The sequence below is a fragment of the Panulirus ornatus genome, chromosome 2 (assembly GCF_036320965.1).
Source record: "Panulirus ornatus isolate Po-2019 chromosome 2, ASM3632096v1, whole genome shotgun sequence".
Classification (NCBI taxonomy): domain Eukaryota; kingdom Metazoa; phylum Arthropoda; class Malacostraca; order Decapoda; family Palinuridae; genus Panulirus; species Panulirus ornatus.
In genome coordinates this window covers 14,366,383-14,510,561 of record NC_092225.1, presented here as the reverse complement: position 1 = coordinate 14,510,561, position 144,179 = coordinate 14,366,383, and the positions used below count along the sequence as shown (strand labels likewise).

The 144,179-nt window shown below is 41.2% G+C and overlaps 2 protein-coding genes across 5 annotated transcripts; one reads left to right on the top strand and one right to left on the bottom strand.

The window, feature by feature from the left end:
- Positions 1 to 20,914: 20,914 nt before the first annotated feature.
- On the bottom strand, positions 20,915 to 60,796 carry LOC139753493 (uncharacterized). Its single transcript, XM_071670108.1, has 10 exons — positions 60,731 to 60,796; positions 56,497 to 56,620; positions 51,168 to 51,259; positions 47,068 to 47,252; positions 36,019 to 36,282; positions 31,563 to 31,832; positions 29,999 to 30,158; positions 25,433 to 25,545; positions 23,803 to 24,018; positions 20,915 to 22,563 (listed from the first exon to the last, which is right to left on the bottom strand). The coding sequence occupies exons 3-10, from the start codon at positions 51,238 to 51,240 to the stop codon at positions 21,040 to 21,042; spliced, it is 2,805 nt and encodes a 934-aa protein (XP_071526209.1). The 5' UTR covers positions 51,241 to 51,259; positions 56,497 to 56,620; positions 60,731 to 60,796; the 3' UTR covers positions 20,915 to 21,039.
- Positions 60,797 to 82,834: 22,038 nt separating this feature from the next.
- Positions 82,835 to 128,895, top strand: LOC139753487 (apolipoprotein D-like). Of its 4 annotated transcripts, none has more exons than XM_071670063.1 (6): positions 82,835 to 82,971; positions 124,012 to 124,117; positions 125,839 to 126,061; positions 127,048 to 127,202; positions 127,425 to 127,504; positions 128,287 to 128,895. In XM_071670063.1, exons 1-6 carry the CDS (start codon positions 82,958 to 82,960, stop codon positions 128,483 to 128,485), a joined length of 777 nt encoding a protein of 258 aa, XP_071526164.1. In that variant the 5' UTR covers positions 82,835 to 82,957; the 3' UTR covers positions 128,486 to 128,895. The 4 variants fall into 4 exon arrangements, with proteins under 4 accessions (XP_071526164.1, XP_071526183.1, XP_071526194.1 ...); XM_071670082.1 differs by having other exon boundaries at positions 82,839 to 82,971; positions 127,051 to 127,202; XM_071670093.1 differs by lacking the exon at positions 82,835 to 82,971 and adding an exon at positions 121,590 to 121,809 and having other exon boundaries at positions 127,051 to 127,202.
- Positions 128,896 to 144,179: the final 15,284 nt, after the last annotated feature.

The window sequence follows — 144,179 nt, the reverse complement described above, 5'->3', positions numbered from 1 at the left end:
CAGATCATATTGCACAATTATCTATCATCCAGAGTTTCGTCCATTACGAAAGAACACTACCTTGTCTTGTTAGCTGATTGAGGTCATTATTGAAGCGGTCTAGGAAATGTCGTGCGAATTGCGTTTAACTGTTCTAAAGTTTTGAATCTGGATATCCTGATTCGAACGCCTTTTGGGGAAGTCAAAAATCTATCTATTTTGTTGGGAAGATATGGGACATACTGAAGACCTCTGGATGTGTTAACACAATAGTCTTTCTTCGTAAAACAATGCAACGTTAGGAATGACATGGAAACGGGTAGTGTAGGATGTTTACCTCCCATGCTTTCTTTGCCTCTCTCACCCAAGCCTTTTTTTTTTTTTTTACGATTCAGCTCTATCTTACCTCTCGACCCTTTTAATCAATACTTGCCATTCATGATTCTCTTTATCCTTAACTTAAGTCAAGGTGCAATATGTTACCACACACTGATCTCCTTGTGACAGGTATAAAGTTCAAACCACGAGCATCAATTTCACAGTCTCCCTTTCTACAAGGTTTTCTCGCACAAACAAACCAGCATCTATTTAAACGTACACTACATATTTCCATTATCATAAGTCAGTAGCCTAATTTCATAAATCCCAGGCGCAACAGGCGCCGTTCATCCAACCCAAGTGTTTAACCTCCCCATGGGGTATGGACGATAAATGGATACCTAGGGATGTGCGTAATTACCTACTTGTACTATATGAAGAGGGAGTTTTACACTCGGAGGGAGGATGTCTTGAACTTGTGTGTACGTTTGTGTGAACAAAAAGAAGCAAAGACATGTTACACGTACAAGGTTGAGAAACGGGGCAACACGAGTGTAAAATTCCCATTTAGCGCACAAATACTAATTACTAAAATAAAAGTCATTATTCCCATTTGTCTTAACGTAAGGTCTGCTCTAAACAAACGTCCTTGCGCAAGTCAACTGCTTTTGTGCCATCTTCAAAAAGGATACTAAAACTTCCCTTAACCATTTCCTGGAGTAATACTTCATCTTCCTCTATAATAAAACACATATTGTATGCTATACCAGTGTCTGTCTTTACAAGTGACATTTTTTCCTCTATAATAGATATGAGCAATATCAGCTCTCTCAAGAGTATATGGTGTGGGAGGTAAGCTGCTGGAATCAGTGAAAAGTTTTTATCAAGGATGCAAGGCATGTGTACGAGTAGGAAGAAAGTGATTTGTTCCCAGTGAATGCCGGTGTGCGGCAGGGGTGCGTGATGTCTCCATGGTTGTTTAATTTGTTTATGGATGGAGTGGTTAGGGAGGTGAATGCAAGAGTTTTGGAGAGATGGGCAAGTATGCAGTCTGTTGTGGATGAGAGGGCTTAGGAAGTGAGTCAGTTGTTGTTCGCTGATGATACAGCGCTGGTGGCTGATTTAGTGAGAAACTGCAAGGGTTTGGTCACATGGAGAGGATGAGTGAGGAAAGATTGACAAAGAGGATATATGTCAGAGGTGGGGGGAACGAAGAGAAGTTGGAGACCAAATTGGAGGTGGAAGGATGGAGTGAAAAAGATTTTGAGCGATCGGGGCCTGAACGTACAGGAGGGTGAAAAGCATGAGAGGAATAGAGTGAATCGGAACGATGTGGTAAACCGGGGTCGACGTGCTGCCACTGGATTGAACCAAGGCATGTGAAGCGTCTAGGGTAAACCATGAGGAAAGTTTTGTGGGGCCTGGATGTGGAAAGGGAGCTGTCGTTTCGGTGCATTACACATGACAGCTAGAGACTGAGTGTGAACGTATGTGGACTTTGTTGCCTTTTCCTAGTGCTACCTCGCGCGCGTGCGGGGAAGGGGGGTGTCATTTCATGTGTGGCGGGGTGGCGATGAAAATGGATGAAGGCAGCAAGTATGAATATGTACATGTGTATACATGTATATGTCTGTGTATGTATATGTATGTATACGTTGAAATGTATAGGTGTGTATATGTGCGTGTGTGAGCGTTTATGTATATACATGAGCATGTGGGTGGGTTGGGCCATTCTTTCGTCATATACATATGACGAGGTGACTCTACTGCCTGAAGGGACACTTCAACCAACATTTCTTATTTGCTTTTACTCACCCACCCCGTTTTATAATTCTCCCAGGGTAAGTTAAGACCCATGCCACCTGTTTCTTGGTCATTTATTGTTTGTTTATGATGCACTTTCACTTCAAAAGGGAGAAATTAAAAGCCAAATATTTCGGTATTCATTTTTTCTATGGCTACGATTTCTTTATACGCTATTGTCCTTCAGATTACTTGAATATAACATAATATTGCATAGCATACGTTACGTTATTTGCTTCATTTTGGGTAATTCTAGCGTTTTTTCACAGTACAGGAATGCGCCCAGACCTATGGCGTCATATACTTGCTTCAACTAGTTCAGCTGAATCAGTGTTTCTATCTCTTATCACTGTTTAGGAAACATGAATTACAAATACCTGGTTGTTTTAGGAAAGGCAGTGCACCTGGAGACTTGAATTTTTTGGCCGTAAATCATGAGTTGAGTCGTAATGAACCGTGAAATACATACCACTTAGTATGCTGCCGACCAAGCCAAATCAGGAAATGGTTGGCTGAAACTTAATGAAAAATACAATGACTCATACTGCTAGCCGCCTTATTGTGATCCATTCACTTTGCTCTACTTTGGGTTCTCTACTATTTAGATAATGCATACAAAAATATTAGTGATGATGATATACCTTAATTTCGACGTGTTTATCAATTGGTAACACAGGTATATTCAGCGTCCACCTAAATCTGGGGCTTTAATCGATTTATCGCATTTTACATTTCGTTAATTATTAGTATTTTATGAGTTGGTAACGTAGTATTATTTAGCATGCCTTTAAATTTGCTTTTCAATTTGTGTACATAACAGTGCGTACATTATGGTGACAGTATTGATCAAGAAATGTCTTACACTTTAGGAAGTTCATGCCATCTTCCACTTAATGCTTTATTTTGATTTTTTCATTCCTGCTATTAATGCCAGATATGGAAACTTTGTTTTTGTCTTATAAAATTTGTGGAACAAGACCGTTTGCTAATCATATTATAATGAAGAAATACCACTCCTCAGAAATGCAGCTGAAAATTGATCCTACGCCGAGAGAATAAAAAAAATATATAAATTTTTCATAGAACAATGTCTTTCAAACCAAGCCTACCAGCTTAGACTTGACCAGATTTCTGTCAACCACTTATCAAACTCAACGTTATCAATCTTGACTTTCTGAGTGAGTTTTAGTTCGACAATATGTTTAGTCTGAGCTTTTCAAGAAAATTTCGTCTTGTAAAGGGAATTAGTGTGTCCTAAAAAAAAAAAAAAATGATACGTGACGTGATCAGTTGGTGCTTACAAGTTGGTTCATTTTGTATAACAGCAGACAGGGATTTATCTCGCACAAAGCCAAGTCTCCAAACGTAGTGGAAGGTTTTCACAGATCAGATGGTAGCTGTTCTATGAAGTGGGTGTAAAACAATCTAGAGATGTTACTACAAAAGAAGTGGCATTTTTAGGGGTACAGTTTTCCCTTTGTATTAAGAATTCCTTAAGACATACTGTAAGACCTTTGTGAAGACTAACAAGGAAATCTGTTGTTTTCAGAGGATGGAGAGCTTCCGTAGGTCCTGTGAAGGTTGTAACAATTTTATCAAACTTGGTGGAGCTATCATTCTGTGCAGGGCCGAAAGCCGAACTTGTCAAAAAAAAAAAAAAAAATCCACTTTTTACATGTTCTCATGCACATAAAGAAATTTCTTTTTCTTCTTTTCTTGATTAAGTCATTCTCATTCTATGATGAGGAAGATTTTTTTTGTGTTGTTCTTAGTTAAGGCTTAACTTTTGGAATGAGGTATCAGCTTCATTAACGTAAATGTCATTCTGGCGGAATAGTTAGATATCTTTGCTATGGAGGCCAAATGTCTTTTTAATGACTAGTTTTCCCCGATCTTTGCCACAGAGATGTGGTAGATTTTTTTCCTCCAATCAGTATTTTACAGGTCGTTCCCATTCTGGCTAGTGTTCAGGATTTGATAATTTTACCCTCTTACTTGTAAAGCTTGCTCAGCCATCACTGTTCAGAAAAGACCCATCAAAAAACTTAATTTTGGAACTTTCCTGTTTGAGCCCCAGTACATTCAACGGACATTTTAATCATCATTCCAATTCCATTACCAGTTTTAGCAATGCCTGTGCACTTGTAAACAGAATTGCATCACATGCATGCAAAAACACTGCAAAAATCTACTCTTTCCTATTATTTGGTAATTAAGCCCTTTTCTCTTACCTTTTAGTTTTTATCAAAAGTCTTTAACTGACCAGTGTAGATGGTTGTCCTTAAGATTTTTGACCCTTCTACAACGGGACTAGAAGGAACTCAATGTAGTAGTATGCACTAATGCTGAGGCAGCGAAGTTAAATACTGTTATTAACACTATTTTGACAGTTTGATTATGTCAAAAACATCTTAGGTATTTGGTATCATCTTCAGTCCAGTTATGCATCATTTATGGTCACATAATATTATGATGCATAATATTATACTGGATGAAAAGGCATACTTTCTCCCATCCCACAACCATAAACAAATATTAAGCCCTCCAACATTTATATATATAACTTGATGTCATTAAAACTTCCTAAAGATTACATGGCTTTCCATTGGCTTTAAGCAATCATACCCTCACATACTTTGTGAAATAACTTTCTAAAATTGTCAAGATCATTTGTGTTTAATACCTCTTTTGTAATTGGCACCCACTAGGTGATAGTCTGGAACACCCTACATATTCTTTCAAAAATTCTTTTCAGTCATATTTCATCACTTACAATCATACTCCTATCTATTGCCTTCATATTATATTTCTTTTAGTTTCCTTAACAATAAAAAAAATTATGCATTAATGCTACATATGATTTTATTACAATAAGTAACTACCAAACTGAAGATGACAATGGAAAATAATTTTATCTTTATATAGAAAATTTATTTGATTTCATAAAAATATAACTATGCAACAGTCCTAAACTATTTATGGACAAATATATACTGTATATATAAATACATATATACATACATCTATATACAAATTAATGGTCAGAAGTATTTACATATAGATATGATATTGTACAGATCAAGCTATATCTACATTTAGATAATTATAGTATTGAAAAAGAGCAGGGCATATATGTATATCCCTTTCTTTTACCGTACACAAAATAGTGTTACTGAAAAGTAATCAAATTTTAAGTTATCTTTTAATACCATTTGAATATTACTGTTATGCACTGTAAAATTAATATGGTAACATTAAAGACCTAATTTGAGGTACAAGGTACTTTTCTTCTTGTAATATACTCACATTAGCAAGATTAAATGCTCCAGCACACACTAACCAGTTCTGCATAACAGTGTCATCCAGAATTCAAAATATGAAATTGAGATATACTGCTTACAGACAAGCCACTAATGAATTATGACTCAAACTGCTTGCCCCAGCACTCTTGTGCAATTTGGGTGTCATGTTAGGCCACGGACAAAAGGATTCTCCACTGGCATCAGCATGTGATTTAGAGCAGTGGATTCAAGTTAATGGTATATGCATGATGTATGTGTTGAATACAGATAATCTTAAAATTAACTATTGTAAAATATAATAATAGTGCAACCTTAAGTTAAAGAATGTTAAACAATATATTTTACATATACTTTTCTTTGTAAAGTAATGCCATAAATATATAACTTATTCAAGCTCATGGTATTTCATCATAATAACTAAATGTCTAGTTGTATTTGGTATACAAGAAAGAACAAAGACATGTTAGGGGTATGCCACTCAAAATAGATAAGCACAGGAAGACTTTCATGGGAAGATTGTAAAAGAATATAACAGTAACATAGCAGACTGCAAGAAAAAAAGGAACAATATCAGTATATTTTACAGAAAATTACAGAGAATATTTCTTATATGTTAGCTATCTTTCACAGCTTGCTTTTACCATCCAAGGATTTCAACTAGCAGTGATTGAGAATGAAACAGATAGAAAGATGAGTCCAGCAACTGGATATAAATGGTAAAAATCTTGGGGGACATATGAAAATAACATGTTCATGAAATGTAGGCCACCTAAGAATACACCATTATTTGAGGATCTAAACTTACTCTCTTACTCAACTTTTACTTCCAACAGAAACTAATTTAGGCATTCTAATTTCAACACTTTATCCAACATAGTGAGAGCAACAAATGTGTAAAAGTTTAGTGTAAAGTAAATATGCTATTCAAATATCATTTCTAGCTGAAAGAATCACCTTATGGATGAAAGAAGGTTTAACAAATATTTTGAAAATTTCCAGAACTGGACAAATCATCATCTAAAAAACCTAAAAAACACATATCGAGTGAAGGTTTCTTTCTTAATGATCTTAAGCATAACTTTGGGATGTAAACTAGCTCCATAAATTCAACTTAGCTTAAGGATAAGGCACAAACAAATTTACTAACTCTTCTTTTGGAAGCATTTCTGGAAAAATTTTAGTTCTTAAGTATGATGAAAACAATATCTCTAACAGTCAAATTCCTATGAGCACTGGACAAAATATGTAATCACAGGGTATAAAACATTAACCCCCAGACAGGGCATATCTACAAGGATATCACCCTCCAACCATCATAATACAAATGAGATTGACTAAAGCTCCTTTACACAGACCCAGCAACTATTCAGTAACCTGCCTAAGTCAATGATGTTACTGCAAAGTACTGAGGTGACATTTTCCTGCCTTCAACTCTCTGTCTCTGTTACTCACTGTCCCTAGAGACCTAATATCATTATTGCCTTTGAAATTACTCTGCATCAATACACAGACCAGTCTGGTAGGTTGAAGAAAAGGATATTCTTTTCTCTCTTGAGGCTACTGTGACTTACTTTGGAAGTTCGGCAAAGAGATGAGGCTATCTCACTTCTTTAAGTACCAGTTTGATGAGAGAACAATCTAAAGGCAGGAAATTCCAGGCTCCCTGGGTACTGCTCTCCAATTTCAAGTCATTAAACAGGTGTTTCTCTCTACATAACAGACCCTGAGCAGCATACAAATTATTCAAGCTGGAGACTGACTAGAAAAACAAACCCAAGATTTTATATTCAAACTCCAGAATCTAAGGGATAACGATCAAACCACACTACTTTTGAAGTAAAGTATTATGCTCTAGTATGTATAGAGTCCATGCAGAGATACCAGGGTGGTTAATCCCGAAGTAACTCAGGCAAAGCCTATCAAAAATATGGTAATGTACCACAAATGAAGTTGGCATCCATTTCACTACCAATCAGAGGAAGGATGAATAGGTTGGGTGGATTGTGTACCATCTACCTGTGCCTGGGACTGAACCCTGATCAGTTGATATAAAGTCAGTTGCTTGAGGAACCATATCCCTAACATGCACCTTCTTCGCTTTGGAAGGTTAGAAGAAAAAGAAAAGATATGAACACTGACTAAGGAGGCACAGGAACCTACATCACCAGGTTTAAGTGCCTGTAATGCTAGGAAGGACCTTGACATGACTGAGTGTCTTGAACACAGGAAGAATCATGGAATGAAAGAGAATAGACTTTTTCTTAGGGGGAAATATAATTCTCTGACTGTAATAGCCAGTAAATATTCTTTTCAGAAACCTGTTGGATTAGGAGAATTGTATTTTCTCACTATACCCACAATGTCTTGAAAAAAAAGTAGTAGAATTGTATTTTCTCACTATGCCCACAATGTCTAGAATTAAAGTACAAACATAGATAGATACAAATGATACCAATGAAGAAATCAATCCTGATCTTCAAGTTCTCACAGCAATGGGCCTTTGCTACTATGATTCAATTAAAGGCATTGGCTGTACCATGCAACCCTTAGTAATTAATGTACGTAATCCTAACAAGTCCAACCACAAAAAATAAACCCAGTTACACTGAAATTGGGAGTCAATTTCTATATGATAATCATTGTGAAGAAGCTGTATGATACAATGAAAACACATAACTCTTAAAAAATCTAAAGGTTTTTATGATATCCTTAATTCTGTGCTTTTTCTTTTTTACTCCTACTCATTTAAAAAGTACACCCTACTAAAAAAATTAGACTCTAAGAGAAATGTTGATACAAGCTTCAAATCACAGTAGACATCCAGAAAGTGCAATACCAACCCTTCCATCAAAATCATTACCTGTGCATCATACTGCTGAACCAGTCTATCTTTCATGACCTTTGATGCACATCCATACCAACTGCTACCACAGACAAAATGCTAGACCTACTTGTCCTGTTGCCCATACCATAGCTGTGTCAGATGCCACCTCTATCACTTCTATCTATTTGCCATTTCCCTTAGTGTACATAATGTATCATGGTAGCTTATCAAGATATGATTTTCTGTAAATGTGAGAGAAAATGTGAACAAGAGCAAAGTTATTAGGTTCAGTAAGGTTGAGGGACAAGTTAATAAGGAGGTAAGTTTGAAGGGAGAAATACTGTAGGAAGCGTAGTGTTTTAGATAACTGGGAGTGAACTTAACAGTGAATGGAACCATGGAACTGGAAGTGAGTCACAGGGTGGGGGAGGGGGCAAAGGTTCTGGGAACGATGAAGAATGTGTGGAAGGAGAGAATGTTATCTCGAACAGCAAAAATGGGTATGTTTGAAGGAATAGTAGTTCCAATGATGTTTTATGGTTGTGAGGCATGGGCTATAGATAAGGTTGTATAGAGGAGGGTGGATGAGTTGGAAATGAAATGTTTGAGGACAATATGTGATGTGAGGTGGTTTGATCGTGTAAGTCATGAAAGGGTAAGTGATGTGTGGAAATAAAAAGAGTGTGGTTAATAAAGCAGAAGAGGGTGTGTCGAAATGTTTGGACATATGGAGAGAATGAGTGAGGAAAGATTGACAATGAGGTTATATGTGTCAGAGGTGGAGGGAACAAGGAGAAGCGGGAGACCAAATTGGAGGAGGAAGGATAGAGTGAAAAAGATTTTGAGTAATTGGGGCCTGAACATATAGGAGGGTGAGAGGCGTGCAAGGAATAGAGTGAAATGGGACGATGTGGTATACCGGGGTCAACGTGCTGTCAATGGAATGAACCAGGGCATGTGAAGTATCTGGGGGTAAACCATGGAAAGTTTTGTGAGGCCTGAATGTGGAAAGGGAGCTGTGGTTTCGGTTTTAGTGCATTATACATGACAGCTAAAGATTGAGTGTGAACAAATGTGGCCTTTTTGTCTTTTCCTGGTGCTACCTCGCTGAAGGGGGGAAGGGGTAAGCTATTTCCTGTGTGGTGGGATAGCAATGGGATTGGATGAGGGCAGCAAGTATGAATATGTACATTTTTATATATGTATATGTCTGTGTACATACATACATATGTATATGTGTGTATTCGTTGAAATGTATATGTATGTATACGTTGAAATGTGTATGTATGTATATATGTGCGTATGGGTGTTTATGTATATATGTGTAATGTGGGTGGGTTGGGTCATTCCTCATGATTCAAATCTTCAAGATGAGCTGAGGTTGGATAATTCCACTTTCATACACAAGCAGGGTGTTCCATGGAATACCTGAGATGCTTGCATTGTACAGGTATCATAGTTACTGGGAGTACAATGAGAATGTGTGGAAATATTGTTTGAAAATATAACTATCACCTGAACTGAATTCCAAGTTCCATAGTGAAATTGTCTTCAAGTTATGAGCCAGGTTAAGTTCCATGTTAAACCTTTTTATAAGACAACTCAGGCAAAATCCAGACTAAAGTTATGGGTATTATGCCATTCTCACTTTTTTAGATGCTAGAAAACAACCATTGTATGAAGTATACACACTGATGCATTTTGGGTCAGGTCAAATATTCTTATTGTGAGCAAGATCAAATTCCGGTTTAAACCTTTCTATGTGGGGCATAACACAGGTGACTTAAAATGATCCTTCCATGAAAGAACTAAACCTAGTCACTAAGACCATAACTGGGATAAACTTCTGAATTCTCATATTCAGCATATCAGTCTGAGTCCAAATACGTAAATTCTAATTCAGTTCATCACTCTTGTAAAGCAGAAACAATATCCAATTAACTGTTCCTGAATCAGGTATGAAAAGTATCAACACATTATTATGAAGTCATACTTTCAATGCAAAGAAGTTAGCATTCCTTCTTTCCATGAAACATGTATGATTCAGATGTGCAGGGTAAAGACAAATGATAAAATCAATAAACAAAGTCATATGATAGTGCAGCTTTCTCATTAACTGATATATGCTCAGCACAGCTTAATGTAAATGACAGAAAACTAAGCATCTGCACTGCCCAGGTAAAGCATGGCAAACAAATGGTACATCAGCACAAAGGTGGTCTACACAATTGATTTCATGGTAATTTAGAGCTTGAATGGATTACCTATTACATGCTCACAAGAGAGGACTTGGGAATCTTAGCATATGCAAAACAGGAGTAGTTCAACATACCATGATATAAAGTTGCATCATACAATTAATTTTCAGCTCAGAAGATATAAAGTTTGTAAACCTCAAAGTTATGCTGCAGATAATTCTGTTACTTAAAATATGCATATTCATAAAATCAGATAGTGCAGATATTGCATTACAAATCTCAAAAATTAAGCTGTGAAAGGAATTATTCTTTTAGTAATGACCATATTTCAGAATATGCAATGAATATCAGATACACAAGCCTAATAAAAACTTAAGAGCTAACACTGATTATCAACAAAACAACTGGAACTAATTACAGGTTGCAAACAATAAAACAAGGCAAGGTAATGATACCTGACAACCAAATATACAAATGCTCATATTGATTCTTACAAGTATAATGCATTTGCTGCTGAAGAATGATGTAAATTTTCATCAACTAAAGCAGCTCCACAAGTGGAAGGCTATTATTTTTTGCAACTCCTCAAGCAGTAATATTGTTTGCTCTTATCCTCTAATGTATTTTCCATACTTTCTCCTACCTACAAAATTTATATGATCTATAGTTCCCTTGTACAATAGATGATAAAAATAATCCTTGAGCATTGAGGTAAAGATATAGATCCAGAAGTCTGGTATCTTAAAGGTTGGTTGACCTTTCAAGTGAGAAACAATATACTGAAAATAAATACAGATATAATCTCTCTTCCTAGAGTAAGACTTCTCCCTTTATACTTGTTTTCTGAGGCCATGAATGACTGTATGAGTTATGTGCTTTGGTTAATTCTTTGGTCAGCTTTCAAAAGAAAGAATTGTTACCAGTAAAAACAGCAATAGCAAGTATGATTTATCCTGATTTCTACCTTTCTATTTCCAAATAACTCCAAAGTTACTCACTGTTTTCTTGGTGCAAATGAAATAAAAATAGGAATTCAAATGATATTTTGAGACCAAGTAGGAGATGGAAGGATGGAATGAAAAATGCTTTGAAGATTTGGGGCCTGAATAAATAAGGGTGTGAGGCCTGCAAGGAGTGATGTGACACACATCCTGCCAATGAGCTGAACCAGGGCATATCAGGAGGTTGTTGGGGAAATCATAGAAAGGTCTGTAGGCCCTGGTTTTGGACAGAGGGGCTATGGTTTCAGTATATTATACATGAAAGCTAGAGAATGGATGCGAGTGAGTGAGGCCATTGTTTGTTCCTGGTGCTACCTAGCTAACAGCAAACAATGAGTATGGAAGAGAGAGACAGAGAATGTCCAAGGTGTTTTGAAACAGTTCTAACATATGGAGAAGATAAGCAATAAAAGAGTGACTTTGAGTATCTACACATCAGAAGTGGAGGGGGGGGGGGGGGGGGCTGAGAAGGAAATGGAAAGATGGAGTGGTAATGTGACCTGAACATGCATAAAGGAGTCAGGTGTGCATGAAATAGAATGGACTGGACTGATGCATTATATGGGATGCAACATTCTAAATGGGTTGAATTAGGAATATGAAGTGATTTCATGGTCTTCGGGACTTGACTGTGGATGGTGAACTCTAATTGTTTTAACACATTATTCATGAAAGCAAGAGAATGGATGTGAGGAAGTGAGGTCATTAACTGTCAATTCCTGGCATTACCTTGCCAAAGCAAGAATGGCAAACCATAATAAGAAAGGAAGTGGACAATACCTCATTCACAAGGAAAATGGCAAATATGTATAAAAGAAAGAAAGATAAAACATTTACACTTATATATTCTATATATTGAAGTGCTGTCAATATACCGAGCCAGGACATGTGAAACAATTGAGGTAAACCATGGAAAGGTCTGTGAAGCCTCGTTTTTGTGCATTACACATGACAGCTAGAGAATGGACGTGAGCAGATGTGGCCTTTCTTTGTATGTCTCTGGCACTACCTTGCTAATGCAAGAAATGGCAATCAAACAATCAAGTATGACAAAAAAGGCCAAATTCATTCACACTCAGTCTCTAGCCCTCATGTGGTTTCAGTGTTTTACATGAGACAGCTAGAGACTGAGGGTGAATGAATGTAGCCTTTTTTGTCTGTTTTCCTAGTGCTACCTTGTTGAAGCAGGGATTAATGATGCTGTTTCCTGTGGTACAGGGTAGTGCCAGGAATGGATGAAAGCAAGGAAGTATGAATATGTACATGTGTATATGTGTATATGTCTGTGTATGTGTATGTATATGTATGTATATGGATGGTATTGCAGTGGAATTTATCAAAAAAGGGGGTGACTGTGTTGTTGACTAGTTGACTGGTTGGTGAGGATATTCAATGTATGTATGGCTCATGGTGAAGTGCCTGAGGATTGGCGGTTCATGCATAGGGCCATTGTACAAAGGCAAAGGGGATAAAGGTGAGTGTTCAAATTACAGAGGTATAAGTTTGTTGAGTATTCCTGGGAAATTATATGGGAGGTTATTGATTGAGAGGGTGAACGAATGTACAGAGCATCAGATTGGGGAAGAGCAGTGTGGTAGAGGATGTGTGGATCAGGTGTTTGCTATGAAGAATGTATGTGAGAAATACTTAGAAAAACAAATGGATATGTATGTAGCATTTATGGATCTGGAGAAGGCACATGCTAGAGTTGATAGAGATGCTCTGTGGAAGGTATTAAGAGTATATGATGGGGGAGGCAAGTTGTTAGAAGCAGTGAAAAGTTTTTATCGAGGATGTAAGGCATGTGTACGAGTAGGAAGAGGAAAGTGACTGGTTCTCAGTGAAAGTCGGTTTGCGGTAGGAGTGCGTGATATCTCCATGGTTGTTTAATTTGTTTATGGATGGGGTTGTTAGGGAGGTGAATGCAAGAGTTTTGGAGAGAGGGGCAAGTATGCAGTCTGTTGTGGATGAGAGGGTTTGGGAAGTGAGTCTGTTGTTGTTCGCTGATGAAACAGTGGTGGTGGCTGATTCGGGTGAGAAATTGCAGAAGTTGGTGACTGAGTTTGGTAAAGTGTGTGAAAGAGGAAAGCTGAGAGTAAACATGAATGAGAGCAAAGTTATTAGGTACAGTAGGGTTGAGGGACAAGTCAATTGGGAGGTAAGTTTGAATGGAGAAAAACTGGAGGAGGTGAAGTGTTTCAGATATCTGGGAGTGGATTTGGCAGATGGAACCATGGAAGCGGAAGTGAATCATAGGATGGGGGAAGGGGCAAAAGTTCTGGGAGCCTTGAAGAATGTGTGGAAGTCGAGAACATTATCTCGGAAAGCAAAAATGGGTATGTTTGAAGGAATAGTGGTTCCAACAGTGTTGTATGGTTGCGAGGCGTGGGCTATGGATAGAGTTGTGCGCAGGAGGATGGATGTGCTGGAAATGAGATGTTTGAGGACAATGTGTGGTGTGAGGTGGTTTGATTGAGTAAGTAACGTAAGGGTAAGAGAGATGTGTGGAAATAAAAATAGCGTGGTTGAGAGAGCAGAAGAGGGTGTTTTGAAATGGTTTGGGCACATGGAGAGAATGAGTGAGGAAAGATTGTCCAAGAGGATATATGTGTCGGAGGTGGAGGGAACGAGGAGAAGTGGGAGACCAAATTGGAGGTGGAAAGATGGAGTGAAAAAGATTTTGTGTGATCGGGGCCTGAACATGCAGGAGGGTGAAAGGAGGGCAAGGAATAGAGTGAATTGGATCGATGTGGTATACCAGGGTTGACGTGCTGTCAGTGGGTTGAATCAGGGCATGTGAAGCGTCTGGGGTAAACCATGGAAAGCTGTGTAGGTATGTATATTTGCGTGTTGACGTATGTATATACATGTGTATGGGGGTGGGTTGGGCCATTTCTTTTGTCTGTTTCCTTGCGCTACCTCGCAAACGCGGGAGACAGCGACAAAGCAAGAAAAAAAAAAAAAATATATATATATATATATATATATATATATATATATATATATATATATCCCTGGGGATAGGGGTGAAAGAATACTTCCCACGCATTCCTTGCGTGTCGTAGAAGGCGATTAGAGGGGACGGGAGTGGGGGGCCAGAAATCCTCCCCTCCTTGTATTTTTATAACTTTCTAAAATGGGAAACAGAAGAAGGAGTCACGCGGGGAGTGCTCATCCTCCTCGAAGGCTCAGACTGGGGTGTCTAAATGTGTGTGGATGTAACCAAGATGTGAAAAAAGGAGAGATAGGTAGTATGTTTCAGGAAAGGAACCTGGATGTTTTGGCCCTGAGTGAAACGAAGCTCAAGGGTAAAGGGGAAGAGTGGTTTGGGAATGTCTTGGGAGTAAAGTCAGGGGTTAGTGAGAGGACAAGAGCAAGGGAAGGAGTAGCAGTACTCCTGAAACAGGAGTTGTGAGAGTATGTGATAGAATGTAAAAAAGTAAATTCTCGATTAATATAAGTAAAACTGAAAGTTGATGGAGAGAGATGGGTGATTATTGGTGCATATGCACCTGGGCATGAGAAGAAAGATCATGAGAGGCAAGTGTTTTGGGAGCAGCTGAATGAGTGTGTTAGTGGTTTTGATGCACGAGACCGGGTTATAGTGATGGGTGATTTGAATGCAAAGGTGAGTAATGTGGCAGTTGAGGGAATAATTGGTATACATGGGGTGTTCAGTGTTGTAAATGGAAATGGAGAAGAGCTTGTAGATTTATGTGCTGAAAAAGGTCTGGTGATTGGGAATACCTGGTTTAAAAAGCGAGATATACATAAGTATACGTATGTAAGTAGGAGAGATGGCCAGAGAGTGTTATTGGATTACGTGTTAATTGACAGGCGCGCAAAAGAGAGACTTTTGGAAGTTAATGTGCTGAGAGGTGCAACTGGAGGGATGTCTGATCATTATCTTGTGGAGGCTAAGGTGAAGATTTGTATGGGTTTTCAGAAAAGAAGAGTGAACGTTGGGGTGAAGAGGGTGGTGAGAGTAAGTGAGCTTGGGAAGGAGATTTGTGTGAGGAAGTACAAGGAGAGACTGAGTACAGAATGGAAAAAGGTGAGAACAATGGAAGTAAGGGGAGTGGGGGAGAAATGGGATGTATTTAGGGAATCAGTGATGGATTGCGCAAAAGATGCTTGTGGCATGAGAAGAGTGGGAGGTGGGTTGATTAGAAAGGGTAGTGAGTGGTAGGATGAAGAAGTAAGATTATTAGGGAAAGAGAAGAGAGAGGCATTTGGACGATTTTTGTAGGGAAAAAATGCAATTGAGTGGGAGATGTATAAAAGAAAGAGACAGGAGGTCAAGAGAAAGGTGCAAGAGGTGAAAAAGAGGGCAAATGAGAGTTGGGGTGAGAGAGTATCATTAAATTTTAGGGAGAATAAAAAGATGTTCTGGAAGGAGGTAAATAAAGTGCGTAAGACAAGGAAGCAAATGCGAACTTCAGTGAAGGGCACAAATGGGGAGGTGATAACAAGTAGTGGCGATGTGAGAAGGAGATGGAGTGAGTATTTTGAAGGTTTGTTGAATGTGTTTGATGATAGAGTGGCAGATATAGGGTGTTTTGGTCGAGGTGGTGTGCAAAGTGAGAGGGTTAGGGAAAATGATTTGGTAAACAGAGAAGAGGTAGTGAAAGCTTTGCGGAAGATGAAAGCCGGCAAGGCAGCAGGTTTGGATGGTATTGCAGTGGAATTTATTAAAAAAGGGGGTGACTGTATTATTGACTGGTTGGTAAGGTTATTTAATGTATGTATGACTCATGGTGAGGTGCCTGAGGATTGGCGGAATGCGTGCATAGTGCCATTGTACAAAGGCAAAGGGGATAAGAGTGAGTGCTCAAATTACAGAGGCATAAGTTTGTTGAGTATTCCTGGGAAATTATATGGGAGGGTATTGATTGAGAGGGTGAAGGCATGTACAGAGCATCAGATTAGGGAAGAGCAGTGTGGGTTCAGAAGTGGTAGAGGATGTGTGGATCAGGTGTTTGCTTTGAAGAATGTATGTGAGAAATACTTAGAAAAGCAAATGGATTTGTATGTAGCATTTATGGATCTGGAGAAGGCATATGATAGAGTTGATAGAGATGCTCTGTGGAAGGTATAAAGAATATATGGTGTGGGAGGCAAGTTGTTAGAAGCAGTGAAAAGTTTTTATCGAGGATGTAAGGCATGTGTACGTGTAGGAAGAGAGGAAAGTGATTGGTTCTCAGTGAATGTAGGTTTGCGGCAGGGGTGTGTAATGTCTCCATGGTTGTTTAATTGGTTTATGGATGGGGTTGTTAGGGAGGTGAATGCAAGAGTTTTGGAAAGAGGGGCAAGTATGAAGTCTGTTGGGGATGAGAGAGCTTGGGAAGTGAGTCAGTTGTTGTTCGCTGATGATACAGCGCTGTTGGCTGATTCATGTGAGAAACTGCAGAAGCTGGTGACTGAGTTTGGTAAAGTGTGTGAAAGAAGAAAGTTAAGAGTAAATGTGAATAAGAGCAAGGTTATTAGGTACAGTAGGGTTGAGGGTCAAGTCAATTGGGAGGTAAGTTTGAATGGAGAAAAAGTGGTGGAAGTAAAGTGTTTTAGATATCTGGGAGTGGATCTGGCAGCGGATGGAACCATGGAAGCGGAAGTGAATCATAGGGTGGGGGAGGGGGCAAAAATCCTGGGAGCCTTGAAGAATGTGTGGAAGTCGAGAACATTATCTCGGAAAGCTAAAATGGGTATGTTTGAAGGAATAGTGGTTCCAACAATGTTGTATGGTTGTGAGGCATAGGCTATGGATAGAGTTGTGCACAGGAGGGTGGATGTGCTGGAAATGAGATGTTTGAGGACAATGTGTGGTGTGAGGTGGTTTGATCGAGTAAGTAATGTAAGGGTAAGAGAGATGTGTGGAAATAAAAAGAGCGTGGTTGAGAGAGCAGAAGAGGGTGTTTTGAAATGGTTTGGGCACATGGAGAGAATGAGCGAGGAAAGACTGACCAAGAGGATATATGTGTCGGAGGTGGAGGGAACGAGGAGAAGTGGGAGACCAAATTGGAGGTGGAAAGATGGAGTGAAAAAGATTTTGTGTGATCGGGGCCTGAACACGCAGGAGGGTGAAAGGAGGGCAAGGAATAGAGTGAACTGGATCGATGTGGTATACCGGGGTTGACGTGCTGTCAGTGGATTGAATCAGGGCATGTGAAGCGTCTGGGGTAAACCATGGAAAGTTGTGTGGGGCCTGGATGTGGAAAGGGAGCTGTGGTTTCGGGCATTATTGCATGACAGCTAGAGACAGAGTGTGAACGAATGGGGCCTTTGTTGTCTTTTCCTAGTGCTACCTCACACACATGAGGGGGAGGGGGATGGTATTCCATGTGTGGCGGGGTGGCGATGGGAATGAATAAAGGCAGACAGTGTGAATTGTGTGCATGGGTATATATGTATGTGTCTGTGTGTGTATATATATGTGTACATTGAGATGTATAGGTATGTCTATTTGCATGTGTGGACGTGTATGTATATACATTGTGTATGGGGGTGGGTTGGGCCATTTCTTTTGTCTGTTTCTTTGCGCTACCTCGCAGACGCGGGAGACAGCAAAAAAAAAAAAAAATATATATATATATATATATATATATATATATATATATATATATATATATATATATATTTATTTTTTTTTATTATACTTTGTCGCTGTCTCCCGTGTTTGCGAGGTAGCGCAAGGAAACAGATGAAAGAAATGACCCAACCCCCCCCCATACACATGTATATACATACGTCCACACACGCAAATATACATACCTACACAGCTTTCCATGGTTTACCCCAGACGCTTCACATGCCTTGATTCAATCCACTGACAGCACGTCAACCCCGGTATACCACATCGCTCCAATTCACACTATTTCTTGCCCTCCTTTCACCCTCCTGCATGTTCAGGCCCCGATCACACAAAATCTTTTTCACTCCATCTTTCCACCTCCAATTTGGTCTCCCTCTTCTCCTCGTTCCCTCCACCTCCGACACATATATCCTCTTGGTCAATCTTTCCTCACTCATTCTCTCCATGTGCCCAAACCACTTCAAAACACCCTCTTCTGGTCTCTCAACCACGCTCTTTTTATTTCCACACATCTCTCTTACCCTTACGTTACTCACTCGATCAAACCACTTCACACCACACATTGTCCTCAAACATCTCATTTCCAGCACATCCATCCTCCTGCGTACAACTCTATCCATAGCCCACGCCTCGCAACCATACAACATTGTTGGAACCACTATTCCTTCAAACATACCCATTTTTGCTTTCCGAGATAATGTTCTCGACTTCCACACATTCTTCAAGGCCCCCAGAATTTTCGCCCCCTCCCCCACCCTATGATCCACTTCCACTTCCATGGTTCCATCCGCTGCCAGATCCACTCCCAGATATCTAAAACACTTCACTTCCTCCAGTTTTTCTCCATTCAAACTCACCTCCCAATTGACTTGACCCTCAACCCTACTGTACCTAATAACCTTGCTCTTATTCACATTTACTCTTAACTTTCTTCTTCCACACACTTTACCAAACTCAGTCACCAGCTTCTGCAGTTTCTCACATGAATCAGCCACCAGCGCTGTATCATCAGCGAACAACAACTGACTCACTTCCCAAGCTCTCTCATCCCCAACAGACTTCATACTTGCCCCTCTTTCCAAAACTCTTGCATTCACCTCCCTAACAACCCCATCCATAAACAAATTAAACAACCATGGAGACATCACACACCCCTGCCGCAAACCTACATTCACTGAGAACCAATCACTTTCCTCTCTTCCTACACATACACATGCCTTACATCCTTGATAAAAACTTTTCACTGCTTCTAACAACTTGCCTCCCACACCATATATTCTTAATACCTTCCACAGAGCATCTCTATCAACTCTATCATATGCCTTCTCCAGATCCATAAATGCTACATACAAATCCATTTGCTTTTCTAAGTATTTCTCACATACATTCTTCAAAGCAAACACCTGATCCACACATCCTCTACCACTTCTGAAACCACACTGCTCTTCCCCAATCTGATATATATATATATATATATATATATATATATATATATATATATATATATATATATATATATATATATATATATATATCTTTCTTTCTTTCAAACTATTCGCCATTTCCCACATTAGCGAGGTAGCGTTAAGAACAGAGGACTGGGCCTTTGAGGGAATACCCTCACCTGGCCGAATTCTCTGTTCCTTCTTTTGGAAAATTAAAAAAAAAAAAAAAAAGAGAGGGGAGGATTTCCAGCCCCCCGCTCCCTCCCCTTTTAGTCGCCTTCTACGACACGCAGGGAATACGTGGGAAGTATTCTTTCTCCCCTATCCATATATATATATATGATAACTGTTTCCTGCATTTGCAAGGTAGTGCCAAGAACAGATAAAGAAAGGCCATATAAACTCACATACATTCTGTGCACTAAAACCACAGCCCACTGTCCACAACCACTGTATGAATTCAAGATTAACAGAAGATATTTCTGAAATGGCAATGAATAACTATGTCCTAAAATGGGAAGTGAAGTAACAAATTAGACTGGCTATCAACTGTGATTACAACACCCTAAACTACTATATTACTTATCAGTCCCAAAAGACTTTATCTTAAAAAGGAGTGTTTGTGTGTATCCAGTTGCTTTACTTGGATGTGATGGTTATGCTGTAACACTTGTGATGCAAAGAAATGAGGATAATTTAATTTTCTATGCAGTTTGGTACCTTTAGCAGAACAAATGGCAAGATATTCCAAACAACCTTCACTAAGTAACCAAGTGACATAGTAGGGTTCAATCCTAAACACAATCATCAAAAATCACCAGTAAAGAGTTCTACCCCTTTCTGTCACTAACAAACTCCAAAAGCAAGTAATTTCACAGAAAGTATTTAATCATGTCTTAATGTTGTATTCTTCTCTATATATTCTAATGAAACTTTTGGTTGTTAATTCTTAAAACCAATTAGGACTTTTCCACAAAACGAATTACCTTTCATGATTTTGTGAAATTCTCTTCAACAGAAGACCAGCAAATAATCATAACTATTCTGATTGGATGGGATTCTCACTGGGCTCACTGAATATCAATCACAGCACTATATAAAGATGCCTCTCACCAGCCCAAAAAGACTGCTTTCCTGTTGAGTTATAGAAAGGTCATGTTGTTTCCATCTGGATGCTGTGACTGTCATGACTCCTGGCTTTTCACTGCTTAGTAAAACAGTTTAGGGTATTATGATTGTAATCATCAGTGTTCCCTGCATGGGATTTTAAACCTTAACATTACCTATAATTAAATTCATTTTACATGTATCCAATAATTTGTCATACTGTACTATATTATGGAAAATCTACAGTATATCTATGATTTTAAATCATAGTTAATGAAGAAAAGACCTCATAAAAAATTTAAGTGAAACTATTAAACTGATCACAGAAATATATCACAAGGTTTTATGAACCATTTGAACTGCAGTGTGATCACGCTTTCTTGGCGAATTTCAAAAGCTGTGATGAGGTTACAATCTGCAAACCTACACAGAATTATCAATTCCTCCTTCTGGAAGTCTTGGAATTGCAATGTTTATGTTATTATAGTGCCAGGAGCAGAAGCATCCGGGGCAATGATAAAAGAACCATCAGCTAGGGTGTGAGCATGAGCAACTAAGGTGGCTGCTATGGCCTGCTCTTCTGCTGCTTGCTGCTGCTGTTCTGCCGGTCCTCCTAACTGTATCTTGTGTTTTCGCCACATGTGAGCCTTCAGGTTGCCTTTGGTTTCTGATGCATACTCACAACGAGGGCATGGGAATGGCTTTTCTCCTGTATGAATTCGAAGATGAACATTCAAAGTCTCTTTCCGCTTAAAACTCTTCGTACAAAAGTCACAGTGAAATTGCGGCCTGGTCTCATGAACCATACTGACATGCTTTTTGAGTGCCATGGCACCCCGCATGACTTTGCCACATATCTGACATGCAACTTCCAACTTACGATCCTCATGCTGTCTTTCATGCACATTGAGCTTCCATTTCTTACTAAATGTTTCACCACAATGACTGCAGATAAAAAGCCCTGCTGTATCTCCCACTTGAATGTCATGCAAGCTATTTTTGTGTCTTGCTAATGATTTTGAATTTGACATCTGCTTATTACACATTTCACATATGAGGTTACGTTTAATACACTGTCGATCAGGGCAAACAGGATTGTCAGGACTAATTGGCAGTGTTAGATCTTCACCTTTACATTCTTTTTTACGACAGAAGTTGCAACCTTTGGCTAAGAAGACTGCTAAACTAAGAGGAAGTATTCCTCGATCTTCTACTTGATCAACCATAATATGCATGATAAGCTCTTCATGGAATGATGGGTTTACATATAGCTCAAGGTCAGACACTGCTCTCCGCTTCAAGTCGGTGCACACATGTTGAAAACAAGCTCTTGTTAAGGCACTTCCTGGGCCTGATAACAGCTCATCTCCATCTCCTGCCATTCTATTTACAAGATCATCAAGGTCCTGTGGTGTAGATGAATCATCGGGTAAAACATCTCCTTCAAGTAATGGAGGCATTAGTGTATCCTTACTCCCAGCTCCTGAACCTCCACTACCTGCATCTGTCCTTCCTACCACCTTTTTCCCCATCCGAATCCGATAACGATACATTGCTATCATATGTACATATTTTGAAATGTGTTGTGGATCTATTTGGTGATAATTGATTATTTGCATATCTCCCACGGTTATAGTTTCTACCTTCTGTACTACTGAATCACCTATAGAAGCTTTATTATAAGCCTCATCTATCAAAGGGTTCCCAGTATGAGTAACCAATACTTCCACATTGAATCCACTTCCATCACTGTCCCCACTTCCTTGTTGATGCATCAGGTTATTTTTTCCAAGAACATCATTCATCACTTCAGAAAAGAATTTAGTCAGATCGTTTTGATCAAAAAGTTTGGTAAGCAAGATATCTGCATGCCACAGTGTTATTATATGCTGTGATGTTCTGGCAATCTGAAGTGTTGAAGCATTGGGGTCAAAGAGCTCTTCAATCTTTCCCAGGAAAGGTGTTAAGGCACTGTCAACAATTTTCTGAACAGATACCTGCAAAGAAAAGGTATGGAATACATTATACAGAATTTGGAAATTATGATCTATGACTGATGGTTGGCAGGTTGCACATAACTGAAATGCATTCTTTGAAATGATAACATAAAAGATAAGTAGAATTTGCAATAATAAAAAATGAGGAAGCTATAAGAATGACAATAAACAGGAGTGTCCAAGTTTCACCACAAAAGAAAAATGATTAATCCAGCATAACTGATCAAAAATTTTGAAACAGGACCATTGATTACACACACACACACACACACCCACACGTATTTTTTTCTTTTTTTTGTTGCAGAGCTTCTCACTACTGCTACATTTTGCAAACATGTTTGTTAATTTCAGGTAATATATTCTTTTATTTGTTACTATTTTTGGATGATTTATAGAAATCAAGGTGTCAGTTAATACAGTCTGGATCTCATATTTAGCAAAGTGTGTTTCACTTTCATTCAAAAACAGGGCTCTCTTTACAAATTGTTTCTCATATCTCATAATTTCTGTACATTAAACCATGCCTGGGATTCCTTTCAGCACTTTTCTCTATCTTGTACCATAGGCTTTATAGGAACTGGTGAGCTTCTCTGCTGTAAATTCATATCCAGGTGAAAGCTTATCCTGTGCTTACAAATACTATGGACGTGTGTGTGTGTGTGTGTGTGTCTCCAGCTCCAAGCTAGTTATGAAATTTCTCCATTTAGGTGAGACAATGGCAAACACTGACTCCATATTAAATGAGCCTGAACTGTGAGCTAAAAGGTGGGTTTCAAACATGAGATGGTTCTGTGATGTTTTCTCATCTCTCTTACCCAATGGCTAATTCTTCCTCGAAATAGAGAAATTGAACAACTGTCTAATGACACATTACAAATATGAAGGTAGAAGCATAAAATACTGAAGAATGTTCAAGTCTCAGTCACTGATCAGTGGTCAAGACAATGCAAGGTTTTGGTGGGCTTTCTAATGATAGTTCATGAGTAGCAGCTCATTTGAGGATGCATATACTTGATAAATATCGAGTTTTACCATGGACAGTTAAACAAGCAAACATGAGCAAGCAAGAAAACCAGTTTTGCTTACATAATATGAAAGACAATACAGCACCTAGATGAGTGCCATCTGGCATTAACACATGCTCAAAACATTTATCTGGAAAACTAATACTTATGATAAACATTACACAAATTAGTGAGAAAAGAAAGTATGTACTCCATATAAGCAATGAATACCAACCTTCATTTTACCATGGGCATCTTCTCCACCATCATGGTCAGTTCCAGCTCTTCTTCTTCTACGTCGTTCTTCTCCCCTGAATCCATCTTCCCCACCTCCTCCATCTGCTGGTCCACCAGTATCAGACAAGAGTGGCATAACTAAGCTCTCTAGATTGTCTTCGCCATGCTCACGTTTAACACGTTTTCTAGTACGACGTGGCTCCTTCTCCTCAACCTACAACAAGTGATTCTAAGAATCATATGCAAAATATTATAAGAAACTCTTTTTACTCCTATTTTTGTTTATGTACACAGACCTGCATGATGAATACATGTATGGAGCTCAACATATATAAATTGCATAACTTAATTCAAGTAGGTTATCTCTTTGGAAAAATGGGATTATTGTGAATTTGGGTGAAGTTGAGATCAATGAGTGTTAGGTTGATGCTTTGTTTCCATGTACTGTGTGAAGGTTGGCCAGTCTGTTTTTCTGTAGTTTGCAGGTACTTTTGATGGCTGTTTGATGGCTGTATGGGTTGGCTGGGACAGGTGTTTTATCATCCAAAAACTAAGTAAATAATCAAATGCAAGAAAAAGGACACTGATCTTAAAGGCTGGCTGCTAACTGCAGTGAAGGGCCACGATGCACATGTCCTAATGTGTGTATGAATCCGAGAGAAAAATGACCTCCTGGTAGTCGCTCAGGGTCAGGTCAATGATGTTAGCCTGGTGGCAGTTGAATGGCTGACCCAATTGGTTGGAAATACTGTGCTCATTTGCAAAGGGTGAAAGAGACCTGGTACCTGTTCACCAGATTAGGAAAGTGAAGGCTGAATCCTGACTTAAGTATTCCCATGGAATCTCTCATGCTTGTAAGATAGACCATGGGGAGAGAAAAATGTATCCATGTATCAAATTTAATAAACTATTAGGAAAAAAAAATCATACACACATTCTACATCCATGTTAATACATAAATACAAAGAAAAACTGGTAATCTATAACTTCCTACCAACCATCTCTCATTGCTCTTCATTAAAACCTCAAAGAACAGTGAGTTCACTAATCAATAAAAGTGGTGGGTGTAATGTTTATACCACATCTAAGTGGACTTATCTAACCATATAATTAAATTATAAATAAGAAAATATAGAGAATTGCAACAGTATCTTGATGTCAAAATATATATAATCATATAATAACTCATGGAGTTGTCAAACATGATGAAAAGTAAATTTAATCACAGCACACAGTACCATGCCTCTTCTGACCAATAACTTTGTAGAAACTGGATTAGCCAAATGAGATGGGGCTAAATGGTGTAAAGTTACAGATAATTGCATGGTGAGGTTATGACTCTGCTCATGATTGCAGCACTTTCAAGCTAACTTCTCATACCACCCCCAAGACATAACAATTCTTATTGCATAAAGTGTGACAGTGGCATGGCTAGTCATGTGTTCTTTGTCTACAGTGGCCTAATAGTTCATGAGATGTACATGAAAGGTGAAAGGAAATGAGAAGTACGCTTGAAAAATGAAGAATAACTGTTAGATATAAATCTAAAGAGTAACACATTCTGTGCCCTGTCTCACTGAAATTCTAAAAGTACATCTTGTAAATTAATTTTCAATGGACTGCCTCACCTCTCTTCCAGCCACCTCCTGATCATAAAGTTCCAGAGCTTCTTTCATTTCAAATAGTGTGAGAACTTTCCTGATGGAAGCAGTGCCCTTGCCCCAAAGGGTACTCATTGAACCTGTTCATATAAATCTTGTATTAATATACTGATGACATTTTTACAATATTTCTTATTTCACTTTTTGAACAACCATACTCAATACAGTTAATTCATTTACTTTAAAAGAGGAATTATTAGAGTTAAAAGCTTCAAGCTAGAGAGTTATAGGTTTCTAATCCTAATTTAACAAAAAAATTCGAATTTTGTATAAGATAAGCTTTTGAGCCTTACAGTGAGCTGAAGACATGTAATCGAAAGCCCCTCTGCACTTCTTTGGAAAGAAATAAATGCAAAAGTTTTCACTACATCTTGTACATCATTCATTACAGATCACAGACTCTTTTACCATCAGTAATACCTCACATGAACAGTTGACTGTTATCAGACAAAAGAGACAAAGGATCATCATGTTCACAATGACTGCTAACATACAATTAGTGATCTTCCACCTGTGCTTCCTGCAACAGGGGCAAAAAAGCATCCTCATATACTTACTGTAAAGCAGTAAAAGATTTTAGTCATCCCATGTTTTTCATATTTTTAGTTGAAAATGAAAATAGGTATACCTGAAGCAGTCTTCTGGTGTCTTCTGCCCCTATGGTCTGGGTTGGGCCTGAGATACTGGATAGGGTTTTATCGACTCAACTATTGGAAGCCAAAGCCATAAGTGTAAGTAATTACCTCTTTGTACTGTTTGGGGAGGGAGTACTATCATACAGCTTTATACATTTTTGTATGCTGTCTGCAGTTACCATGTCTTTGTTCATTTTGTTCCATTCATCAACTATTCTTATACAATAAAGGTACATTTTCAAATCTTTTTTTTACATCTTTCTCGATTAATTTCATGTCATGACCTCTGGATGTTCAATCCACACATCTCTCAAAGAACTATTAACTGTCTTCATCAATCTGTGTTAAAAATCTAAAGGTTACAGTCAGGTCACCCATCATTCTTCTCTCTTCCAGGGTGGGCAAATCTAAGGCCTCCAGCCTTTCCCCATGACTCAGATCTCTTAATTCTGAAATCATCATTGTTGCTCTCCTCCTGTTAGCTCACTGTGCTTCTTTAGGCGCAGTGACCAAACCTGAGAAACATATCCTAGCTTTGGCCTTATGTAGGATGTGAACAGTGTATTCCATATTCCCTTATCCATGAGCCTCAATGCATTTGTATATTTGCTTGCAAACTGTTGGTCTATTCTCTCAAGGTGGAACTCTGGCGACAGGCAAGTGTATGCGTGATTACCTTCTTGTGTAAAATGTGTAAAAATTTTTTACACTCATATGGCCCAATCTCTTAAACTTTGTTTAGTATCATTCAATCTTTTGAGCTTCTTGATAAGATCAGCATTTAGTTTCATCTCTTACCTTAATCCATGCATCAACAACTTTCTTACTACAGAAGCATTTTTTGAAAAAAAAATGCTTTTTAAGTAGTTCTATGTAATGCCTTTTTATCAAACAGGTATTTCTAATTCTACAGAACTGTTCCATATTTACCTCAATAAATGTATTAAGAAACCTGCACATTATCACACCTCCCCTTTTCCTCTCACATCAGCTTCCTTAATCCTATTACAGTCATTGTTGCTTGCTTATGGATCTTTTCCAGCATTTCAGCATGTTCCCTCATCTTAGGTGATCAGATTTGTACTTCATACTCTCCTTTCAGTCTAATACATACTGTAAATTCTCTTAAGAACATCTCAATTTTGATATTGATCAGTGAGTCATGGGCCTCCTTGATAACTAGAATATGATCTGGGAATAAGCTTGTTACTTTGTCAATCCCCACATCTCATTCACATGTTGAAAAACTTTTTGTTCTGCATGAGAGCAGTCACAAAAAGGGCTCCTTTCACTCTGTCCCACTATCTTTATCCTGCATTTGGATGAGCTTTAGGATATCTCAACCTAAACCTGGGACAAAATGAATTGGACTGATATGGTACATGGGGGTGATGTGCTGTAAATAGGCTGGGAACATGAAATTGTCAATTGGCTGAACCTGGGAACATAAAGTGGTCAAAGAAAACCACAGAATCATTTGTGGAGCTTGGCTGTGGACAGTAGGCTCTGGTTTTAGTACGTCATCCATGATGTTAGAAAGAGGATGGATGTAGATGAGGTTGTTGTTCATTGTTCTTGAGCTAAGGAATTAGGTATAAAAATGTATAATTCATACCATAAAACACAATTACAGAGGTATAAGTTTGTTGAGTATTCCTGGTAAATTATATGGGAGGGTATTGATTAAGAGGGTGAAGGCATGTACAGAGCATCAGATTGGGGAAGAGCAGTGTGGTTTCAGAAGTGGTAGAGGATGTGTGGATCAGGTGTTTGCTTTGAAGAATGTAAGTGAGAAATACTTAGAAAAGCAAATGGATTTGTATGTAGCATTTATGGATCTGGAGAAGGCACATGCTAGAGTTGATAGAGATGCTCTGTGGAAGGTACTAAGAATATATGGTGAGGGAGGCAAGTTGTTAGAAGCAGTGAAAAGTTTTTATCGAGGATGTAAGGCATGTGTACGTGTAGGAAGAGAGGAAAGTGATTGCTTCTCAGTGAATGTAGGTTTGCGGCAGGGGTGTGTGATGTCTCCATGGTTGTTTAATTTGTTCATGGATGGGGTTGTTAGGGAGGTGAATGCAAGAGTTTTGGAGAGAGGGGCAAGTATGCAGTCTGTTGTGGATGAGAGAGCTTGGGAAGTGAGTCAGTTGTTGTTCACTGATGATACAGCGCTGTTGGCTGATTCATGTGAGAAACTGCAGAAGCTGGTGACTGAGTTTGGTAAAGTGTGTGAAAGAAGAAAGTTAAGAGTAAATGTGAATAAGAGCAAGGTTATTAGGTACAGTAGGGTTGAGGGTCAAGTCAACTGGGAGGTAAATTTGGAGAAAAACTGGGGGAAGTAAAGTGTTTTAGATATCTGGGAGTGGATCTGGCAGCAGATGGAACCATGAAAGCGGAAGTGAATCATAAGGTGGGGGAGGTAGCGAAAATCCTGGGAGCCTTGAAGAATGTTTGGAAGTCGAGAACATTATCTCGGAAAGCAAAAATGGGTATGTTTGAAGGAATAGTGGTTCCAACAATGTTGTATGGGTGCGAGGCGTGGGCTATGGATAGAGTTGTGCGCAGGAGGATGGATGTGCTGGAAATGAGATGTTTGAGGACAATATGTGGTGTGAGGTGGTTTGAACGAGTAAGTAATGTAAGGGTAAGAGAGATGTGTGGAAATAAAAAGAGCGTGGTTGAGAGAGCAGAAGAGGGTGTTTTGAAATGGTTTGGGCACATGGAGAGAATGGGTGAGGAAAGATTGACCAAGAGGATGTATGTGTCGGAGGTGGAGGGAACAAGGAGAAGTGGGAGACCCAATTGGAGGTGGAAAGATGGAGTGAAAAAGATTTTGAGTGATTGGGGCCTGAACATGCAGGAGGGTGAAAGGCGTGCAAGGAATAGAGTGAATTGGAACGATGTGGTATACTGGGGTCGACGTGCTGACAATGGATTGAATCAGGGCATGTGAAGCGTCTGGGGTAAACCATGGAAAGTTCTGTGGGGCCTGGATGTGGAAAGGGAGCTGTGGTTTCAGGCATTATTACATGACAGCTAGAGACTGAGTGTGAACGAATGTGGCCTTTGTTGTCTTTTCCTAGCACTACCTCACACACATGAGGGGGGAGGGGGATGTTATTCCATGTGTAGCGAGGTGGCGATGGGAATAAATAAAGGCAGACAGTATGAATTATGTACATGTTTATATATGTATATGTCTGTGTGTGTATACATATGTGTACATTGAGATGTATAGGTATGTATATTTGCGTGTGTGGACGTGTCTGTATATACATGTGTATGGGGGTGGGTTGGGCCATTCTTTTGTCTGTTTCCTTGCGCTACCTCGCAAACGCGGGAGACAGCGACAAAGCAAAATGAATAAATAAATAATATAAAACACAATCAAAAGAAAAGGATACAAATCAGACATCTTAGATGGCCAGAAGCAAAGTTCAAAAAGTGAAAACACCACAGACTAATAAATGGATGGGTAAAAGTCAGTAGGTTGGAAAGCATATGTGTAAAGAAAGTAATAACATGGCTTGGTTGCTGGAATACACCAGCTGCACTTAGTACATGATTTATTCATGAGAGTGACAGTATGTCTAGATAAAATGCTTATGATAATCTTTATGTGTGCAGAAAAAATAAGTGGGAAATAAAGTATCAAGTAAATTTTGGTATGTCACTTGGTATTATCAACTGAAAGACCTGAAAGAGTTTGTTTAAAATGCATGTTAAATGTTAATTTTTGGCATGTGGTTGTTTGTGGTGGTGGAGCCTGGTACAACTATAACATACATACCAATAATGTGTGACAGGAAAATTTAACCACCCAAGATAGGCCTTGCAAGGAGTGTCTGTATCTTCTGCTCAAAATTAGAATCATTAAAAGGGCATAATATAGACTTACCTGTATACATAAATGATACAACAGCATCCACAACATCAAAATTGACATCAATTGGGAGAGTGAAGCGACAAAACTGGTACAAATACTTAAGTTTCTTTCTACGCAGGTACATCTGTCGGTAGAAGTAAGGACTACGGGCAACTAGGACAGCACGATGTGCCTGAAGAGGAAACAGCTGTTTTAGGTATCATTCACTTTATCCATTATAATAACAAGAACAATCCTGACATGTGTTGGTCATAAAATGGCTGGCATTTTGGTACAAACTGCTTTAATATCCTATTTCATACCCCTATTTTGACATCACCAATAGCTTCCTATGTACTACAGAACTCTAAGTTAATTTCACCATGATCAGTAACAAGAAAAAGGAAAAAGAAAGAAGGAAAGAAAGAAAAAAACACAGGCCTTTCAACAACAACAACAACAACTATTCAAATCATATTACATAATTTTGCATTAATGATCTTCAGCTTTGATCTGGTGCTATCTCATAACTCCAGGAAATGGTGAACAAGTATGAAAAAATGTAAGTTATGCAAAATATCATGACTGATTATTTCCAGCACTCACCAAGAATTCTCTGTTGTTTCTGATTCAGTAATGTACAATGAAGACTGTGGAAACAATTACCGACTACACAGAAGTTGACATGCTTTAGGTTGTATTTGGCCCAGTTGAAGCTTAACTGTAAGTAACCATGAAAGACATCTTGCTATAATGAGGCTAATGCCTCAGGGAGACAGGAGGCACACTGCACATTCCATCCAACATAAGAGTAGGTTTGGATGTGCTTAAAGGATCACCAAAACTCAGCTTAGTCTTGGGACCTTTAGACAACTTGCACAAAACTGTGATACCTTCTCAAACAGTTCTTGTACTGTCATTTTCTTCATGTAATTGACAAAATTTAGCAATTCAAAACAATGCCAAAAATGGACTGCAGTGATGTGTGGATGCCTGGGCAATGCCCAGACCATGGTGTAAAACAAATTCCACAAACACAAGTGTCACTTCACTACATACCTATGAACAGTAATTGTATTTATTTTCATTAATTATACTTAGTCACCGTCTCCCGTATTAGTGTGGTATCGCAAGGAAACAGACGAAAAAATGATCCAGCCGAACCACATACACACGTATATACATAAACGCCCACACATGCACATATACATACCTATACATTTCAATGTATACATACATATACATATATACACACGTACATATCCCTAGGGATAGGGGAGAAAGAAACCCTCCCCTCCTTGTATTTTAATTTTCTAAAAGAGAACAGTAATTGTAAAGGTAGAAATACTAACAATCAGCAGATTTTTGGAATAATACCAGATCCTCATGGATTTTAGGAAAAAAGTGTTACTTTTTCTTTTGCTCTATATTTCTAGTGTATTTCAGTACTATAATTTCCCTTAGAATTCTAATACACTGTCAAATATCAATGCAAAACTATCAATATTTATAAGCATAGCTCAGCAAAGGCACTAAACACTTAACGAGTACCACATTAAATCAATCATAACTTATAAAAGCATATATCTATACTTACATAAACCATCTGATGTTTATCCATATCAACCAATGCAGTATTACAATCAATGTGAAGCCGTCTCATCTGCTCCAAGGCATTTCCAAGTGATGGATCACTGAACTGATGATAGGATGGTTCTGAAGCTATGTCCTCCAGGCCATCAGTAGCACCTCCGTCATCCCATGAAGGTGGAGGAGGAGGCTGCACCTTTCTTGGTCTACCTAAACGACCAGGGACTCGCTCTACTGGTGATGTGTTTACAGGATCTCGTGGACCATAACCAACAACCTGTGAATCAGAAAATTATGTCAGGCTCATTATACAGCTTAATACTCAATTACTTAAATAAAACAGATGAGAGAATTAATGATCACAAAAGAAACCTTACACTTGACATAGTAAACACTCCAAATAATGAAATATGAATTATGTTCATTTATCATAAATGGATTAATAAATGATGTTTTCTGAAATACCTGTGGGACTGTGTTAAAGGATGTAAGGAAGTGAGCTATGATGGAAGGAAAGCACAAGGTGGTGGGTGATTGCTAGTAAAAGAAGTAATAAAAAAAGGAGTGCTTTTGGAGGGGAGTTGAAAGAGTGCTTAAGCAATTTTGATATATGGGACTGTGGAAGTTGAGGATGTAAGTGGGGGAAACAAAATACCCTGTGTATATGAATGTGGGGAACAGTTTATTGAAATGTCATGAAAAGGGATTGGTAAATAGGAATACTTGGTTAAAAAAAATAAAGCATACATAAGTATATTTGGGTAAGTTAGGTAGGGGATCAACAGGCATTACTGGACCATGTAACAAGTGAAAGACATTAAGGTGAAAGGCTGTTGGATATGAGTGTGCTGAGAAGGGCAGCAAGGGGAATGTCTGAGCATTTTCCTGTGGAGGTGAGAGGGAAAGTCTGTTGACTTTTTAAGAAAAGATGAAATGGTATGTCTGAAAGCAGTGGTGAAAGATAATGAGCCTGCAAAAGAGGCCTGTGTGCAGAGTCACCAAGAAAGACTGATGAAGAATGGCATGTGGTGAGAGTAAAGGAAACAATGGGAATGACAAAGGGTAGTAAGTGGTGGGATGAGAAAGTTAAATTACTTGTGAAAGAGAAAAAAGGTTTGGACAGTCCCTGTAGGGATTGACTGTGTGTGACTAGGATTTGTACAAGTGGAAGTGAAAGGAAGTTGAGAGAAAGGTTCTATAGTTAAAAATAAGAGGAAAAATAATAAGTGGGGTTATAAAGTATCGATGAACTTTAGGAAACATAAGGAAACATTATGGAGGGAGGTGAACAGAGTGAGGAGAATGAGAAAATGAGTAAAAATGAGTAAAAGTGAAAGGGTTAGATGGGAAAGTGGTAGCAAGCAGAGGTGAAAAAGAGATGGTATGTTTGGAACAGGTGGCATGTAGAGTAAGAGTTTTGTTAAATGGTTTGGTAAAAAGAAAGGAGGCAGAGAGTCTTGTGTAAGATGTATGGCACAGCTGTGGGATTGGATGGGAATGGAGATGATTTCAAAGATATGGGGTAACTGTGCCTTTAATTGTATAGTTAATCAGGCTTTTCAGTGTCTGAAGTGCCTGAGAACTGATTGTATAATTTGTATCCTTACATAAAGGAATAGGGGATAACAATGAATGCTTGACTTACAAAGGTATATGTCTGTTGAGATACCCTGGTAAGCTGCATGGGACTGGTTACTGTGAGGGTGGTGGTATGCACAGAATGTTTGATTAGGGGAAAGCAATGTGGCTTCAAGGAGAGGCATGGAATGTCTGCATCAGGCATTTGCTTTGGAAAATTTTGTGTGAGAAGTACTTGGAAAATAACAGTGAATTGTTTGTCGCACTTACAGATATAGAGAAAAAATTTGATAGGGTTGAGAGAGATGAAAATGAAGCAAGGAGTTTTTACCAAGATACTAAAGTATAAATGCAAGTAGGAAGGGAAAAGGATGCTATCATCATGATTGTTTAATCTGCTAACAGATGAAGTGGAGGGAGGTGAGCGTATGAGTCATAGAGTGAGGAGCAGGTCTATGGCATAATGCGGTCGAGGTGCATGGGAGGTGAATTGGTTCCTGTCTGCAAATGACATGATTCTGGTGGCAGATTTGGAAAAGGAACTCCAGAAGCTGGTGAAAGAGTTTGGGAGAGTGCATAAGAAAAAAATTGAGAGAATATGAACAAAAGTAAGGCAATGAGATGCAGCAGGAAAATGAGACAAGCTGGTTTGAGAATAAGCTTGAACTGGGAGGACTTGGATGAAGAGGGATACTTTAGATACCTGGAAGTGGCCCTGACAACAATGGAATCATGGGAGATGAAGTGAGGGAGAGGTACTAATATCCTAGGTGCATTGAAGAGTGTGTGGAAAGAAATACTTGTGTCTGTTATGGCAAAGATGAGGATCTTTGAAAGTAAGTGAAAATGAGTTATTTGAGATGAGCATGTGGTATGACTAAATAGAATGAGGAAAGTAGTGATGGGGTGTATGAGAGCTTTGGTATTATAGGAATGCAAAGGTAATGAATTGTGAAGTGATAGGGTGGGTGATACCTAATGTCTTGAGGTGATTTGGGCAAGAAGAAAGAATGCAAAACAGGAAGTTCACAAGGAGAGTGTTTGACTGTACAATTAAGAGGGTATGAGAGGAAGACCATGTAACATGGAGAAACAGAGTGGAAGAGTACTGGAGGGAGAGAAATGGAAAAGAATGCATGGAATGGTATATGTAAGACAGGCATGTATGGACATGGATACATTCACATGAACTTACATGAGAAGGACAGACAACAGAGGCCTGACTGACCCACGACTGGGTTGTCCAGGAAAAAAAAAGTTTGACTTGACAAGAAAATGTAATTCTGCTCAGCATTTTTTTTTAAGCTACCACTGACTTACCACAGTTGCATGTTAGCCTTCTACTGTCCCTATTACCACTGTTGTTCATACAGTTTATTTCTGGGGGTTTTCTCAAAGCACACCTGAATTTATAAAATATTTGTCTAAATGACTTTTGAAGGTATTTATAGTCTTGGCATTTGCTACATCTGATGGTAAATTATTCCAGTGCTCAACACCTACAGGAAAAGAAGCTTCTTCCCATGTTCATATTACATCTTTTAACTTTGAGTTTTATTCCACTTGTCCTGGCAACCATATTTTCTTGTATTTCAAAAAAATTTTCTTGATTTACGCTGTTGAACTTGTTCAGAATTTTGAACTCAGGTTAAGTTGCTGTGGTCTACATTTCTTAAGGGAGAAGAGAGCCATTCGTTTTAGCCTCTGTTCTTATGCCAGATTTCTAAGGGATGGGATCAATTTTGTCAGGTCTTTGTAATTGCTCTAATCTGTTCTCATCTTCTTATAATTTGAGGACCAAAACTGGACTGCATATTCAAGGTATGGTCTTACTAGAGAATTATAAAGTGTGAGAATTGTTTCTGGAGTCTTGTAACCTATGTTTCTGGCTATGAAACCTAACATTTGGTTGCCTTTTTTACATGGTGCCTGACACTGTTTAGTGTACTTCAGATTGTTGGTAATGAATATGTAAATGTGAATATATGAATATGTCTGTGTATACGTTGAGATGTATAGGTATTAATATGTGCGTGTGTGGGCATTACTGTATATACATGTGTATGAGGGGGGGGGCATTCTTTCGTCTGTTTCCTTGCGCTACCTTGCTACTGTGGGAGACAGGACAGCAACAAAGTATAATAATAATAATAATAATAATAATAATATCCCTGGGGATAGGGGAGAAAGAATACTTCCCACGTATTCCCTGCGTGTTGTAGAAGGTGACTAAAAGGGAAGGGAGCGGGGGGCTGGAAATCCTCCCCCTTGTTTTTGTTTTTTTTCCCAAAGAAGGAACAGAGAAGGGGGCCAGATGAGGACATTCCCTCAAAGGCCCAGTCCTCTGTTCTTAACGCTACCTCGCTAACGCGGGAAATGGCGAATAGTATGAAAGAAAGAAAAAAATAATAATAATAATAATAATAATAATAATAATAATAATAATAATAATAATATATCTTTTTTTTCCAAAAGAAGGAACAGAGAAGGGGGCCAGGTGAGGATATTCCCTCAAAGGCCCAGTCCGCTGTTCTTAACGCTACCTCGCTATCACGGGAAATGGCAAATAGTATGAAAGAAAGAATAATATATTTCATATCTATTATACATAATCTGTATTAAGTTACATGGCTAAAGGTGAAACTTTTTTCAAGTAATGGGTCAGTTTAATTTTCATATTAAACCTCTTTATATAGTGTACAATTTAGGCAAAATCCAAAACTGAGTAATGGGTCTCATGTCAATCAATTCCTTAAATGCTGGGAAACAAATGTACAACTGAAATATTTTCATTAGTCTAGATGAATGGATGATATATGGAAGAATATCATACTGATGCTAAGCAGGCAAAAAAAAAAAAAAAAAAGAAATTAAGTTATCCTTACCTTTACAGAATCACTTTCATCAATAAGAACAGTAACCTGTTCAATTCTAAATGGTTTGTCTCCATCATGATCCTTCTTTATCTTGTTCAAGTCAATAAGTGTAGCATTTGGTGCTAGCTTCGTGACAGAACCAGGAGGAGGCTGAATTGGAGCAGGAAGTGGCTGACCACTGGGACCAAGGGGTGTGCCATCTGCTGCTGTATTGAATATCGGTGGAACACCTGACCCTGAGGTGACAGTTAAGCCACCATTCTGCGTAGCAGTCTGCAGATTCATAGTACTTATGAGATGCATTCCAAAATGTATACAGGTTATTGGCTTTGATCAATATTATTTTTATACCATGATACTACTCTGCTAACTGTCATAGCTGAGGATAAAGCACAGGTTAAGCATCTGCCTGAGGTGATCTATTATAGTAATGCTATACTCTGCATCTCATGCCTGCAGTGATCTGTGATAGTAATGCCATACTCTGAAACTACAAAACTGTCACTCTTACAGTGTGGGTTAATGAAAATGGCAGAAATTACAAAAACAATGGAAGTAAATGTGTGCAAGTATTGTCCACAATAAGAGCAAAGATATTCAAATCAATAAATATGCACCAATATATGGTAAAGTAGGCACATGGAAGTACATAAAGATAAGCTTTACTGTTAACTTTTCCTAAAGAAGGAACAGAGAAGGGGGCCAAGTGAGGATTTTCCCATCAAGGCTCAGTCCTCCATTCTTCATGCTACCTTACTAACTGGGAAATGGCGAATATATATGAATATGTGGTGGTGTGAGAGGGAGATGGAGTGAGTATTTTGAAGGCTTGTTGAGTGTGTTAGATGATGGAGATGTGGATATAGGGTGTTTTGGTCAAGGTGGTGTGCAAGGTGAGGGGGTCTGGGAGTGGTCTGGTGGACAGAGAAAAGGTAGCGATGGTTTTGTAGAGGGTGGAAGCCGGCAAGGCGGCAGGTTTGGATGGTATTGCGGAGGAATTTATTAAAATAAGGGGGTGACTGTGTTGTTGACTGGTTGGTGAGGATATTCAATGTATGTATGGCTCATGGTGAGAACATGGTGAGAAGCAGAAGTGAATTATAGGGTAAGGGAGGGGGCAAAAGTTCTGGGAGCATTGAAAAATGTGTGGAAGTCAAGAACGTTATCTTGGAAAGCAAAAATGGGTATGTTTGAAGGAATAGTGGTTCCAACAATGTTATATGGTTGTGAAGTGTGGGCTATAGATAGAGTTGTGCGGAGGAGGGTGGATGTGCTGAAAATGAGATGTTTGAGGACAATATGTGGTGTGAGGTGGTTTGATCGAGTAAGTAATGAAAGGGTAAGAGAGATGTGTGGTAATAAAAAGATTGTAGTTGAGAGAGCAGAAGAGGGTGCTTTTGAAATGGCTTAGTCATATGGAGAGAATGAGTAAGGAAAGATTGACCAAGAGGATATATGTGCCAGAGGTGGAGGGAACGAGAGAAGTGGGAGACCAAATTGGAAGTGGACAGATGGAGTGAAAAAGATTCTGAGTGATTGGGGCCTGAACATGCAGGAGGGTGAAAGGTGTGCAAGGAATAGAGTGAATTGGAACGATGTGGTATACCGGGGTCGATGTGCTGTCAATGGATTGAACCAGGGCATGTGAAGCATCTGGGGTAAACCATGGAAAGTTTTGTGGGGCCTGGATGTGGAAAGGGAGCTGTGGTTTCGGTGCATTATACATGACAGCTAGAGATTGAGTGTGAACGAATGTGGCCTTTGTTGTCTTTTCCTAGCGCTACCTCATGCATATGCGGGGGGAGGGGGTTGTCATTTCATGTGTGGCGGGGTGGCGATGGGAATGAATAAGGTCAGACAGTATGAATTATGTTTATTTTTTATCATAATTTTGCTGTGTCGCTGTCTCCCGCGTTAGCGAGGTAGCGCAAGGAAACAGACAAAAGAATGGCCCAACCCGCCCACATACACATGTATATACATACATGTCCACACACGCACAATATACATACCTATACATCTCAATGTACACATATATATACACACACAGACATATACATATATACACATGTACATAATTCATACTGTCTGCCTTTATTTGTTCCCATCGCCACCTCGCCACACATGGAATAACAACCCCCTCCCCCCTCATGTGTGCGAGGTAGCGCTAGGAAAAACACCAAAGGCCCCATTCGTTCACAATCAGTCTCTAGCTGTCATGTAATAATGCACCGAAACCACAGCTCCCTTTCCACATCCAGGCCCCACACACTTTGCATGGTTTACCCCAGACGCTTCACATGCCCTGGTTCAATCCAGTGACAGCATGTCAACCCCGGTATACCACATCGTTCCAATTCACTCTATTCCTTGCATGCCTTTCACCCTCCTGCATGTTCAGGCCCCGATCACTCAAAATCTTTTTCACTCCATCTTTCAACCTCCAATTTGGTCTCCCACTTCTCCTTGTTCCCTCCACCTCTGACACATATATCCTCTCAGTCAATCTTTCCCCACTCACCCTCTCCATGTGACAAAACCATTTCAAAACACCCTCTTCTGCTCTCTCAACCACACTCTTTTTATTTCCACACATCTCTCTCACCCTTACATTACTTACTCGATCAAACCACCTCACACCACATATTGTCCTCAAAACATCTCATTTCCAGCACATCCACCCTCCTGCGCACAACTCTATCCATAGCCCATGCCTTGCAACCATACAACATTGTTGGAACCACTATTCCTTCAAACATACCCATTTTTGCTTTCCGAGATAATGTTTTCGACTTCCAAACATTCTTCAAGGCTCCCAGAATTTTCGCCCCCTCCCCCACCCTATGATTCACTTCCACTTCCATGTGAATATATGTATATGTCTGTGTGTGTATATATATGTATTTGTTGAGATGTATAGGTATGTATATGTGCGTGTGTGGACGTGTATGTATATACATGTGTATGTGGGTGGGTTGGGCCATTCTTTCGTCTATTTCCTTACACTACCTCGCTAACGTGGGAGACAGCGAAAGAGTATAGGGGGAGAAAGAATACTTCCCACGTATTCCCAGCATGTTGTAGAAGGCGACTAAAAGGGAAGGGAGCAGGGGGCTGGAAATCCTCCCCGTCATTTTTAATTTATCAAAAGAAGGAACAGAGAAGGGGGCCAAGTGAGGATATTCCCTCAAAGGTTCAGTCCTCTGCTCATAATGCTACCTCGCTAACACAGGAAATGGCAAATAGAATGAAAAAATATACATATATTATTATTATTATCATTATTATTATCATTAGTGAAAGAAAAGAGAGAGGCCTTTGGATGATTTTTGCAGGGAAAAACTGCAAATGACTGGGAGATGTATAAAAGAAAGAGGCAGGAGGTCAAAAGAAAGGTGCAAGAAGTGAAAAAGAGGGCAAATGAGAGTTGGGGTGAGAGAGTATCATTAAACTTTAGGGAGAATAAAAAGATGTTTTGGAAGGAGGTAAATAAACTGTGTAAGACAAGGGAACAAATGGGACATCAGTGAAGGGGGCTAATGGGGAGGTGATAACAAGTAGTAGTGATGTGAGAAGGAGATGGAGTGAGTATTTTGAAGGTTTGTTGAATGTGTTTGATGATAGAGTGGCAGATATAGGGTGTTTTGGTCGAGGTGGTGTTCAAAGTGAAAGGTTTAGAGAGAATAATTTGGTAAACAAAGAAGAGGTAGTAAAAGCTTTGCGGAAGATGAAAGCCGGCAAGGCAGTGGGTTTGGATGGTATTGCAGTGGAATTTATTAAAAAAGGGGGTGACTGTATTGTTGACTGGTTGGTAACGTTATTTAATGTATGTATGACTCATGGTGAGGTGCCTGAGGATTGGCGGAATGCTTGCATAGTGCCATTGTAAAAAGGCAAAGGCGATAAAAGTGAGTGCTCAAATTACAGAGGTATAAGTTTGTTGAGTATTCCTGGGAAATCATATGGGAGGGTATTGATTGAGAGGGTGAAGGCATGTACAGAGCATCAGATTGGGGAAGAGTAGTGTGGTTTCAGAAGTGGTAGAGGATGTGTGGATCAGGTGTTTGCTTTGAAGAATGTACGTGAGAAATACTTAGAAAAGCAAATGGATTTGTATGTAGCATTTATGGATCTGGAGAAGGCATATGATAGAGTTGAAAGAGATGCTCTGTGGAAGGTATTAAGAATATATGGTGTGGGAGGCAAGTTGTTAGAAGCAGTGAAAAGTTTTTATCGAGGATGTAAGGCATGTGTACGAGTAGGAAACAGGAAAGTGATTGGGTCTCTGTGAGTGTCGGTTTGTGGCAGGGGTGTGTGATGTCTCCATGGTTGTTTAATTTGTTTATAGATGGGGTTGTTAGGGAGGTGAATGTAAGAGTTTTGGAGAGAGGGGCAAGTATGCAGTCTGTTGTGGATGAGAGAGCTTGGGAATTGAGTCAGTTGTTGCTTGCTGATGATACGGCGCTGGTGGCTGATTCAGGTGAGAAACTGCAGAAACTGGAGACTGAGTTTGGTAAAGTGTGTGAAAGAAGAAAGTTGAGAGTAAATGTGAATAAGAGCAAGGTTATTAGATACAGTAGGATTGAGGGACAAGTGAATTGTGAGGTACGTTTGAATGGAGAAAAACTGGAAGAAGTGAAGTGTTTTAGATATCTGGGAGTGGATTTGGCAGTGGATGGAACCATGGAAGCAGAAGTGAGTCATAGGTTGGGGGAGGGGGCGAAAGTTCTGGGAGCGTTGAAAAATGTGTGGAAGACAAGAAAGTTATCTTGGAAAGCAAAACTGGGTATGTTTGAAGGAATAGTGGTTCCGACAATTTTATATGGTTGTGAGGCTTGGGCTATAGATAGAGTTGTGTGGAGGAGGGTGGATGTGTTGGAACGGAGATGTCTGAGGACAATATGTGGTGTGAGGTAGTTTGATCAAGTAAGTAATGAAAGGTAAGAGAGATGTGTGGTAATAAAAAGACTGAGTGTATGAACGAATGTGGCCTTTGATGTCTTTTCCAAGCACTACCTCGTGCACATGCGGGGAGAGTGGGTTGTCATTTTATGTGTGGCGGGGTGGCGACGTGAAAGAATAAGGGCAGACAGTATGAATTATGTACATGTGTATATATGTATATGTCTGTGTGTGTATATATATGTATACGTTGAGATGTATAGGTATGTATATGTGCGTGTGTGGACGTATATGAATATACATGTGTATGTGGGTGGGTTGAGCCATTCTTTCATCTGTTTTCTTGCGCTACCTCCCTAACATGGGAGACAACGACAAAGTATAATAAATAAAATAAAATATATATTTTATATTTATTTATTATACTTTATCGCTGTCTCCCGCATCAGCAAGGTAGCGCAAGGAAAGAGATGAAAGAATGGCCCACCCCACACATCCACATACATATGTATATGCATACACATCCGCACACGCACATATACATACCTATACATCTCAACGTATACATATATATACACACAAAGACATATACATACATACACATGTACATAATTCATACTGTCTGCCTTTACTCATTCCCATTGCCACCCCACCACACATGAAATAACAACGCCCTCCCCCTGCATGTGGGCGAGGTATCACTAAGAAAAGACAACAAAGGCCACATTCGTTCACACTCAGTCTCTAGTTGTCATGTATAACGCACCAAAACCACAGCGCCCTTTCCACATCCAGGCCCCACAGAACTTTCCATGGTTTACCCAGACGCTTTACATGCCCTGGTTCAATCCATTGACAGCACGTCGACCCCGGTATACCACATCGTTCCAATTCACTCTATTCCTTGCACACCTTTCACCCTCCTGCATGTTCAGGCCCCAAACACTCAAAATCTTTTTCACTCCATCTTTCCACCTCCTATTTGGTCTTCCATTTCTCCTTGTTCCCTCCACCTCTGACACATATATCCTCTTGGTCAATCTTTCCGCACTCATTCTCTCAATGTGACCAAACCATTTTAAAACACCCTCTTCTACTCTCTCAACCACACTCTTTTTATTACCACACATCTCTCTTACCCTTTCATTACTTACTTGAAAAAAACCACCTCACACCACACATTGTCCTCAAACATCTCTCCAGCAAATCCACCCTCCTCCGCACAACTCTATCCATAGCCCACACCTCGCAACCATATAACATTGTTGGAACCACTATTCCTTCAAACATACCCATTTTTGCTTTCCGAGATAATGTTCTCGACTTCCACACATTTTTTAACGCTCCCAGAACTTTCGCCCCCTCCCCCACCCTATGATTCACTTCCACTTCCATGGTTCCATCCACTGGCAAATCCACTCCCAGATATCTAAAAACTTCACTTCCTCCAGTTTTTCTCCATTCAAACTTACCTCCCACTTGACTTGACCCTCAACCCTACTGTACCTAATAACCTTACCCTTATTCACATTTACTCTCAACTTTCTTCTTTCACACACTTTCCAATTCAGTCACCAGATTCTGCAGTTTCTCACATGAATCAGCCACCAGTGCTGTATCATCAGCGAACAACAACTGACTCACTTCCCAAGCTCTCTCATCCACAACAGACTGCATACTTGCCCCTCTTTCCAAAACTCTTCCATTCACCTCCCTAACAATCCCATCCATAAACAAATTAAACAACCATGGAGACATCACACACCCCTGCCGCAAACTTACATTCACTGAGAACCAATCACTTTCCTCCCTTCCTACACGTACACAATGTCTTACATCCTCGATAAAAACTTTTCATTGCTTCTAACAACTTGCCTCCCACACCATATATTCTTAATACCTTCCACAGAGCATCTCCATCAACTCTGTCATATGCCTTCTCCAGATCCATAAATGCTACATACAAATCCATTTGCTTTTCCAAGCATTTCTCACATACATTCTTCAAAGCAAACACCTGATCCACACATCCTCTACCACTTCCGAAACCACACTGCTCTTCCCCAATCTGATGCTCTGTACATGCCTTCACCCTCTCAATCAATACCCTCCCATATAATTTCCCAGGAATACTCAACAAACTTATTCCTCTGTAATTTGAGCACTCACCTTTGTCCCCTTTGCCTTTGTACAATGGCACAATGCAAGCATTCCGCCAATCCTCAGGCACCTCACCATGAATCATACATACATTAAATAACCTTACCAACCAGTCAACAATACAGTCACCCCTTTTTTGATAAATTCCACTGCAATACCATCCACACCCGCTGCCTTGCCGGCTTTCATCTTCCGCAAAGCTTTTACTACCTCTTCTCTGTTTACCAAATCATTTTCCCTAACCCTCTCACTTTGCACACCACCTCGACCAAAACACCCTATATCTGCCACTCTATCATCAAACACTTTCAACAAACCTTCAAAATACTCACCCCATCTCCTTCTCACATCACCACTACTTGTTATCACCTCCCCATTAGCCCCCTTCACTGAAGTTCCCATTTGTTCCCTTGTCTTACGCACTTTATTTACCTCCTTCCAAAACATCTTTTTATTCTCCCTAAAATTTAATGATACTCTCTCACCCCAACTCTCATTTGCCCTCTTTGTCACCTCTTGTACCTTTCTCTTGACCTCCAGCCTCTTTCTTTTATACATCTCCCACTCATTTGCATTATTTCCCAGCAAAAATCTTCCAAATGCCTCTCTCTTCGCTTTCACTAATAATCTTACTTCTTCATCCCAACACTCACTACCCTTTCTAATCAACCCACCTCCCACGCTTCTCATGCCACAAGCATCTTTTGCGCAAGCCATCACTGCTTCCCTAAATACATCCCATTCCTCCCCCACTCCCCTTACCTTTGTTCTCACCTTTTTCCATTCTGTACTCAGTCTCTCCTGGTACTTCCTCACACAAGTCTCCTTCCCAAGCTCACTTACTCTCACCACTTTCTTCACCCAAACATTCTCTCTTCTTTTCTGAAAATCTCTACAAATCTTCACCTTCGCCTCCACAAGAAAATGATCATACATCCCTCCAGTTGCACCTCTCAGCACATTAACATCCAAAAGTCTCTCTTTCGCGCGCCTATCAATTAGCATGTAATCCATTAACGCTCTCTGGCCATCTCTCCTACTCACATACGTATACTTATGTATATCCCTTTTTTAAACCAGGTATTCCCAATCACCAGTCCTTTTTCAGCACATAAATCTACAAGCTCTTCACCGTTTCCATTCACAACACTGAACACCCCTATTATACCAATTACTCCCTCAACTGCTGCATTACTCACCTTTGCATTCAAATCACCCATCACTATAACCTGGTCTCGTGCCCAGGCGCATATGCACCAATAATCACCCATCTCTCTCCATCATCAATACCCATTTTTGCTTTACGAGATAATGTTCTTGACTTCCACACATTTTTCAATGCTCCCAGAACTTTCGCCCCCTTCCCCACCCTATGATTCACTTCCTGCTTCCATGGTTCCATCCACTGCCAAATCCACTCCCAGATATCTAAAAACTTCACTTCCTCCAGTTTTTCTCCATTCAAACTTACCTCCCACTTGACTTGACCCTCAACCCTACTGTACCTAATAACCTTGCCCTTATTCACATTTTCTCTCAACTTTTTTCTTTCACACACTTTCCCAATTCAGTCACCAGATTCTGCAGTTTCTCACATGAATCAGCCACCAGCGCTGTAACATCAGCGAATAACAACTGACTCACTTCCCAAGCTCTCTCATCCACAACAGACTGCATACTTGCCCCTCTTTCCAAAACTCTTCCATTCACCTCCCTAACAATCCCATCCATAAACAAATTAAACAACCATGGAGACATCACACACCCCTGCTGCAAACTTACATTCACTGAGAACCAATCACTTTCCTCTCTTCCTACACGTACACATGCCTTACATCCTCGATAAAAACTTTTCACTGCTTCTAACAACTTGCCTCCCACACCATATATTCTTAATACCTTCCACAGAGCATCTCCATCAACTCTGTCATATGCCTTCTCCAGATCAATAAATGCTACATACAAATCCATTTGCTTTTCTAAGTATTTCTCACATACATTCTTCAAAGCAAACACCTGATCCACACATCCTCTACCACTTCTGAAACCACTCTGCTCTTCCCCAATCTGATGCTCTGTACATGCCTTCACCCTCTCAATCAATACCCTCCCATATAATTTCCCAGGAATACTCAACAAACTTAAACCTCTGTAATTTGAGCACTCACCTTTGTCCCCTTTGCCTTTGTACAATGGCACTTTGCAAGCATTCCGCCAATCCTCAGGCACCTCACCATGAATCATACATACATTAAATAACCTTACCATCCAGTCAACAATACAGTCACCCCCTTTTTTAATAAATTCCACTGCAATACCATCCAAACCCACAGCCTTGCCGGCTTTCATCTTCCGCAAAGCTTTTACTACCTCTTCTCTGTTTACCAAATCATTTTCCCTAACCCTCTCACTTTGCACACCACCTCGACCAAAACACCCTATATCTGCCACTCTATCATCAAACACATTCAACAAACCTTCAAAATACTTACTCCATCTCCTTCTCACATCACCACTACTTGTTATCACCTCCCCATTAGCCCCCTTCACTGAAGTTCCCATTTGTTCCCTTGTCTTACGCACTTTATTTACCTCCTTCCAAAACATCTTTTTATTCTCCCTAAAATTTAATGATACTCTCTCACCCCAACTCTCATTTGCCCTCTTTTTCACTTCTTGCACCTTTCTCTTGACCTCCTGCCTCTTTCTTTTATACATCTTTCCACTCATTTGCATTATTTCCCAGCAAAAATCTTCCAAATGCCTCTCTCTTCGCTTTCATTAATAATCTTACTTCTTCATCCCACCACTCACTACCCTTTCTAATCAACCCACCTCCCATGCTTCTCATGCCACAAGCATCTTTTGCGCAAGCCATCACTGCTTCCCTAAATACATCCCATTCCTCTCCCACTCCCCTTACCTCCTTTGTTCTCACCTTTTTCCATTCTGTACTCAGTCTCTCCTGGTACTTCCTCACACAAGTCTCCTTCCCAAGCTCACTTATTCTCACCATTCTCTTCACCCAAACATTCTCTCTTCTTTTCTGAAAACCTCTACAAATCTTCACCTTCACCTCCACAAGATAATGATCAGACATTCCTCCAGTTGCACCTCTCAGCACATTAACATCCAAAAGTCTCTCTTTCGCGCGCCTATCAATTAGCATGTAATCCAATAATGCTCTCTGGCCATCTCTCCTACTCACATACGTATACTTATGTATATCCCTTTTTTAAACCAGGTATTCCCAATCACCAGTCCTTTTTCAGCACATAAATCTACAAGCTCTTCACCATTTCCATTTACAACACTGAACACCCCCATGTATACCAATTATTCCCTCAACTGCCGCATTACTCACCTTTGCATTCAAATCACCCATCACTATAACCTGGTCTCGTGCCCAGGTGCATATGCACCTATAATCATCCATCTCTCTCCATCAACTTTCAGTTTTACCCATACCAATCTCAAGTTTACTTTCTTACACTCTACCACGTACTCCCACCAGTCCTGTTTCAGGAGTAGTGCTACTCCTTCCCTTGCTCTTGTCTTCTCACTAACCCCTGACTTTACTCCCAAGACATTCCCAAACCACTCTTCCCCTTTACCCTTGAGCTTTGTTTCAGTCAGAGCCAAAACATCCAGATTCCTTTCCTCAAACATACTACCTATCTCTCCTTTTTTTCTCATCTTGGTTACATCCACACACATTTAGACACCCCAATCTGAGCCTTCGAGGAGGATGAGCACTCCCCGCATGACTCCTTCTTCTGTTTCCCCTTTTAGAAAGTTAAAATATAAGGATGGGAGGGTTTCTAGCCCCCCGCTCCCGTCCTCTTTAGTTGCCTTCTACGACATGTGAGGAATGCGTCGTATAATTTTTTTTCATTACATATAACAATCTTTCTAGCAGAGTTCTGTGGTTTTTCAATCTTATCCATGTGTGGTGTAAGTAAATCCATTCTACATAAAGTATTGAAAGAAATTTACCTGGCTGGGTATGGGGTTAAATAGGTTAGGGTTAGGATCTGGATGGTTGCGCGTCGGTGCTCCAGCTGGAAAATGCCTTTGACAGGCATGGACAGCTAAACGCCCATCATCAAGCCCTAATACTGTCATCCACCTTTGGTGAACTTCCTCATCCTTGCTCTTTCTGGCTGAGTACACAACCACACCTGTATAATAAAAAGTTACAATATCTTTTATATACTGCAGCAGTAGAAATACTGAAAACACACTAGAGATGACACAATAGGTAATTTTATAGTTCCCAGCCAGTTATCTTCTAAAATATCATGGCCATCTCCCAGTGAATGATGTGTTCCAAAGTATTTTCACAGCAGAGGATACAGTAGCCCCAACAACAGTGAAATGGAACTGGGAGAGGGTCTTAGAAGACACTGCACCAAGAAAAGATATAAACAAAATTCTAAAGGATGCCCATCCATATAAAGCTCATGGTCCTGAAGAAATACCTTCACATGTACTGATGACGTATGCAGATACACTTGACACAGCACTTAAAATGTTATTAAGGATGTCACTGGAAAAGGAATAGTGAGTGACATGGGAGTGGAAGTGGACAAGTGTAATACCAAGTTTTAAGAACAGACATGGAGAAAACACATTGAACTACAAAACAGTTTCCCTGATGAGTGTGGTTTGTTGAGTACTGTAAAAGATAATCAGAAAGTAAATGGATGACTTCTTGTAAAGGAGAAACTACCAAAGTGAGGGATAATATGGTTTCAGGAAAAGGTGATCATATATAATGAGCCAGTTAGATTTCTATGAGAGGGTGAGTTCCACTTTAGACAAAAGTAAAGGCAGGGAGGATTGTCTGTATCCGGACTACCAGAAAGCATGAGCCTGTACCATATAAGGGAATAGTAAAGAAGCTGGAACTTCAAGCAGTAATAAGAGGAGGAACTACTGAGATGGATAAAAAATTATCTTACCAGAAGGGAACAAAGGATGTATGCAAGGGGAGACTTCTCAAAATGACTTCAGGTCACAAGTGTCATGCCACATGGTTCTGTTCTGGGACCAGTGCTCAACTTAATCTGTATAGATGACTTATCTGTAGGTTTGAACTCCTACCTGAATGTTTGCAGATGATGCTAGAATTATGAGGGGGTAAAAAAAAGAGGACTGCATCTACCTATAAAGGGACTTACATGTATTTCGAAGTTGGTGCAGCTAATTGTTGATGAAATTCAACCTAAATAAATGTTAAGAAATGAGGAAGATATACAGTGAAAGATGGACTCAATATGAATATTATCTAGTGAATAATACGTAGCAGGTATGTGTGTGTGTGTGTGTGAGAGGTACCTACTTGCAAGCCAACATTGTGTCTAACCTGTTGCCAGAGCCCCTTGTTACAAGCATAATGAAGGAGACAAACTGTTTAATGGTAAATATCAGAATAACATTGAAGTATTTAGATAAGAAATTTTTCAACAAGCTATGCACATTGCATAGTAGGCTAAAACTAAAATATACTTCTCAAGTTTGGTCACAGCACTTAAAGCACAAAGAACTAATAGAGAAGATTCAGAGGAGAGCAACAAAGATAGTATCTAAATCAAGAGAGGAAGTGAAGTGTTTTGATATCTGGGAGTGGATTTAGCAGCGGATGGAACCATGGAAGCGGAAGTGAGTCACAGGGTGGGGGAGGGGGCAAAGGTTCTGGGAGCATTGAAGAATAAAGAATGTGTGGAAGGCGAGAACATTATCACGGAGATCAAAAATGGGTATATTTGAAGGAATAGTGGTTCCAACAATGTTATGTGGTTGTGAGGCATGGGCTATAGATAGGGTTGTGCAGAGAGGGTGGATGCGTTGGAAATGAGATGTTTGAGGACAATATGTGGTGTGAGGTGGTTTGATCGAGTAAGTAATGAAAGGGTAAGAGAGATGTGTGGTAATAAAAAGAGTGTGGTTGAGAGAGCAGAAGAGGGTGTTTTGAAATGGTTTGGTCACATGGAGAAAATGAGTGAGGAAAGATTGACAAAGAGGATATATGTGTCAGAGGTGGAGGGAACGAGGAGAAGTGGGAGACCAAATTGGAGGTGGAAAGATGGAGTAAAAAGGATTTTGAGTGATAAGGGCCTGAACATGCAGGAGGGTGAAAGGAGTGCAAGGAATAGAGTGAATTGGAACGATGTTATACCAGGGTCAACATGCTGTCAATGGATTGAACCAGGGCATGTGAAGCGTCTGGGGTAAACCATGGAAAGTTTTGTGGGGCCTGGATGTGGAAAGGGAGCTGTGGTTTTGGTGCATTATACGTGACAGCTAGAGACTGAGTGTGAACGAATGTGGCCCTTGTCGTCTTTTCCTAGCGCTACCTCGCGCACAAGCGGGGGAGTGGGTTGTCATTTCATGTGTGACAGGGTGGCTACGGGAATGAATAAGGGCAGACAGTATGAATTATGTACATGTGTATATGTATATGTCTGTGTGTGTATATATATATGTATACATTGAGATGTAAGGTATGTATATGTGCATGTGTGGACGTGTATATATATACATGTGTATGTGGGTGGGTTGGGCCATTCTTTCGTCTGTTTCCTTGCGCAACCTCGCTAACGCGGGAGACAGCGACAAAGTATAATCAATAAATGAATATAAATATACATCTGGAGAAGGAATATGATAGAGTTGCATTGTGGAAGGTTTTAAGAGTAAATGGTGTGGGAGATAAGTTGTTAGAAGCAGTGAAAAGTTTTACCAAAAATGTAAGGCATGTGTACAAGAAGGAAGAGAGGAGAGTGATTGGTTCCCAGTGAATGTAGGTCTGCAGCAGGGGTGTATGATGTCCCCATGGTTGTTTGTTTTTGGAAGGGATGGTTAGAGAGGTAAAGGCAGGAGTTTTGGAGAGAGGGGCAAGTATGCAGTCTCTTGGGGATGAGAGGGCCTGGGAAGTGAGTCAGTTGTTGTTTGCCGATGATACAGCTCTAGTGGCTGATTCATGTGAGAAACTGCAGAGGTTGGTGACTGAGTTTGGAAAAGTGTGTGAAAGCAGAAAGTTGAGAGTACATGTGAATAAGAGCAAGGTTATTAGGTTCAGTAGGGTTGAGGGATAAGTAAATTGGGATGCAAATTTGAATGGAGAAAAATTGGAGGAAGTGAAGTGTTTCAGACATCTAGGAATGGATTTAGCAGCAGATGGAACCATGGAAGCGGAAGTGAGTCAGGATGGGGGAGGGAGCGTAGGTTCTGGGAGCAATGAAGAATGTATGGAAGGAGAGAACGTTATTTCGGAGAGCAAAAATGGGTATGTTAGAAGGAACAGGAGTTTCAACACTGTCATATGGTTGCGAGGCATGGGCTGTAGATAGAGTTATACAGAGGAGGGTGGATGTGTTGGAAATGAAATGTTTGAGGACAACGTGTGCTGTGAGGTGATTTGATCGAGACAGTAATGAATGGGTAAGAGAGATGTGTGGAAATAAAAAGTGTGGTTGAGAGAGCAGAAGAGGGTGTGCTAAAATGGTTTAGACATATGGAGAGAATAAGTGAGGAAAGATTGACAAAGGAGATATATGTGTCAGAAGTGGAGGGAACAAGGAGAAGCAGGAGACCAAATTGGAGGTGGAAGGGAGTGAAAAAGAATTTGAGTGATTGGGGCGTGAACGAATGTGGCCTTTTTTGTCCGCTTCTGGCACTGCCTTGATGGGGGGGATGCTGTTTTGTGTGTGGCGGTATGGCTACAGGAATGGATGAAGGCAGCAAGCATGGATATGTACATGTGTATACATGTATATGTCTGCGTATGTATACGTGCATGTGTGGGCATTTATGTATATACATGTGTATGTGGGTAGGTTGAGCCATCCCTGGTCTGTTTCCTTGCGCTACCTCACTAACGCAGGAGATGGCGGTTAAGTATAATGAATATAAATAAATACATATACACACACAATAAAGAACTTTTGAGTTTATTTTCAGTACTCTCTATTATTACAAATCATGAAACTACTGCTTTCTTCAAATGAGTATGCTTTTTTCAATATCAAGCATATCCTTTCAGTTTTTAGTCTTATCAGATATGTCTTTAGCTGATAAAAAAGAAAACTCACCTGGAGAGGAAGCACCACAACCTGGTACGTGGCATCTTCTTGACACCACCCTGATATCCCCACTAACTGACATGACTTTCAGCCAGAGTTATCTGATGAAATTGAAGAACTTTGCATGAGGCACTAAATTTTTCACCATATTTCCTTAGATCTAATTTAAGACTTTTGTAATAAATAGAACACAAAAATGATTGTGAAAGCAACTGATTATCTTTTTCAAAATATTCCCTAACATTTAGTTCAATTTCTTCTTGTTTCTTACTTTGTATGGTATTGCAATTATGATTTTATCACAAGAGTACAGTCTAGAGCTAGGGTTCCCAACCTGGGATACATTTGTACTTCTCAAGGAGAACTTCAAAAAGTCTGAGAGTATAACTATGGTGTACTGCTGTATAGTGTACACCATGATTATTGTAGAACATAAGCAATATATAACACCCTTGTTACAAATCAGTATAAAATCCTTATATGGTCTTATACAAATTTCATGATCATATAAAATCAATATAATTTATACATCTTTGCTTCTTTATTTTTAGGGGTACATGGGAACCTGCCAAAATGCCTATGGGATTCAGAGGAACAAAAGTATTGGGAACCCCTGGTATAGAGGTACCGTGACTTAGTTCACTCTGATAAGGTAAAACTGAAATGAAATGTAATTTGATTTAAACAAAATTGGAGAAGTATGAAAGGAAGGTAACAGAAAGCTTTAATGGAAGTGCAGTGAATTTAGGAATGCAGTCATGTGTGAATAAGTGTTTAAAATCTTTACAGAAACACTACTAAAAGTTGTAGAATTAGTACTTGGACACAAAGTGGTGAGAAACAGGAATAAAAAGGGCAAAGCATGGTGGTCAGAAGATATTAGAAATGCTGTGGAAGAAAAGAAATGCATATGGTAGATTGCTCAATATAAATGTACCAATGGAAGCTCAGCAAAGGAGGGAAGGATACAAAACATGTAAGTGGAGTGTTTAGAAACTGACAGAGGAAAGCAAAGAAAGAGTAGATGAATATTTTAAAAGAAAGTTAAGTGAAAAGTTTTGGGATAATAAGAAACTATACTGGAAGGAGGTTAAAAAAGGAAAGAGGTGGATGTAAGAGAGAAAATGTTGATGTGAGAAGTAAAGAAGAGGAATTGCTGTATCAAAAGGAGGAAGTGAAGGGAAGATGGAAAGATTATTTTGAAGAACTGATGAATGTGGGAGAAGGGGAGGCAGCAGTTGTTATATGAAGGAAGGAAGGAAGAGGATACAAGTGCCTATAGCAGAGAGGGAGCTAAGAGTGGCCATAATGAGGCTGAAGGTAGGAAAGGCACCTGGAGTGGATGGGATTGTGGCTGAAATGCTGAAGTATAGAAGAGAAAGTGTGATACAGTGGATGCATCTTATATGTAATTATGCATGGAAACAGAAGGTTGTGCATGAGGATTAGGTGCAAGCTATTATTGTCCCTTTATTCAAATGAAGAGGTGCGAAGGATGTATGTAGCAATTATAAGGGAATAAGTCCATTACGTATACCAGGAAAAGTGTATGCAAGAATATCAATTGACAGAGTGATGGATGTGACTGAATGCAGAAAAAGTAAAGAGAAAGGGGGGGGGGGGGTTAGGAAAGGTAGGGGATAAGTGGATGAGACTTTTGTTGCAAATGACCATGTTGTAAGATGACCATGGAAAAGTATTTAGCAAAAGGTAAGAAGTTGTATGCAGCTTTTATGGATCGAGAAAGCATATGACAGAGTCAAGAGGAATGCTTTGTGGGATGTGCTAAGGATATATGGTATAGGGGGACAACTGTTAGATGGTGTAAAAGCCTTCTACAGAGGAGCAACTGCATGTGTAAGAGTGGATGAAGAGCTGAGCAAAAGTTCTGGAATACATGTAGGTGTGAGGCAGGGCTGTATGATGTCACTGTGGCTTTTTGACATATATATGGATGAAGTGATAAGAGAGATGAAAGCAAAACTAGGGAAAAAGGGTGCAGGGATGGAGTGTGGCGGGTGAGATATGGTGGCTAGTGGCAAATCTGTTTGTGGATGATATTGTGTTGTTTGCAGAGAGTGAAGAGGAGTTGCAGGAGGTTGTAAGTGTGTTTTATGATGTGTGTAAGCAGAGGATATCGAAGGTAAATACAAGTAAAAGTAAAGTAATGGCGCTTGAAGGGAAACAGAGTGAAAGTATCAATTTTGTAAAACCATATAGAGTGAATGAAGAAAGTGTACTGAAATTGCTGTGGATATAGGGGCAAAAAGACTGGAAGAAGTAAGGGAATCTAAGTATCTGGGAGCTGTCTTGAGTAAGTGTGGTGATATGGAAGGAGAGATAAGGGAGAGAGCAGAACAGAGTGGAAGAGCCACTGGGTCCCTTAACAGAATACTGAAGGGTATAAGTGTAAGTATGAAAGTGACGAGAGGATTACGGAACAGCATAGTCCTCCCAACCCTGACCTACACAGCCGAAACATGGATGTGGAATGAGTCACAGAGGCCAAGAATCCAGGCTGTGAAAATTAGCTTATTGAGAAGAGCATGTGCTGTGAATAGATGGAATGAAGAAAGAAATGATAGGGTGTATGAGAGATGTGGTACAGCAAGGAAAGCAAAGGAAATGAATTGTGGAGTAAATGAATGGGTGAAATGTGATACTTTGAGGTGGTTCGGGCATGCAGAAAGAATGCAAGACTGAGAATTTACTAGGAGAGTATATGATTGCACAATTAAAAGGGTTGGTGAGAGTGGAAGTCCACCTGTGACGTGGGCAAACAGGGTGGAGAAATACTGGAAGGAGAGAAACAGAGGAAGAATGTTTGGAATGGTGTAAGCGAGGGGGGCATGTAAGGACAAGGATAAGTGGAAACCTTTGCCGTGGCCACCCCATGATGGGAGTTCCCTGAGGGAATAGGCATCAGAGAGATAGAAAGACAGATAAATAAGTAAATAGTTATCATTAAACTTATATATCATCCTGCCAACACCTAGACTGTGATCTTGCTTTACTTTAGACCCATGTATGTTACAAGAGGTTTACTCTAAAAACACCTGTTTGGCAGATAGCATGGTAACATCTGACATAAGGCATATATATAGTTACACAACTATGACTGGTAAAAATAATTCTATACAAAAAAATTTATAAAACATGAACTAACCCTTTGAGCATGAGCAATTAGAAGAGGGCAATTCCCTCAACTTGAAGTCAAGTAACCTCAGTACATTAAACGTTCCAACACAAATCAGTAAAATCAAGGATTAGAAACTATAGTTTGATGTAAGTACAGATGCAAGCACAAATACACATCACTTCCTTCTTTAAAATTAAACAGAAAATTCATGGAGTAAGTGATCTAATCAAGTTCTTTCAAATTCCAACATGATATAACCAACTCAGAGATCACTAATCAAAACCAGTATCACCTGTGTATATTAGTATCAATGAACAATTCATATCCATTAACTGAAGGGTAACATGACAAGTAATCTGAAAAGTGACTGATATTAACAAAACTTCATATGAGACAGTAAAGTCTAGAACATAAGCACAAATGAACTGATGTCTGATCCAGCTCAGTTTCAAACAAAGGATGAACCTGAATAGAGGTACTAATCTCAAAATTTAAGATCCTAAACATAAATAAGATTAGCAGTTGAAGAATAAAGTTTAAGGCATATACAAAAATTAATTGTACTGATGCATCAATCATCTTGTAGCAAATCTCAGTGGATACCAGATTTTCTGTTTGCAAATACAACCTACTGTGAGGATCTGCATTAATTAACTGCACCACCACATCAGAGCCCAACTAGTTTCAGAGTTAAATTGTAATGCAATATGTATGTGTGTGTGTGATTACTGACTGTGTGTTGCAGTAGGGGATCTTTACACTTGAATTGCCCTGTCTCTTAACCCTGTATATAGGTACCATGTCTTTATTCCTATGTATGTATGCTTACATACATACACACCCTAACCTGTCAGTTGCCCATTTCAATGACCAGCCCCTGTGGACCAGCTCCCGCAATAAGGATTTGGGTCTGGGTTTGGTTCCAGGTGGCCCATGCATACACATGGGCCAATAATACAAACTACAACACCACAGAGGTCTGTAAGTAATCATATATTAGTCCTATACAGGAAAGGGTTTTTACACTCGAGCCCAATCTCTTGAACACCCTCTACTATTATACAGCCTCTTTAATTTATGTATGCCGTCTAGATTAACTGTCTTCAGTTAATCTGTTCCAATCATCTACCACCCTTATACTATAAAAGTAATTCTTTACACCTAATCTAAAAGTTCCTTACATGATTTCATGTTATGTCCTCTGGTTCCTCTATCCCTACATCTCTCAAAATACAGTCCACTTCATTGATTTCTTTTAAAAACTGAAGGTCATGATTAGGTCACCTACACTTTTCTCTCTTCCAAGGTAGGTAAATTTATAGCCTCCAGCCTTTCCCTGTAGCTTAAGTCTCTTAACTCTTGAGCCATCTTTGTTGCATTCCTTTGGACCTTCTCTGTGCATTCTTTGTGCTTCTTTAGGTATGGTGACCACACCTGAGAAGCATATTCTAGTTTTGTCCTTATGTAAGATATGAATAGCTTGCTAAATTTTATTTATCCATATCCTTGAAAGCTAGGGACAATGTTTACTCCTAACTCCCTCTCATGAACAGAATCTTAAGGCTTACTTCTCACAGAGTAATAATCATATTGAGGCCTTCTTTCACTCTGTCCTACCCACACTACTTTACATTTGCTAGGGTTGAATTTCATCAACCTCATTTAAAACCAACTTTGGAGTCTGTTTACGTCCCCTTGTAAGCTGATGCAATCCTCTTCACTTTTCACTTCCCTCATAACTTCTACATCATCTGCAAACATATTCATATACGATTTTAAAAGTCATTAATGTAGATTAAGAAGAGTAATGGCCCCAGAACCAAACCCTGTGGAACTCAGTCACCTCAACCCATCCAGAAAAGGCTTCACTGACATACATCCTTTCTTCCCTCTCAATGAAGGAATTTTCCCCTTATTCCTGCCTAGTGATTCAGCTTATAACCAGCCTCTGATGTGGTGCAGTGTCAAATGCCTTTTGGAAGTTCAGACACAAACAGTCTACTCAGCCTTCCCTTTTGTCCAAGACTGAACTCATTCTCTCGCAAAACACAGTGGTTAGTTACACAGGATGTGTGTGAGGGTGTGTGCTTATTAATCTTATTAAACTAAGTTCAGTGTCACCCAAGTGATTAGAATCCTAAACAAACATTCTGATTTTGCATGCTGTAGTTATATCATTACTGGACAGGTATAACACACCTTAATGTGGAGCAATTCCAAGTGCCAGCCAATCTAGGCAGGTCTAGCAGATGGATAAGTGTGACATCATAGCGCCTTAGTCAGGAAGCCCTAAGGTGCCACGTGTCTGAGTCTGTAATACAACCTGAGGGGACAAAGGGCAATTAGATTTTGACTGATCAAGAGGGAATACAAATAGCCCTCTGTCTTTAAGTCAAGGCATTAATTCACTGATGCAAGCAATGCTAATACCATTTTGTGACAAATATCATTTTGCAAGACTGCCTATGAATGACACTGTGGGGTGCCCAAGCAATTCCCGACTCTGACAAGTTAGGGAAGAGAAAACAAAAAGCCAGCCAAGTTAGATTTTGACTGGTCAAGAGGGAATACCAACAGCCCTCTGTCTACAGGTTAAGACATTATTTCCTGGATGCAAGCAATGCTAACACCATTTTGTGAGTGCCCATCAATGACATGATGAGGTGCCTAATCCCCTGACTCTGATAAGTAAGTGTAGAAATAAAAGCAGCCAGCTAAGTGAGTAGCTGATTTGTCTGTGGGGACCCTCCCTCTGTGCATGATTGCATTTGTGTGTGTGAGCCAAGTGTTGGACCCTGAAGTGAAATACTATCCCCTTCGCTCCATCTAGCCACTGGGTGAAAAGGTGTCACTCTTCAACAAAGCTACTGAGGAGCTGGAAAACAAAAGTATGGAGAATATAGAAGCAAATGGGCATTATCTCAACCAAACTGTGCACCATTTCTGAGCACCTCAAATAAATTGTCTCCTTGTACCTTGACTACCAGGCCTTAGACTTTTTTAAGAGACAGAGAGTGTTCTAAAACTAATAGGAGGGGACGATGTTATGGCCACAAAGATAAAAATTTTGCTCTGGCTACATATTACACATCATAAAGCTCACAAATTTCCATGTAATATACTTACCTTACCATCAAGTAAATTACACAATTGACTCAACAGAATTAGTATGAATGTAGCTGGAATACCTGCACCCTACAAATGTTGAAGAATAAATTATAACAGATGAAGCCAAATGCCCTTGTAGGCAGAAGTTGGTAGGCAGCCAATGACCAGGGAGGTATATTACCTGCACTATCCACCTGGGTATTGGAAGAGTAAGTGACAGCTGCTTAGAGCCAGCATTTCAGTGGTTGTAAAGCTGCACTCCTCTGACCTAGGAAACTGCCTTTCCTTTCTTCCTAACCTGCACATGGACTACTGGCATTCTGTCTACAAACATACAATCTCCCCTTGTCACACATAACATTTGACAATGCTTAACTCACACAGCTCATTTGTCGTAACTCTAGATTTTCCTGTGTGGATCACTGTGCTAGCCCTGTCTTTTGGTAATATACTGGGAGCAATAGACAGAAGTAGTAGGTAGGAGCATTAGGAAGGGTAGTTAGCAGGGCCTTAGGTAAGAACCTCTGCAAACACTGCACTAGACTTGCCCTCTTCCAGTGACCTATGAAGGGTGAGGCATAAAGGCTAAGAAGTGGCACTAGAGTTCACCAGCTATGGAGAGTACTACTGTGCCCAGCCCCTTAAGGGAGTACCAGAATGGAATAGGCATCAGAGATACAGATAGATAAACAGATAGATAGCACTCTCACCAGTGAAAGAACCCATGTATGTGCGCGAATCCTAAGTGTGTTTATGCATATGTGAACTCCAGCAATGGCTGACCCTAGTGATCCACCACCTTCAACCTTTGCCTAGGACAGCACCTTCAGCCCAGGTGTACATTGCCCAAATATTTCTACCCACGTTGTGAGCAAACTAGAGCACTCTAACCAATATAGTGCCAGTGACGCCACTTTGTAAGCCAATGAAAGAGCATACTTACCTTTCTCTATACTGAAACTCAAGTGTTTTTACACAAGGAGGCATGCTTGAAGCCTTCCTATATTGAGATCATGCATATGGCACTGCTGCAATGACTGCTGATGGATCTGAATAAAGCATATGACAGGGTTCAAAGAGATGCTCTGTGGAAGGTGCTATGAGTATATGGTATCTATCAAGGGAATATGGCATGTGTGTAAATGGGATGAGAGGAGGGTAAGTGGTTTTGAGTGAAGTTGGGTCTGCAAAAAGGGTGTGATGTCACCAAGGCTGCTTAATCTGTTTATGGGTAAGGTGGTGAGAGAAGAAACAGATGAGTATGAAGTCTGTTGGGGTGGGGATTATGAAAGGTGATGACAGTTCTTGTGGCAGACTGGAGTGAAAAACTGCAAAAGCTGGTGTCTCAGTTTAGAAGCATATGTGAAAGTTGAGTTAACGTAAAAAAAAAAAAAAGAGCAAGGTTATAAAGTTTAGCAGGGTCTAGAGACAGGCTGACTGGAGTGTGACTTTGAATGAATAGCAGGGGTGCTTCAGATACCTGAAGATGGATATGGCAGCAAATGAAACTATGGAATATGAAGTTTGCCATAGAGTGGGTAAGGGGGTACAAAGTTCGGAGGGCAATTAGGAGTGCGTGGAAAATAAGGTAAAATATGGGTATGTTTGATGGCATGATAGTCCTAACTACCGTAAGAACGTAAGGCGTGAGCCCTAGATCAGAAAGTACAGAGAGAGAGAGAGAGAGAGAGAGAGAGAGAGAGAGAGAGAGAGAGAGAGAGAGAGAGAGAGAGAGAGTGAGAGAGAGGATGTGCTGGAAATGAAATGACCGAAGACAAAATGTGGTGCTAGTAGGGTTGATGGAATAAGAAATGTTAGGGTAAGGGAGTGGTATGATAGTAAGAAGAGTATCGTTCAGCTGAAATGGGGATAGGGGGGAGACCAAATGCTTTAGGCATATGGAAGAGATGAGTGAGAAACTAAGAAGGTATACATGTCACAGGAGTAGGGGACACGGAGAAAGGGAAGAGAAAGAGAAGCTCGAACAAGAGACGGAAGTATTACGAGAAAGGTACTTTGAGGGGTAAAGTTTTAATCATGCAGGAGGGTATGAGGCTTGCATCAGAAAGAATGAATTGGAGCAATGCAGTATGCACGAATAATGGGAACATGTCAATGGACTGAATCAGGACCACTGAAGCGGTCAGGAAAAGTCACAGGACGAGAACTCTAGTTTCGGTAAGGGTGAGCATATGATGATATTCTTTTCCTAGCATTACATCAATATATGGTAAATGGCCGATCATATATATATATATATATATATATATATATATATATATATATATATATATATATATATATATATATATATTTTATATATATGTATATATATATATATATATATATATATATATATATATATATATATATATATATATATATATATATATATATAATTGGTAATATAATGACGGTGCTAGGATAACTAAATAATACGAAAATGTGGTTAATGTTTAGAAATTTAATGTCAACGTCATACTTCGATGTACGAAGCTTGCTATTGGAGGGGTGCAAGATTTGTGAAAACATAGTTTACTAGAATAACCCAACTATGTTGCAACTATTTTCTCCAAGAGTCTGCTTAGGTTGCATATATTCTTTATTCTCTGCTTAGACTATCTTCTTTAGTTATCCATTTACGAGCAAGAATTATGTGGTAGCTTTATAATATAGATTAACTACATAGAATTTCACCCTAGGGTACAATGTCACATATCCACTTATTTATGAGATGCCTGCTACACGATTTAACTTAATTGGCACGTTAACTTAAAACGTATATTCTTATCTATTGCAAGGTTCAAGCAACGGCTGTTGTTAAAGATAGGAGGCAAATACAATTCATATTATCATTTAAACATGGGAAAATCATGTCATACAATTTACATTGAACAACTACCACTACCATATCCCAGATGAAATAATTTTTCATCCGTTTTTCTTCAAACGATTTCGTTAAGTAGAGCCATAACTACTATTTATTGTGCATCGAACCATTTCATAGTAAATCTTCATAGTTAGTATCTTCATAGTACCTTTGAAGATACTAACCCTTATTATCCTGAGTGTTTATGTGCTAAAGAATTTGAAATGAAGTTGAGGTAACATTCAGTATCTTAAGTAAATATCCATATATTCAATGCTATCATCATTCTTATTTGCTCATTGTTTATCTATCTCTTACGATACATCGTATCATTTGCCTTATAACAGCCACTGTCACGACCCTTTATCTTAAAAGTCTAAAGTAACAAGCAAGTATCTGGATCCTCCTTCCTTCCCTAACCATCCTAAAATGATTCAAATTCTTACGCGACCTTACCTCTTATAAATATAAACTCGCATACGGCGCCGTCCCGAAAATGGCGTCGATACAGATGGCAGCACTGCCGGGCCAAGCTTAGTCGCTTTGTAGTTGATGGATCAAGAAAGCCCCGTTTCCATTAAGATTACATATATTTATCATATACCCCCGTTTATTAATATTATTGTAGTAATATATATTTTTTTTCTTAATATGAACTCATTACTAAGCTACAAAATATTTCTGATATTTTTTATTTACTTTTCCCTAAATATGTTTTGATGTCTCATGATTGGTTATACATATTGTAATCATACATACAGCTATACGGTATTAAATTGTTACCGAACATTCTTAATGTATAAATTTGTTGCATAACATTTCAGCGTGTGAGCGTGATTGAATTGTGTTGTAAAATTACTTGTTTAAAGTGGGATGGAGTTTAATAATGGTTCCTCCCCAAATATTTTATCTTATCTTTAGTGCTGAGCGTCACACCGTTTATAACTTACACAATCAACTTTTCCTAAACCAATATTTTGCTCCATCCTTTCTTCCCTTTTTCTTTAGCTTTGATACTCTGTTGCATCCAGTAACACTGAAGTCCTATTGATAATGTAAAGTTAATTGTCGTGTTGCTATGTCCCATTTTATCTTAATGTTAGATTTGTAACGAGTTATTCTGCCCATTCGCCAATTTTCTTTATTTAGATATTTTTTTACACAATTACTGATTGACCTTTCTGTGATGTCTGTATATACTTCTTAAACTACAGAAATAAGCTGGTGACGAGTAATGTACTCTAACTTACGTAAAAGTGCATGGTAAAATCTCCGTGAACATTTAACTGAAGGGAATTTTGACGTCTGTCTCCCTACCTTTACATTCTTCTGGATTTTACGGTCAAACGAGAGTATATAAAGGTGAACGATGATAACCAGTTGCAAAGTGGGCAAGGGTTTAAGCTTACTCTATTGGTAGTGTTGATAAAAGGAACCCTCTTACTGGATACGATTGAAACCGAAGTAAATAACCAACGAGCAGTTTCAGTCCAACATGTCAACTTCAATCTAAATTGTCGTTCATGTCTTATATCAGCATACTTTTTCACATCACCCCGCGAGCCACACTCTCCTTTGTATCTGTATACACAGGGGCACATTACATCTAGTATATCCTATTTGGCATATCTTTCTTTTCATTTTAAGGGGTTGTCCATCTCGAGGGCCGAGTCCCATCGTGACTAAAACCACCCTCTGCCCAGTAGGTCATCGATCGCCCTCTCGACATTACACAGGACCATCCATGACAACCGCTGGAACGGTTCAGGAAAATGTAAAGTGGTGGCTTTTGACAGTTTATGTTCGGTCAAATATATCAGGGATCTTTTGAAGCTTAAAAGGTTCAGTTGTGTGCAACTTGAAATTCTTGCAGGGGGATGACCTACTGCAGGAATGCCAAGGCGAAATTATTCAGTAACTCTCGTTTGAGGAGGTAATTGTTGCTCGATTTATCAACAAAATCTGTCAGCGTATGACGAAAAATCCGTTCTATACACTATGACTTCTAGCAAGCTGGTATATATAGTGTTGGATAACCTAATTACAGGTTCCAATATATATATATATATATATATATATATATATATATATATATATATATATATATATATATATATATATATATATTTCTTTTCTTTTTTAAACTATTCGCCATTTCCCGCGTTAGCGAGGTAGCGTTAGGAACAGAGGACTGGGCCTTTTTTGGAATATCCTCACCTGGCCCCCCTCTGTTCCTTCTTTTGGAAAAAAAAGAAAAAAACGAGAGGGGAGGATTTCCAGCCCCCCGCTCCCTCCCCTTTTAGTCGCCTTCTACGACACGCAGGGAATACGTGGGAAGTATTCTTAATCCCCTATCCCCAGGGATATATATATATATATATATATATATATATATATATATATATATATATATATATATATATATCATCATCACTGATATCATTTAATCCATTTAAACCAATAGTCTTCAAAGCTGTTTTGACATACAACCTCAGTATCAGCTTCACTTTCATTAGATTTAAACTTTGAACTTCCTCTATCAATGAATTATGTTGTTTCTTCTGTCACAGGTAGGCTTGACTGTGCCTCATCATGCTGACGCACCTGTGCTCTTACACAGTGCAGTAAATCCTCAAGTAAAAAATTCATCAAATTTATCAAATTCTTTTGATGCGTGAGGTTATTATATTAGTGCATTAACAATGTATAACTTGTTTTCTGCATCAACTTTAAGGAACAGTGAAATAATTAGTATTTGAAGTATTTTTTGGGCTGATGTTTTAGAATTACAACAGTTCTCTAAGAACATACATTGCAAAGTTTGTGAAATGATGCTAATAATTATTTTCATTATCCCTGGGGATAGGGGAGAAAATACTTCCCACGTATTCCCTGCGTGTCGTAGAAGGCGACTATAAGGGAAGGGAGCGGGGGGCTGGAAATCCTCCCCTCTTGTTTTTTTTTTTTTTTTTCCAAAGAAGGAACAGAGAAGGGGGCCAGATGAGGATATTCCCTCAAAGGCCCAGTCCTCTGTTCTTAACGCTACCTCGCTAACGCGGGAAATGGCGAATAATATGAAAGATATATATATATATATATATATATATATATATATATATATATATATATATATATATATATATTGGAAAGGATCACAATTTTGAGCGTGATCAAGATATTCCTGTGAGTCCACGGGGAAAATAAAACACGATAAGTTCCCAAGTGCACTTTCGTGTAATAATCACATCATCAGGGGAGCTGATGATGTGATGTAAACATGTGATTGTCCATAGACAATCACATATTTACCAAATGGCGTTCTAGCTTCGTCTCTTCGATGTATATCAACTGACTTATATTTCTCTCTTGTGTCTCCCGTGATGATGTGATTATTACACGAAAGTGCACTTGGGAACTTATCGTGTTTCATTTTCCCCGTGGACTCAAAGGAATATCTTGATCACGCGCAAAATTGTGATCCTTTCCAATTTATATATATATATATATATATATATATATATATATATATATATATATATATATATATATATATATATATATATATATATGCCCTTTAAACTTTATAAGGGAAACACTATGGGGGTGCATTACCTATGTACATACGAGTATAGGCAAATGCACATGAAACGATGCACTTTTCATGAACTGCAAAGGTGAGGAGGAAATCTGTAGAATGAGGGGAAAATGTAGAGCATTCTGAACGGTGTGGAAGGGCAACTTCGAAATCCAGTGATTTATTCTAACGCTGAAATGAAAGCCAAGTGTTGTACTTTAGCCACTCAGGTGCGAATATCACTGAACCAAGACTTAAAATGTCAATTCAAACTCGCTTTATACCAATTGCTTTAGAGATGCTGACAGTGCAACAAAATATGGAAACTTGGTCAAAAAGTTATTTATATCCTGTTCGCCCTCATAAACGTGGGAGGAACACTTCCAGAGGATGATTGCTTTATCTTGGTGACTTGCCGTGTCTGCAGTATGACCCCCTAAAGCAGGAGGCTCTGGCGTATCTTCTGCAGTGCAACCCTGGGGCAGGACGTTCCTGTGGTGTCATCCGTCGTACGACACTAGGGCGGGACGTTCCTGTGGTGCCATCCGTCGTACGACACTAGGGCGGGACGCTCCTGTGGTGTCATCCGTCGTACGACACTAGGGCGGGACGCTCCTGTTGTCATCCGCAGTACGACACTAGGGCGAGATGATCTTGTCGTGTTATCCGCAGTACGACACTAGGGTGGGACGCTCCTGTTGTGTCATCCGCAGTACGACACTAGGGTAGGACGCTCCTGTTGTGTCGTCCGCAGTACGACACTAGGGCGGGACGATCCTGTTGTGTTGTCCGCAGTACGACACTGGGGTGGGACGCCCTTGTTGTGTTGCCCGCAGTACGACACGGGCGGAACGCTCCTGTTGTGACATCCGTACCTCACAGTACGACCATGGGATGGGACCATTCTCTGGACTGAGTTCGTAGGCTGCGCGCTGCACAAGATGATGACTGGGCGGGAGTTGCAACTGTAGATATATCCTGGCCAGATGATTGCAAGTGATGTCATGCCTGGAGCCTCATATGTGGCCAAAGGGGATAAATCACGAAGTACGTTTGAATGTGAAGGTTTCAGGGAAGGCTATGACGAAAAAGGATGAATTGCTGCCGTCCAACTCTCGCAGGAAGGGAGGACTCCCACCGAAGCTGATGAACGACGACAAAGCAATGCAACATCCCAAAGAAGCTGTCTGAGGCGAGGTGCTGCATCCAAAGGACGAACATGTTCAAGCGGAAGGCGATACGTGCAAACTGCTTATGGCAGTTATGGCAGTTACTCTCAGACAGAACCTAGAAAATGGCAAAAGCAGAGGTCAACCGCAAGGAATTCCGGGATCATTGCCAGTAGATGGAGGCATATTTCCATGCGGCTCTGGAAATCGATGACCCGCAAGCCGAAATGGACGAATCCTCACGCCAGGACAACGGCAACGGAAGCCGGCTCAGACGTCAACGATGGAAGCCTAAGAAACTGAAAGACTGATGTAGCGAGGCTATACAGTTCACGTTATATCGTTTGTCTGATTTTCTTTTGTGAAGCTTAATAATTTCTTTGCATATTGTCATTATTTCGACAAGTTTCTTGGGAGGTGGCAGTTCTGCACGTACCGTTGATCGCAAGCCCGCCTGCGGCGTATGAACACCACTGTGACATCTCGTCCACTGTTGACTTCATGTTTCTCTTAAGCGAATGCACATAGATCAGCGCCTATAGAAGATGGAACCATTAGTGTCACTGTAGATACAGTGCAACCTTAAGGAGTTAACTAGAAGACTCAGATAATCAGTAAAAATAAGACTGGTCTGTTTATGATCTTGATGGGTAGAGCTTGCATTAATTTCGCTCAGTTTCCATTGTACAAACTCACTTTTTCTCATACTGATAAAGCTCACTTTTCCTGTACAAAAGTGAATGACAATCTCGAACTGTTCACATCGACTCCTACACGCATTTAACCTAAAGCATGTAAAGAAAAAAATAAAAACGTATCGTTACCTAAATGTTTTCAGTACCTTTCTCGGGCAAGTCATTCACAAAAACCAGCGATTACAGTGATCCAATAGCGAGCCCTGTGGGACGCCATTAGGTGATTAATCTAATAAGATAATTCAGTCGTGTGAGTTCTCTTCCGCCCTAATTCAGTGCCATGTGATCCAGCATGGAAGCCTTTCACTCCTACTTTTACTATGGCGACCAGTGAGTCTATTGTCTTTTGGCATTACAAGTACGTAAAATGCACCCACACACCACTTTCTTTTTAAAGATTAGTGCTTTGTCATCGATGTTCCGTGAATATTCTATTGCATGATCTTGTCCTGGACTCGCTCTACCTCAGACATGGAGAAAATGAGTGAGGAAAGATTGACAAATGGGATATATGTGTCAGAGGTGGAGGGAACGAGGACAAGTGGGAGACCAAATTGGAGGTGGAAAGATGGAGTGAAAAAGATTTTGAGTGATCGGGGCCTGAACATGCAGGAGGGTGAAGGGCATGCAAGGAATAGAGTGAATTGGAACGATGTGGTATACCGGGGTCGACGTGCTGTCAATGGATTGAACCAGGGCATGTGAAACGTCTGGGGTAAACCATGGAAAGTTTTGTGGGGCCTGGATGTGGAAAAAGAGCTGTGGTTTCGGTGCATTATTACATGACAGCTAGAGACTGAGTGTGAACGAATGTGGCCATTGTTGTCTTTTCCTAGCGCTACCTCGAGCACATGCGGGGGGAGGGGGTTTTCATCTCATGCGTGGCGGGGTGGCGACGAGAATGAATAAGGGCAGACAGTATGAATTATGTACATGTGTATATATGTATAATTATCTTTTTTTTTTTGCTTTGTCGCTGTCTCCCGCGTTTGCGAGGTAGCGCAAGGAAACAGACGAAAGAAATGGCCCAACCCACCCCCATACACATGTATATACATACACGTCCACACACGCAAATATACATACCTACACAGCTTTCCATGGTTTACCCCAGACGCTTCACATGCCCTGATTCAATCCACTGACAGCACGTCAACCCCGGTATACCACATCGATCCAATTCACTCTATTCCTTGCCCTCCTTTCACCCTCCTGCATGTTCAGGCCCCGATCACACAAAATCTTTTTCACTCCATCTTTCCACCTCCAATTTGGTCTCCCACTTCTCCTCGTTCCCTCCACCTCCGACACATATATCCTCTTGGTCAATCTTTCCTCACTCATTCTCTCCATGTGCCCAAATCATTTCAAACACCCTCTTCTGCTCTCTCAACCACGCTCTTTTTATTTCCACACATCTCTCTTACCCTTACGTTACTTATTCGATCAAACCACCTCACACCACACATTGTCTTCAAACATCTCATTTCCAGCACATCCATCCTCCTGCGCACAACTCTATCCATAGCCCACTCCTCGCAACCATACAACATTGTTGGAACCACTATATATATATATATATATATATATATATATATATATATATATATATATATATATATATATATATATATATATATATATTATTTTTTTATTATACTTTGTCGCTGTCTCCCGCGTTTGCGAGGTAGCGCATGGAAACAGACGAAAGAAATGGCCCCACCCCCCCCCCCCATACACATGTATATACATACGTCCACACACGCAAATATACATACCTACACAGCTTTCCATGGCTTACGCAAGACGCTTCACATGCCTTGATTCAATCCACTGACAGCACGTCAACCCCGGTATACCACATCGCTCCAATTCACTCTATTCCTTGCCCTCCTTTCACCCTCCTGCATGTTCAGGCCCCGATCACTCAAAATCTTTTTCACTCCATCTTTCCACCTCCAATTTGGTCTCCCTCTTCTCCTTGTTCCCTCCACCTCCGACACATATATCCTCTTGGTCAATCTTTCCTCACTCATCCTCTCCATGTGCCCAAACCACTTCAAAACACCCTCTTCTGCTCTCTCAACCACGCTCTTTTTATTTCCACACATCTCTCTTACCCTTACGTTACTCACTCGATCAAACCACCTCACACCACACATTGTCCTCAAACATCTCATTTCCAGCACATCCATCCTCCTGCGCACAACTCTATCCATAGCCCACGCCTCGCAACCATACAACATTGTTGGAACCACTATTCCTTCAAACATACCCATTTTTGCTTTCCGAGATAATGTTCTCGACTTCCACACATTCTTCAAGGCCCCCAGAATTTTCGCCCCGTCCCCCACCCTATGATCCACTTCCGCTTCCATGGTTCCATCCGCTGCCAGATCCACTCCGAGATATCTAAAACACTTCACTTCCTCCAGTTTTTCTCCATTCAAACTCACCTCCCAATTGACTTGACCCTCAACCCTACTGTACCTAATAACCTTGCTCTTATTCACATTTACTCTTAACTTTCTTCTTCCACACACTTTACCAAACTCAGTCACCAGCTTCTGCAGTTTCTCACATGAATCAGCCACCAGCGCTGTATCGTCAGCGAACAACAACTGACTCACTTCCCAAGCTCTCTCATCCCTAACAGACTTCATACTTGCCCCTCTTTCCAAAACTCTTGCATTTACCTCCCTAACAACCCCATCCATAAACAAATTAAACAACCATGGAGACATCACACACCCCTGCCGCAAACCTACATTCACTGAGAACCAATCACTTTCCTCTCTTCCTACACGTACACATGCCTTACATCCTCGATAAAAACTTTTCACTGCTTCTAACAACTTTCCTCCCACACCATATATTCTTGATACCTTCCACAGAGCATCTCTATCAACTCTATCATATGCCTGAGGATTGGCAGAATGCGTGCATAGTGCCATTGTACAAAGGCAAAGGGGATAAGAGTGAGTGCTCAAATTACAGAGGTATAAGTTTGTTGAGTATTCCTGGTAAATTATATGGGAGGGTATTGATTGAGAGGGTGAAGGCATGTACAGAGCATCAGATTGGGGAAGAGCAGTGTGGTTTCAGAAGTGGTAGAGGATGTGTGGATCAGGTGTTTGCTTTGAAGAATGTATGTGAGAAATACTTAGAAAAGCAAATGGATTTGTATGTAGCATTTATGGATCTGGAGAAGGCATATATATATATATATATATATATATATATATATATATATATATATATATATATATATATGTTTGAAATGGTGTTTGAAATGGTGGTTCATTTAATTAATTTGTGTAAAAAGAGTATGCTATGAGTACATGCAAGTAAAAGTATTTGTATACTTTCTGAAAGGGATGGGAGATTACAGTGTAAGATGTGTCTGTATGGTAAGACCTAGTAGTTAAGGGTGAGTTTAGATATTTTGAGGTTATATTCAGCAAGGATAGTACTTAGGATAACTGAATTTTAGAGAAGACTCTTACATGGAGACAAACTGAAGGTGAAAAGAAACCTCATCTGAATGGGCTTTATGGATTTGTGTCCCAAATAAAACGAATAGAGATGGATAACTTGCATAATATAGATGAAATTAGGGTACACAGTTAAGAATTAAGATATGTTAAGGGTCAAATGTATGAAGAAATAATTAGAAAGGTACATGGATGAAAGATTTTTAGGATAGGATGGTCACACAGAATGTATAATAGATAATAGTTGCTCAAGAAGACATGTTGTACAGTTGAAGGCACAAGGAACAGTTGAATGGATGCCAAGATTTTAATCAATTACAGATGAGGATATTCAAGTAAGGATGTTAGATGAATAATTTAGGATCAGAGACAATGAAAGCATGTGGTGTTTAGAGCTGGTGTAAATGGAGATCTCAGTCTCATTTTGATTAATTTGGCAAGCAAAGAGAAAAAGTAAAATGCATTATTATGTGTGAAGTTCGTGCTTCATCTTAACACACTGGGCATGGTTGGAGGATGTATATGAGTGATCTGAGAGACTGTATGTCTCGATACATCCATTGGAATTAGGAAAGAATGTAATGGTGACCAACTGCACCCTTCTAAGTATACTGTGTTAGTTACCACTGCTCCTCAAATATTAGTCAGTATTTAACATTTATTGGAGTGCAGTGAAAATTTAAGGAAATTTTTTCTTTTTTTACTTTTTCCACTCCAGTTGACTTGGTGAAATTGAATTAGCATTGTGATAAAGTCAATGGTGGTAGTTCTCCAAGAATTTCAAAATTAGATTAATTCATTATCATATATGTTATGTAGCTTAGACATTGAAGCTTATTGATTCATTGGTGAAATTGATGAGAACTGCTATTGACGTTTGTGTGAATAAATTGTACATTTCCTTTTCCATAGCCAGAGGTTGATCCATTATGTGACGTTCATTTTTTTTTTTTTCATTCTTTTCAAGCTAAAAGTTTGTTTTCTAAATTGTTTCTTACATTTTTCATATGTATATATATGTATGTGTGTGTGTGTGTGTGTATGTGCGTATGTGTGTGTGTGTGTGTGTGTGTATATATATATATATATATGTATATTATCCCTGGGGATAGGGGTGAAAGAATACTTCCCACGTATTCCTCGCGTGTCGTAGAAAGCGACTAGAGGGGACGGGAGCGGGGGGCCAGAAATCCTCCCCTCCTTGTATTAACTTTCTAAAATGGGAAACAGAAGAAGGAGTCACGCGGGGAGTGCTCATCCTCCTCGAAGGCTCAGAGTGGGGTGCCTAAATGTGTGTGGATGTAACCAAGATGTGAAAAAAGGAGAGATAGGTAGTATGTTTGAGGAAAGGAACCTGGATGTTTTGGCTCTGAGTGAAACGAAGCTCAAGGGTAAAGGGGAAGAGTGGTTTGGAAATGTCTGGGGAGTGAAGTCAGGGGTTAGTGAGAGGACAAGAGCAAGGGAAGGAGTAGCAATACTCCTGAAACAGGAGTTGTGGGAGTATGTGATAGAATGTAAGAAAGTAAATTCTCATTTAATATGGGTAAAATTGAAAGTTGATGGAGAGAGGTGGGTGATTATTGATGCATATGCACCTGGGCATGAGAAGAAAGATCATGAGAGGCAAGTGTTTTGGGAGCAGCTAAATGAGTGTGTTAGCGGTTTTGATGCACGAGACCGGGTTATAGTGATGGGTGATTTGAATGCAAAGGTGAGTAATGTGGCAGTTGAGGGAATAATTGGTATGCATGGGGTGTTCAGTGTTGTAAATGGAAATGGTGAAGAGCTTGTAGATTTATGTGCTGAAAAAGGATTGATTATTGGGAATATCTGGTTTAAAAAGCGAGATATACATAAGTATACTTATGTAAGTAGGAGAGATGGCCAGAGAGCGTTATTGGATTACGTGTTAATTGACAGGCGTGCGAAAGAGAGACTTTTGGATGTCAATGTGCTGAGAGGTGCAACTGGAGGGATGTCTGATCATTATCTTGTGGAGGCTAAGGTGAAGATTAGTATGGGTTTTCAGAAAAGAAGAGTGAATGTTGGGGTGAAGAAGGTGGTGAGAGTAAGTGAGCTTGGGAAGGAGACCTGTGTGAGGAAGTATCAGGAGAGACTGTGTACAGAATGGAAAAAGGTGAGAACAGTGGAAGTAAGGGGAGTGTGGGAGGAATGGGATGTATTTAGGGAATCAGTGATGGATTGCGCAAAAGATGCTTGTGGCATGAGAAGAGTGGGAGGTGGGCTGTTTAGAAAGGGTAGTGAGTGGTGGTATGAAGAAGTAAGAGTATTAGTGAAAGAGAAGAGGGAGGCATTTGGACGATTTTTGCAGGGAAAAAATGCAATTGAGTGGGAGAAGTATAAAAGAAAGAGACAAGAGGTCAAGAGAAAGGTGCAAGAGGGGAAAAAAAGGGCAAATGAGAGTTGGGGTGAGAGACTATCAGTAAATTTTAGGGAGAATAAAAAGATGTTCTGGAAGGAGGTAAATAGGGTGCGTAAGACAAGGGAGCAAATGGGAACTTCAGTGAAGGGCGTAAATGGGGAGGTGATAACAAGTAGTGGTGATGTGAGAAGGAGATGGAATGAGTATTTTGAAGGTTTGTTGAATGTGTCTGATGACAGAGTGGCAGATATAGGGTGTTTTGGTCGAGGTGGTGTGCAAAGTGAGAGGGTTAGGGAAAATGATTTGGTAAACAGAGAAGAGGTAGTAAAAGCTTTGCGGAAGATGAAAGCCGGCAAGGCAGCAGGTTTGGATGGTATTGCAGTGGAATTTATAAAAAAAGGGGGTGACTGTATTGTTGACTGGTTGGTAAGGTTATTTAATGTATGTATGACTCATGGTGAGGTGCCTGAGGATTGGCGGAATGCGTGCATAGTGCCATTGTACAAAGGCAAAGGGGATAAGAGTGAGTGCTCAAATTACAGAGGTATAAGTTTGTTGAGTATTCCTGGGAAATTATATGGGAGGGTATTGATTGAGAGGGTGAAGGCATGTACAGAGCATCAGATTGGGGAAGAGCAGTGTGGTTTCAGAAGTGGTAGAGGATGTGTGGATCAGGTGTTTGCTTTGAAGAATGTATGTGAGAAATACTTAGAAAAGCAAATGGATTTGTATGTAGCATTTATGGATCTGGAGAAGGCATATGATAGAGTTGATAGAGATGCTCTGTGGAAGGTATTAAGAATATATGGTGTGGGAGGCAAGTTGTTAGAAGCAGTGAAAAGTTTTTATCGAGGATGTAAGGCATGTGTACGTGTAGGAAGAGAGGAAAGTGATTGGTTCTCAGTGAATGTAGGTTTGCGGCAGGGGTGTGTGATGTCTCCATGGTTGTTTAATTTGTTTATGGATGGGGTTGTTAGGGAGGTAAATGCAAGAGTCTTGGAAAGAGGGGCAAGTATGAAGTCTGTTGGGGATGAGAGAGCTTGGGAAGTGAGTCAGTTGTTGTTCGCTGATGATACAGCGCTGGTGGCGGATTCATGTGAGAAACTGCAGAAGCTGGTGACGGAGTTTGGTAAAGTGTGTGGAAGAAGAAAGTTAAGAGTAAATGTGAATAAGAGCAAGGTTATTAGGTACAGTAGGGTTGAGGGTCAAGTCAATTGGGAGGTGAGTTTGAATGGAGAAAAACTGGAGGAAGTGAAGTGTTTTAGATATCTGGGAGTGGATCTGTCAGCGGATGGAACCATGGAAGCGGAAGTGGATCATAGGGTGGGGGAGGGGGCAAAAATTTTGGGAGCCTTGAAAAATGTGTGGAAGTCGAGAACATTATCCCGGAAAGCAAAAATGGGTATGTTTGAAGGAATAGTGGTTCCAACAATGTTGTATGGTTGCGAGGCGTGGGCTATGGATAGAGTTGTGCGCAGGAGGATGGATATGCTGGAAATGAGATGTTTGAGGACAATGTGTGGTGTGAGGTGGTTTGATCGAGTAAGTAACGTAAGGGTAAGAGAGATGTGTGGAAATAAAAAGAGCGTGGTTGAGAGAGCAGAAGAGGGTGTTTTGAAGTGGTTTGGGCACATGGAGAGAATGAGTGAGGAAAGATTGACCAAGAGGATATATGTGTCGGAGGTGGAGGGAACGAGGAGAAGAGGGAGACCAAATTGGAGGTGGAAAGATGGAGTGAAAAGGATTTTGTGTGATCGGGGCCTGAACATGCAGGAGGGTGAAAGGAGGGCAAGGAATAGAGTGAATTGGAGCGATGTGGTATACAGGGGTTGACGTGCTGTCGGTGGATTGAGTCGAGGCATGTGAGGCGTCCGGGGTAAACCATGGAAAGCTGTGTAGGTATGTATATTTGCGTGTGTGGATGTATGTATGTACATGTGTATGGGGGGGGGGGGGGTTGGGCCATTTCTTTCGTCTGTTTCCTTGCGCTACCTCGCAAACGCGGGAGACAGCGACGAGGTATAAAAAAAAAAAAAAAAAATATATATATATATATATATATATATATATATATATATATATATATATATATATATATATATATATATATATATATATATATATATACAGAGGTATAAGTTTGTTGAGTATTCCTGGGAAATTATATGGGAGGGTATTGATTGAGAGGGTGAAGGCATGTACAGAGCATCAGATTGGGGAAGAGCAGTGTGGTTTCAGAAGTGGTAGAGGATGTGTGGATCAGGTGTTTGCTTTGAAGAATTTATGTGAGAAATACTTAGAAAAGCAAATGGATTTGTATGTAGCATTTATGGATCTGGAGAAGGCATATGATAGAGTTGATAGAGATGCTCTGTGGAAGGTATTAAGAATATATGGTGTGGGAGGAAAGTTGTTAGAAGCAGTGAAAAGTTTTTATCGAGGATGTAAGGCATGTGTACGTGTAGGAAGAGAGGAAAGTGATTGGTTCTCAGTGAATGTAGGTTTGCGGCAGGGGTGTGTGATGTCTCCATGGTTGTTTAATTTGTTTATGGATGGGGTTGTTAGGGAGGTGAATGCAAGAGTTTTGGAAAGAGGGGCAAGTATGCAGTCTGTTGTGGATGAGAGAGCTTGGGAAGTGAGTCAGTTGTTGTTCGCTGATGATACAGCGCTGGTGGCTGATTCATGTGAGAAACTGCAGAAGCTGGTGACTGAGTTTGGTAAAGTGTGTGAAAGAAGAAAGTTAAGAGTAAATGTGAATAAGAGCAAGGTTATTAGGTACAGTAGGGTTGAGGGTCAAGTCAATTGGGAGGTAAGTTTGAATGGAGAAAAAGTTTGAATGGAGTAAAGTGGTTTAGATATCTGGGATTGGATCTGGCAGCGGATGGAACCATGGAAGCGGAAGTAAATCATAGGGTGGGGGAGGGGGCGAAAATCCTGGGAGCCTCGAAGAATGTGTGGAAGTCGAGAACATTATCTCGGAAAGCAAAAATGGGTATGTTTGAAGGAATAGTGGTTCCAACAATGTTGCATGGTTGCGAGGCGTGGGCTATGGATAGAGTTGTGCGCAGGAGGGTGGATGTGCTGGAAATGAGATGTTTGAGGACAATGTGTGGTGTGAGGTGGTTTGATCGAGTAAATAATGTAAGGGTAAGAGAGGTGTGTGGAAATAAAAAGAGCGTGGTTGAGAGAGCAGAAGAGGGTGTTTTGAAATGGTTTGGGCATATGGAGAGAATGAGTGAGGAAAGATTGACCAAGAGGATATATGTGTCGGAGGTGGAGGGAACGAGGAGAAGTGGGAGACCAAATTGGAGGTGGAAAGATGGAGTGAAAAAGATTTTGAGTGATCGGGGCCTGAACATGCAGGAGGGTGAAAGGCGGGAAAGAAATAGAGTGAATTGGATCGATGTGGTATACCGGGGTTGACGTGCTGTCAGTGGATTGAATCAGGGCATGTGAAGCGTCTGGGGTAAACCATGGAAAGTTGTGTGGGGCCTGGATGTGGAAAGGGAGCTGTGGTTTCGAGCATTATTGCATGACAGCTAGAGACTGAGTGTGAACGAATGGGGCCTTTGTTGTCTTTTCCTAGCGCTACCTCGCACACATGAGGGGGGAGGGGGATGGTATTCCATGTGTGGCGAGTGGCGATGGAAATGAATAAAGGCAGACAGTGTGAATTGTGTGCATGGGTATATATGTATGTGTCTGTGTGTGTTAATATATGTGTACATTGAGATGTATAGGTATGTATATTTGCGTGTGTGGACGTGTATGTATATACATGTATATGGGGGTGTGTTGGGCCATTTCTTTCGTCTGTTTCCTTGCGCTACCTCGCAAACGCGGGAGACAGCGACAAAGCAAAATAAAAATAAATAAAATATATATAGGAAGAGAGGAAAGTGATTGGTTCTCAGTGAATGTAGGTTTGCGGCAGGGGTGTGTGATGTCTCCATGGTTGTTTAATTTGTTTATGGCTGGGGTTGTTAGGGAGGTGAATGCAAGAGTTTTGGAAAGAGGGGACGATATATATATATATATATATATATATATATTTTTTTTTTTTTTTTTTTTTTTTTTTATACTTTGTCGCTGTCTCCCGCGTTTGCGAGGTAGCGCAAGGAAACAGATGAAAGAAATGGCCCAACCCCCCCCCCCATACACATGTACATACACACGTCCACACACGCAAATATACATACCTACACAGCCTTCCATGGTTTACCCCAGACGCTTCACATGCCTTGCTTCAATCCACTGACAGCACGTCAACCCCTGTATACCACATGACTCCAATTCACTCTATTTCTTGCCCTCCTTTCACCCTCCTGCATGTTCAGGCCCCGATCACACAAAATCCTTTTCACTCCATCCTTCCACCTCCAATTTGGTCTCCCTCTTCTCCTCGTTCCCTCCACCTCCGACACATATATCCTCTTGGTCAATCTCTCCTCACTCATTCTCTCCATGTGCCCAAACCATTTCAAAACACCCTCTTCTGCTCTCTCAACCACGCTCTTTTTATTTCCACACATCTCTCTTACCCTTACGTTACTTACTCGATCAAACCACCTCACGCCACACATTGTCCTCAAACATCTCATTTCCAGCACATCCATCCTCCTGCGCACATCTCTATCCATAGCCCACGCCTCGCAACCATACAACATTGTTGGAACCACTATTCCCTCAAACATACCCATTTTTGCTTTCCGAGATAATGTTCTCGACTTCCACACATTTTTCAAGGCTCCCAAAATTTTCGCCCCCTCCCCCACCCTATGATCCACTTCCGCTTCCATGGTTCCATCCGCTGACAGATCCACTCCCAGATACCTAAAACACTTCACTTCATATATATATATATATATATATATATATATATATATATATATATATATATATATATATATATATATATATATATATATATATGTATATATATATATATATATATATATATATATATATATATATATATATATATATATATATATATATATATATATATATATATATATATCGTCAACCCTGTGATTTAAGCAGTAGTTGCTCTTTCGAGCAAGATCTTGCTAGGGACGTTGTGTCATCAGATCATTTACCAGTTTTGAACCATCTTTTTGAACAGAACGAAAATATCTATCCCAAAATATTTTACCTTACCTAAAGGTTAGGTTCAGGATAATTTCATATTACGATTTTTCATGATTTCAGATAGCCTCGAAGCCCTTACCCCTAGATTTGACTTAAATAAGACTGCAGTGGGTTGGGTAATTTATTAAGAACCGTAGTGTCAGAGAATATTCTTGTAATCTGTGGTGAAAAAAAAAAAAAATTATGGGGTCGGATGCCGTCCACACACCCTTAGCGGAGAAGCGCTCGTCCGACCCGCGGCCTGGCCACCACCAGCCTCCAGCCACAAACATTGTTATCTTGCGCAACTGGCCAACCCAACAGATTCACGGTGACCCGCAAACACGATATCAATACTCCAAATAGGTTCCAGTCAACTGGCATCCATCACTAAGCATCACATCGACCGTCATTAATGTCATATGTTGGTCATGCCCGAAGGTTGGGACACAGACTACAGCTGCCACAACGCTGATGGCGGGCGACATTTTCAGGGTATGAATCATTCATTCTCTCTCAGAAAATCGCCTACATTTTGGTCTTCAGTTCCACTGTAATTAAGTAGTATATTTACGAAATGCTGAATTATAGGTTACGGGATCAGAAAGACGCCTACACTGTATGGGATTATGAGAACTTCCATTATCAAAGACTCGGGCATTTCCCGTCTAGACGTATGATTTAGATTTACTATGCTCGGCAGGTCAGATCTGTTGACCTAATGCATTAACAATATAAATGTATCAAAAGCTGTCCACTTCATCTTTCATCAGACTCCTGTAAAATAAGTATCACTTTTATGTGCACCTGTAAGTCATAATTGCACTTTTTGATATAATTTTCATGTTTTGCTTGACAATTTACCCCACCGACCTACACACTAGCATGGTCGCTGTACGCTTGCTCACTCTGCCTGTTCTTTATTTCGTCTTCCTAATTTTCCTGATCATTCTTGATATTCCATTTTATCGCACTCCAGAGGCCCTAGGGCCACGGTGCTCTGGTGTTGCCCCAGGACCCGTTTTGTAAGAGCTCCTACAGCTCTAAGGCTGGGATACACTCAGTTGCAGGGACCGGAAGGTATCCTATGAAACCAGAAGTTCTCCGGCGGTACTGTGAACCGTTTCGTCATCTACCGATGATACAGCTTAGTCATAGTTACCCTCCACTCATGCCGTAACCTTAAGTGGGCGGAGTACGATAACATCTGATCTTCAGGGTGATAACTGACACTTCCATTTCCTTCATCTGAATGGTTTATTCTCTTACCCTTTGTGTTCATCAATGTTAGTGATAATACCTTTTATAAGTATCTGCTTTTCTAGACAGTTCTATATCTACTGAACACAACCATACGACTCTTGAGTACGACGGTATACGATCCTTGGTTACAATGTACACCCGTCGTATATAAAGACATTACCTGGGATTGACCTTACTTTTAAAGGTCAGGTCAAAGACTAGGGCCTCTGGGAAATCAGGTCATGCTCAAGGATGGTACCATCCTTGTCTCCAGGGTCGTGCCATCGCGTCTCATGGGTCGTACCGTTGTTTCTTAAGAATGCTATGGTTGTTGATCAAAGATCGTGCATTCGTGTTTAAGATCCGTCCCGCCGTGTCTCAAGACACCCAGTCGAAAAGAGAAAACACATGCGAGGTTGCCTGGAGATCAGGGACGCTGTCCGCAACGAACAGAGAGATCGCCGAAGTCCGAATGACCTGATCGAAGATGGTCGTGTCACTTGGAAAGATGTTCGAACAGACATTCTGTTGATACATAAACAAGGAGTTTAAAAAGAGAGAGAGCTACTATACATGAATGAATAAAACGCTAAAAGAAAGACCACTTATACATTGATATAAGACATCTAGGTTTGCTAAACATAGACCTCTTTTAAGAGCCAATCTGAAGTTGATGTGGAGACCTTACGAAAACTTGAACTCGACCCTAAGGATTTGTTATCAAACACGGACTTCGTCCAGTCAAGAGGTATTTCCATTTTACTGCATCTGTACAGCAGTGCACTGGCCCTTACGTCCCTCACAGAGGCCAGTTCCTCAGCACATACTGGTGACCTTGATGCCCAGATGCTAGCCACGTCCCTCATCGTTAAGGCAACACATGAAACGCCACAAACACTGCTCGCGCCCCAGTAGTGCCGAGACACATACAGACACGCTCTCATAACACATGTGGCTCAAGCTCGACATGTCGGTTTATCCTCTGCGGTTGAATTCACAGGAAACTGCCGGTGTATGCTGTGTGGTGAGGGGGGGGAGGGCCGCTGTGTGGACGGAAGGTGTGCTGTGGGATGAAGGGGCCGCTGTGTGGACAGTGTGCCGTGTGGACGGAGCGTGTGATCTGTGGGGGGGGGGGGGGCGCTGTGTGGGCAGATTGTGTGCTGTGTGGACGGAGCGTGTGATGTGTGGTGGGGGGGGGGGGGGCGCTGTGTGGGCAAAGTGTGTGCTGTGCGGTGAGGGGAGCCATTGTGTGGACGGAGTGCGTGCTGTGTGGTGAGGGAGCCGCTGTGTGGACAAAAGGTGCGCTGTGTGGTGAGGGGGGAGGGGGAGGGGGAGGGCGCTGTGGACGAAAGGTGCGCTGTGTGGTGAGGGGGGGGGGAGGGCGCTGTGTGGACGAAAGGTGCGCTGTGTGGCGAGGGGGCCGCTGTGTGGACAGTGCGTACTGTGTAGTGAGGGGGCCGCTGTGTGGACAGTGCGTGCTGTGTGGTGAGGGGGCCCCTGTGTGGACAGTGGGTGCTGTGTGGTGAGGGGGGGCCGCTGTGTGGACAGTGTGTGTGCTTTGTGGCTAGCGGGTGGTTGCACTGTACGGATGTAAGCACAATAGAGATCACGTTAATATATACCAATTTGCATAATTGAGACAAATTTCATCGCGTGGCGACAGTAGACCCCTTACCACGGCACATGGTGGGCACCCGGTAACCTCTTGCCCTTCGCAGCGAAGCATCACACACACACACACACACACACACACACACACACACACACACACACACATATATATATATATATATATATATATATATATATATATATATATATATATATATATATATATATTCTTTTTTTTTTTAACTATTCGCCATTTCCCGCGTTAGCGAGGTAGCGTTTAGAACAGAGGACTGGGCCTTTTTTGGAATATCCTCACCTGGCCCCCTCTGTTCCTGAGCGGCTCTGGTTGCAATCTTGTTCTTGGACAGAACCAAATTCACTCCAAGACAAAGCTACTTTGGAAGCAGAATATAGGTCTTGAGGAACAGTGAGTGTTGCCAGGACTTAACCGTTTGAGCTGCAGAGCGTAATAAACTTATTCTTCGATGGGCATTTAGATCACGATGTAAGATATCAGGCATCGAGACTCAGAGATTCTTAAAACTAAGAAAACAAACAGGGTGGTAGGCTGTACACACCAGCCGGCGAAGGAATTACTACCCTCCTGACTAAGGAGTGTTGAAATGATGGTCTGAACCATCTTACAACCTCCGTGTTAGTAGGTTGTTGACAGCAGCCGCTTGGGGAAGTACTACCCTCCTGACGTAGGAGTGAAGTGATGGTCGGAACCAGCCTCCGTGTCAGAAGGCTGTGGACAGCAGCCGGCCAGGGAAGTACTACCCTCCTGTAGTCTTTAGGCAGAAGCCATCCCGGAAGAATTATTCCTATAACCAATTAGGAATTTAGATGCAGCTTAGAACTAGATTTAGAATGCTCCTGTAAGCATTCACTCCTACTCAAGCGTAGATGTTTACCTCGGAACCGGACGTCCGTCGTAAATCCGCTCGTACAGCACCTGTCGACCGAGTAGAAACTACGCAACTGAGCCAAACAATTTATAAACTGTTGAGAACCATCGGCAGTTACTTGCTGAATCAATGGGAGGGGGCGGCGGAAACGCTGATTTCCCGCACCTTCTCACTTTGCTCCTTCAGATACACTTCATAACCGCTGGCTCATAAGGAATATGAATATAATTTTCCTAGCGAGGACTTTTAGCAAACCCTATCGATGAGTGTGAAATACGGTCCCCCCAAACCTGGGTTAGATCTCCGTATGTCCCAGTGTTGGTATTCGTTCCTGTCCCATGATAATTAAGACCCCTGGTGAGACGTTATAGCTTTAACGTTGCATACACAATTCATGCATCAACCGTTGTCTTACGTCTGCAGAGAGAGAGAGAGAGAGAGAGAGAGAGAGAGAGAGAGAGAGAGAGAGAGAGAGAGAGAGAGAGAGAGAGAGACCAACATGCAACAAAAAACTTACACGCTTCAGTTTTCTCTTCCATTTCATACTATCCCTCCCCCTGTCCTATCGCCTCTTCCTCTCTAACCACCCAATAAGAAAAAAAATATATGATTATATTTTCCCATGTCAATGTGCCAGCGCGTAAAACTCACATTGCATTTTGTCAGTTTAAATGATGATCTGGAGCCATTTCCAGCCGTTAATCCAATCTTTTTCTTATTTTTTTCTTAACGCATTCACCTCGGCAAGACACTGAATATTCTTCTATTTTAGTTGAACACTCGTATATTACTGCTTGACATATTGTGTTCGTATATATATATATATATATATATATATATATATATATATATATATATATATATATATATATATATATATATATATATATACATATATCTTTTTTTTCCAAAAGAAGGAACAGAGAAGGGGGCCAGGTGAAGATATTCCCTCAAGGGCCCAGTCCTCTGTTCTTAACGCTATCTCGCTATCGCGGGAAATGGCGAATAGTATGAAAGAATATATATATATATATATATATATATATATATATATATATATATATATATATATATATATATATATATATTCCTATGAGTCCACGGGGAAAATGAAACACGATAAGTTCCCAAGTGCACTTTCGTGTAATAATCACATCACCAGGGGAGACACAAGAGAGAAATATAAGTCAGTTGATATACATCGAAGAGACAAAGCTAGGACGCCATTTGGTAAACATGTGATTGTCCAATCTCGATAATGTAACTTTACAAAAGCGCTTGAAGCCGTATTTCCATTTCCTTGTGGTTTTCCCTGCATTGTTTGTACACTCATTATTGTATACTTTTTGCATATATTCTCATCTATGTTTGTTCGTATCAGTTTCAGAATGGTCCACAAACTTGAACTTATCCTTTACGTTTTCTTCACTGCCATTTTCTGTCCTCAAAGGCTCCCTCGTAAGCGATATGCATTTTGCTTGTTGTTATGCTCATAACTTGGCTGCTCGATTCCTGGTTCACCGAATTCCATCAAGTTTTCTGCCCATCTGTAGGCCATATTTAGGTCTTACTGTATCTTTTTCTCATACTTGTCTCCTGACATTCTCAGCTTACCATGGTGTCATCTGCAAAACATCTCGCCATGTTTACTTTTATTTTTTCTGTTCCTGTCAGCTATGTCATGATTACAAACTACCGAAGCTACTAATTCAGTTCCCTGTGGTACCCCTGACAGAACATCGTCTTTGAATTTTATTTGTTAGATCAAATCTCTTTGGAGAGAGAGAGAGAGAGAGAGAGAGAGTAGGTTAAAAAGTAACTTGTGATTGGTCTGAGTTGGAACTTTACGTTAAGTCTGGTCTCCTGGTAAGTTAAACAGGTTAAACTGGGCTTAAGTTAATGTTTATGCGACGTTACCCACAAGTGAGTGACCTGACTCGTCAAAGGTCTTGCCGTCATACTCACGGGTAGTCAGTCATCAATGATCGTATGGGCGTGCTCAAGAAATCATATTTTATTTCTTTGAGCTAAAATGCAAAGATTCGTTTAGTTTATTAAATTAACCAAAGTAAAGCACGTGAGGTATATTACGCGATACGTTAAACTAGCAACAAACAAATTCGTCCGTCTCCCTCAGGTTACCCCCGAGGCTCCCTCCTTCAAAACATGTCACACACAATTTGTGGGTCTTATTATTCTCGCTCGCTCATTAGTCTGCTTTCTAATTTCTTTGTAGTTTTAGCAATCAATTCAAGCCTTTATTCTTTTCCCAGAGATTATTTTGAAGAGAAACAATATGGTGCAGTAAATGCTAAATTTAGTTCCCATCAAGTATTAGTGTTCGTTAACGGCTGTTGTCGCCACCGAACTTTCACTACTGGAAGTACTCAGTAACTTTGGTTGTGTCGGTGTAGGAGCGAGTTCCGCTAGGAAAGGGTGTACAGCTAAGTATAGCCGGAAGTCTACTGGCCCACGTTATGATGTTTTACAGGTGAGTATTAGTTTGTTTGGTTAGTAACGTGCTTGTGTATTATCCCAAGGGGTCAGGAATGTTATTGGAAAACGTATGAGACATGAGATAGACATAGCCGGTGTGATGAGAGAGGGAGAGTCAGCCAGTGGACGTCATTAGTGTTGGTAATGTGAGGTCTCAGGCCACCGGATACTCTCCATTGTGCCGTAGGTGACTCACCCGAGCTATGACCTTACCCTCTTGCACTGTGTATTGTGTGTGTGTGTGTGTGTGTTTACAAGTCAGTCACCCTAACCCCAATGCACACACACACACACACACACACACACACACAACAAAAAACGCGAAAAGTTTTAGAAGCAAAAAGTAATCTTGATGAAGCATTAGAAAAATATAAAAGCATACGTATGTACGTACCTACATGCACTATACAGATATACATATTTACGTAAAATTATCTTTTACATAGAAGTAAAACACTCTTGCAGTCTATACATGTATTTACTTAACTTCGGAATATATGATTGCCGACTGCTGGGTGGTCACTGAACCAGTGATTATTACGCGCTAATTGTACCCGCCTGCAATAATCATTCGTGTTTTTTATCCGCCATGATTTTGTGTTTGTGTGTGTATGTGTATATACATACCATACCATGGAAGCGGAAGTGGATCATAGGGTGGGGGAGGGGGCGAAAATTCTGGGAGCCTTGAAGAATGTGTGGAAGTCGAGAACATTATCTCGGAAAGCAAAAATGGGTATGTTTGAAGGAATAGTGGTTCCAACAATGTTGTATGGTTGCGAGGCGTGGGCTATGGATAGAGTTGTGCGCAGGAGGATGGATGTGCTGGAAATGAGATGTTTGAGGACAATGTGTGGTGTGAGGTGGTTTGATCGAGTGAGTAACGTAAGGGTAAGAGAGATGTGTGGAAATAAAAAGAGCGTGGTTGAGAGAGCAGAAGAGGGTGTTTTGAAGTGGTTTGGGCACATGGAGAGAATGAGTGAGGAAAGATTGACCAAGAGGATATATGTGTCGGAGGTGGAGGGAACGAGGAGAAGAGGAAGACCAAATTGGAGGTGGAAAGATGGAGTGAAAAAGATTTTGTGTGATCGGGGCCTGAACATGCAGGAGAGTGAAAGGAGGGCAAGGAATAGAGTGAATTGGAGCGATGTGGTATACCGGGGTTGACGTGCTGTCAGTGGATTGAATCAAGGCATGTGAAGCGTCTGGGGTAAACCATGGAAAGCTGTGTAGGTATGTATATTTGCGTGTGTGGACGTAAGTATATACATGTGTATGGGGGGGGGGGGGTTGGGCCATTTCTTTCGTCTGTTTCCTTGCGCTACCTCATTCCATATATATAATATATATATGTATATAAATTTTATTTTATCTAATCGCTGTTCCCGCGTCAGCGAGTTAGCGCCATGAGACAGACGAAGACGAAGACGAAGAATGGCCCATCCTCTCATATACACATATACGAATATAGTGCATATGAAAGCGCACTTCCATATCACTTAAAAACCTCCAGCAGCCAGGATCGAACGCGGACCATTTGTGTAGTAGGCGTGAGCATTACCACTAGGCTTTGATCGCCCCCTGAGAAGGAAATGACTATTCGAATACTATGTACTCGGATACCCTTCGTCTCACGTTGGTGAACATCGGGGTCTCTACCAACGTGAGACGAAAGATATTCGAGTATATAGTATTCGAATAGTCATTTCTTTATTAGGGGCGATCATAGTCTAGCGGTGGTGCTCCCGCCTGCCACGTAGGAGTCCCGGGTTCGATCATGGCTGTTGGAGGTTTGTATGTTACATGGAAGTGCGCGTTCACATGCACAATATTCCTATACATATACCTCCGTGTTGTACAGTTAGGTTCTGTAAAATGCTATCTGCTGCTTGTGTGAACCTGATGAGAAATGACCTGTGGAGGCCCCGTTGTTCACCGACGTGAGACGAATGGTATTCGAGTACATAGTATTCGAATAGTCATTTCTCTAGGGGCGATCATAGCCTAGCTGTAATGCTAACGCCTGCCACGTAGGGGTCTCGGGTTCGATCTTGGTTGTTGGAGGTTTGTATGTTATATACACATATATATGCATAAACGCCCATACACGCACATATATACATGCATATACATAAACTTACACAGACATATATACACATGTGCGTATTCATACTTTCTTGCGTTCATTCATTCTTGGTGCTCCCTCGCCCCAGTGGAAACAGCAGTACTACTCCCTGCTTCATCGAGGTAGCACAAGGAAAAGACAAAAAAGGCCACATTTGTTTACTCTCAGTCTTTATGTCATACGTAATGCACCGAAACCACAGCTCCCAATCCACATCCAGGCCCCACAAAACTTTCCCTGGTTCACCCAAGATGTTTCACATGCCCTGGTTCAGTCCATTGATATCACGTTGACCCCAGTATACAACATCGTTCCAATTCACTCTGTTCCTTGCACGCCTCTCACCCTCCCGTATTTTCAGGCCCCGATCGCTCAGAATGTTTTTCACTCCATCCTTCTACCTCTAATTTGGTCTTCCGCTTCCCCTTGATCATTCCACCTCTGACACATATATGTCAATCATTCGTCACTCATTCTCCATACACACCCTCTTCTGCTCTCGACCACACTCTTTATTTCCACATATCTCTCTTCCCGTTTCATTACTTGATCAAACCACCTCATACCACATATTGTCCTAAAACATTTCATTACAACACTTCCACCCTCCTCCGTACAACCCTATCTATGTATTGCCCATGCCTTGCAACCATATAACATTGTTGGAATTACTATTCCCTCAAACATACCCATTTTTGTTCTCCGAGATAACGTTCGTTCCTTCTTCACATTCTTCATCGCTTCCAGAACCTTCGCCCCCTCCCCCACCCTGTGACTCACTTCCGCTTCCATGGTTCCATTCGCCGCTAAATTCACTCCCAGATATCTAAAACATTTCACCTCCATTTTTTCTCCATTCACACTTTCATCCTTTCTCATCTTGGTTACATCCACACACATTCAGACCCCAATCTGAGCCTTCGAGGAGGATGAGCGCTTCCGCTTGACTCCTGTCTCCCTTTTTAGAAATTGAAATACAAGGAGGGGAGGGTTTGCAGCCCCCAGCTTCCGCCCCCTTTAGTCGCCTACGACACGCGTAGAGTACGTGAGTATTCTTTCTCCCGTCCCCAGATATATATATATATATATATATATATATATATATATATATATATATATATATATATATATATATAACAGACAAAGCGTAAACAATTATATCGGTGGTTAAAGTCACCCACACACACCACACACACACACCCACACACACATATCGTCTAACATGAGTGGATTTGGCCAAGACGAACTGGCCAGCAGTGGTCATATACCTCCGTGTTTGTACCGCAAGGTTCTTTAAAATGGTAGCTGTTGGTAATATGAGCCTGATGGGATTTGACCGGTGTAAACCCCTTTGCTCATAAATGTTAGAAGAAGGGTATTCGATTTCTTGTATAGTCATTTTCCTATTAGGGACGATCTTAGCCGAGCGGTTAGCGTTCCCGTCTACCACGCAAAAAATCCTGGGTTCGTATCCTGCCTGTTGGAGGATATTATATGTTCTATGAAAATGCGCGTTCATATGCACTATATCCGTGTTCGTATACCTCTGCATTTGTACAGTAAGTATCTGTAAAATGCTAGCTGATGGTAATGTGAGCCTGATGGGATTTCACCGGTGTAGAACCTGTTGCTCATAGCTATAAGTGACACGAAAGGTATTCGGTTACTTGTAATCGCACATATATTTCCATATCAGGGGCCATCACAGTCGAGCATTTGTGTTCCCGACTCCCACTCGAAAAGTCCTGGGTTCGAATACTGGCTTTTGGAGGGTATTATTTGTTCTATGAAAGTTCGCGTTCATATGCCCTATATTCGTGTTCATATACGTCTGTGTTTGTACAGTACGGTTCAAACACTGCTGGTAATATGAGCCTGATGGGATTTGACCGGTGTGTACAGCTTTGCACATGTGAGAAGAAAAGTATTCGATTACTTGTAATCGAAGTCATTTCCCTATTAGAGGCGATCGTAGCCGAGCGGGTAACGTTTCTGACTCACGCAAAAGGTTTTGGGTTAGAATCTGGCTGTTGGAGTATTATGTGACTATGAACGTACGCGTTCTTTTGCACTATATTTGTGTTCATGTACCTCCGCGTTTTTACAGTAGCTTTCTGTAAAATGCTAGCTGCTGGTACTGTGAACTTGATGTGATTTGACCGGTGTAGGACCCGTTACTCATGGATGTGATAAGAAGGTATTCGATTATGTTTGAACGAATAGTAATTTCTTGATTCGGGGCAGTTATAGCTGAGCTGCTAGCGTTGCCGATTACCACACAAAAAGTAATGTGTTCGAATCCTGGCTTATGGAGGGTATTATTTGTTTTATGAAAGTGCGCATTCGTATACACTATATTCGTGTTTATATACGTCTGTGTTTGTTCGGTAAAATTCAGTAAAATGCTAGCTGCTGGTGATGTGAGCCTGATGGGATTTGACCACTGTCTACCGTTTTGCTCATGGATGTGAAACGAAAGGTATTCGATGACTTGTAATCGAATTGTCATTTCTTTATTAGGGGCGATGACCGCCGAGCTATTAACGTTTCTGACTACCACGCAAAAAGTTTTGGGTCCGAATCCTTGCCGCTGGAGGGTATTGTGTTCTATGAAAGCGCGTTCGTATGCCCTATATTCGTGTTCATATACCTCCGCATTTGTATGGTAAGGTTCTGTATAATGCTGCCTGTTGGTAATGTGAGGTTGATGGGATTTGGCTGGTGTAGAACCCGTTGCTCATGGATGTGAGACGAAGAGTATTCGATTCTTTATAAACGAATAGTCGTTTTCCTATTAGAGGTGGTCATAGCCGAGCTGTTAGCTTTGCCGATTATTACGCTAAAGGTACTGGGTTCGAATCCTGGCTGCTGGAGGGTATTATGTGTTCTATGAAAAATGCGTTTCATATGCACTATGTACTTGTTCTTATGCGTCTGTGTTTTAACAGTAAGGTTCAGTATAATACTAGCTGCTGGTAGTGTGAACCTGATGGGATTTGACCGGTGCATACAAGGGCCCTTTCCTCATGGAAGTGAGACGAAAGGGATTCGATTACTTGTAATCGAAGTCATTTCGCTATTATTTACAATCATAACCGAACGGTTAACGTTTCTGACTTCCATGCAGGTCCTGGATTCGATTCCTGGCTATGAAAGTGCGCGGTCGTGTCCACTATATTCGTGTTCATATACCTGTGTTTATATAGTAAGGTTCAGTAAAATGCTACCTCCTGGTAATGTGAGCTTGATTGGATTTGACCGGTGTTGACCCTGTAGCTCATGGATGTGAGACGAAGGGTATTCGATTATTTATAAACAAACAGTCATTTCCCTTTAAGGGGCGTTCATAGCCTAGAAGTTAGCGTTCCTGAGTACCACGCAAAAAGTCCTGGGGTCGAACCTGGGTGTAAGAGGGTATTATGTGTCCTATGAAAGTGAGCGTTCGTATGAACTATATTCTTGTTCATATACCTTCGTTTGTACAGTAAGGTTCTGTAAAATGCTAGCTGCTGATAATGTGAGCCTGATGGGATTTGACCGGTGATACGAAAGGTATTCGATTACTTGTAAGACAATAGTCATGTTTTTATTAGGGGCTATCATAGCCGAGAGATTAGTGTTCCCGACTACCACACAAAAGATCCCGGGTTCGAATATTAGCTGTTGCAGGGCAGTAATTGTTTTATGAAAGTGCGCGTTCATATGCACTATATTCGTGTTCATATATCTCCGCGATTGTACAGTAAACTTTTGTGAAATGTCTAGTTGATGGTTATGTGAATCTGATGGGATTTTACCGTTGTAGACCCCGCTCTTCATAGATGCGAGACGAATGGTATTCGATTACTTGTAGTCGAAAAGTCATTTCCCTATTACGGGCGATCATTGCCAAGGGGTAAGTGTTCCAGACTACCAAACAAAAGGTCCTTCGTTCATATGCACTATATTCGTGATTCGTGTTCATATACCTCTGTTTGTACAGTAAGAGTAAAATGCTAGCTGCTGGCAGTGTGAGCCTCATGGGATTTGACCGGTGTAGACCCCTTTGCTCAAGGATGTAAGACGTAGGGTATTCGATTACTTTTAATCGAGTATATATTTCCCTACTAGGGACCATCATAGCCTAGAGGTTAACGTTCCTGACTACCACGCAAAAGGTCCTGGGTTCGAATACTGTCTGTTGGACGGTATTATATTTTCTGTGAAAGTGCCCATTCATATGCACTACATCCGTATTCATATACTTCCGCGTTTGTATAGTAAGGTTCTGTAAAAGGCTAGCTGCTGGTAATGTGAGGTTGATGGGATTTGACCGGTGTATACTCCTTTTGTCATGGATGTGCGATGAAGGGTTTTCGATTATTTGTAATCGAACAGTCATTTCCTTATTAGGTGCCATTATAGCCGAGCGGTTAACGTTCCCGACTTACCAAACAAATGGTCCTGGGTTCCAATCCTGACTGTGGGAGGGTATTATATGTTTTATGAAATTGCTCGTTCACATGCATATTCATGTGTGTGTGTGTGTGTGTGTATGTGAAAATAATAGAAATTTGAGATAGAGGATTTTCCATAGAGAAAAATTTTAAGAAGTAGTCGAGGATGTGTAGATCAGGTGCTTTGGTTTGAAGGATGTGTGTGACAGATACTTAGAAAAACAGATGATTTGTATGTAGCATAATTTATGGATCTGGAGAAGGCATATGATATGGTTGATAGAGATGCTTTGTGGAATTTCTTAAGTGTATATGGTGTGTGAGGCAATCTGCTAGAAGCAGTGAAAGAGTTTTTACCATGGATGTAAGACATGTGTTCGAGTAGGAAGAGAGGAGTGCGATTGGTTCCCAGTGAAGTTCAGTCTGCGGCATGGGTGTATGATGTCCCCATGGTTGTTTAGTTTGTTTATGGATGGGGTGGTTAGGGAGGTAAATGCAAGAGTTTTGGAGAGAGAGGTGAGTATGTAGCCGCTGTGGATGAGAGGAGTCTGGAATTGAGTTATTTGTTGTCCGCCGATGATACAGCACTGGTGGCTGATTCAAGTGAGAAACTGCAGTTGATGACTGAGTTTGGAAAAGTGTGTGAAAGAAACTTGAGAGTGAATGTGAATACGAGCAAGGTTATTAGCTTCAGCAAGGTTGAGGGACAAGTTAGTTAGGATGTAAGTTTGAATGGAGAAAAATTGGAGGAAGTGAAGTGATTTAGATATTTGGGAGTGGATTTGGCAGCGAATGGTACCATGGGAGCGGAAGTGAGTCACAGGGATGGGGGAGGGAGCGATGAAGAATGTGTAGGTAGGAGAGAACGTTATCTCGGAGAGCGAAAATGGGTATGTTTGAATGAACAGTTCCAACATTATATGGTTGCGACGCATGGGCTAAATTCAGGGTTGTACGGAGGAGGGTGGATGTGTTAGAAATGAAATGTTTGAGGACAGTATGTGGTGTGAGGTGGTTTGATGTATAAGAATTGAAAGGGTAAGAGAGATGTGTGGAAATAAAGAGTGGTTGAGTGAGCAAAAGAGGGCGTGTTGAAATGGTTTGGACATAAGGAGAGAATGAGTGAGGAGAGGTTGACAAAGAGGATATATGAGACAGGGGGAACAAGAAGTGGAGGACCAAATCGAGGTTGAAGGATGGAGTGAAAAGGATTTTGAGCGATCTGGGCCTGAACATATAGGAGGGTGAGAGGCGTGCACGGAATAGATTGAAGTGGAATAATGTGGTATACCGGGGTCGACGTGTTGTCAATGGACTGAACCAAGGCATGTGAAACGTCTGGAGTAAACCAAGGAAAGTTCTGTGGGGCCTGGATGTGGATAGGGAGCTGTGGTTTCGGTGCATTACATATGACAGCTAAAGACTGAGTGTGAACGAACGTGGTCCTTTTCGTCTGTCTTCCTGGCGCCACCTCGCTAAAGCAGGGGGTTGTAATGTTTCCTGTAAGGCGGGGTAGCGACAGGAAAGGATGAAGGCAAGTGTAGATATGTATATGTATATGCATGTATATGTGCGTGTATGGGCGTTTATATATATATATATATATATATTTATATATATATATATATATATATATATTTTTTTTTTTTTTTTTATACTTTGTCGCTGTCTCCCGCGTTTGCGAGGTAGCGCAAGGAAACAGACGAAAGAAATGCCCCCCCCCCCCCCCATACACATGTACATACGTCCACACACGCAAATATACATACCTACACAGCTTTCCATGGTTTACCCCAGACGCTTCACATGCCTTGATTCAATCCACTGACAGCACGTCAACCCCTGTATACCACATCGCTCCAATTCACTCTATTCCTTGCCCTCCTTTCACCCTCCTGCATGTTCAGGCCCCGATCACACAAAATCTTTTTCACTCCATCTTTCCACCTCCAATTTGGTCTCCCTCTTCTCCTCGTTCCCTCCACCTCCGACACATATATCCTCTTGGTCAATCTTTCCTCACTCATTCTCTCCATGTGCCCAAACCATTTCAAAACACCCTCTTCTGCTCTCTCAACCACGCTCTTTTTATTTCCACACATCTCTCTTACCCTTACGTTACTCACTCGATCAAACCACCTCACACCACACATTGTCCTCAAACATCTCATTTCCAGCACATCCATCCTCCTGCGCACATCTCTATCCATAGCCCACGCCTCGCAACCATACAACATTGTTGGAACCACTATTCCTTCAAACATACCCATTTTTGCTTTCCGAGATAATGTTCTCGACTTCCACACATTTTTCAAGGCTCCCAAAATTTTCGCCCCCTCCCCCACCCTATGATCCACTTCCGCTTCCATGGTTCCATCCGCTGACAGATCCACTCCCAGATATCTAAAACACTTCACTTCCTCCAGTTTTTCTCCATTCAAACTCACCTCCCAATTGACTTGACCCTCACCCCTACTGTACCTAATAACCTTGCTCTTATTCACATTTACTCTTAACTTTCTTCTTCCACACACTTTACCAAACTCAGTCACCAGCTTCTGCAGTTTCTCACATGAATCAGCCACCAGCGCTGTATCATCAGCGAACAACAACTGACTCACTTCCCAAGCTCTCTCATCCCCAACAGACTTCATACTTGCCCCTCTTTCCAGGACTCTTGCATTTACCTCCCTAACAACCCCATCCATAAACAAATTAAACAACCATGGAGACATCACACACCCCTGCCGCAAACCTACATTCACTGAGAACCAATCACTTTCCTCTCTTCCTACACGTACACATGCCTTACATCCTCGATAAAAACTTTTCACTGCTTCTAACAACTTGCCTCCCACACCATATATTCTTAATACCTTCCACAGAGCATCTCTATCAACTCTATCATATGCCTTCTCCAGATCCATAAATGCTACATACAAATCCATTTGCTTTTCTAAGTATTTCTCACATACATTCTTCAAAGCAAACACCTGATCCACACATCCTCTACCACTTCTGAAACCGCACTGCTCTTCCCCAATCTGATGCTCTGTACATGCCTTCACCCTCTCAATCAATATATATATATATATATATATATATATGAGTGGATAGGACTTTCTTCGTCTGTTTCCTGGCGCTACCTCGCTGACGCGGGAAGCGACGATCATGTATAATTATATAATGAATACAGTAAAGGTTTGACATGAGTGTATATGAGTTTAATAATTGGAGGAAAATGTTTGGAAGCATTTGGGAGGGGGTGTATTGGAGGGTTCTCGGGAGTTTGATGAGGGAGGTAAAGCTACGTGAAGAGAGGGAAGGGAGGAACATGGTAAAGGTCCTGATGCTCAACCCCTCTCCACTCTCCAGGCTGGTAAGCCTTTAAAGCCAAGAGGAAGTGAACCCCACTCAGCAGGTACAGGGGCCTACCTAATGGTCAGACACCATGTGTTTGGTTGTATGGGCTTTAGGCCTATCAAGTACCAGGGTCATCACACGGCCCATCAGGTCCAGGTCAGTACCTGATGGTCGGGGATCACGTGGTTGGTCGTTTAAGCCTTTAGGCCTAACAGCTACTACGGTTACTAAGGCGATCAGAGTTAAAGATTATTCGCGTTTATAACTAAGAGCTGTGGAGCTGATGCAGGGGCGGCCTTGGGCGCCTTATGTTTTATTTGTTAAATCTGTATTATAAGGTACTCTCATTGCAGCTTCATGGACAAGGCTAAGTGAAACTGAAATCTGAAATGTATGACTTGCTTAAAGGTTATCGTTTTAAGGCTTTAGGGCCTACCATTGGTCGAAGGTAAATGAGTCTTGGACTGGTAATACATTCGGGAACTTGTTCCTGTACAATTAGCTTCAAAAATTTAATGAAAAAAATATTAGGAGAAAACGTGTGCCTTCGTTCACGTAATTTGATTTCATTACTCTTCATCCTTACGCTCGTAGGGCAAAGGAACTTTAAAGAAAGATTAATCGTAAGCAGTGCAGATGAATATCTTAAAGTATTCCATTGATCAAGACTGGATTATAATTAAAGGAACAACAACATAGGCAGAAGAACACCTAAGGAAGAGAAAAACTTGCCTCCAGTTCCACCTAGATCGCCTGGAGGAAAGATCAAGGACGGTTGTCGAGGTCATTACTTGAGGTATCAGTCGGATCATAAAGGATTCAGATCCTGTATAAAGAACGTGGCCTTGTGGGTGTCACGCGTTACGTGCTGGTAAGAGTGTACAGAAACACTCGACGAGCCACTTGAGATGTTCAAGCACTCGGTAGAAAAAGGAATGGGTTCCTTGTTACAGGAAAGAATGCAGTTATGCCAGTTTCATAGGAAGGTAGTTAAAAAAAATCTACATACCAGTGTCACTGACAAGCACATTCTGCATGCTGCTGGAAAAGATAATCAGGAAGGAAATGGATAAATGTTTACGAGGCCGAGTACTTAGCAACATGGGTTCAGGCGGAAATGGTTCTTGATAAATTCCGGCTTTTTCTCGGCTTCGACAGCTTAAAAATAGCTCCGGTGGATGGGAGTAGATGTTACATGTACGAAGATACCTTCCGAGGCTTTGCACATCTCACCAGTGGTGTTTCAGAGGGCTTAGTCCTGGGGACTGCTCTTAATTTCCGTGTATTTGATTTGCTGTGCGACATCAAGTTGTTCCTAAATGTAGGTCGGCAGGTGACTCTAGAATTATGAGAAAAATAACGGAACACCCACAATGATACTTGGATAACTTCCAGTATTGGTCAGATTTATGGGTGATGGAATTCAAACCAAAAGTCGAACTTTGATTTTATCTGAAGAGGACCCAGTTATAGGAATCCTTATATGAAAAAGATTTTGATGTTTGATACTTCCTGCAACTGTTCCAAGAGGGCGCCAAGAGAATTGTCAAGAATGTAACCTTATGTACTCGTGACTGTCAAAATTACTTTCGTGACCAAGGAGATGGTAAGAAGACTTACAGTTTAAGTTAGACTCGAACCGAGCTTCGCCATCCCATCTAGAGATGGATAGAATCGATGTAGTGGGTTAATTGAATAGCCAGCAACAGGAAAAAGGAAAATAACAAGCTGGGAAGCTAGGCTGCACGGTGAGGTGAACGAACGTCCCAAAACTTGCGACATTGCACTTAAATTCCTTAATGGATCTGATGATGTCGAGTGGAGGAGGAACAGCGAGCCCTCTGGAACGGAAGAGGGGATGGACAAAAGCACACCACAGGAAACAGAAGACAGGAAGAGGGTGGAACGGTGCGTAGGAATACGTCAACTGTAACAGAGAAGGGATCACGTTGAACCATCTTAGGATATAGTCAATATAAGGGCTAAAAAAGCATAAGAAACTATAATAGAAAAATAAGACTTTTAATTGATAAAGGTCCCAGTGGTGTTGACCCCCCACCCCCCCCGTGTGCATAAATTACCACACATATATATGCACACGCGGACAGACACGAGTTCCTGACAACACATTATCTAATACCATGTTAACAAACGCACTAATGGGGTTCAATTATCTTAATCTGTGCAGAATGATGGGGTGATGTGTCACTGTGGTGACGTGGACCCCTGGACGTCACCCCACGCAGACTGGGGCAGGAGGACCCTTTGTCTCCCTTTGTTCAGTGGCTGGTCATGTGTCTCTGTGTATGTCGCTGTCTGTCTGGCTCGAAGACCGTGTTCTTTATAATACTGACGAACCATAACTCCCTGTTTGTGGTCTAGTCTTCTTAAAACGTGTAGAAATACGAGTTGAATTTTGTGTGTGTGTGTGTGTGTGTGTGTGTGAGAGAGAGAGAGAGAGAGAGAGAGAGAGAGAGAGAGAGAGAGAGAGAGAGAGCATCTGGCTATTTCAGTTGACATTCTCCCATTTGTCGAGACTACCGCATAACTCACACCGTTAATGCCAGCAGCGCCCAGTGTTTCCGAGCGGTCACCCACCCAAGAGCTAACCAGACCCTGTGTTGCTCGACTTCTCTGATGAGAAGAGCGGTGTTTCCAACCTGATACGGAGAGAGAGAGAGAGAGAGAGAGAGAGAGAGAGAGAGAGAGAGAGAGAGAGAGAGAGAGAGAGAGATTCTCTTCCTCTAATATACATGACGTGTGTGTGTGTGTGTGTGTGTGTGTGTATCATCATGTGGAGATGACCTTCCCGTGGCATCACACCACCTTGATACTTCTCAAACATCAACAAATACACACCACTAAGTCAGGGAGGTTGAGTCCAGGCTCACGCACCAAAGGGAAAGTCTTCATCACCCTAGAACTCCACCGTCATCCTTTTAACACTTGACACATATGGATCCAACCTGCATCCTCCCGTCACCCTGACCGGCCGGCCAGTCGCTCACACTCCATTCTAGGTATCACATGTGACACATGACGTTCACTCCCTTCCTCCTACCCCCCCCCTGCGCGCGCGCGCGCACACACACACACACACACACACACACACACACCACGAACATTAACACAAAGACCATAAACATACTAAACGCCCTCGAAACGCGTACCAGTTCCAGATTTGGACTAGAAAAAGAACCAATTTACTATCCAAATAAATATTCTGCTCCACCCTAAACTACACCTCACCCGCCTGTTCGTCCACTCTGTCGAAAGCAAATATAACAAGGCTGCAAACCACACAAAAACAGTGCACTCAGACCAGTCACTGGTTGCCTGGCGGCCTCATACATCAAGCACCTACACGATGAAACAAAAATACTTTCAGTATAATCTCACCTCAGTATGCTTGGCACTCCTCTTTCAAACAGCACCAAACCCCTCCCATTCAAAAGCAGTCCACATTCAACCACAGTCCTTCAGGTGAGAATACAAACCTTCCTCAAGCTTCATGCTTCAGCAAGTAGATCTACCCTCCCTCTACCTCCCTCAACAAACACGACATTGAAGAAACAAATACACACCGACAGCATTAAACAAACCGCCCTCCCGACTTAGTATGAAACACCAGTGCGCCACACATCCAGTGGAAGCTGCACTTCCTAGCCTTGTACAACTTGACCTTTCTCGTCTGTATTCTGGACATCAACTTTCTCTTCAGCAGAGCAAACACTGGTTCAACCCGCCACAAGATCCTTCCCCCTTCCCCCTTCATGCCCTCACACGGAAGACAATGAACGCCAACTCCTCAGCTGTACCGCGTTCACCCCACACGAGAGTTCAGGAATGAACACCTCTCCGTTAGGGCAACAAACCTGAGTCTTACATATTAGGCATCTTTCCCGGTGCATCCCAGGTTATAAATTTGAACCATATGACAGTGAATTTATGATTTCCGTCATAAGGATGAGATGGGGCTTAAACTATGGTATAGGTCATAGGGTGATAACCAGTATGGTAAGTCTGGTGTGTGTGTGTCTGTACGTAGGGGTGGGGAGAGGATGGAATGTGGGGGTGGAGGGTAGGGCAGGGTAATTGTCAGGTAGTTATCCCAGTCTAGGGTCAGGTGATGTGACCTCACTCAGTCGCCCTAAAATCGCAAGGGAATCCATTCTGCACGGTTAATAACATTCCTCTGACCTCTACGGGGAAGAGCTTCCGTGGGGTTCGTTGGTCAGCCTGGCGGTGGACAGACTTGACTCTCCTCTGGAGGAACAATGACCGATTGTATGTTGATGGCGAGGGCTGTGTCACGTAGGTTGGACAGCTTCCAACACTCAGCAGGCGACGCTTATCCATACTTGATGAGTTGTTAGCGATGTTCCCTTTTATGATACCGATACTGAGGGGTCATGGATTGCATCCTTCCTGATGTAACGTTTTCGGTCCTCTCTTCTTCAGGTGGGTTTTGGTAACGCGACGTCCCAGGCCCCACAGACCTTTTCATAGTTTATCCCAGACGTTTCGCATGCCCTGGTTGACTCCATTGAGAGCACGTCGACCCCGGTATACCACATCGTTCCAATTCACTCTATTCCTTGCACGCCTCTCACCCTCCTGCATGTTCAGGCCCCGATCGCTCAAAATCTTTTTCCTTCCATCTTCCCACCTCCAATTTGGTCTTCCTCTTCTTGTACCTTTCACCTCTGACACATATATCCTCTTTATCAACCTCTCGCTCATTTTTCTCCATATGTCCAGACCATTTCTGCAAACCCTTTTCTACTCTCTCAACCCCATTTTTTTTTTATCACCACATATCTCTCTTACCCTTTCATTACTTGGTCAATCCACCTCAGATCACATATTGTCTTCAAACATTTCATTTCCAACACATCCACCCTCCTCCGTACAACCCTACCTATAGACCATGCCTCGAAACCATATAATATTCTTGGAACTATTATTCCTTTAAACATCCCCATTTTTGCTCTCCGAAATAACGTTCTCACTTTTCACACATTCTTCATCGCTCCTAGAACCTGCGCCCCCTCCCCCACCCTGACTCACTTCCGCTTCCATGGTTCCATTCGCTGGCAAATCTACTCCCAAATATCTAAAACACTTCTTCCTCCAGTTTTTCTCCATTCAAACTTACATCTCAACTAACTTGTCCTTCAACCCTATTGAACCTAATAACCTTGCTCTAATTCACATTTACTCTCAACTTTCTCCTTTCACACACTTTTCCAAACTCAGTCACTAACTTCTGCAGTTTCTCACTCGAATCAGCCACCAGTCTGTATCATAGGCGAACAACAACTGACTCACTTCCCAGGCCCCGTCATCCCCAACAGACTGCATACTCGCCCATCTTTCCAAAACTCTTGCATTTACCTCTCTAACCACCCCATCCATAAGCAAATTAAACAACCATGGGGACATCAGACACCCCTGCCGCAGACCGACCTTCACTGGGAACCAGTAACTTTCCTCTCTTCCAACTCGAACTTGTCCTACACCCTTGATAAAAACTTCTCTGCTTCTAGCAGCTTACCTCCCACACCATATATTCTTAAGACCTTCCACAAAACATCTCTGTCAACCCTGCTATATGCCTTCTCCAGATTCATAAAAGCTACATAGAAATCCATGTTTTTCTAAATATTTCTCATACATTCTTGAAAGTAAACACCTGATCCACACATCCTCAGCCGCTTCTAAAACCACACTGCTCCTCCCCAATCTGATGCTCAGTTGATACCCTCCCATACAATTCCCCAGAAATACTCAAACTTATGCCTCTGCAGTTTGAACACTCGCCTTTATTCCCCTTTTCCTTTGTACAGTGGCACTATATATGCATTCCGCCAATCCTCAAGCACCTCACCATGATCCATACATACAATTAATATCCTTACCAAACAATCAATAACACAGTCACCCCCTTTCTTAATAAATTCAGCTACAATACCATCCACTGCCGCCGGCTTGTCGGATTTCGTCTTATGCAAGGCTTTCATCACCTCTTCCCTCTTCACCAAACCACTCTTCCTGACTCTCACTTCGCATACCACCCCAAGCAAAACACCCTACACCTGTCACTCTATCATCAAACACATTCGACATTCCTTCAAAATACTCATTCCATCACAAGCTCCTTCATCAATATTCCCATTTGTTCTTTTGTATTACGCACGTTACTTGCCTCCTTCCAAAACATCTTTTTATTGTGCCTAAAGTTTAATGATACTTTCTCACCCCAACTCTCATTTACCCTCTTTTTCAACCCTTGACCACCCTCATGACCTCTTGCCGCATTCTCTTATACATCTCCCAGTCATTTGCACTCCTTGTAAGTATCGTCCAAACACCTCTCTTTTCTCTTTCACATAAAACTTTGCTTCTACATCCCACCACTCACTACCCTTTCTAATCTGCCTACCATTCACTTTTCTCATGCCACTTTCATGAATTGCACATGCCATCAATGCTTCCCTAATTTCTTCCCATTCTTCACCCACGCCCCTCCCTTCATTTTGTCTCACCTTCGGCCCTTCTGCACTCAATCTCTCCTCATATTTCTTTCTTCACACAAGTCTCGTTTACGAGCTCACATACTTTCACCTTTCACCACTCTCTTCTCCCCTACATTCTCTTTTCTTTTTTAAAAACCTCTACAAACTTTCACCTTCCCAAGATAGTGATTATATATATATATATATATATATATATATATATATATATATATATATAATTTTTTTTTTTTGCTTTGTCGCTGTCTCCCGCGTTTGCGAGGTAGCGCAAGGAAACAGACGAAAGAAATGGCCACACCCACCCCCATACACATGCCTTGATTCAATCCACTGACAGCACGTCAACCCCGGTATACCACATCGCTCCAATTCACTCTATTCTTTGCCCTCCTTTCACCCTCCTGCATGTTCAGGCCCCGATCACACAAAATCTTTTTCACTCCATCTTTCCACCTCCAATTTGGTCTCCCTCTTCTCCTCGTTCCCTCCACCTCCGACACATATATCCTCTTGGTCAATCTTTCCTCATTCATTCTCTCCATGTGACCAAACCATTTCAAAACACCCTCTTCTGCTCTCTCAACCACGCTCTTTTTATTTCCACACATCTCTCTTACCCTTACGTTACTTACTCGATCAAACCACCTCACACCACACATTGTCCTCAAACATCTCATTTCCAGCACATCCATCCTCCTGCGCACAACTCTATCCATAGTCCACGCCTCGCAACCATACAACATTGTTGGAACCACTATTCCTTCAAACATACCCATTTTTGCTTTCCGAGATAATGTTCTCGACTTCCACACATTCTTCAAGGCTCCCAGAATTTTCGCCCCCTCCCCCACCCTATGATATATATATATATATATATGCCTCTCATGATCTTTCTTCTCATGCCCAGGTGCATATGCACCAATAATCACCCATCTCTCTCCATCAACTTTCAGTTTTACCCATATTAATCGATAATTTACTTTCTTACATTCTATCACATACTCCCACAACTCCTGTTTCAGGAGTACTGCTACTCCTTCCCTTGCTCTTGTCCTCTCACTAACCCCTGACTTTACTCCCCAGACATTCCCAAACCACTCTTCCCCTTTACCCTTGAGCTTCGTTTTACTCAGAGCCAAAACATCCAGGTTCCTTTCCTCAAACATACTACCTATCTCTCCTTTTTTCACATCTTGGTTACATCCACACACATTTAGGCACCCCAATCTGAGCCTTCGGGGAGGATGAGCACTCCCCGCGTGACTCCTTCTGTTTCCCATTTTAGAAAGTTAAAAAAAAAAAAAAAAAAATACAAGTGTTTTGGGAGCAGCTGAATGAGTGTGTTAGTGGTTTTGATGCACGAGACCGGGTTATAGTGATGGGTGATTTGAATGCAAAGGTGAGTAATGTGGCAGTTGAGGGAATAAATGGTATACATGGGGTGTTCGGTGTTGTAAATGGAAATGGTGAAGAGCTTGTAGATTTATGTGCTGAAAAAGGACTGATGATTGGGAATACCTGGTTTAAAAAGCGAGATATACATAAGTATACTTATGTAAGTAGGAGAGATGGCCAGAGAGTGTTATTGGATTACGTGTTAATTGACAGGCGCGCGAAAGAGAGACTTTTGGATGTTAATGTGCTGAGAGGTGCAACTGGAGGGATGTCTGATCATTATCTTGTGGAGGCTAAGGTGAAGATTTGTATGGGTTTTCAGGAAAGAAGAGTGAATGTTGGGGTGAAGAGGGTGGTGAGAGTAAGTGAGCTTGGGAAGGAGACTTGTGTGAGGAAGTACCAGGAGAGACTGAGTACAGAATGGAAAAAGGTGAGAACAATGGAAGTAAGGGGAGTGGGGGAGGAATGGGATGTATTTAGGGAATCAGTGATGGATTGCGCAAAAGATGCTTGTGGCATGAGAAGAGTGGGAGGTGGGTTGATTAGAAAGGGTAGTGAGTGGTGGTATGAAGAAGTAAGAGTATTAGTGAAAGAGAAGAGAGAGGCATTTGGACGATTTTTGCAGGGAAAAAATGCAATTGAGTGGGAGATGTATAAAAGAAAGAGACAGGAGGTCAAGAGAAAGGTGCAAGAGGTGAAAAAAAGGGCAAATGAGAGTTGGGGTGAGAGAGTATCATTAAATTTTAGGGAGAATAAAAAGATGTTCTGGAAGGAGGTAAATAAAGTGCGTAAGACAAGGGAGCAAATGGGAACTTCAGTGAAGGGCGCAAATGGGGAGGTGATAACAAGTAGTGGTGATGTGAGAAGGAGATGGAGTGAGTATTTTGAAGGTTTGTTGAATGTGTTTGATGATAGAGTGGCAGATATAGGGTGTTTTGGTCGAGGTGGTGTGCAAAGTGAGAGGGTTAGGGAAAATGATTTGGTAAACAGAGAAGAGGTAGTAAAAGCTTTGCGGAAGATGAAAGCCGGCAAGGCAGCAGGTTTGGATGGTATTGCAGTGGAATTTATTAAAAAAGGGGGTGACTGTATTGTTGACTGGTTGGTAAGGTTATTTAATGTATGTATGACTCATGGTGAGGTGCCTGAGGATTGGCGGAATGCGTGCATAGTGCCATTGTACAAAGGCAAAGGGGATAAGAGTGAGTGCTCAAATTACAGACGTATAAGTTTGTTGAGTATTCCTGGTAAATTATATGGGAGGGTATTGATTGAGAGGGTGAAGGCATGTACAGAGCATCAGATTGGGGAAGAGCAGTGTGGTTTCAGAAGTGGTAGAGGATGTGTGGATCAGGTGTTTGCTTCGAAGAATGTATGTGAGAAATACTTAGAAAAGCAAATGGATTTGTATGTAGCATTTATGGATCTGGAGAAGGCATATGATAGAGTTGATAGAGATGCTCTGTGGAAGGTATTAAGAATATATGGTGTGGGAGGCAAGTTGTTAGAAGCAGTGAAAAGTTTTTATCGAGGATGTAAGGCATGTGTACGTGTAGGAAGAGAGGAAAGTGATTGGTTCTCAGTGAATGTAGGTTTGCGGCAGGGGTGTGTGATGTCTCCATGGTTGTTTAATTTGTTTATGGATGGGGTTGTTAGGGAGGTGAATGCAAGAGTTTTGGAAAGAGGGCCAAGTATGAGGTCTGTTGGGGATGAGAGAGCTTGGGAAGTGAGTCAGTTGTTGTTCGCTGATGATACAGCGCTGGTGGCTGATTCATGTGAGAAACTGCAGAAGCTGGTGACCGAGTTTGGTAAAGTGTGTGAAAGAAGAAAGTTAGGAGTAAATGTGAATAAGAGCAAGGTTATTAGGTACAGTAGGGTTGAGGGTCAAGTCAATTGGGAGGTGAGTTTGAATGGAGAAAAACTGGAGTAAGTGACGTGTTTTAGATATCTGGGAGTGGATCTGGCAGCGGATGGAACCATGGAAGCGGAAGTGGATCATAGGGTGGGGGAGGGGGCGAAAATTCTGGGAGCGTTGAAGAATGTGTGGAAGTCGAGAACATTATCTCGGAAAGCAAAAATGGGTATGTTTGAAGGAATAGTGGTTCCAACAATGTTGTATGGTTGCGAGGCGTGGGCTATGGATAGAGTTGTGCGCAGGAGGATGGATGTGCTGGAAATGAGATGTTTGAGGACAATGTGTGGTGTGAGGTGGTTTGATCGAGTAAGTAACGTAAGGGTAAGAGAGATGTGTGGAAATAAAAAGAGCGTGGTTGAGAGAGCAGAAGAGGGTGTTTTGAAATGGTTCGGGCACATGGAGAGAATGAGTGAGGAAAGATTGACCAAGAGAATATATGTGTCGGAGGTGGAGGGAACGAGGAGAAGAGGGAGACCAAATTGGAGGTGGAAAGATGGAGTGAAAAAGATTTTGTGTGATCGGGGCCTTTGGACGATTTTTGCAGGGAAAAAATGAAATTGAGTGGGAGACGTATAAAAGAAAGAGACAGGAGGTCAAGAGAAAGGTACAAGAGGTGAAAAAAAGGGCAAATGAGAGTTGGGGTGAGAGGGTATCATTAAATTTTAGGGAGAATAAAAAGATGTTCTGGAAGGAGGTAAATAAAGTGCGTAAGACAAGGGAGCAAATGGGAACTTCAGTGAAGGGCGCAAATGGGGAGGTGATAACAAGTAGTGGTGATGTATATATATATGTATATTATTTTTTTGTTTTTATTTTGCTTTGTCGCTGTCTCCCGCGTTTGCGAGGTAGCGCAAGGAAACAGACGAAAGAAATGGCCCAACCCACCCCCATACACATGTATATATACACACACGTCCACACACGCAAATATACATACGTATACATCTCAATGTACACATATATATACACACACAGACACATACATATATACCCATGCACACAATTCACACTGTCTGCCTTTATTCATTCCCATCGCCACCTCGCCACACATGGAATACCATCCCCCTCCCCCCTCATGTGTGCGAGGTAGCACTAGGAAAAGACAACAAAGGCCCCATTCGTTCACACTCAGTCTCTAGCTGTCATGCAATAATGCCCGAAACCACAGCTCCCTTTCCACATCCAGGCCCCACACAACTTTCCATGGTTTACCCCAGACTCTTCACATGCCCTGATTCAATCCACTGACAGCACGTCAACCCCGGTATACCACATCGATCCAATTCACTCTATTCCTTGCCCTCCTTTCACCCTCCTGCATGTTCAGGCCCCGATCACACAAGATCTTTTTCACTCCATCTCTCCACCTCCAATTTGGTCTCCCACTTCTCGTTCCCTCCACCTCCGACACATAAATCCTCTTGGTCAATCTTTCCTCACTCATTCTTTCCATGTGCCCAAACCATTTCAAAACACCCTCTTCTCTCTCAACCACGCTCTTTTTATTTCCACACATCTCTCTTACCCTTACATTACTTACTCGATCAAACCACCTCACACCACACATTGTCCTCAAACATCTCATTTCCAGCACATCCACCCTCCTGCGCACAACTCTATCCATAGCCCACGTCTCGCAACCATACAACATTGTTGGAACCACTATTCCTTCAACCATACCCATTTTTGCTTTCCGAGATAATGTTCTAGACTTCCACACATTCTTCAAGGCTCCCAGGATTTTCGCTCCCTCCCCCACCCTATGATTCACTTCCGCTTCCATGGTTCCATCCGTTGCCAGATCCACTCCTAAATATCTAAAACACTTTACTTCCTCCAGTTTTTCTCCATTCAAACTTACCTCCCAATTGACTTGACCCTCAACCCTACTGTACCTAATAATTACCTTGGTCTTATTCACATTTACTCTTAACTTTCTTCTGTCACACACTTTACCAAACTCAGTCACCAGCTTCTGCAGTTTCTCACATGAATCAGCCACCAGCGCTGTACCATCAGCGAACAACAAGTGACGCACTTCCCAAGCTCTCTCATCCACAACAGACTTCATTCTTGCCCCTCTTTCCAAAACTCTTGCATTCACCTCCCTAACAACCCCATCCATAAACAAATTAAACAACCATGGAGACATCACACACCCCTGCCGCAAACCTACATTCACTGAGAACCAATCACTTTCCTCTCTTCCTACACGTACACATGCCTTACATCCTCGATAAAAACTTTTCACTGCTTCTAACAACTTGCCTCCCACACCATATATTCTTAAGACCTTCCACAGAACATCTCTGTCAACTCTGCTATATGCCTTCTCCAGATTCATAAAAGCTACATACAAATCCATGTTTTTCTAAATATTTCTCATACATTCTTGAAAGTAAACACCTGATCCACACATCCTCAGCCACTTCTAAAACCACACTGCTCCTCCCCAATCTGATGCTCAGTTGATACCCTCCCATACAATTCCCCAGAAATACTCAAACTTATGCCTCTGCAGTTTGAACACTCGCCTTTATTCCCCTTTTCCTTTGTACAGTGGCACTATATATGCATTCCGCCAATCCTCAAGCACCTCACCATGATCCATACATACAATTAATATCCTTACCAAACAATCAATAACACAGTCACCCCCTTTCTTAATAAATTCAGCTACAATACCATCCACTGCCGCCGGCTTGTCGGATTTCGTCTTATGCAAGGCTTTCATCACCTCTTCCCTCTTCACCAAACCACTCTTCCTGACTCTCACTTCGCATACCACCCCAAGCAAAACACCCTACACCTGTCACTCTATCATCAAACACATTCGACATTCCTTCAAAATACTCATTCCATCACAAGCTCCTTCATCAATATTCCCATTTGTTCTTTTGTATTACGCACGTTACTTGCCTCCTTCCAAAACATCTTTTTATTGTGCCTAAAGTTTAATGATACTTTCTCACCCCAACTCTCATTTACCCTCTTTTTCAACCCTTGACCACCCTCATGACCTCTTGCCGCATTCTCTTATACATCTCCCAGTCATTTGCACTCCTTGTAAGTATCGTCCAAACACCTCTCTTTTCTCTTTCACATAAAACTTTGCTTCTACATCCCACCACTCACTACCCTTTCTAATCTGCCTACCATTCACTTTTCTCATGCCACTTTCATGAATTGCACATGCCATCAATGCTTCCCTAATTTCTTCCCATTCTTCACCCACGCCCCTCCCTTCATTTTGTCTCACCTTCGGCCATTCTGCGCTCAATCTCTCCTCATATTTCTTTCTTCACACAAGTCTCGTTTACGAGCTCACATACTTTCACCTTTCACCACTCTCTTCTCCCCTACATTCTCTTTTCTTTTTTAAAAACCTCTACAAACTTTCACCTTCCCAAGATAGTGATTATATATATATATATATATATATATATATATATATATATATATATATATATAATTTTTTTTTTTTTGCTTTGTCGCTGTCTCCCGCGTTTGCGAGGTAGCGCAAGGAAACAGACGAAAGAAATGGCCACACCCACCCCCATACACATGCCTTGATTCAATCCACTGACAGCACGTCAACCCCGGTATACCACATCGCTCCAATTCACTCTATTCTTTGCCCTCCTTTCACCCTCCTGCATGTTCAGGCCCCGATCACACAAAATCTTTTTCACTCCATCTTTCCACCTCCAATTTGGTCTCCCTCTTCTCCTCGTTCCCTCCACCTCCGACACATATATCCTCTTGGTCAATCTTTCCTCATTCATTCTCTCCATGTGACCAAACCATTTCAAAACACCCTCTTCTGCTCTCTCAACCACGCTCTTTTTATTTCCACACATCTCTCTTACCCTTACGTTACTTACTCGATCAAACCACCTCACACCACACATTGTCCTCAAACATCTCATTTCCAGCACATCCATCCTCCTGCGCACAACTCTATCCATAGTCCACGCCTCGCAACCATACAACATTGTTGGAACCACTATTCCTTCAAACATACCCATTTTTGCTTTCCGAGATAATGTTCTCGACTTCCACACATTCTTCAAGGCTCCCAGAATTTTCGCCCCGTCCCCCACCCTATGATATATATATATATATATATATATATATGCCTCTCATGATCTTTCTTCTCATGCCCAGGTGCATATGCACCAATAATCACCCATCTCTCTCCATCAACTTTCAGTTTTACCCATATTAATCGAGAATTTACTTTCTTACATTCTATCACATACTCCCACAACTCCTGTTTCAGGAGTACTGCTACTCCTTCCCTTGCTCTTGTCCTCTCACTAACCCCTGACTTTACTCCCCAGACATTCCCAAACCACTCTTCCCCTTTACCCTTGAGCTTCGTTTTACTCAGAGCCAAAACATCCAGGTTCCTTTCCTCAAACATACTACCTATCTCTCCTTTTTTCACATCTTGGTTACATCCACACACATTTAGGCACCCCAATCTGAGCCTTCGGGGAGGATGAGCACTCCCCGCGTGACTCCTTCTTCTGTTTCCCATTTTAGAAAGTTAAAAAAAAAAAAAAAAAAAAAAATACAAGTGTTTTGGGAGCAGCTGAATGAGTGTGTTAGTGGTTTTGATGCACGAGACCGGGTTATAGTGATGGGTGATTTGAATGCAAAGGTGAGTAATGTGGCAGTTGAGGGAATAATTGGTATACATGGGGTGTTCGGTGTTGTAAATGGAAATGGTGAAGAGCTTGTAGATTTATGTGCTGAAAAAGGACTGATGATTGGGAATACCTGGTTTAAAAAGCGAGATATACATAAGTATACTTATGTAAGTAGGAGAGATGGCCAGAGAGTGTTATTGGATTACGTGTTAATTGACAGGCGCGCGAAAGAGAGACTTTTGGATGTTAATGTGCTGAGAGGTGCAACTGGAGGGATGTCTGATCATTATCTTGTGGAGGCTAAGGTGAAGATTTGTATGGGTTTTCAGGAAAGAAGAGTGAATGTTGGGGTGAAGAGGGTGGTGAGAGTAAGTGAGCTTGGGAAGGAGACTTGTGTGAGGAAGTACCAGGAGAGACTGAGTACAGAATGGAAAAAGGTGAGAACAATGGAAGTAAGGGGAGTGGGGGAGGAATGGGATGTATTTAGGGAATCAGTGATGGATTGCGCAAAAGATGCTTGTGGCATGAGAAGAGTGGGAGGTGGGTTGATTAGAAAGGGTAGTGAGTGGTGGTATGAAGAAGTAAGAGTATTAGTGAAAGAGAAGAGAGAGGCATTTGGACGATTTTTGCAGGGAAAAAATGCAATTGAGTGGGAGATGTATAAAAGAAAGAGACAGGAGGTCAAGAGAAAGGTGCAAGAGGTGAAAAAAAGGGCAAATGAGAGTTGGGGTGAGAGAGTATCATTAAATTTTAGGGAGAAGAAAAAGATGTTCTGGAAGGAGGTAAATAAAGTGCGTAAGACAAGGGAGCAAATGGGAACTTCAGTGAAGGGCGCAAATGGGGAGGTGATAACAAGTAGTGGTGATGTGAGAAGGAGATGGAGTGAGTATTTTGAAGGTTTGTTGAATGTGTTTGATGATAGAGTGGCAGATATAGGGTGTTTTGGTCGAGGTGGTGTGCAAAGTGAGAGGGTTAGGGAAAATGATTTGGTAAACAGAGAAGAGGTAGTAAAAGCTTTGCGGAAGATGAAAGCCGGCAAGGCAGCAGGTTTGGATGGTATTGCAGTGGAATTTATTAAAAAAGGGGGTGACTGTATTGTTGACTGGTTGGTAAGGTTATTTAATGTATGTATGACTCATGGTGAGGTGCCTGAGGATTGGCGGAATGCGTGCATAGTGCCATTGTACAAAGGCAAAGGGGATAAGAGTGAGTGCTCAAATTACAGACGTATAAGTTTGTTGAGTATTCCTGGTAAATTATATGGGAGGGTATTGATTGAGAGGGTGAAGGCATGTACAGAGCATCAGATTGGGGAAGAGCAGTGTGGTTTCAGAAGTGGTAGAGGATGTGTGGATCAGGTGTTTGCTTTGAAGAATGTATGTGAGAAATACTTAGAAAAGCAAATGGATTTGTATGTAGCATTTATGGATCTGGAGAAGGCATATGATAGAGTTGATAGAGATGCTCTGTGGAAGGTATTAAGAATATATGGTGTGGGAGGCAAGTTGTTAGAAGCAGTGAAAAGTTTTTATCGAGGATGTAAGGCATGTGTACGTGTAGGAAGAGAGGAAAGTGATTGGTTCTCAGTGAATGTAGGTTTGCGGCAGGGGTGTGTGATGTCTCCATGGTTGTTTAATTTGTTTATGGATGGGGTTGTTAGGGAGGTGAATGCAAGAGTTTTGGAAAGAGGGCCAAGTATGAAGTCTGTTGGGGATGAGAGAGCTTGGGAAGTGAGTCAGTTGTTGTTCGCTGATGATACAGCGCTGGTGGCTGATTCATGTGAGAAACTGCAGAAGCTGGTGACCGAGTTTGGTAAAGTGTGTGAAAGAAGAAAGTTAGGAGTAAATGTGAATAAGAGCAAGGTTATTAGGTACAGTAGGGTTGAGGGTCAAGTCAATTGGGAGGTGAGTTTGAATGGAGAAAAACTGGAGGAAGTGAAGTGTTTTAGATATCTGGGAGTGGATCTGGCAGCGGATGGAACCATGGAAGCGGAAGTGGATCATAGGGTGGGGGAGGGGGCGAAAATTCTGGGAGCGTTGAAGAATGTGTGGAAGTCGAGAACATTATCTCGGAAAGCAAAAATGGGTATGTTTGAAGGAATAGTGGTTCCAACAATGTTGTATGGTTGCGAGGCGTGGGCTATGGATAGAGTTGTGCGCAGGAGGATGGATGTGCTGGAAATGAGATGTTTGAGGACAATGTGTGGTGTGAGGTGGTTTGATCGAGTAAGTAACGTAAGGGTAAGAGAGATGTGTGGAAATAAAAAGAGCGTGGTTGAGAGAGCAGAAGAGGGTGTTTTGAAATGGTTCGGGCACATGGAGAGAATGAGTGAGGAAAGATTGACCAAGAGAATATATGTGTCGGAGGTGGAGGGAACGAGGAGAAGAGGGAGACCAAATTAGGAGGTGGAAAGATGGAGTGAAAAAGATTTTGTGTGATCGGGGCCTTTGGACGATTTTTGCAGGGAAAAAATGAAATTGAGTGGGAGACGTATAAAAGAAAGAGACAGGAGGTCAAGAGAAAGGTACAAGAGGTGAAAAAAAGGGCAAATGAGAGTTGGGGTGAGAGGGTATCATTAAATTTTAGGGAGAATAAAAAGATGTTCTGGAAGGAGGTAAATAAAGTGCGTAAGACAAGGGAGCAAATGGGAACTTCAGTGAAGGGCGCAAATGGGGAGGTGATAACAAGTAGTGGTGATGTATATATATATGTATATTATTTTTTTGTTTTTATTTTGCTTTGTCGCTGTCTCCCGCGTTTCCGAGGTAGCGCAAGGAAACAGACGAAAGAAATGGCCCAACCCACCCCCATACACATGTATATATACACACACGTCCACACACGCAAATATACATACGTATACATCTCAATGTACACATATATATACACACACAGACACATACATATATACCCATGCACACAATTCACACTGTCTGCCTTTATTCATTCCCATCGCCACCTCGCCACACATGGAATACCATCCCCCTCCCCCCTCATGTGTGCGAGGTAGCACTAGGAAAAGACAACAAAGGCCCCATTCGTTCACACTCAGTCTCTAGCTGTCATGCAATAATGCCCGAAACCACAGCTCCCTTTCCACATCCAGGCCCCACACAACTTTCCATGGTTTACCCCAGACTCTTCACATGCCCTGATTCAATCCACTGACAGCACGTCAACCCCGGTATACCACATCGATCCAATTCACTCTATTCCTTGCCCTCCTTTCACCCTCCTGCATGTTCAGGCCCCGATCACACAAGATCTTTTTCACTCCATCTTTCCACCTCCAATTTGGTCTCCCACTTCTCGTTCCCTCCACCTCCGACACATAAATCCACTTGGTCAATCTTTCCTCACTCATTCTCTCCATGTGCCCAAACCATTTCAAAACACCCTCTTCTCTCTCAACCACGCTCTTTTTATTTCCACACATCTCTCTTACCCTTACATTACTTACTCGATCAAACCACCTCACACCACACATTGTCCTCAAACATCTCATTTCCAGCACATCCACCCTCCTGCGCACAACTCTATCCATAGCCCACGTCTCGCAACCATACAACATTGTTGGAACCACTATTCCTTCAAACATACCCATTTTTGCTTTCCGAGATAATGTTCTAGACTTCCACACATTCTTCAAGGCTCCCAGGATTTTCGCTCCCTCCCCCACCCTATGATTCACTTCCGCTTCCATGGTTCCATCCGTTGCCAGATCCACTCCCAAATATCTAAAACACTTTACTTCCTCCAGTTTTTCTCCATTCAAACTTACCTCCCAATTGACTTGACCCTCAACCCTACTGTACCTAATAATTACCTTGGTCTTATTCACATTTACTCTTAACTTTCTTCTTTCACACACTTTACCAAACTCAGTCACCAGCTTCTGCAGTTTCTCACATGAATCAGCCACCAGCGCTGTACCATCAGCGAACAACAAGTGACGCACTTCCCAAGCTCTCTCATCCACAACAGACTTCATTCTTGCCCCTCTTTCCAAAACTCTTGCATTCACCTCCCTAACAACCCCATCCATAAACAAATTAAACAACCATGGAGACATCACACACCCCTGCCGCAAACCTACATTCACTGAGAACCAATCACTTTCCTCTCTTCCTACACGTACACATGCCTTACATCCTCGATAAAAACTTTTCACTGCTTCTAACAACTTGCCTCCCACACCATATATTCTTAATACCTTCCACATAGCATCTCTATCAACTCTATCATATGCCTTCTCCAGGTCCATAAATGCTACATACAAATCCATTTGCTTTTCTAAGTATTTCTCACATACATTCTTCAAAGCAAACACCTGATCCACACATCCTCTACCACTACTGAAACCACACTGCTCTTCCCCAATCTGATGCTCTGTACATGCCTTCACCCTCTCAATCAATACCCTCCCATATAATTTACCAGGAATACTCAACAAACTTATACCTCTGTAATTTGAGCACTCACTCTTATCCCCTTTGCCTTTGTACAATGGCACTATGCACGCATTCCGCCAATCCTCAGGCACCTCACCATGAGTCATACATACATTAAATAACCTTACCAACCAGTCAACAATACAGCCACCCCTTTTTTAATAAATTCCACTGCAATTCCATCCAAACCTGCTGCCTTGCCGGCTTTCATCTTCCGCAATCTTTTACTACCTCTTCTCTGTTTACCAAATCATTTTCCCTAACCCTCTCACTTTGCACACCACCTCGACCAAAACACCCTATATCTGCCACTCTATCATCAAACACATTCAACAAACCTTCAAAATACTCACTCCATCTCCTTCTCACATCTCCACTACTATATATATATATATATATATATATATATATATATATATATATATATATATATATATATATATATTATATTTCTTTTAAACTATTCGCCATTTCCCGCGTTAGCGAGGTAGCGTTAAGAACAGAGGACTGGGCCTTTTTTTGGAATATCCTCACCTGGCCCCCTCTGTTTCTTCTTTTGGAAAATTAAAAAAAAAAAAAAACGAGAGGGGAGGATTTCCAGCCCCCCCGCTCCCTCCCCTTTTAGTCGCCCTCTACGACACGCAGGGAATACGTGGGAAGTATTCTTAATCCCCTATCCCCAAGGATAATATATATATATATATATATATATATATATATATATATATATATATATATATATATATATATATATATAACCATGGGGGCATTGAAGAATGTAGAAAGGGAGGTCGCTGTCTATGAGGGTAAAGATTGGAGATTGGTAAGTTTGATGGAAAAGTAGTTCCGACGGTGTTATATGAATGCGAATGTTGACCCTATATCAAAAAACTGAAAAATTAGTTACAGAAAATGGTTGGTGTTGAAATGAGATGCCTTAGGACGGTCTACAGCGTAAGGAAGGTTAAACGAGTAAGACATGGTTAGGTGAGAGAGGGGTGTGGTCATCAAAAGCTCTTAAGTCATAAAACCTGTTTTCCTCTGTTTTTTAAGAAAAGCACCTTTTTTTTTTTTTCTTATTCTTAAGAGGGAGGTAATAGTAACAGTAACTCATTCCTTAAACAAACAAGTAACAGCAAATAACAAAGGAGACAGAATATTCACGTGTAACCTTAGTCCTTTGATGGGAAACATGAATGAATGTTACGAACGGAGTATCAATAAGACGATCTAAATGACGTATGTGTGAGAACGTGGTGAAGACACAATTTACATGGGTTTAGACGGCCGTGGCCGTGGCGCTGTCAGATGAAATAGTTGCAATGGCAGAGCCTAAAAGTTTGCGTTTAATAACGAAGTTTAATCATGGATTTTATAAACTAGAGACTGAATGATGGAAATTAAAGGTTATGGTTAGTGTCAAAGACGGTTTAAGGATTAATATTTGAAAGTTGGAGCTTAAAGGATACCGTGAAATTAAATGACTTCAAAATTTGCCCATTAAAGGAAGCATTTGAAACTGTAATTGTAATTTGACGGTTGTCTGACAATTTTAAGGTACGGATTGCATAAGTTTTCGTTTAATGACGTGGTTTCAAGGGTTGCGTTTATAGAACAGATTTGAAAGGTTCAACTTGAAATTGCGCAGTTAATTGGTTTACGTTCAACAGAAGGATTGTAAACGGTTCTTTTAAGGAATGACGGAGTCAAATGAACGGATATAAGTCTGCGTTTGCGTGACTGGTTTTAAAACGTGTTCAAAGGACAGATTTAAAAGGTTATCCTGTTGTTGACAAGAACAGGTCTCGGTGATCTAAGGGGCCGAAAATAAGGTAAATATCATTATTCATAGGGATATTTTTTTTAAACGCCTTTAACGGAAACAACTTTTATATTAATTAGGCGGGTGAAGGAAATTTTCTCTGACGTTACGGCGCCCATTCATCAAAAGCTCAGGATTTCTTGTGTTTATTCCAGCTTCGTGTTACGGGGAAAGAGCTTTTACACTCTTGTTGCTCCGATTCTTAACTACGTTTATGCATTACTTCTTTTTACCAGTGTAAATGATAGCGGTTAGAATTCCGCTGTCAGGAGGGAAATATATATATATATATATATATATATATATATATATATATATATATATATATATATATATATATATATATATATATCCAGCTTATGTTAGGTACCCATTTATCGACCAGTCTCAAAGGATGAACGTCATGAGGTGGCTGCCTTGTCTCGTACTCGAAACTTGGCCCTTTGAGACTGATGGCTTGATACTACCCACCGCACCAAGATTGGTCATATCCAGACTTCCCGTATCCGGACCACACTTAAGTAACACGGACGGATGACTCGACCATGGTGAGTAACCGGTGGCTGTAGCATTTTCCGGAAGGTCTTAATGATGCATGGATGTGGTAACTGCCTGAGGACGAGGTTAGCAGGCCTGCTGGTGTATTGAAACTGCCGCTCATGGTGGAAGCTCCCCACATGAATACCGATTAAACTACCGCTCATGTTGGAAGCTCCCCATATTCAATACCGATCTAATCTGCCACTCAAGCTGTAAACTACCCATCCCAACCGAATCTAGTACTGATCAAAACTGTCGCTCATGCTAGGCCCCCACCCACAAGCACGTCCATTACGATCTAAAGTGTCACTCAAGTTGTTACCTCCCCCCCTCCCCCCACTGCAACAAATATTGCCGACTCAACCTCGACCCACATTCACATCCGGGTGTGACATCAAACTAAGGACACATAACAACAAGACGTCCACTCTGCGAATCAGGCGTGACACACACATCGTGCATATCAAGTTTTTTTTTTTTTTCACGAAAATCAAGACATTATCTTCGATCTCGAAATTGCTTCGTGAAGTTCTCAAGAAGAAGGTAGTAATTTCTTTAGAATGACGTTATGTCTGTGACCTTGAGGCGGACGGCACACGCAAAAGACACATTACGACTTGCTTTTGTTTGAGAAAATTTGACTGAGTTTTGGTTTCAAGAAATGTTTTGTGGTGGTAGAATGATGCATCAGGTGGTAATCCTTATCAAAAATTTATATGATAATCGCTTAAAAAAAAACATTAGACCACATCTGTATTTTTTTTCTTATCTCTTGGAACTTTTGCTGGCAAGTTTGCCTCCCATCGCGACCCAAAGACTTATAATTCGATCTAAAAGTAATGTACAAGTATTCCCATCGTATAGTTATATTTCTTACTTTCCCTCATTTTCGTTCAATCTCGGAAACTTAAACTTCCATGTCAGTTGCCCTATTTCCTTCCTTTCATTTGAACGTCTTGGACGAACGTCGATCAATTTTTCGCTCCAACTGTGATCACTTTGAACTGACCTTCCCACGTGTCCCACTAAATTGTGGTGATACTTCGTCGTACAGTTGCTATACTGCAGCTGATTCATGTTGGATATTGTAAGTGTTCTCAGAGCTTCTGGTCTTAACAAATAATAACAGTGGTCTTGTCCTACCTTCATCGGTCGAGCACGCGTATGTTATTATTGACTACTTTACAATGTTTGTGTTTTGTACTTTAGGCTATCATATGTTTTGAACTAGGAATTGATATGTTTATGTTTTGCACTAAGATATACTATTTGTATTTCTCCGCTTAAGGGGCGAGAGAAATTATCTTTACACGTATAACTTCAATTACTTTTATAATCGTTTTGTGAAATTCCATAAACTTTTTAATGCTCTAAACATTCGCTGTTCCATAAAGAAGTTTCGGTAAGATTGGTATAAAAGTATAATTTTCACATTTTCTAGTGTTTCTCGGCTCGTGTTTACTCTCGCAGTCCAGAATATCATTTATGCACGACGTACTGCCTTTGAACCCGTGCTACCTGACACGTAGGTTTCCTCCTCCTCCTCCTGCATGTACTCGTACATTTGTTTTCTGATTATATTTTCCAGTTGTTTACAGACCATGTTGATTGGTGATGCTGGCCATTAGTTCAACGCACTTTGTTTCATCTCTCTAGCTAAATTGTCCTTGAAATCATATGACTTTGTTCATATTACCAAGAGACGTAACATGCCTCATTAATATGTATGCATGCAAGAAACGTGAATCACACTGCTTACCAAGTCAAGCAGCTGGGGGTGAGGTGGCGCGGAAGCTCTCCTTGTGACGTCATTACCAACAGTTTACGAGATCACAATTTTGAACCATCGTATCTTATACTCCCGAACCGAATTACTGTATGAATATATATTTTAAAGAGCTCTAAATAATGTAATCTAGTGCATATCTTTACTGCACTGTTGATATCAGAGCATCCGCTGTTAATATGATTGTAAGATGCATCAAATAGAACCTACCTGGCTGCTTGACAACGTAACCTGTTTCCTTGATGCTGTCCTTGGAGGTAAGAATTGATTGTCATCATTTTTCATAGTTTTGCAGTGAAATTATAGTGATTTAAACCTAACTCTACTGCTACTGGTTCTTGGAATTACGCATTGTTCAGAGCATTAATGCTACCACCGAATTTTTTTTCTGGGATATTTTGAAATGGCAGACGCAATATGGAACGGAAGAGGACGACAAATCAAATTATTGTCCGACTCTTATGTAAACGAGCCGTATACGGCTGGCTGCGGATGGCTTCAGTCAAATTAGGACGCTGGGTGACGGGGTAGACAGACCTGTGGCGGTGCTATGTGTCATGGCCGGGCCTCCCGTCGCCCGGGGTCACTCTTGCTGGACGCTCTCGGGCAGCACTTCCTGCGCCCCGGAGTGACGACGCGTTGCTAGAACTCGTATCTAGGACAAAAAATTAAAAAAGAGATATCGAATGATGATTTTTCGCGAATATCATAGGAGTTTAGATTCTTAGTAAGATAAGTTGTAGAGGATGAAAGTTTCCAGGCAGTAACCCTCTTAGTCACTGACCGTCTTACTGTATATGACTCTCCCACATAATTAACAAATGGAAGGTTTAAAAACTGTACAGGCAGACATATATACTGAGTTCCATTCATTAGCAAATTAAATGTTCCTCAGAAAAACACGGCAGAGGGGAGAAAACCTTACCCACGTAACCCCTGCCTGTCGTGGAAGACGACTAAAGAAAGGGTCCGAAAAGCAGGAGTCGGGAATTTCTTTCCTCTTTTATTAACTTTCTGAAAGAGGGAAACAGATGATGCTCTCAAATGGGTAACCGCAGACAAGCGAGCATATATATATATATATATATATATATATATATATATATATATATATATATATATATATATATATATATATATATCCCTGGGGATAGGGGATTAAGAATACTTCCCACGTATTCCCTGCGTGTCGTAGAAGGCGACTAAAAGGGGAGGGAGCGGGGGGCTGGAAATCCTCCCCTCTCGTTTTTTTTTTTTTTCTTTTTTTTTTTTTTCAATTTTCCAAAAGAAGGAACAGAGAATTGGGCCAGGTGAGGGTATTCCCTCAAAGGCCCAGTCCTCTGTTCTTAACGCTACCTCGCTAATGCGGGAAATGGCGAATAGTTTGAAAGAAAAAAGAAAGATATATATATATATATATATATATATATATATATATATATATATATATATATATATATATATATATATTTGTGTGTGTGTGTTATATTCTTGAAGTATTTTTTAGTTAAAGGAATGAATCCAAGAACGACTGTGAGGACTGGGTGCTACAAAACACCCAAAGAATGCTGGTGAGACCAATATTCTCATAGAGATGGAAAAATAGTTTTTCGTTTGTCTCAAACGATTAACCATGTAGTTTTGAGCACATGATATGAAAGATATACTCCTGTACTCTCTGACTATTGTTATGATTGATTGTAGATATTGATGTGCTGGAAGAGGGACGTATATAGATCAGAGGAGAGCCTGGAGGCACGCTGTACTGTATCAGAATATCGCCGACCTTTCCTGGAAAGTGCAAGGTCCGCCTGCCTGGCCTTGCAGACAATTGGCACAGTTGCGTCACAACGGTGAGGCCGCCCTTCACTTGTTACCCCACCACTCCTACACCCACTACCTCCCCGGTCCCACCTATCCCCCCCCCCTTCCCCCACCAGTAACTAGGCAGGTCTGGTACAGGGGCCGAGCCACGGCCCTGGAGGCCACAGGACTTACCCCGAACCTACCCATCCCAGCCTTCTGGTAACTGGACTAGTGGAGATAAGATCAACAAGAAGGTAGACCCGGGACTTGGACGCTACTGCAGGGGGAAGACCTCGGTTGAGGGACACGGCCCTACGGCTGAGTCACTCACACTCACTCCCAAGAAACTAACCCGAGTTCCCGTGGCACTGAGGCGTGTACAATACCTGGTATGTGACCCAGGCGTGTCAACAATGCCAGATATGAGCAGTGTGGGTGTATGCAGTGCGTCGATGTGTATGGTGCACAGACACGTGGATGGTGCCAGACGTGTATCTGTTGTCAACCGTAGATGGCATTAGACATGTGGATTATGTAATCCGTTACTTTACCGTCTGAAGAATATATATATATATATATATATATATATATATATATATATATATATATATATATATATATGTATATATATATATATATATAGTGAGTCTCCCGTATCATAGGATTTACTAGAAGAAATAGTTAATGAAGAGACAAAGCAGTTTAACTGAAGGGAAATTCAGGAACTCTGGTTAGGTCACGAGTGATTCCTCAACCCTCAGGAGGCCGCCTCATGGCGTTTGTTGAAATTTTTGGCTCAGTGGCATATATTTAACGAGCCATGAGATGTTCTACCGACGTTGAGTGACTGCACGTCCTGATCTGGGGGTAAGCATCTCTGCTCAAGGGTCGTGCTGTCGTCCTCAAGGATTTGCTCTGTCGTCCTCAAGGATTCGCCCTGTCGTCCTCTGGGGTTCGCTTTGTCGTCCTCAAGGGTTCTTTCTGTCGTCCTCAAGGGTTCGCTCTGTCGTCCTCAAGGGTTCGTTCTGTCGTCCTCTAGGGCTCGTTCTGTCGTCCTCAAAGGTTCACTCTATCGTACCCAAGGGTTCGCTCCGTCGTACTCACGGGTTCGCATAGTCGTCCTCAAGAGATCGCATGAGATGAAGAACAGCGTGGCTAGTCAAGGCCAGACCAGGCAGGCAGGCAGTGTGTACCCCAGCGGCCTTCCTGGAACCTCACTGTACTGTCAGAGGAGCGGATGGTTGAGTCACAACCATTACAGAGAAGGTACTGGCGATGGATGGGTTGATGTAACAAGGCGGGGCATATTAGGGAGTACAGGCGAGTTGAATGAATGGGATGAAAGGGGAAATGAGAGACGACCGGAATGATGGATGCGATAGTGAAAGGCGCAGCTGAGTTAAGCCCGCTGTGGATAGGGAGGGTAGTCAGGCGCTGATGATGCTCACGAAGTGGCTGTGAAGAGGAACGTGAGCCAGTAGGTTTCTTTGGGGGAAGAATATGAAGAGAAAACGTGACCTGATGTGGCTATGCGGCAGGAGGCGAAGTCGGGGAGCCTGACGGAAAGGGTGGATTGCGAACAAGCTATGGGTATTGACTTGGAAGGAAAACATTGTCTTAGATTATCTTTATTCATCTTCCCTCTTTACCTCTCTTTTTATGTTTTATCCTATTATTTCACTTACGGCCTAGCGTTGTTTGAAGACTTACGTCTGTGAGTGGAGCTTTCGACATAGTGGGGAAAAAATGTAATCTTTACATAATAGACGTTCTTCAGTCAAAGTATAAATGGAACCAGAAAGGTTCTAGAGAAAAATCATAGTAGGGAATTATTTCTGTTTTTTTCTCTAATTCCTGTGGTCCCACATGGTGTAAAAACTTCACTATTACCGTCCTGGTAAACTTGGAGTTTACGTTTTAACCCTAGTGTTCCTGAGTTTTCAAATAAAAGATAGACGTGGCCATAAACCTTCTAATGGGAATTCTTCACAACCGCAGATCCCGTTAGGATGGCGTCAGGTTTAATACTCTAAACGATAAAGAGAGTAAATCTTATTTCGGAGGTTTTTGTTGGAGTTTGATACAAACATAGCCAGGTTTTTAAACAAAATTACGAAGGCATTTCAATTTTTTTTTTTTTTATAAGTCGGTCACTTGCTTAGGTCTCCGGAACACAAACCGATCTGTGTGGCGACTTTCGTCAACCCAAGTTTATGAACATCATGGAGTTACAGATATGCCGAACACACACACACACACACACACACACACACACACACACACACACACACACACACACACACACACCGCCGACGACTCTACCACTGATATAAGCAGTTGACAAGGAAATCTACCTACAGTGCCCCTTACAACGCCCTCAAAGACCCACCACAACTGGACCATCGTCAACTACATCACGATCGGCCATGATCATACATACTTATTAACCTCGCCTCCAGCCGTGTCCCATCCACTTGTGCCACCTCCACATTGACCAGTCCACCGAGACTCTCGGTGTCACTTTGGACATACTAAGGTGGAGGGAGCACCTGAGCAGATTCGCCAAACCCCTCAGCTCTCGTCTCTGCATTCTTCGTCAGCTAAAGACACTTTGGAACCTCGGCGCCTAAACTTAATAACATCTTTAACATCTTCAAAATCACATATGCTTCCTCCCGCTTAGTCTCCCACCTTATCTAGCACACAATAAGGGCGACGAGAAAAGATGCGGGAATGAGCATCCAAGATCATCACCGTGGTTTCGCCACCGGTCAAGAGGAGCTCGACATATTAACTCTTGCCTTTCTCCCTGGACCTCGCATGGTCGCCCACAGTTTGGAATGAAGCTCCTGTGCCATTCTCGCCACTGTTACCTCCTGCCACCTGATGATCCCTCTTTCCCAGGTTGTGGTTCGACACCACAACTGTAACGTATCCATACGAGCTCTTGCAAGCTAGTAAATGAACAGCCCCATCTCATCATCGACGACAAAGATTGTATATGGACTTCCAGCCTTTCCTTTTTCCATTGATTTTGTGTAAATACCATTGGTGTAAGGCCCACCCCATATGTACAGCACTCCTTTTTTATCGTGGCTCATACAATTTGTGTTTTCGTTGTGCATACATTTTGTGTTTATTGTCGGTTTTGGTTGTACTTCAGTAACCCATTATGGTCGGTATTGTTTTGTTTACACGCTGACACAGAACATACAAACATGTTAAATGCGGATATCATTCAGAAGTTGTACAAAAATTGTATGATAGTAGAGAAGGCCCCAAGAGTGTAAAACTCATCCCCCGTAGCCTACTGATAGGTAATTACCCAAATGTATCCATAAACTTAGTAAGAATGAACGCAGACCATATTCATTATTATTCACTGAAAATCCCATTATTTACTATAAATTCTTGAAGTCAGAATGACGAGATTTTTTAACCAGAATGAGACACAAGTTCCCCGCTTATCGATAAGATCCAAGGTGATTTGCAGCTAACTTTAACAGTTCTGTATAAAAGTTGAAAAATATGAAGAGTTTGAAGTTGAACGTGTCCATTAACTTCCTAGAAACACGGCAAACCCTCCCGTTAAGTAGTGGCCTACATAATTCCTCCAGGATCATCCCACGTCGTCAACACAAGTGACTTTCGTTTACCTTCCTGGCCACACAGGTACCTGTTCCAGTAATATTTCGTCATGGCGTTGGCGGCCAATCGGTTTGTAGGAAAATATGTGACGTCATAAACATCCAACCAACCAAGAAGGCCGGATGCACGACGTCACGGGGGCAGAAGCCGTATAAGTTAGGGCCCAGCGGTGAGCGAGGCAGTCAACTAGGCAGTGGTTGCAGTGGTCGGACGTACTCATTGTTTTGTCTCGAAAAGTCTCAGATCGAGAGAGGAGTCTTCATATATTACCAAGCAACGCCGGAAGAGCTCTACTTAAATCTAGTGTACACAAGTTCATAGAGGAATAATTCCCAGGAGTCGCTACAATGAAGATTGTGTAAGTCAGTTGTGCAGATATGGACCTACCCGCGGGTAGCCTCTGCATCAAGTTTTTATATCTTGTTTTTAGTAGTTTTCATGCATTACCTCTGACGTCTTACCGTGTGTGTGTGTGTGTGTGTGTGTGTGTGTGTGTGTGTGTGTGTGCAGATTATGTGGTGGCCTGTCTCTTACAGACGCATCATATCTGCACTCAGATCTTATGATGATTTCAGCATTTAACTCGTTCCTCACTCAGGCCGTGTGAGTCTTTCACTTCATTGCTTCTAACTGAAGGACAGTATTTCGTAGCACCTAACATGATCTGTTGCAGTTTCCTTGGTGCGTTCCCAAGTTCTGGTTCCTTGGTGCGTTCCCAAGTTTCTGGACGTAATCATTGGGAAGAGATGTACCTGTTCAAGTAAGATCAAGTCAGTGACATCCCTGAAAACACTTATCATTGTCTCCCATCGACATTTGGTATCTTTTTTAAATGACTTTCCTTTAGTTTCTCTGATTCTTAACCTCCAGTTGCAATAGCGCCTTTTTGTGGGATTCTTTATGCATCATGTATTTTTCAGCGAGCGTGGAGGATATACGAGTAGATTTATATACATGTTCTGACTGGGAAGTTGTATATAATTCATTTATGGCGGTTTTCGTTACCTTGTTTTGACGAGTGAATCACAACAGCCACTTGTCTGGCCACGAACCACCTGCCTGACCAAGTTTTGTAGGACGTAAACCATCTATTTGACCAGTGTTGTAGACTATGAACCATCTTTATGAGCAAGCGTTAGAGGATATCAACCATCTGTCTGACCAGTGTTGCAGGACAAAAACCATATGTGTGACCAGTGTTGAAGGACACAGCCATGTGTCTGACCAATGTTGTAGGACACAACCATCTGTCTGACCAGTGTAGTAGGACACATCAGCCATCTATATGACCAGCGTTGCAGGACATTCACCGCCATCTGTGTAACCAGTGTTGCAGGACACCAACCATCTGTGCGACCAGTGTTGCAGGACATTAAACACCCATCTCGCCACTGTTGAAGGACCAAGACCCGTTACCCATCTGTGTGGCCAGCGTTGCAGGACACATTAAACACCCGTCTGACTAGTGTTGCGGGACACATCAAACACCTGTCTGATCAGTGTTGCAGGACACATCAGACATCCGTCTGACCAGTGTTGCAAGACACATCAAACACCCGTCTCACCAGTGTTCAGGACACATCAAACACCCGTCTCACCAGTTTTGCAGGACACATCGAACACCCATCTAGCCAGTGTTCAGGACACATCAAACACCCGTCTCACAGCGTTGCAGGACACATCAAACATCCGTCTAACCAGAGTTGCAGGATACATCAAACACCCGTCTGACCAGTGTTGCAGGATACCCAAGTCCTCCCGAGATGGACCACACTTCGCGGTGCTATTTACCCTCCTTCCCTGGCCAATAGTTTCGACCGTGCTGAACGTGTTGAGACCAAGGGCGCCCTGAATACAAAGCCTTGTGGCAAGTGCTTTCCTTCACTCCGAAAACGTTTCTCTCGTGTTCCTCCATGTCTTCCAGACAGATGAAGGATGTAGGGAATATGTCAACAATCCTCATGACAGTTGTGAGTCATGCGCTCCACCCACCCAGCCCTGCCTATAACATCAACGTGCTTAATTTCACCAGATTTGTGGAACATTGTCTCATCAACTGAGACCATCTTCAATGCCGTTAGTGTCATCCTTTCTTCAAAGTATACCCGAACCTGCTTCTTCATTGTTCCAGTGCGTTAGTGCACGATAGTGGTCAGTTATAATGATAGTTGAGTGTTGAATTTGCGGCGTCCCATCTCCAAAACGGTATCATATACTCCCTCCCACTCGACTGGCACTACACTTACTTTGAGTGGACATTTAATCAACGCCGTAAGTAGGAGTGGGCGCAGAGAGTCTCCGTACACAGGTTTATATACATGACAGGTAGGGTACGCCATCTGGCTCGTGGGCTCTTGTTGGTTTCATGGTTCATCATTACTGACAATTACGTCGTTTAGGACACAGCTTTTCTCCCTCGCTAGTGTGTATGTGTTTCTATACGAGAGAGAGAGAGAGAGAGAGAGAGAGAGAGAGAGAGAGAGAGAGAGAGAGAGAGAGAGAGAGAGAGAGAGACGGTTGTGTCCATATGCAGTAGTAACGAGGGTCCGTACTCTTGCAGGCTGGTAATGGTGGCGGTTATGGTGGCTGGCGCCGTGGGCCATACTCTGCACCTGGGCCGAACCTGCCCGGACGTCTTGCCCTTCCCTAACCTCTCCGTGGACAAGGTACGTACCAACAAAATCACCAGCACCTTATCTTATATGACAGAATGAGACGCTTAGTCATCCCGACAACCATTACCAATGTGAATTATAGGAGAGTTGCACGACTCCGTTGTCAAGTTTGCCTTGAACGGCCGCAGTATACCATACCTGCTCCATAGACACAAACGCCATTGTACCACGGCCTTGGACAGCTGCCAGTGACGCGACAATGATACATTATAAGGAAATAGGAATATATGAATACCCATCATCAGGTTTTTAGTTACACAGAAACATACGCATCAACAACCATACATGTTTATACACCAATTGTTTAAGGAACTCATATAGGTCTTTAACGAACTGATATGTACGTGTAAGAATCTACACAAATATCAGCATACGTGATACAGTACACACACACACACACACACACACACACACACACACACACACACACACACTGATATCGGTAAAATATTTGCTTGGTTGCACTGAGAGGAAGACAGAGACGGAAGGGGAGAGAGATTGAGCGTGTAAAGGTGACTAGCCATTCAAGTCAACAGAGCAAAAAATAACGTCCAAGAGGATTGTTTTTTTGTGGTGATTCCAGGTAATTGCTCCCCCCTTAACCTGGTGTTGTTGTTTTAGTCGCTGACCATGAGTCACAGATGGACCCGGACGGGATCGAATCCAGCACGGGGAGTCAGCCCACAGGCAACCCAGCTGTTTATCCTCCCTCGGAGCTGGTCGATAAGTAGGTACCTTGCTTAGGTCTGTGAATATGTGTGTAGATAAGACGCGGTACATCTATACAAGGTTAAGAAACAGGGTAACACGAGAGTAAAAGTCTCTCCTCGTAACACACAAATGATAATCACACACACAGTGTTGCAAGTCATACGCACATACACATATACAAAAAGCCACTCCCTGTACATCAGCACTACTCAGGTATAAACAAGCGACTGACGTGTCAGGTGATAACGTCCTTGGAGGAGTGGTAAGAAGTGCAACAAAGAGGCTTCCGCGTACTCAGCGCGGAGGTTGCCCGTCCCCACAGTAAGCATGCTCCTCATTGTATTCGTCTGAGGCTTTCATCTGCCTATTGAAGTTTCCATTTGTATCGCCCGAGGCTTTCAACTATGTTTCCCTTGGTTTCCATTTGTATCTCCCAAGGTTTCCCTTTGTTTCTCCCATGGTTTCCATTCCCAATGTCATCATAGGTTTTCATCGACGTCTTTTTTTCGAGGCTTCATCGCATACAGCGGTTACTGCTTTATGTAGATATATATATCCTAGCCCGACCATCCCCTAGGGGTAGATGAACAGCTGGGTTGACTGTGGACCAACTGCTGCACCAAGGGTTCTACCCTTGGAGGCCCGTGAATGCGTCCCGGTCAGGAACGCTAACGGCTGCACCTCTATATATGTTCATCAGTTAATTGCTATATACGCCTTACATCTGCTAAAATCCCCGCTTTATTTTATTCATTTTGATATCATCTGCTGCACCACTCTGTAGTATCTTGTTTTCTTTTATCATATACTAACAGTCTTGTTAACGCCTGTTATCTTGATACGTTCCCACATCCAGTTAGTTTACCTATTAAAAAGTTCTCCCCTTCGAAAATACGTTTACACAGCGCCTTCTCTTACAGTGTCAGCCTTACTTCTGTAGACAACGCCCTCTCTAACCCCCTCAACACTATGTTGTCATGACCTAACCTCATCCACGACAGGTGCTGGGTCGATGGTACGTTCTGCATAAGTTCGACACGGACAACACCTGCTTGGTTTGGAACGTGACCCGTGGCGAGATACCGGACACCCTCCTTGTGACGGAGACGCGACAGCTGTCGGTCCTGGATACTCTGGGGGTCGACCACACCCATGCCGTCACCGCTATGGTAGACATCCCTAACCCCGAGGTGCCAGGCAAGATGCGCATCCGCTGGCCCACTTGTGAGTACTTCCTTTGACATATTGAGAAATAGAGAGATGGGGGAAGGTTGTGGGAGTGACCGGTGGTGAAATTCCCAACACTGCAGTTTTTCATGTGGTTTATCAGCAGGATTGTGTTGGGTGTTGCCTCGTGACAGTTCCGGCTCATTATGATAGTCAAGCGGGCGGGATTGGAACCGTATTATCACTGTATAGTTTTGACCTACTGGTATAGTCTAAGCATTGCATTGTCACATATAAGGATGATGATGTGTTATGATGGTAACTTTAACCATTGCCATCTCGTATTATTCTTTAGTTATTACTATTATTATTTATCATTATTATGATTACTAATGTATTTGTTATTTAAATGATGAATTACAAGTATGTTGATATATGTGGAGCTTTACTTCAGCATTATTACGGTATCTATTATTTGCTTACGCCACATTTCTTGGGTCTCCTATTTGGTTTAGTCGAGTGTACCTAACCTGCTGGAGGCAATGGTTCAGTCGGGTACGACCTGCCCACACACAACCCTCCCCCTGCACCACCGCGCTCCTCACCATCTGATCTCTTAGATTTTGGATAATGTGTATTGGTATTGATTTTTTTTTTCATGAAACCTTTATATGTTTAATCTTTTACTGGGTGTCATTGTTGATAGTTTTATTATTATAAGTTTGGGAGGTAGTTCATAGTAAGAGCAGCAGCTGTACTGCGTTAATGAGTGCAGGCGAGGCTATCATATTTTTACCTTACCAAGCATGACCACTTAGCAGTAGCAGATGCTTTTAAGTTTCTGATGTTTATGATTATTATTTGTTCTTCACTTCATGAGTTAGAGTTAGTATTTCCTTTGCATCTCCAGACATCCTATGACGTGTTATAAATTTTGTACGGGTATAGGTTAACTTGACGGGCGATTTTCATAAAATGATCAAAGTGAACATCATCGATACCATGCGCGTTCTACCTTGCTAAATTGTAACCTTCCTCGCCAGCAGCACTTACCGGCAAGGCGGACTTCATCGTGTTCGACACAGACTATGAAACCTACATGTCGGTGTTCGAGTGTGACCGGGCTGGGCTGCTGCACCGCCGCTCTGTCACCATCCTTTCTCGCACCAGGACCATCGACGACATGTTCGTCAGCAGGGTGAGTCACACTCACTTCCTCTCCCTGGAGTCAAACATCACACCTAGCTCATGCCTCTTCACGCGTAGCTGCTACCTTAAGTTGGCTTGACGTTTCATTCTCTTACTTCACCTTTAACTTGCATCGGCTCGCGCTCATGATTTTTTTTTTTTTTTGTTCAGTCACTCATTTTCGTATGGCAGTAATGAGACATACATATAATGCTCCTCTATTTTTCTCCAGGTGCGTCGTCTACTGGACACGGCCGACGTCAGCCACTCGGCACTCTCCACTATCAGCCACGACTCCTGTCGCCAGTCAGGGTAAGCTCTTTACGCTTAGGAAAGTCACATTCACATCTGATTAATTATTTTTATGACGAATGGTAGTTTAGTCACTGATTGTCAGTAGCAAATTAACTTATAAATGTAAAGTAGTTTGTATTTGGTCCAGTGTACTCCAGCGCTTGCTTCAAGAATAGAATTTCATTAGACAAATTACTTTCATTGTAATGTAATTTCGCTTTTACTGCAAACTCTTTGGGCTCCCACAGTATGCATGAACTTTCATAATGAGTGTACAGTTCAGTCATTCTTCGCTTTGTTTTCTATCTGGTCACACCCTTTTAGATTACTTGTTTGTGCCTATCATTATACCCAGCAGTTATCTCAGTCTCCCCAGCCCGGTCCTCCGGTAACACTGCCAACGCCCACACCTTCCTTACCACACTTCCTATCCTTGGGAGGACCTACCACAAGTCTCCATCTAAACACTACAGCAAACATTGCGTCTCACCTCACCACCTTGGTTTCTCGTTGATCTTCAGGTGCCAGCCATTGAGTGATTCACCGTTAATTTAGAATAAGATTTTAACATTTCTGTTCCGTGAGAACGCGGAACAAGCCCACTGTCCCACCCATCCCATAATAGACCCCCACCACCAGCAACTCCTCACCTTACTGCTGCCCTGCTCAACACCCCACCATCTCTGATCCCCACCAATACACACTATTTCATCCCCAACAATCCCCGGTTTCCAACCTATCTCAAGCGCCGCCTTTAGGTGAGCAGGAGATCGAAATTGAGACGCTTTGTGGTTCCTCAGGCAGCACAACTGGCACGTGGATGAGGAGCTGTTCGGCCTACTGCCGGGCGTGGACGAAGAGGAGGTGCGTCGCCGAGTCTCACAAGGGGTCGTGGATTATGACATCACGCAGGTGGAGATCATCAGCGACGGCGTTACCCCCGACGACTCCAGCTTCCGTGGGAGTCTCAGGCGCGACCAGAGCGAACCTGCTGTGTAGCGTACCTGACCTCCCTGCTGACCTAAGGTCCATGAACTTTCCCTCTGATGACCTGGATCACACGTACCCAAATACAGGGTCACATGTATATATAACACCTTCATGATATTTGCAGTAATTTGAGCCTAAATGGCATCGAAAATCAGGGATAGTCAGGGTCACCCTGAAGTCAAGGAGCCATCGAAGGGTCGTCTGTAACCCACAGGGTCATTTTAAAGGACATACAAGGGCTAGCCCCGAGCCACAGCGAAGCACTTCAGAGTTCACGCGAGAAAATGGTACACGCACATCTTACAAGCTTCCAGAGGTTGATCCCAGAGTCATTCCATGGACACTGCAACCAAGCAGGACCACGTCAGAGTCCGCTGGCATATCGCATCGCAGGTGGTAACGAAGAGAGAGGAGAGAGAGAGAGAGAGAAAAAAAAAAATTCAGCATCACCAGTAGCCAGCCAGACGCGTTCTGTTCCGTGCGGCACCCTACGCGAACGTGAGCTCCAGAACAGACACTTAACGTTCTCCTCAGACTCGACCTCCCGTGCCTGGCAGTCTATTGTACCTAAAACCCTCACCTCCTTAGCTTTAAGATGCATTAAGTTGCATTACTCCATAACATTATTTAAAGATAGCCTTACGGTGATAGGCAGTGCATTCGAATGCGTTCTAATGGATAACTGAGAATAAAGTACGAGTTTGTATCGAGTCCCCGGGCAAATGATCTCATGTAGTGATAAATTATTATATCGTAGGCCACTAGAATACAGTCCCTGGACCAGCGTGAATCACTGTCCCTGGATTAATGTGAGTCACAGACCTTGGATCAGCGTGTAATAGTCCCTGGACTGATGCAAGTTACACCTTGGACCAGCAGAGGTCAGTTCCTGGAACATGAGTTACAGTCCCTAAACCATTGTGAGTCTCATTCCATAGACCAACATAGGTCACATTCCCTGGACCAGCATGAATCACCAGCGAGAGATTCATGAGTATGATTTGTATCAGCAATGCTCAGTGTCTGCTTGACTCATTGCCGTGGTGCAATGTCTCGAACACTTTCCTGTATTCTCACAATAATAATGATTAAAAAAAGTTATTATAGACGTCTTTTCCATTGTCCTCTTTGTTCAGTGTTGGATGAGAGACTTGGGTTAGTTACAGAGGAAGGGTCGACCAACCGTGTCGTGCTCCTAATGTGTCCCAAGTCCTACCACCACATAGACTTTGACTAAAAACATTTTATCTCTACATCCAGTGGTATTTGCTAACTCATGAAGCATGACCGTACGATCTTCGAGCACGACTACTCATATTTCTTTGCCATCATCTTAAGAAGGTAGTAAAAGAATATGAACAAAAATAGAATTCCAATATTGAATTGCACGAGACACAAGTGCCCTTGCTAGACGCATGCGACGACACCATAGACAACAGCTTACATCGAAGGCCATTGTTTCGGCTGAATTCAATCATGATCACAGAGGCAAGTTTATGGGAGGCAATATTCTTTATGATTAGCTTTGCCTCACGGTTGATTACGAATGTCCCATGTAGATATCCAGTTTGATTAAACCCCCCTCTTTTTTTTTTTTAGGTCATTTGTATACATTGCAGAAAAACAAAAAAAAACGGAACCAAGGTTGAGCCTTGTGGCACACCAGTGCTTTATGAAGACTGGATTTTTTTGAGAGACAGCGTTGATTTCAGTTGCTTAACCAGTTGTTTATACAACACTTTATTGCTACACCTTTTGAGATTATACTTCTTGGTACAAGATTATCATGGACTTTATTACATATCTTTTGTATATTTGAGTACATGAAATGAAATATTCTCTCCCGGATAGTGTATTTGATGAAAATTTGCAGAAAGCCGAGAGGGAAAGAGAGAGAAGTATGATTATAGGTGGGTTTTAGTGAGATATTTTGCCTTGGTTGGGTGCGCACTGTGACCTTGTCAGCTTCAACAGAAAAATGTGGACGAGTTGCGGATGCAGCGGCAGCCGTTCCGAATGACACACTGCTCCGGGTTTGCCACATCATAAGAAATCTGGAGGTCATGTGACATGTTGAAAAGTCGGTGCATGAGTTTGATGACTTGATGAGCGTGACTTTGCTAAACTTAGCGCGATTTTTTTCAGATGATGGTTCCATCATAGATAATAATCCTCAGTGAGGCCACAGGCCTTACGTGAAATATGAAAAGAAGATAGATGATGATGAGAGGAGAAAAATAATTCGACTTTTTGAGGTACTGTAAATCCTGCACCTATTGGAAAAGGGTCGGATCGTAACTTCGTAATAGCTACAACGTTATGCTAAACAAAGAAGTTGGTTGGATGATTGGATGTATGCTTATTAAGTGCTACGGGTCGTCAGAGTCAACGTCAAGCTTTATCCACCACCTGAAAAAAAATCACTTCTAAGTATTATGGATATTTCTAAGACCACACACACACACTTCAGATGTAGCTACTTCACCGTGATTTCTGTAAACCTTTCGAAATATCTACCTTACCAACTACAGCACCACATATCTCGAGTTGCTTAATGGTATAGTTGCTTCATGGCAAGTAAATCTTGTTGAATTAACTCGGAGAGGAAGATACTAAACCTGTAAAAACTGCTCTGAGAGCACCGTAGTGAACTCAGCTGCAATACTGAGGTTTTGGATGTATGCATCATCATCCCTCTTTCGAACTTTTCTAATAGGTTGGCTACTTGTTCTTGACTCTTTTATTTTCTTAATATAAAATAAGTATCATACGAAAGAAAAATATTTGATGATGGTATCCAAACAGAGCGGTGTCTATATCGGTGAGGGTAACTTACAGATTCAAATCACATTGGCCAAATAGTGGCAATACGCGATAAGGGGTGAAATACTAGGTAAGTGCTGCTGTCTCACCAGTACTTACCCAGTATTTTGAAATAACTTATGATACTATAGATATGTGTCAGACTCTGCTGGTTGGTTGGTACTGCATTGCTGAGAGTTTGTTGGTTACTCAAGGATGAATCGTTATGATGTTTTGTCATTCATATTTGGAGTTGGGTAATTAAAAGGGGAGCAAAAGATTGGAGACGGGTAAATACAGTTGAGCAATATATATATATATATATATATATATATATATATATATATATATATATATATATATATATATATATATATATATATATATATATATATATATTATTTTTTATTATACTTTGTAGCTGTCTCCCGCGTTAGCGAGGTAGCGCAAGGAAACAGACGAAAGAATGGCCCCCACATACACCTGTATATACATAAACGCCCACACACGCACATATACATACCTTTACATTTCAATGTATACATACATATACATACACAGACATATACATTTATTCATTTATTTATTTTATATATTTTGCTTTGTCGATGTCTCCCGCGTTAGCGAGGTTGCGCAAGGGAACAGACGAAAGAATGGCCCAACCCACCCACACACACATATATATACATACACGTCCACACACGCAAATATACATACCTATACATCTCAACGTATACATATATATACACACACAGACATATACATATATACACATGTACATAATTCATACTATCAGCCTTTATTCATTCTCATCGCCACCTCGCCACACATGAAATAACAACCCCCTCCCCCCCTCATGTGTGCGAGGTAGCGCTAGGAAAAGACAACAAAGGCCACAGTCGTTCACACTCAGTCTCTAGCTGTCATGTAATAATGCCCGAAACCACAGCTCCCTTTCCACATCCAGGCCCCACAGAACTTTCCGTGGTTTACCCCAGACGCTTCACATGCCCTGGTTCAATCCATTGACAGCACGTCGACCCCGGTATACCACATCGTTCTAATTCACTCTGTTCCTTGCACGCCTTTCACCCTCCTGCATGTTCAGGCCCCGATCACTCAAAATCTTTTTCACTCCATCTTTCCACCTCCAATTTGGTCTCCCACTTCTTGTTCCCTCCACCTCTGACACATATATCCTCTTGGTCAATCTTTCCTCACTCATTCTCTCCATGTGACCAAACCATTTCAAAACACCCTCTTCTGCTCTCTCAACCACACTTTTTATTACCACACATCTCTCTATTCTTTCAAACATACCCATTTTTGCTTTCCGAGATAAGGTTCTCGACTTCCACACATTCTTCAAGGCTCCCAGAACTTTCGCCCCCTCCCCCACCCTATGATTCACTTCCGCTTCCATGGTTCCATCCGCTGCCAAATCCACTCCCAAATATCTAAAACACTTCACTTCCTCCAGTTTTTCTCCATTCAAACTTACCTCCCAAATGACTTGACCCTCAACCCTACTGTACCTAATAACCTTGCTCTTATTCACATTTACTCTCAACTTTCTTCTTTCGCACGCTTTACCAAACTCAGTCACCGGCTTCTGCAGTTTCTCACATGAATCAGCCACCAGCGCTGTATCATCAGCGAACAACTGACTCACTTCCCAAGCTCTCTCATCCACAACAGACTGCATACTTGCCCCTCTTTCCAAAACTCCTGCATTTACCTTCCTAACAATCCGATCCATAAACAAATTAAACAACCATGGAGACATCACACACCCCTGCCGCAAAACTACATTCACTGAGAACCAATCACTTTCCTCTCTTCCTACACATACACATGCCTTACATCCTCGATAAAAACTTTTCACTGCTTCTAACAACTTGCCTCCCACACCATATATTCTTAATACCCTCCACAGAGCATCTCTATCAACTCTATCATATGCCTTCTCCAAATCCATAAATGCTACATACAAATCCATTTGCTTTTCTAAGTATTTCTCACATACATTCTTCAAAGCAAACATCTGATCCACACTTCCTCACCACTTCTGAAACCACACTGCTCTTCCCCAATCTGATGCTCTGTACATGCCTTCACCCTCTCAATCAATACCCTCCCATATAATTTACCAGGAATACTCAACAAACTTCTACCTCTGTAATTTGAGCACTCACTCTTATCCCCTTTGCCTTTGCACAATGGCACTATGCAAGCATTCCGCCAATCCTCAAGCACCTCACCATGAATCATACATACATTAGATAACCTTACCAAACAGTCAACAATACAGTCACCCCCTTTTTTGATAAAGTCCACTGCAATACCATCCAAACCTGCTGCCTTGCCGGCTTTCATCTTCCGCAAAGCTTTTGCTACCTCTTCTCTGTTTACCAAATCATTTTCCCTAACCCTCTCACATTGCACACCACTCGACCAAAACACCCTGTATCTGCCACTCTATCATCAAACACATTCAACAAACCTTCAAAATACTCACTCCATCTCCTTCTCACATCACCACTACTTGTTATCACCACCCCCTTAGCCCCCTTCACTGAAGTTCCCATTTGTTCCCTTGTCTTGCGCACTTTATTTACCTCCTTCCAAAACATCTTTTTATTCTCTCTAAAATTTAATGATACTCTCACCCCAACTCTCATTTGCCCTCTTTTTCACCTCTTGCACATTTCTCTTGACCTCCTGCCTCTTTCATACATCTCCCAGTCATTTGCATTATTTCCCTGCAAAAATCGTCCAAATGCCTCTCTCTTCTCTTTCACTAATAATCTTACTTCTTCATCCCACCACTCACTACCCTTTCTAATCTGTCCACCTCCCACGCTTTTCATGCCACAAGCATCTTTTGCGCAAGCCACCGCTGCTCCCCTAAATACATCCCATTCCTCCCCCACTCCCCTTACATATATACACATATACATTTTCATACATGCTGCCTTCATCCATTCTCGCCGCCACCCCGCCACACATGAAATGGACACATTCGTCCACACTCAAACTCTTGCTGTCATGTGGAATGCACCGAAACCACGGCTTGTGTGCGTGCATGAAGTAGGTTTTTACAGAGATGTGTGGATGTTTTGCCGGCTACCTGTTTGCGATGCCCTATTCATCTACTCTCGGCGGACTCGGTGCGTGTGTTGGTTAGGAAGGGAATTGATTATGTCAATAATAGATTGGTGTGTATATCGATGGATGACTGGAGTTTTTCTCTCAGGGCTTCAAGGCTCTGTGGGAACTAGGTACGTTCCAAATTTATGTTCATATCGAAGCCTTGGATATTGTTTGCGTCTCCGGTCTCATGATTTCTACCATATTTAATGTGTTTCTTCCCTTCAGTGTGTTCAATTAATGTTACCTTGGTAGTGATATTGTTTGGTATTTCCAACGCAGAGATTTTTTCTTATTTGTAACGAATGGTACTTTTGCTAAAACACCAGCAACCATATTTTACGGAATCAAACATTTGATTTCGAAAATCATCAACCTCCTCAACTCAACGTCACCAAAATACTGTAATCCTGTGTGGCAAGTGCGTCTCGTTGTTGTATCTGTTCTCCGGTATCTTGGTAATAAAGGGACAATACACCTGACCAATTGGCTATGTTAGAAGATGCCGTGCGTGAGGTCGTCATTGAAGCACACCTTCGGTGAATACATCAGTTACTCTCAACTGTCTTGCAGACGGTTCTATACTATAGGGTAGAGGTGGTTGAGTGGTTTGCCTTGAGGGAAACTGCAGTCTTATATATATATATATATATATATATATATATATATATATATATATATATATATATATATATATATATATATATATATATATTTTTTTTTTTTTTATACTATTCGCTATTTCCCGCGATAGCGAGGTAGCGTTAAGAACAGAGGACTGGGCCTTTGAGGGAATATCCTCACCTGGACCTCTTCTCTGTTCCTTCTTTTGGGGAAAAAAAAAAAAAAAAAACGAGAGGGGAGGATTTCCAGCCCCCCGCTCCCTTCCCTTTTAGTCGCCTTCTACGACACGCAGGGAATACGTGGGAAGTATTCTTTCTCCCCTATCCCCAGGGAATATATATATATATATATATATATATATATATATATATATATATATATATATATATATATATATATATATATATACATATATACATATATATATATACATATATACATATATATACATATATATATATATGGTGTGCAGAAGAAAGCGAGTCAAGTGTAACACCAGAGTCGGAAGCAACGGTTGACTAGAAATTCCACTAGTAACCACCTCCTCTCGACCGACAAGATTTATAATTCGTGTATTCATTTTATATGGTGTGGACTTTGGCTTCATGACCTATGATTATTCATTGCCTTAATGTAAACAACTCATATGTAAAAATCTTATCTTTTCCAACAATTTTGAATCGTGCGCCTTTATCATTACCATAACTTTAATTTTCATGTATTATCATTATTATTTTTATGTACTTTCAAGGATCAAGGAAGTGTTCAAGTGTCGGTAAGTTAACGAAGTCCGTAAAGTGAGCGTTTGGTCAGAAGTCTTGGAGTGGCTTTGGTGCTTCGGGATTAGATTATGTACGAGTGACTTGGTGTTTTCCTTGGCTACTCTGCACTTTCGTTTTTCCTGGGTCGTCATTGCAGTACATCTCATCAGCATAGAGGGGTAAGGTTGGGAGCGTAGTTTTTGATAATTCGTGATATTTAAGAGTGATATTATGGTCAAGATCCAAGTTTGGTAAAGCAATACACCAAGTGAGACGACCCGGGAACAAGCAAGATTCACGACCTAGGGCGAGGCAAGGTATAGGCTGAGGCAAGATATGGTGAGACAAGACCGCAGGGTGAGGTAAGATGTAGGGTGAAGCAAAAAGTAGTGAGACAAGAAACAATGTACGTTAAGACAGTAGGTAAAGCGAGAAGACTAGTTTTCTTCCTCCGTATTTCATTCACTTTCTGGGGTTTGTCCAAAGGCATATATGTGCATCAACTTTGATTTGAAGATAGATTATTAACCAAAAGAATTGATTCTGATAACCTTTGACCCGTAAGAGAAGTCGAAAATGGTGTTCACATTATTGTTTTGTACATCGTAACCACGGAGGCCATGTGGAAAGATATCTTTAATGAAAGTAAAAGGAAAAATACAGATTGATTTATTTACGTTTGACCCCTAAAGAATAGTTGAAAATGGATTAGTTTACAAGTTTGAAATAGACATGGCGCTGGTCCTGTACTGAAAAAGATGCTTGACCATTGGGTGAAATATGGCCAAGTGATGGCTAATAATGAAACCATCTTTACTGAACTTTGACTTAAGGAGAATAGCTGAAATGGTTCAAATTCACAAATCTATCTTATGCATTGTATGGGCTTGTGGGAGGGTACTTATAGTCAGTATTTCGGTTCGATTAGGATTGTGAAGAATAGTATCCTTGTTCTATTCAGTTAAATCACTTGAAGATGAACGTTGTCTTGTATATTCTGCCAGACGGCAGATATGACAGCATCAACAAAAGATTGATTGCATGTGTATTCGAATGTACATACGAAATGATGATATGGATAGTCATAATAGGATGGCAGAAAAAGATTGGTCAAAATCATGAGTAATTGGTGCATCTTTCATTTACTTAGCTGGATAATTTAATCATATTAGCAAAAAATTCACGGGTTAGCTATGTCTGCTTACAGTTTTTGCACTCGTGTTTCTTCATTCAGATTTCCTGTCAACGGTGATTGAAACTTTATTTGCAGGTAAGTTACAGATTATCCTGTGACATAGGCCAGTTTTATATCCTCCTTAAGCATGTACAAACCAAAAGTTTGGGAGGCCTTCCTTCTGTTTGAATGCATCGTGTGTTTATATTGGATCAGCTGACACATTAAACAGGGTGAGAGCCATTTAACACCTTGTGTTTTGATAGTGATTTAATGATTGTTTAGTCGGCTTTAGGTTAACTAGAGTGCAACTGTTATGCATTTCTTTTTCTTTTATGGTGATTAAAGGCCAAAGATAATAGAATAAGCCGTTAAACTGTCTTCTTATGTTCTTTGTCATGATTTCCAAAATGTTTCGGTTTTTACCTTAAATGATATTAGTATCAAGAGATAGAGAGATGAAGCTCATACAGGACATTTTGGCAGTGTCTGTGGGAGGGAGTGAGATTGAGGAGGTTGATGAATATTTATGATGCCTGAGGTAAATTTGGGTTTAGGTGGAACAGGTTGAGCTACGCCAATTTCTTGTACGTGACAGCTTAAGTGTAAAACTCTCGCTTAAGAGTGAGAAAGTCCAAGGCCAAAACCTGGCAGATGTAGACAGCATTTGAGTGATGAGAAATGTAATGGCACAAGATTGAGAACGGCCTAGGCCAAAACCTTTCAGATATAGACAGCATTGATGTGAAAGATCTGATATGTAGCTACAGGTATCGGTTTTTAGATTTAGGTTATTAGCTATATTTTATATTTCATTTAGATACAAATTTTTCTTAATGAACATAATACTTCATTAAGCATTGTCATTGGTCTACTTTACAGTGAAATAGTTATATGAGCCATTATTTTTTTTTTATTTGCCACTTATTGCTTGTACAAGATACAGATGTTATAATATGTATATTGGTATTGAGATTGATTTTTTGGTGACAGATGATTTTAGGTGTTTAGTGACAAGCTTATGAATTCACCATTTATGGGAGAATAATAATTTTACAAATTTTTAGCATTATTTGAAGTGGATTATAATTGTTTCTCAATCCAATATGGATTTTAAGGAAATTACTTCATTTCTTTGTTCGCTGACATTCTTTTTATGGTACCTCACAGAAAATTCATTATGCACCAAAAGGGTTAAAGGATATGAATTCTTTAATTCAGTGAAACAGGGCTAGATGTATCTCCTGCAGTAATGTTGCCACAGTTGTGAAAAAGGTGGATAATGCCATCTGACTATTTGAACAACTTTGCCATGCATGCAGTATACAAACTCTTTTCAAAGTATGTAGAGTACGTGAATCACAAAGTAAATGTTTATGGAATTTGCAAGAAACATCATATTCAACATATCTCTGGTAATCCATAAATATACTTGCAGACTCTGTTTAGCACACAAAAATGTGCCACTGGATTAGAAGACCCTAAGACACTTGACTTCAGATTGAATTGTAAAAGTATTCCAGTTTTAGCATGATCTATATCTAGGTCAGTAATTAGATAAAGATATTCGTATGGTTCTATCAGAATTTCAGAAGGTAATGCACAGCACTCTCTTGATTCACAGCTAAAACTGGGGCTGAATAAGTCTTTCATACCTAATGTTTCTAGTGGATAAAAAGGCCCAGAAGGAAACACTGATTTCTTAGTCATGCCCAACTTGCTATGGGTAGTTGTGCCTTTGACAAAGAGTACTTACATACCCACAAATATGGATATCATCGTCATGGTGCTTTTGGGTATATGTCCTTCAAACAGGCCTTTCAAGTGGAAACAACCCAGAGATATTCAAGAACCCTGTATGTATTACATTTTGTGTGTCATCACTAACGACATTGGTAAGAGGAACAGTGAAAATGCTTTGCCACCAGTATTTAGTCAAACTTTACCTGACTGTGCAAAATATTTAAGACTAACTTAGCCACATATATTGTTCTTTTTATTCTAAGCCAAGCACAGAGAAAATTAATAGTAAGTAAATTCAACTTGTATTCCCCAAATGAGATATTCCTTAAAGATTCCCTACTGCTGACTGGATGACATCCATTTGTGGCTTTATGGTTTTCAAAGGTTTCCCATCAGCTTTAGCAGTTTTGCACAGGTGCAGTATGGTTTTCATGCATTACCCACAGTATGCACAAATAAGTAATCACAGTTATAAAAACTTTTTCAAGCCTTCTCACATAGTATTATTCTGTTTTTCTTAATTGCTTCTTCCACCTTAGCTAGGTAGTATTAAGAACAAATAGACAAAAGCCTTGATTTTCACAGCAACTCTTTAGCTGTCAGGTTTAATATACTGAACACAACACTTGCCATCCACAACACAGGCCCACAAATTATTCCATGTTTATATTATTATAAAAATGTGAATAATATTCTAGTATCTTTTTCATTGTACGCTTTCTTAGAAGAAAAAAATTAAACATTTGCTTTCCAGTATTTTTTGAATCATGAAGATTCATGGGAAACCTTTAAACTATACAAACTCACTGCTTTGTTTCATCTTTTCCTTGTTCCTTAACAGTATCCTATTAAACGAATGTCCTGTGTCACTTGGTGCAGATTCTTTCCATCCACATTATGTTTGCTTTTCTCCATATTCAGGTCACAATGGCATGCACTTATAGAACTGCTTTAAACCATTTCATTATCTGACTTGGTATAAACTTTTATGATTACAAGTCCTATCACCATTGCCTAAAATATTTGCTGAAAGATCTGGCCATTAATTTGGTCATCAGCTGTAGGCTCCTTACATAGAGACATCAGAATGAGCATTGCTTTAAGTATATAAAATGGGGACAGCTGGAGCTACAAATGTGGAAAGGAGAGAAAAGCTTATAAAGACGTATCGTTGTAATGATATATTGTCAACCTGTACACATTACAGTATTTACACGTATGTACACTGATCCCATGAAAAAATAAATTGCCATGAGATATGAGGGGGTTAAATAGATTTCATACATGACACAACCCTTAAAACTCTTTAATCTAAAGATCTGTTGATGATACTGGCCTTCAGTTCATCCACTACTTATAAATACATTACTACTTTTCTGAATATCAAGTCAAGAGAATTCAAGAATTTTAATCATCATATATATCTTAATGGCTGTATTTGATACATTGCTGTCAATTACTCAGTTGACAATTTAAAATTATCTGGCTTGTCAACAATGAATCAGTTACCTGAGACCTGCCACAAAATTCCCCAAGAGTAAAGGATATCCAACACACACTCCTTCTTTTGAAGCTTTTAATATCTGGTATCCTGACAGAGACCATCAGATGCTTTCATATTTCTTCCTAATTTGATCATGAATACCTTTCTAAATTCTGAAGAGTGTGTCCAAAGATCATTTTAATCTTAGCCTTCGTGTATAAGTATACACACAGTATTAATATTTACCAATCTACAGAACTCTGATGGGATAAACAAATGTGTAAGATAACTTGTTTATAATTATCTATGAAAACTTCCCAACAGGCCTATCTGATATTATAAGGTTCATTTGTGTTTGTGATGAACCAATGACCTGAAAAGTGTATGTATTTTACTGAAGAATTCCACACCATCCTTCACAAAGAATTAAAAGAAGAATCATACCTTTTACAGGAAAGCAAACTTTGGCAATACATCTGCACTCAGGAACAGATTTCTTTGTAATTATAATATAACCCCAGGACCCCCTCTACAGTGGCTCCCGAAGTTTCAAGGCTGCCCTAATATCAGTAGCAGAGAAAGAGTGGACTCCTTTAGAGAGAAGTTCTACAACGAAACTGTGCTTGGATGATACAACCTTGCTAAATGTGATTCACAGCATAACCAAAAGCAAATGGAATCTACTAAAGCTGAAAATCATCACTTTTAATAAGTACATACATGCATATTTGGTTTATAAATTATATACTTGCCTCTGTAATGGAATAAAAGAGAGAGAATGGCTTAATGGAATTAATAAGCAGGAACATGAATATTTGTGCAGCAGCTTTGTACCAAGTGATGATAATACATTCAAATAATACAAATACAAACAGATACTGTTCCTGTTCTTTGGTGTGAATCCTGTTAAGAGAATTAGATGCAAATTCAATTTGCAATACGAGAAAATGTACCAGATATTGGTTTGTAATCTTGCTACGATTTTGTAATGTAACTTAAAAATTTGGACACTGCTTCAATATCTTATTTTTTTTCTGATGTGACTATTTTGAAATAAAACCAGTTTGTTCAAAATATTAATCAACAGTGCTAAAAATGTATACAGTCAATATCAGTGAGAACACCTAAAGTTACATAAGTTTATTCATGGTGAAACAGATATATGTTTCCAGAACAAAATTTTTTTCTGAAATATTTATACTGAAATATCAGTTCGTATAGTATATCAATGGACACTACAAAAAAATATGGGTAAGTTGAGATCAATGAGAGATCATGAGTGCTTCCCAGACAGCCTGGTGCTTCCAGCATCCCCATCCCTTTACTCAGCTGATTTAGGAGCACGGCACACACTTTCTGCTCATAGCTGTAAGAGTTCTGAATGCAGATTGTAGAGCCACCAAATGCTCAAGTGAGTATTTTGGTATTTGTCTCATAAAGCAGATGTTGATAAAATAAAAAATGAAAATAAAAAGGCCAGGTCTTTCTAATGTAAACATCCAATATGCTAACCAAGCCAAACTGCTGAACAGGAACTGTGCTGGTTTAAACAATACTGGACGCTGGAATGTGAGTGGGTTGGGCCATTCTTTCGTCTGTTTCCTTGCGCTACCTTGCAAACGCGGGAGACAGCGACAAAGCAAAATAATAAAAAAAAAAAAAAATATATATATATATATATATATATATATTTAGTTATTTATTTATTTATTTATTTATTTATTTATTTTGCTTTGTCGCTGTCTCCTGCGTTAGCGAGGTAGCGCAAGGAAACAGACGAAAGAATGGCCCAACGTACCCACATACACATGTATATACATACACGTCCACACACGCAAATATACATACCTATACATCTCAACATATACATACATACACACACAGACATATACATATCTACACATGTACATAATTCATACTGTCTGCCTTTATTCATTCCCATCGCACCCCGCCACACATGAAATAACAACCCCCTCCCCCCTGATGTGCGCGAGGTAGCACTAGGAAGACAACAAAGGCCCCATTCGTTCACAGTCTCTAGCTGTCATGTAATAAAGCACTGAAACCACAGCTCCCTTTCCACATCCAGGCCCCACAGAACTTTCCATGGTTTACCCCAGACGCTTCATATGCCCTGGTTCAATCCACTGACAGCACGTCGATCCCGGTATACCACATCGTTCCAATTCACTCTATTCCTTGCATGCCTCTCTCCCTCCAGCATGTTCAGGCCCCGATCACTCAAAATCTTTTTCACTCCATCTTTCCACCTCCAATTTGGTCTCCCACTTCTCCTCGTTCCCTCCACTTCTGACACATATATCCTCTTGGTCAATCTTTCCTCACTCATTCTCTCCAAGAGACCAAACCATTTCAAAACACCCTCTTCTGCTCTCTCAACCACACTCTTTTTATTACCACACATCTCTCTTACCCTATTATTACTTACTTGATCAAACCACCTCACACCACAAATTGTCCTCAAACATCTCATTTCTAGCACATCCACCCTCCTGCGCACAACTCTATCCATAGCCCATGCCTCGCAACCATACAACATTGTTGGAACCACTATTCCTTTAAACAAACCCAATTTTGCTTTCCAAGATAACATTCTCGATTTCCACACATTCTTCAAGGCTCCTAGAATTTTCGCCCCCTCCCCCACCCTATGATTCACTTCCATGGTTCCATCCGCTGTCAAATCCACTCCCAGATATCTAAAACACTTCATTTCCTCCAGTTTTTCTCCATTCAAACTTACCTCCCAGTTCACTTGAACCTCAACCCTACTGTACCTAATAACCTTGCTCTTATTCACATTCACTCTCAACTTTCTTCTTTCACACACTTTACCAAACTCAGTCACCAGCTTCTGCAGTTTCTCACATGAATCAGCTATCAGCGCTGTATCATCAGCGAACAACAACTGACTCGCTTCCCAAGCTCTCTCATCCACAACAGACTGCAAACTTGCCCCTCTTTCCAAAACCCTTGCATTCATCTAACTAACAACCCCATCCATAAACAAATTAAACAACCATGGAGACAACACACACCCCTGCCGCAAACCTACATTCACTGAGAACCAATCACTTTCCTCTCTTCCTACACATACACATGCCTTACATCCTCAATAAAAACTTTTCCTTGCTTCTAACAACTTGCCTCCCACACCATATATTCTTAATACCTTCCATAGAGAATCTTTATTAACTCTATCATATGCCTTCTCCAGATCCATAAATGCTACATACAAATCCATTTGCTTTTCTAAGAATTCTCCCATACATTCTTCAAAGCAAACACCTGATCCACACATCCCCTACCACTTCTGAAGCCACACTGCTCTTCCCCAATCTGATGCTCTGTACATGCCTTCACCCTCTCAATCAATACCCTCCCATATAATTTACCAGGAATACTCAACAAACTTCTTTTCTTTCTTTCATACCTCTGTAATTTGAGCACTCAACTTTGTCCCTTTTGCCTTTGTACAATGGCACTATGCAAGCATTCCGCCAATCCTCAGGCATCTCACCATGAATCATACATACATTAAATAACCTTACCAACCAGTCAACAATACAGTCACCCCCTTTTTTAATAAATTCCACTGCAATGCCATCCAAACCCACTGCCTTGCCGGCTTTCATCTTCCGCAAAGCTTTTACTACCTCTTCTCTGTTTACCAAATCATTTTCCCTAACCCTCTCACTATGCACACCACCTCGACCAAAACACCCTATATCTGCCACTCTATCATCAAACACATTCAACAAACCTTCAAAATACTCACTCCATCTCCTTCTCACATCACCACTACTTGTTATCACCTCCCCATTAGCCCCCTTCACTGAAGTTCCTATTTGTTTCCTTGTCTTACGCACTTTATTTACCTCCTTCCAAAACATCTTTTTATTCTCCCTAAAATTTAATGATACTCTCTCACCCCAACTCTCATTT

Coding starts and splice junctions, on each gene's coding strand:
- LOC139753493 (XM_071670108.1), bottom strand. CDS start 51,240: ATGTCAGTTAGTGGGGATATCAGGGTGGTGTCAAGAAGATGCCACGTA. Junction 47,253..51,167: donor TTGTGGTGCTTCCTCTCCAG/GTGAGTTTTCTT, acceptor TTTATTATACAG/GTGTGGTTGTGTACTCAGCC. Junction 31,833..36,018: donor ATGAAAGTGATTCTGTAAAG/GTAAGGATAACT, acceptor TCTGATTCACAG/GTTGTTGGTTATGGTCCACG.
- LOC139753487 (XM_071670063.1), top strand. Junction 126,062..127,047: donor GCGCATCCGCTGGCCCACTT/GTGAGTACTTCC, acceptor CTTCCTCGCCAG/CAGCACTTACCGGCAAGGCG. Junction 127,505..128,286: donor GACTCCTGTCGCCAGTCAGG/GTAAGCTCTTTA, acceptor GTGGTTCCTCAG/GCAGCACAACTGGCACGTGG.